Below are 144,179 nucleotides of genomic sequence, written 5' to 3' on the forward strand. Positions count from 1 at the left end.
TGTGCCCTCTCACTATCCTCTAGGTAGTAAAATTAACCTTACTCATTAGACATGGTATACCTACAACTCAGGTTGAAGGCTAACAAGAGGTTGTTCAGCTAGAAAGTGGGTGACTTAGGATTCATAAATGCCTTTGTTTTCTAAAGCAATGTTCTACTCACATCATATTCAAAATCCCCTAAGCCAAGACCCCTTGGAACAGATACTTCTCCTAGATGGCTACTGAAGCAAGGCTTTTCTCCCACATAACAACAGATCAGAGATTGTGCCCTGTGCTGGATAGTACGAAGGCTGAATTTATCTGAAGATGGAGTATTAGGCTGTTCACTGTGACTTTACCAGACAAGAGACTGTTCTAATACACCTGTGTAGTAAAGATTTCTTGAGATCAGGAGAATGAAAGAAATTATCACTCATTGAAAACAACAGACGTATCCATTGTCTGATAAAGAGCATGGCCTCTGGAGAGAGACTTTCTGGGTTTAAATTCCATTTCTCGTTTTGCCTCAAAATAATCCACTGTATTTGTGTGCACAAAGATGTCTGGGTAAAGGGGACAGGTGGATGCATGAACAAAGCTGGCCACATACTGGTGTTTGCTGAAGCTGGTCACTGAGCACAGGAGTTATACTGCATATGTTTATGTATGTTTGAAATTTCCGTATCAAAAGCTTAAGAAGAAACAAACCTGGGCTCCTTCATTTACTAACTGAATTACATAGACAAGTTTCCTGGCCTGCATCAGCTTCCTTGTTCATAAAATTGAGTACTAATCATACACACCTCACAGGGTTGTGAGAGAAATAAATAAGTCAAAACAAACATAGAGATACTATTACTATTTATGCAGTAACTACATCGCAGGCATTATTTCAGTTTAATCCTCCCAGCAATCCTATGAGGCAAGATCACATGAAGTAGACTCAGACATTCCAGCAGGCAAATCTGCATAAAACCTCATTTTTTTGCTCTAAAACCTCATTTTTCATTAGATGGGTCACCTCCCTAAAAGTGCCTTTAGTAGTTATGCATAGATAGGGAAACTGAGGCTTAGTGGGGTTAGGTAATCACAATTCTGAGGGGCAAGCTAAGTGCAAATCAGAAATTAAACATCATGCTGACCATGCTTTTCCTACCATGGACAGGCTGTCCTCTGTCTTCTCAGCATGCACCCTGGGAGAAGGGGACAGGCAGCAGCCTGGCGGCCACTGTTAACACCAAAAATGACCACAGAATCTTCCTTCACATCTCTGAATGAGCAGGTCCTTGAGGCAGTGGCTTTCAATTTTTCCCAGACCAAAATGCACCGAGACTCAAAACAAAACCAAATGAAGGGGAGGAGAGGAATTTTAAGCCAGTAGCCCCTGAATTTGATAAAACATTTTAGTAAACCTCTTTATGGGGCCACTGGCACTTGAGAGAACATAAAGAAGCACCAAGTCTCCCCAGAGCTCTGTGAACCTTGCAAGTCCGGAGTCTCAGGATGTCTGAACATCAGCAGCTGGCACCTTTCCTTTCCTCTTCCTGCAAGACTCACTCCAAGAGACCCCAAGTCCCAAGCAACATCCTTTGCCATCAGTGAGCAAGTCATGCATCCACCGAGATTAGAAAAGCACTTCTCTCCCCACAAATCTCTCTGTAATCAGCAATGACAGAGCAAAGGGACTCCCTCAGTTATCACAAATCTGACTTCCAAAAAGGCTGCTCCATCAGGAATCAGGACCTAGGAACCATGCTGCTAGAATAAAATGAGGCAGCCTGTCCAGCATGGCCAATGTGCATTGAAAACTCAGCTGAAATGCCAACAATTTGCATCCTTTCAGTTAAGAATAAAACCAAGCCTGACCTTTATGCCAGGACCACTTTGTGTTGTGTTTGCAAATGCAGTATTTAAGTAGGAAAGGCTAACTGGGGCAAAAGCACTTTGGTCATATTCCAATTAGAACTCTCACTTTTCTAAAACAAATCAATTAACACTCACTTTCTGCCCCTCTCAAGATTCCCTCCCTCAGTCTTACAATGATCCAATCAAAAAGCATCATTTTCCTGAAAGTACTGAACAGCAGGGAAGAAGAGAAGTAGAGAAAAGCCTCTGGGACAGGAAAGTGGAGAAAGGGCCAATGCCCAGGAAAGGGACCCCACAACCAGCCAGCACCTTTTGGCAAAACATGATAAACACCCAGTTTAAGACCAGTATATCCTTTATTCAAAAAATAAATATTTCACTTTGAATCAACATATTTCAAATCACATTAAGCAGAAAAGAAATATAGTCCCTTTGGAAATTGTGAACAAGTAGAGGAGAGTCATGTTCCAGACAATGGGGATGAGGGGAGCATTACTTCCAACTGCTTCATGACCTAGAGAGGCCTCCTCTCACCAGGAAGAGCTACATACCGATTTTAGGACAGACACGGGGACACGGGGACACACGGACACGGACACGGACATGGACACACGGACACACACACACACACACACACACACACACACACAGCTTTGAAGTCTGAAAGGCACATGAAGTGGACCATAAGGTGTATGGCACGTTCACTGATAAAAAGTTCCCTCTTCCCTCCCAAGAAAAGTGGAGAAACTTTAATCAAGTTGAAGACCAGAGAAGACAGGAGTGCTCCTGCTCAGAGCTCAGCATCAAGAACATCTCTGCATATGAAAGCCATTTTTCCTTTGCTTCCCCTTCCCCTCCTGAGGAGTCTAGGGCTCACTCTGTGATGGTGGGGCGTGTCGCCACATACACGAACACAACGATCAGCAGCACCACCACAGCCAGTGTGGGCAGCACCACCGTGGTGATCTGCTGCCGAGCCTCCTGCATGGCCTGCTTCCGCTCCTTCTTATCCTTTGACGTCTCCTTCTTGGGTTTTCCTTTGAGCTGCCGCATCTTTCCTGGTGGATCCTCAGAGGACGTATCCAGAGGGGCTTGAAGGAAGGAGCACACTCCTCTAGTCAAGGCAGGGAACCTCCTGTAGGAAGAACAGTTGTGATCAAGAATGAACAGAGTGAAAGAAAAAAAGAAAATGCAAAGTTAAAAGCAAATGTAGAAGGAAAAATATCTGTAATTTATAAAATAGGGGGTAAGAACAACAGAGGTCACACTGAGCTCTGAGCCCAAAGGCAACAACTCAGTATTTTCATTGATTCCTTTACTCCTTGAAGAAGGATTCAAAACCTCCTGAGCACCTACTACTGCTGGATATGGCTCCAGAACTTGGAGCACTGGAGGACAGGGATGGAGGACAGGGTTGTCCTTACACAGAGGGTGTACGATGGGTTACAGGCACAGTGGAACCTGGCTGAGTCCAAGATTTCACCACCTGCTCAACCTATGATTCTCTTGTGCTGAGTTCTGTAGCTCATGATGATGCCCAGGGTCTATGGAATGAATGAAAAGCCTTACATAAGTATGGAGCAACATCTCTATAAAAGTCTGCCGCTTAGTTTTAGGAACAAAAATAAGAGTTTGGCTGATTTACACTGCAGAGTTGAATAAGTCTTTTGGCATCTCACAGATTTCCCCAGAAAACCTAGACAACCAGACTCAGAAAATGGGCAGGACAGGGGATGGTGTGAGGTCGCAGGTACATGATGCAACAGATTCTATCATTATCACTGGATGCAAGCAGTGGGGCAGGAGGTGCTGAGTCAACACTGCTGCCCCTTCGAAAAGATGCAGCTGCAGCATCATCTCCAGGATGAACTGTTCACAGCCTAGCTTTTTCGTTAGCTTTTTTTCACTCTCATGTGCATTTGACCTACCTTTTAAGACTTACAGCAGGTGGAGTAGTCTCTAAACACAAGGACAAACGGGGATAGACACTGGGCAAGGATATAACAAAGACAAATTTCCATTATAACTTCCTGGCAGATCAGCACAGAGCTAGGGTTCCTTGGAAACAAAACAGCAGTGTTATGTATATCAATGTTCCTTGAACAAAGTAACTTTTATGTGTGCCCAATTCTGTCCCACAGAATGAGTGGCCTGTCATCATCGTGATGAGGACAATGACATTTTACATTTCAGTGATTGTATTAGGTATCAGAAAGTAGATTTTATGGCAGGAAGGACCTTTTTGATACCTTCCTGTTTTATTACAGGGATGCTAATCTCTTATCATCCCCTAGTCCCATATAAATACACAGAACATTTTTTTTGTTTTTTTGTATTATCCACAGTGTGGTAGAATTTCTTACAGTGTCCAAAAGAAAATATAAAGTTCAGGACAACCCCACTGGGCAAATGTATAATTTCCATCAAAAAATTAGGAATAGTGGGCTAAAAAAATACCCACTTACTACAGTTTGGATCTAGAATGTTCCACAAAGGCCCTGGGCTTAGTCCCTGGTCTATTGTGAAGTACTTAATGGGAAGTCTTTAGGTCACTGAGGGACCTGCTCTTAAAGTGAATTTGGGGACCTCAGCCCCTTCCTTTTCCTTTTTTGCTTCCCCACCATGAGATGACCAGTTTTGCACTGCCGTACACTCCTGCCATGATATGCTGTCCACCCTGCCACCACCAGAGGCCCCAAAGCAAAGGGTCCACCAGATCATGGACTGACACTCCCAAAACTGTGAGCCAAAATAAACCTCTTTTTTTTTTTTGGTACCGGGGATCGAACTCGGGACCTTGTGCTTGCGAGGCAGGCACTGGAACCACTGAGCTAAATCCCTGGCCCAACCTCTTCTCTTTATAAACTGATTGCTTAAGGAATTTCGTTACAGTGAAAGAAAGCTGACACAGAAAACTGCTACCAAGAACTGAGGTAGCTGTTTCTATACCTGAGATAATGTGGAGAAGCTTTTGGAATTGGTTTTCAGGAGGAAATTGGAAAGGCTTGGAGAAACAGACTAGAGACAGCAAATGCTATAAGCAGAACTTAAATGGGAAATTCAAATGAGGGTGCAGAGATTAGAGTGCTCATTAGGAATGTGAACGGTAAAGGCTATGCTGAAGATTCGGCTGGAAATGAGGATTATACTGAAAGCTGAACAAGAGGCCACCCCTGTTCCACTGTGGCAAAGAATCTGACTACATTTTGTCCATCCATGCCTTGGAATTTGGGGGAAAGTTGACCTTAAAGATGATGAACTAATTAAACTGGTATAGGAAATTTCAAGGCAGCACAGCATTCAGGCATTGACATGGGTATTATTGGCTCCTTTTAGCCAAACTTACAGGGAGAATCAAGAGCACAGAGGAGCAGAGCAAAAAGAACTGAAAAATTTAAAGTTTGGCCAGAAAACGAGCACATAAAGGTGCAGCCACTGCTATCAAGAAATCAACCAATAACAAATGGTGGTGGGGGTGTGGGGAGAATGGACTCCTTCTCCATTGTTTTTGGGAGTACAGACTGGTGCAACTACTGTGGAAATCAGTATGGAGATACCTCAAAGAACTAGGGCTACAGGTCCCATTTGACCCAGCTATTCCCCTGCTGGGGATCTTCCCAAAAGAATTAAAAGAATCATACCACAGTGATACATGCGCACCCATGTTCATAGTGGCACAATTTTGTAATAGCTAAAGCTTGGAAACAGCCCAAGTTCCCAACAACTGGAAAATGGATGAAGATGATGCGGGTTTTTTTTAATAAAATGGAGTACTACTCAGCCATAAAGAACAAGAAACTAGAGACATTTATAGCGAAATGGATGCATATTGAGGCCATACTCTTAAGTGAAATAAACAGGACAAACAGTTTCTCTAGTGTGAGAAACTGTAAGTGTAAATAAGGATTAAAAGGATTAATAATGAATAATTGATAATTTGAAATAGGAAAAGGTCCAAAGGGGTGGGGGGGGTGGAATGGGAAGAGGAAAGAAGGGAAAGGAAAAATTATGAGAAAAGAAAAAAATGGAAATGAAGTCTATGTAAATAGGGAAGGGTGGAGGGGGTGAAGGGCGCAAAAGTAATAGGGAAAAAAATAAAAACCAAGATACATCATGTACAGGTACAAGCACCCAATGATAAATGTAAACGTATTGTATACCTAAACTGTACCAATGAAAGAATTTTAGGGAAAAAAAAAAAGGTGCAGCCAAGGAGAGTACAGTTGAAGAGATGAGAATCCTAAAAAGAAGCCAAATAGCTGGGCATGGTGGCACACTCCTGCAATCTCAACACTCTTGGAGGCAGAGGATCACCAGTTCCGAGTCCAGCACAGAAAACGCAGCAAGCGACTAAGCTCAGTATGAATGCCCTGCATTCAAATCCAGTACTGAGGTGGGGTGAGGGGAGAAGTCAAGCACTTTTCTTCAGAAAAGAGGAAAGATGCCTAGAAAGCATCTCAGAAATCATGGTGGTAGCCATCACAAGCTCAAAGGTACAGAAATAGAAATTTCTTGCAAAGGCTTTCCAGGGCAATCTTCTGAGAAAAGAGCCCTGGGCACCTTGCTTGCCCAGGACCACCATGGAATTCATTCAGTGTTCAGCTATCAAGGCACTCAGAGGGTAGTACAGCCACAGTCAGGCAGTCCCAGGTATAATCTTGCTGGCTGAAGAATCTGGCATCATCCAGGTGATTCTGGTTTTGCAGACGGGCAGAAAGCAGATGGGGCATGAAGGCTTCCACAGAAACTTCAAAGGAAACCCTAGGCAATCAGGCAGCATATGGCAGGGTCAGAAGCCCTGCAAGCAGTCCCTAATAGGGTAATGTGTGGAGCTGTGAGAGTGAAGCCAAAGCTGCAATGCCAACCCCAGAAAATTAGAGATGGCAGGAATATGTGATGTCTGATGAGGGAAGCTGCGGGCAGTATACAACATCAGCCCGAGAGAGGCCATGCACTCTACAAGCAAGCCCTCTGGAGTCCCTCACCCACCATAGCATGCTCTTCCCACATGCTGGACCAGGAGATTTAGAATTTAATGTCTGTCTTGCTGAGTTTCAGTCTTGCTTTGGTCCAATCCCTCTTTGTAATTTTGCTATTCCTCCCTTTTTGAATGGGAATGTTTACCCTATATCAGTGCATCTTGGGAGTAATTTGTTTTTTGCTTTTATATAGGGGTCACAGCTAAGAGTGTGCCTTGAGTCTGAGGAGACTCTGGAAAGGACTTGTGAGAGATTCTGTAACTGTTAGGACTTAGGGGAACGTTGGAGATAGATAGAATGTATTTTGCATTGTGTCTTGGGTCCAGGGATAGAATGCCCTGGCTTGAACTGGAATGTCCCCAAAGGCCCATGTGTTAAAGGCTTGTTTCCCAGTCCATGGTACTGGAAACTTTAAAAAGGTGGAGCCTATGGATGGTCTTTAGGTCACTGAGGGTTTGCCTTTGAAGAGTATATGGGGTCTCAGTTCCTTCCACTTCCTTTCTCCCTTCCATTTCACTATCATGAGGTGAATGATTTTGCTATGCCACGCACTCCCACCATAGTATGCTGCACATCCCTGCACCAGAGGCCCAAAAGCAGTGGGTCTCTAAAACTATCAGCTAAAATAAACTTCTTGTCTTTGTCAGTTGATTATCTAAAGTGTATTACAGTGACAGAAAGCTGACTACAACACCACTATTACTTTCTTAAGGTCAGACAGGTGTAGGAAGTCCTGACTTTACCAATTTTCCTTTTCAAATCTTTCAAAGACCTTTCAGGCAGACCTGTGTTTAGCTCAGAATATACCACTTACCAGCTTAATGGCTTTGGGCAAGTGACTTAACTTCACTATGTCTCAATGTCATCATCTGATCAATGAGAACTTGTATCTTACAGAATGATTATGAGGATTTGAATAGAAAATGCACCTGTATGTGAAGCTCTGCCGGTGGCAGTGGGGTGCAGCCCTCCCTGGCTGGCTGAGGCAATACCACCAGGCACCAACAAGTGGCCCTGAGTAGAGCTTACTACTGACCTCCAAACCTCAACAGCCACCTGAGAGGTCATAACGGTGGAGTCCACCCTCACAGGACCATGTACTTGAGGCTACAGACTGAGAAGGTGCCACCAGAACTGACCCCAACTATCCTGTAAGTTTGATGGACAGGCATACCTACTGCAGAGAGAAGGAAGCCAAAGGACAAAAGAGAAAAAAAGTGTCTTGCCAATGGTCATCTGGTCTGTAAACAACAGAAATGGCTTCAAAACGAGCAAGGGACAACATCCCACAGTCCATCCTCTTCCTGAAACTGTCTCATAAAGTTGGTTAAAAAACAAGCCATTAGAAGCACTCTGATTCTCGGCTTTTTCCACGTGGAGCTAATGGCCTGTCAGACCCTGCAGCTGGCTCCCACAGGGCCTTACAGGTACCAGGCAGCCACATGGGCCCCACATTAAGAAGCACTCAGCTGCTCTGGCTAACAGTGCTGGGCCTAACTTTCTTTGCTCCTTTAGCTGTTGTCTGTAGCCTCCCACTCATGTGCATTGAATGTTGACATTCAAAGGTATGAGCCTCACAATGGCCAGCTCTTGACATTTGTAAAATGTATTCAAAAGTTCCCAGAGGCTTGGAAAAACGACTTGGGTTGCCAGGCATGGTGCAAGTCTGGTCAAAATTTAAGGGACAAACACATAGTTTGTTCTTGTTCACCTGTGGGGAGGGGGACAGCAAGGGAAAGTGCATCTCTGAGATGATAACTGAGGTGAGGGACCCTGTATCTGCCAGGAGGGAAGCTGGGAAGAGCACGAAGCAGGAGACAAGCACTTGAGCCAGAAAGGAGGTAGTTTATTGCAGTGAGAAGAATGAGAAGAGGGACAGAGGCAACTTAGGATAGCAGAGCCAGGTCCTCCATAGTCTCACAGGCCATAGTGAGGAATCAGGCTTCATTTCAAGACAGCACAAGGCACTTAAGGGCCTTGTGGGAGATGCAGGTTTTAGAAGCTCTCTCTGGTTTATCAGTGGGGAATGGGTCCTGAGGAATGAAAGGGAGGCTATGGAGCAGTCTAGGGGTATGGCAACAGCCGGGGCATGGAGTGGATCGGTAGTAAAGGAGAGGAGGATAGTTATGTGCTGGAGACACAACTGACAGGCCTCTGGGATGGAACCACTATGGCCAGTGAGAAAAGGGGGCAATAAGGATGAATCTAGGGCTTGGAGCCCGAGCCACTGGATAGGTAGTAATCGCATTGTGTGAGATAACAGAGAAAGGGACATGGGGCAGGTAGGGAGCAATAGGGCAGAACAGATTAAAGAAGGAACATTGTCACACCTGTCCAAGTGTGAGGATGCTTACTGGCCACTGCCATAGGAATACTCAGCAACACGGAAATATCCAAATGAGTCAGAAGCTGGGTCTGGGTTCAGGATCCACATTTAGAAGCCATCAGCTGTTGGACTAGGTGAGATTGCTACAGCAAGTTAAAACAGAGGAAGGCGCCCAGGCCTGAGCCCTGCCTGCAGCACCTTGCAGCACAATCAACTATCCAGTAGGGAAGAGCTGACGAAAGAGACTTGGGGGAGAGGCAAGTGGAGAAGAAAAACAAAGAGAATATGGCATCATGGGGACCAAGAAAGTCAGGGTCACTCTGAGAAGATGACCGAAATGAAGATAAAAGTAGTTCCTATTGGACTTGGCAAAGGAGGAGGAATGTAAGGGTGGCGGGAGGTGGGGGGTGTTCAGACGGGGAAGAATGCATGTGGCTGCAGTTTGTTACTTGTCTAAGGAGAGAGAGGAGTTTGTACTAGAATGTAAGTGAACCTTTTGCTTCCTTCATTGTGCAAGTTTTGCCATAGAAAAAGCATCAGCCAAACATGCAGTGCACAGCTGATTTATGTTCTGGCACGAACACCTTAATATTTTGGCAACTTATAAATGGCTGGCATGCCAGCCCTTTCAATAGCACAGGACAGATGCCTGGCTCAACGTCCTGCTGGAACAGCATATGTGGCCAAAAGAGGTTTTTTGATTTCTTTAAATAATGAGAGACACCAGAAGGTCTGTGGGGGTGCTAGTAGAATGGGAGAAAAACCCCAATGCTAAAGGCAGGTGTTATCTGTAGGAGGATGAGAATACAAATGGAAGGATTTCCCTAGGAAAAGGTAAAGACACAACTTTAAATGCAAAGGAGTGGAGAAGTACACTGAGGTGGATTAGCAAAAAAAAAAGAGGGAGTTAGCCCTTTTCAAAAACAAAATAATGAAATGGGAGAGGGCTTTGGCTTAGTCTGGGGAGTTGAGAGGCAGGCCTGAGAAAAAGGAGGAGCATGAAATATTCTTAGAGAGAGGAAAAGCAAATTCAGTGAGAAACACTTGTCTTCATGGTTTACATTCTGTCCTTGCTGCCCACCTCTTGCCCTCTGAGCAACCTGAGAACCACCTCACCATGGGCTCTAGCCTCCATGACCGGAGCACGTAGTGTCTGGCCCAAGACACTGGCTCATGCCAGGACCCTTGAAATGACGCAGCTTGCCTCAAAAAGAAACCGAGTCAAGTGATGCCTATACCAAGAGTCTCAGAGCCGTGTGTGATGGCACACTTGCAATCCCAGCATTCTGGAGGCTCAGGCAAGAGGACTGCCCCAAGTTCAAGGCCAGCCTGGGCGGCATATTGAGTTCAAAGACAGCCTGAACTACATAGCAAGATGCTAAGAAAAACTAAATTTAAAAAAAAAGTGTCTCAGAAACATAGGTACTGAAACTGGACAATCATGAAGATGTAGGCACCAGGGAAGCCAATAACTGCCTTGTGTAGAAGACTGTGGAGGAGAAGAGAGAAAGATTGAACTTCACTCTTATCTTTTTAGTCCAGTCCCTAATAAGCCCAGCTCCATAAAAGCTCCTCTTCCTAAGTGACTACATCATGTTTCTGTGTATGATAAATGTCTCTTTTCACTTGAGCTGGCTACAGTGAGTATCTGTACCTTACAATGAACAGAGACCTGACAAAAACCCAGCTTAACTACAAGGTACCCAAACCCCTGACTCTGTCACAAACAAGGGAACAGAAGAACCAACAGATAAGCCTGTATCTGTCTAATCTGAAGACTGAATAGTCAGCATTCTCCTGGGCACACCCTACACAACTTCCTGCCCTTTTACCCACTTCAGGGCTACTTCATTGCTCACCTAGCCCCTTGCAGACAAGAAATAAAAAGTGAAGCTCACACAGATCACTCGACTACTTCCCAAGCAAGAAGCCTAAGCAAGACAGAATCTGAAGACACCAGCTGAGTTCTAGCTTTATAATTGTGATGTATTTACCCCAGGGCGTCTGTTCCCTAATCGGGGAAATGGAAACTTCACAAACGACTGAGGTTCCACCCAGTTCTAATGAAACCTCACCCTCTGTGCCCCACCCCCACCAACATGAGCCCATGGCAACTGGTCAGCACTGGAAAATTCTAAGCAGGACCCCAGCCTGTGTGAATAGGAGGGGTGGGGGGTGTTAGGTTGGGGAGATATACATTGCTCAGCATAGAAGTTTTTAAGTTTATAATTTCTCTGATTACAGCTTTACTGTCTTCTACAATATGCATATTGATATACATGCAATTCTTGTATGTAATGCACTTCTTTCCACTTTGAAGATCATGATGTACAGAGTTGGATCCTATTAGGGAAACAGCCAGGAGGAGAGGTGTGAACATGGGATGAAAACAAGTTTGAGCCTCAGTTCTGCTACATCTAGTTATACGGTCTTGGACAAGGTACTAAAGCTTTCATGTCCTGACTTTCCTCCTCTGTTAAATGGGTTAAAAAAAAACACTCTATAGCATTATTGAAAAATTCAAAACAATGTATTATCTGAACTAGCCAATGCACTCATAGGCCACCCTAGATCTTCAATAAACAGCACACAGAAACTTGCTATCTGGAGAAAAGTTTGTCCAGTGAGGATAGATACCAAAATTGTGGTATATACCAGAATACCAAGAATTCTATCTATCATTTTCTCTTTCTTTCTTTTCTTTCTTTCTCACCACCCCCCTTTTGGTATTACAGAACCCATGGGTGATGCAATCCCCTAGTTTTTTCTCTTTTCCTTGAGTTAATTAATAATCAGCTGTTTTGCAGATTTGATCGAAGGTTTGCTGCGAGAAGACTGGGTCTAGCTATTGAAGGCAGGCTTCAATCATCCCAGACCTGCCTGACTCTCAGTTCTGAGGCTGTTGAGCCTCTGAAATGTAGCTGTGGTCAAAGTGAGCTAGGCTGTTGTAGAAAAATACATACCAGACTTTGAAGGTTTAAGTACTTATTATAAGATTTTTACACTGATTACATGTTTAAATGATAAAATTCTGCACATACCGAGTTAGATGAAATATGTATGTTAAAATTCACCTTTTTTTTTACTGTTTTAATTTGGCCACTAGAAAAATGTCAGATTCCATGAGTGTCATACATTACTCTCTTCCTGAACAGAGTGCTGTGCTTGCCCCATCCAACAGAAGCCCCACATTCTGCCCTCCCGAAAGTTTTCCAAATCACAAGCTCAACCCACTCTGTTGAGAGCTCCGAGCCATCACAGCCCAGTCCCACTGACTCTTTCCAGCCTCATTAACCCAATGAGACCCATCGCTACCAACACACCTGTGCTCCCTGCACTCAACACCTATGCTTTTGCTGATGCAGCACCTCTACTGGAACACTCTCTCCCTTCAGTGTCATCCAGCTGTCGAAATCTCTCACATCCTTGGTCAACCTCTGCATATGGACTTCACAAGCCTCTCCAAACAAAAGCAAAGGCTTCCTCCTGTGTGCTGTCTCAAGCCTGTTTATGCCTGTACTACAGCACTGGCTGGTAGCCACTGCCTAACTGAACCTAAGACTCCACCACCACCACTTCTCTGGGACTGTTAGTGTCTTGCTGATAACAATACTTTTCTCGGATTGGCAAGATGCCTTTCATATGACAGATGCTAAACACACACCTGCTGGATTGAGTATCAAAACTGGACTAATTTAAGATAAGCAATTTATCTCAAGCAACTAATGCACAGTTAGAATAGAAAATCCCATAATAAACTAGGTACCACTTATTTCATTCTCACCAGTCTAAGATTGGTATTTTGTCCCTTATTTTATATCATGAAACAGATTCATAAAAGTATGCTGACTTGCCCCAACCAAATACTATTAGGAAACCAGTAAATTCCAAACTCCAGTAAAATCCATAGCCACACACTAGTTAATGAATAAGCAAGTGAACTCAGCCCTGGTTCCAAACCCCGTATATCTTGTATTACTTTATGGTGCCTCTTAACTACTCTAAAATAATAGTAGCAGGTACTGCTTTCTAAATCTCATTACTTGTCAGGATACCAACTGAACCAGCTCAGAGCTATGCTCATCCTATTCAATACTACTGTTTCCCAGTGGCCAAGACCCTCCCCTGAAAAGCCTGTGGACCAAGGAGTACAGCTAAAGAGTTCTTACCATTCTTGCCCATCCACTCCAGAGGCGAAGGACATAGGAAAGGGGAGACCACAAGCTTGTCTCACCTGGCAGCAGATAAAGCCTGTTTCTTAACCTAAGGCAGGCTCGCCTTTATCCTGGAAGGTACTCCTGCATGCATATCCTGGGCTGGGCAATCATCCCAGGTTAAGATGTGCTGCATCCTGTTTGAATTCTCAGTGTGGGCCAGGCTGCTCCAAAGCTCCCCCGGTAAAAATGCATCTCTCTCTGCCCATTGCTGTACTGCCAAGGCCAACAATATTGAGAAACCAAAGGATGTCATGGGCTGTTGGATGTATGCCCGGAAAGAACAGTTTGACCTGGCGCCCATGTTAAGTCACTGTACAGTATGTCAATTACATCCCACCACACGATCAATTCAAGTACAGTAACCAGGCCCAGGGGGCAGACTTCTGGCCTATTCCCAACACTATTTTCCTTTCTAATGTGCCCAAACTCTCCATTCTTCAGAAAAGATCTTTAAAGGTGCCTTAAGAAATGGTGCATTTTCTCCTTCCTCAAAATCAGGAACACAAATGAATAAACAACACTCGAGAAAGGCCTATGTGGGGAGATCTCCACCATCTCTTCTTGTAGCTGTGTCATTATCATAACATGAAACATTAGAGGCCAAACCATTCCATGCTTTATGCAATGAGCACAGGGAAGCTGCCCTGGGATCAGGGAGACATAAATCCACTCCTGAGAGCAGCAGCTCTGCGTTTCATCAAGTGTGCTTGCTCCATTTTATGTCCCTGGTATTTAGCCATTATGGGCTTGTGATCACTACACTCCAGTCTGCTGCAGAGACTGGGGGCAGGAGGCAGGCCGGCTGCCAGAGAACTGTGCAAGATGGGACTCCTGACACCAGCTAAGCACCTGCTGATAACATAAGTGCCTTCCCCAGGAATATACACAGGAACAAATGATGACAGCTAGCACAGGTGCTAGCTCCACTGCCCCCTGCTGCTGACAGGCCACAGAGGTCTGGGAAGCTCAACTAGACCTGTTGGCCAGTATGTGTGCTAGACGTGATGGGGAATGAGAGCTCTACACAGGCTGATGCAGCCAGCCAGTCAAAGACACAGAGAGACACACACACACACATACACACATACACACACCCCCTCACACCAAGGGCAGAGGGAAAAGGAAAATAGGTAATTTGGCAATAACAGTATCAGCTATTCCTAAATAAAAATCCAAGAACACCAAAGAACCTTTGGGTGAGTTGCTGAATAACAAAGCTAGGGATCTCAATAAATTAGGCAAGTAACATTTCTTTGGCAGTAATGTTTCTTGGGCTTTGCAAAGTGCTTTCCTGTGCATTATTCATTTCATCCTCAAAGTAACTCTGCGTGTTAATTATTATTGTCCTTAACAAGAAAAGGCAGTACATGGAGCAAATAAGTGCATGTCAGGGTTTCAGTCCCATTCTGGCAATTCTAGTGTTGGCAACCCCGGCCAAGTAACTTAGCCTCTTAGACCTTCAATTACTCCATTGTAAAACAAGGATAAAATACTTATTCAAACATTTTTTGAGGATGTACTATATACATCAGGCAACCATGTTGAGAATATAGCTATGAACAGAACAGGTAAAAATGTTGCTTCATGTAATGAAGTTATCTTCATTCACAGGGAAAGTGGGGAAGCAGACAACTAACAAATGAACAGACTATGTGTGGGTTGATACCATGAAGCATGGAGGCTCCAGGTTTAGAGATATCTGATTGAGGAAGGCTTCACAGAAAGTGATGTTGGGCCAGAGACTGCAAGGAAGTGAGGAAATGACCTATGCAGATTCCTGGAAGAACCTTCGGGCGGGCAGGCAGGTGGGCAGGCAGGGCATGTCAAAGGACTGTGGTGAGGCATCTCCAGTATGGTGGGAAGCAGCACAGCAGTCATAAGGCTGGAGAGGTAAAATGGGAACACTGAGAGGTCAGAGTGGGAGCAGGCAGAGGGTGAGATGGGTGCCACCGAGGCTTCTGCTAACATTTTACAAGAATCCTGGGTAGACAAGTGACTTCAGGAGGCACAGACTGAGGCAAGAAACTTGGTGAAGAAGCTTATGATTATTCAGGTGAAATGTGGTGGCTTGGTCCAGGGTAGGGGTAGATATGGCAAAAAGGAGTTAGGTGCTGAGGACACTTTGAAAGAAGGGTCATACAGTTTACCAATACATTAGAGAGTATGAAAAAAGAAAACTAAAACCTCTTGGGCCCAAGAAAATGGAAAAGGAAGAAGGAGAAGGTGTGAGGGGGTGGCTAGGAGTATGGAGGAGTGGGACCTTGGGGATGCCAACCTTGAGATCTGATTGAACATTCCTGGTGGAGACACGGAGAAGATGGCTGGATACACAAGCCTACAATTCAGGAAGAGCTACCTGGATTCTGTACCATGGGAGATGTCGGCACATGAAGTCAAAAGGCTGGTATGTAAGCCCAGAGAAGGGGTCCAAGGACTAAGCCTCGGTGCCATTCAATGTTTAGACTTCAGGGAGCTAAGAGGCACTAATAAGAGACTAAAACAGGGGTGTCAGAAAAAACAAGAAAGGATATGGTGCCTTGGATACTAAGTAAAGACGTCTTGAAGGAAGAAGGAGCTGACTCCTTGACTTGGCATAGGTAGATCACTGGCCACTGTGACAGCAGCTGTGTCAGAAGGGGCAGGAGGATCACACAGGCTGAGGCAGGGAGTGTGCACCCCTTCTCAAGACTTGTATAGAGAGGTTTCGTAGGCATAGTGCCCAGCAGGCCAGAGTTCCACTCCTGCTACTTATCAGCCCTGTGACCACAGGCAGGTCACTTACTTTAGTGCCTTAGATTTCCTACTTGAAAAGAACACGGTATTATGTACAATATTAAGTATTAGCTCTCGGTACAGTCATTTTTATAGGGAGTAATGACAAAATAATTATGTATGAAAAAGTAATTATATAAAGATCATCAGCTTAGGAGGCGGGGAGATGAAAATGATGCAAGTCTAAAGGGAGAGAAGTCATAAAATAGCTAGCTGCCCAGCAAGGGCATAAATGCACCACAGGGCCATAGCATCTGGCCCATGACATAGGGTCCATTTGTGAGTAGGGGCCATACTTTTTTATAGCAAGGCTGGTCGACCTGGTGCCAATGGCACAGGTCGGGGTGGGGGTAAGTTTACCTAGGGCTGGAGTATCATGAGGCTAGCAAGCCAAAGCAAGAGGAAGATAAAGGCAGAGGACTTGGCACTTGACATCCTGCTAGTGGTCAAAAACTCCAATGCCCTGGGCTGGGGATTTGGCTCAGTGGTGCCTGCTCCTGCCTCACAAGCACAAGGTTCTGAGTTCGATCCCTGGAACCAAAAAAAAAAAAAAAACCAAAAAAGACAAAAAAAACTACAGTGGCTAGTACCAGGAATTCTCCTATCCTACCACATCTGTCCCTGTTCCCAACACATAGCAGGCAGAATCAGAAAACACTGCTGAAATCTCAATTCTGCTTCTTCCATTAAGCCACATTCCCCCCTTTACAATTCAAGTTACTGTCACATATCTCAGGTCAACTTATGATCATATGCCTTTCCCGCTTCTGAGACTATTTCTAGGTTCAGTACTGCCTGGAGACCAAAGAAGCCCATGCAAACGCAGGATGGACCTATATGCGCTTTCCAAAACTGATGACAAAGGAAGCTCTTCCAGGACACGCCTAAGAGTGAAGCAGGGCTTTGAATGGACCTTGTTCTTGATGGACAGCCCAGGCACTGCCCTTTTTTACAGTGGAGTTAGAATTACATTAATAGTGATCAGCAACTTCCATGCACAGTACTCTGGCTTTAACTGAACTGAAGCAATTCAACCATGGAAAGTACAAAGATGACTAAATAAAAAAGAAGTAATTTTAAATTCAAGTAATTTGAAATTCTATAAAAGAATCCAAGATAATGGTCCCCCCGCCATGGCTGGGAATGAAACCTAGGGCCTTGTTCATACTAAGGTAGTACTCCACCACCACTGCCCAACAATGGCTTTTGAAAGAATTACATTCTAGGGAAAGAAATATAATTATTAATAACATACACAACAGAAAACTGAAATCAAAGATTTATAAAAATTATTCTCTTATGTACTCTTTGTTTTGCATTATTATATTTTTCTTAAAAACGCTGCTTTTAAGACACTAAAAGACATTTCACAATCAGTCAATGAGTCGTGACCAACAGTTTAAAACTACTGAGATAAGAAGACCTGCTACCAGTGAGGGGTGCATTTCACTGACTTAATACACTTAATGGTTAAATCACAGACCTAGGTAAGTTGTGGAAATACTAGGTCTAGAAGTCTGTATATCAAAAGGGTATGAACTGCATGTTGGAGATTTAGTTGTGGCTCTAGAAGACACACCCTGAACCAATGGGCAGAAATTACAAGGAGCCAGTCTGGACTGATTGAGACAAAGCAAAGTCTGAGAGACAAACTGCATGAATGCTGTAGAAGAAATTCACCAGTCCAACGAAAGAGATGGACCCCAGAGTTGCTGAAGTCTCTCCACTCTGACAGTCTTCTCGACTGTCAGATGAATAGGCTGCTATGAGAATGAAATGGAAGTAATATATGTGAAAGTGCTTCAGAACAGTTACAAGCTCTTCCAAGCACTGTCATTCCTTAAATGGCAATTCTTTATCCAAACCTGTAGGTGCCCTCAACTTCATCTGTTATTCAATTAGGTACTTTAAGACAGCAGGCACTCCAAGTAAGCATCACTAATTTATTCATCTGTTAATGACAGCTCAAGTGTATGACAGCTCAAGACTAAGACAAGGTTGGGAGAAGAACTCACACAAGCATGCATGCCATTTGTATGCATTTTGTTTAAAACAGTGCTTCTCTAACTTTTCCATCTGAAATATGCAGAGGCAAATGGCCACCTATCTCCAGAGGCGAAATCTGGGGCACAGCCAGCATGAGAATAAAATTTCAATGTCTCCCCTGTTATCTGAAAATGTCAAGAAATCACATAAGACATTAGCCTTATTTACTCTGCAGAAGCCTCCTGGGGCTGTCACTGATCCCTAACAACATCCTCATGTGCTTGGCTCCACTGCACCAACAGGCCCTCATCCCATAAGTGAGAAATGAACTTGGAGGTTATATAACTGGCCCTGGACCACAAAGCACATAGATGGTAGCACGGAGTCAAACCCAGGCAGTCTGGCTCCAAAACTCCTCTTAACTACTAAGCTATAATGAATTCTCCAACAAATATCTGTATTTTCATATTTCTCAAATGTCTTTTCCCCCAATCTTTGGATACTATGTGACCCTCGAGGGAGGTGCACCACACTCACCCAGTGACTCTGACCCCACACTGACACACATGATGGTGCACCCTGGAAAAAGGGAAAACTCAGCATCACCAGAACTTTTCAGCCTGTCCCCTGTTTCTGTGGCCATGTGTGGACCAGCACCCCTTCAAGCCCAACACAAACACAAATTTCATGTTCCTTTATGCATGAACTTCATTAACAACCAAGATATCACAAGCATCAGTTGTTTATAGCATTTTTGGAATGAGAAATTCATCTCCAAGCTAAATTATAGTAGGTTAATTACAGAGCCTAGCTGACGGCAGACACACCAAGGGAAAGAATGAGGGTATGATTGAATTTATCAAACAGGAAGAGCAACTACACACACCAAAGATTGCACAGATGGGCCTTCCTCCAATAAACAAACTGGGGCTCACCCTATCTAGGGATCCTGGAGAGAGGTGAGGAAGCATTCTCACCCATTCTCTCATTCAACAAACACTTGTTGAGCACCAAAGCACTGGGGAATAATCACACACTGACTCAACAGTTCAATCATTTAGACACTTCCTACCACATTCCACACACCTACCACATGCCCCTACCACATGCCACAAACTGATGAACTGTTGTGAATACACAGATTGATTAACTGACTGGTCCAATGGATCATTCACTATTCACCAAATACAAGGCAACCTTGATGTGCTAGATACTGTCCGCCAGTAGAGACAGAATAATGAGCAAACAAAGCATCTGGTCTTATTGAATGCACATTCTAACTAAGGGGGAGATAGACAATAAATACATGTGTAAAATGTCAAGAAGCCAAGTGCTATGAAGACAGTACAGTGTAAAGCACAGAGGAGGGATGTGCTCTAATACAGATGGCACTGCAAGGACTACCTCTCTGATTGGAGAGCAACAAGGGAAGGACGTGGCCAGGAAGGAAATGGGGAAGACAAGGCCATTAGGCAGGAAAAGCCTGAAAAGTTTCAAGGAACAGCAAAGTGGCCAAGGCAGCCAGAGTAGAGGGGGCTGAGAGTGAGTCCAAAAGGGACTCTGCAAAGCCACTGCAACATCTCCAAGTCTATTATTTGCACTGCACTGCAGGCCTTTGATTCCTGACAAAATTCAAATATTCTGCAAAAGAAGGAAAGCAAGCTAAGCTCCTATCAAATATTTACATAATGGTGAGCAAATGGTCTCTCCGGAGTCTCCTAAGAGTGGACTTTGGGGTAAGGGGAGGAGAATGAGTTTATCAATTAACAATGAACTTGAGCTGTTGGAGTTGGCTTATCAGTAACAAAGCAATAAATATTTGCTCTTTAATTTAAACACCTTCTTTTTGCTGAACTTTAAACTTATTTACCAAACTGAACAGTCAATAAGGATAATTTGGGCAAAGGGCATAGAACAGAGGCTTCTGCACACTGAGGATAAGGATTATTGATCCTGCCATATGCTCACCCACAGATTACAGTCTTCCACATCAGCCATGGCCTTGGTCCACTCAGATCACTGGGGGGCCACTGCTGACTAAGGTGACCCAGTCACCCAGGAAAGAGAGAACACTCCAACGCTTCAACTCCACTCACCCCTGCTACCCTACCCATACCTGCCTGACAGCTTACTGAGGGCTGATCACTCCGAGTCTAGACTGACTCTGCAGTCTGTACACCACATACTATCGTCTATATGTTTGCCCTGCTGCTGCTGAGTCCTCATGCACTCTCACCCAGAGCCCTTCCTGCCTCCTCCGACCTCCAGATCCCTCAATCTCCAGTTAGGATTTCCATGAAACCAAAGGCTGATCTTAGTGCTCTAACTAAAAAGCTTCTGTGGCTGCCCACTGCCAAAAGAAGAGAGTGCTAACACAGCCTGGCTTCAGGGCCCTCCATGTGCTCTAAGTGCACCCAGCCTCTGACCACACCTCACACTTAAGTCACACTTCTGTTTACACACAGTGGGCCAAACTGCACACCTGCTTACTTCTAGGTCTCCTCATCCTTCTGTACTGTACTTACTGACTGATACAATCCCATTCCTCTCGATACTGCGCAAGCCAGAAGTCTGGGGTTTCCTGACCCCTCGCCTCTCTGTCACTCACGCTGCCCTCTAGTCCTACCACTCTCTCATCCTGAACAATTTTCAAACATATCCCTGGTTCCCTATCCTCACTGCCACTAGTTCAAGCCTTATCTTTGTTCAGGAGGATTTCTGCAATAGCTCCCTAACCTGTGTTCCTCTCCTAAATTTGCCATTTCCTTAAGCCTGAAGTAATACAAAAACATCTAGCTCCATCTAAAACTCCAGCCCTCGGAGGCAGGTCAAAGAGTGTCATAACATGCCCCCTCCACACACACATAATTTCCCCTATCGCCAGCAGAAAGCAACCTAAAAAAAAAATCACTGTAGAAGCAGAGGTGGGAGATGTGGACATCTTTAGCAAAAAGGTATGGAAGACTCATCTAAATTTCCTGTTTTAAAGCCTCATTATTAGATACTGTAGCCAAGCAGTATCACTGACATGAACATGCATTACTCTATACCACAGGGTTAACAACCAACCAAGTTAAGTTAAACTAATAATGAGAAAGCTAAGTTTACAGTAATTGATAATTAAATGTCTGGATCTATAACAAATTCAAGCCCTGGATGACACTGTATGATAGAGTGCTGTTCCCAAGATGTGCAGGAACTCCAAGCCAGAGCATCCAGGCTCAGAGGGACCAGGAAAACACAATTACTGAGCACAGGGAGGCCCTCACCTCCCAGAGGAACAGTGAGTATTAGTAGATGACTGACTTCCCCAGGCTCTAGTATGAGATGGAGGGACTGGAAAAGGCCTATGATATAAGACCAAGAGTTAAAACTTAAGATGCCTTAAGCTCTAAGTGCTCAGGTGATACCCAAGTCTGCCGCTACAAAAAGTATAAAAAGTAGACAGGCATGGTGGTGCATGACTGTAATCCTAGCACCCTAAGAGGCTGAATCAGGAGGATCACAAGTTTAAGGCCAGCCTGAGAAATTTAGTGACTTAGAAAGACCATGTCTCAAAATGAAAAAGTAAAGACAGGGCTGAGGATGTGGAGAAAAGGTATAAGATGTGCAGAGGATGGAAGATGGACTAGGGGCAGCCTACACTCTTGAGTCACTCCCAAATATTCATTTAAAGCAACAGGTAAGCAGCTCTATGGAGGACACAGGGGTACACAGGCATTCTTGGGACTAAGAGCACTGGCAACCAGGTGAAATCCTGAAATACTGGTAAGAGAAGGAAAGGTAAACTACCTGGAGCAACTCACTCTGGTGCTAATGGGGCAGCAGCTCAGTGGGTGAGGCAGACCTTCCCTCCTGTGCAGCAGTAAAAGGAAATGCAGCATTTTCTTGCGAGCACCAGCTCTGCTGCAGGTCAGAGATAGTCTGAGCATACAGGAGGTGCCCTATAGACATATGAATGGAGACTGGGATGATGGCATCCATCTCTTCTCCAGATTTAGACAGGGTTGGACTAGGACACTATCATAGAAGCTTCCCCGCCTCTCACCTCAACACATCATGCAGAAAAGGGGCTTGGCCTGAATCCCCATGTTTTCTTTAACTACAAGACACAACTGTCACTACACTACTGGGAGGAAGTGGCTACCTACCCTAATAATAGGAGTGCACCCAGGAGAAAGGTATGTACCAATTTCACAAAATGAACATCTCTATTCTGTACATAAATATGCATTAATAAAAATGCTCCAGAACACAGAGAGCTGTGTGAAATGATGGGCACCTGGATCCGGATGGGCCCCAAGACTGATCCTTTCCCCTTGTCCTCTCATGGTGCTTGAAGATGCTGCCACTGTGCCAGCCTAAGGTCGGTGTGACCCCAGGTGGAGCTTACGGGACCAAATCCAGCTAGGACATAAGCAGCCTGCTTCTATTATGATCCACAGTAACACAGACACCAGTTTTGTGATTAAGAAAACAATAACCTTAACAGTAAAATGCTATATGCATCATGCCAAAACTGAAAGTGTGAAGACTGATACTTTCTTCAAATTACAAGTATTATATAATAGGCTTGCTGATTTCTTGCTATTGGTATTTTAAGGCTTCCTAATAAAAGTATGTTTGGTCTTAGGACCTGACACATCCGTGGGAATATTATTCTGTTCGAGAGACTCCAGGTTAGAGTCTCCCATAAATGTTAATCCACAGTGAGATCAGACACAGAGAAAGTTCACTCAACAAGAGACCAGAAAGGACAGCCTATTCCAGGAAACAATGGTTCACTGAAATCACTGCTCTTAAATTAATGCTTCCTTCTGGATTAGAACCCACTTTCTCATAATGGGTCTATTTTCCAATTTCCTCTTCAAAGGACAAATCAAAATGTCAGTTGACAATCTGCTTTCTAATTAAAAGTTGAGCCATTTTAAAAAATAGCATTTAACTAAAAAATTCCACGTGGCAATTCTCATGTTCTCTGCCACCTTGACTGATAGAATCATTTGCAATTATTTAAAGGGGAAAGGAAGGAAGAAAACTTCATTAGCTACAGCTACATTAAGATGATCTAACTCCTGTTTAGTGTCTTCCAGTTTACTCACAGAGTAAGACACTGCAAGACTAAGTAAAATAATTAAGTCTCCTACATTTAAGTGAGCCCTAGGGAAGAAGGTGGGTGTCGTTCAAAACTGACTGGGAGTCGTGCAGATCCTGGGGAGCAGCTGTGTGGCCCAGTTCAGCACGGCTGCAGGCAGATCCCAGTTGGGGCTCCTCCTTAATCCCACAGGCTCAGGTACACCTGCCCAAACCAAAGGCCAGCCCAGAAAGGGGCTACACAGGTGCAGGGGCTTCAGCCAGAGGCCCACCATACCATTGGCCACAGACAGGGACCACCTGGAGAAGAGCTGTACAGGCACACAAGCAATACCCAGAGGCTTGTTCAGTACCATTGATAAGTACCTGGAGACCCTAGGCAAATCCTGTGTAGACAACAGGACCTGGGGTGCACAGCCCTCAACCAAAGGCCCTCCCAGACCCCAAGCACGAGTCATGCCTAGATATTATCCCAAGTGTGCATAGGCCCCAGCCAGAAGCCCACCCAAACAATAGGTCAGCTGAGGGATCCAGAAGGCTACTATTCTAAAGCCAGGACTTGGTGTACTGGTGAGCAGCAAAGTAAAGGTTTCATGGTGGCTTGGTCAGAATTCAAATCCACTAGGTGACCAAAGAGTAGCCTCAACAAAGACACAGCAGTCTGTGTCTGGTGAAAAGGGAAGTCTCAGACCTCCAGATCACTTAAGACAACCCCGAAGGGCAACAAGATGGAACAATCTGCTACTCAACCACCTGGACTCCCTGAACTGGCAATGAAAAAGAGGACCTGGAAAAAATGAAATCAGAAATAATTTCTCAGATAACAGCAGAGATTGTGCTCATAGTACAAGACATGATTAATAAATCTAGAGAGGAAACATAAAAAAATAAGAGGAGCTGAGAAACATGACGGAATCCCAACATAGGAAACAAGTGGAATCCATAAAACAGACACAAACAGATTTCCAGGAGATTAAAAACTCCATTGAAAGTTTACACAGCAAAATGAGCCAATGAGAGGACAGAATTTCAGAAATAGAAGATAGGATTGCACTTAGTAACCAGGAAAAGAAAAGTTTCTTTAAAATAATAAGGGACCATGAGAAGTCAATCCAGCAACTTCTAGACAATGCAAAGAACATCCAACTGATTGGAGTCCATGAAGAAACAGGAGAGAGTCCAGACGACATAAAAAAAACTGTTCACAGAAGTAATGGCAGAAAACTTCCCAAGCAGGGAAAAACAACTTGACACAGAGATGAGGGTGGCATATAGGAATCCAAATAGCCTTGATAAAAAAAAAAGCTACACATAGGCTGAAGATTCCAGAAACTCAACAGAATAACAAAATTCTACAAGCGGTCAGAGAAAAGAAACAAATCACATACAAAGAAAAGCCCATCAGAATCACAGCACACTTCTCAACACAAACCATCAAGGCAAGAAGAGCTTGGAGTGACATATTCCAAGCCCTAAAGGAAAACAGCCTCCAACCCAGATTGATGTACCCTGCAAAACTATCTTTCAAAATTGGTAGAGAAATAAGATTCTTTCATGACAAAGACCACCTTACAAACTTCATGAATACCAAACCAGCACTCCAAAAATTTTTAGACAATATCCTAGGAAAAGACAATGAGGATCACAACCCCAGGAAGGACAGAAGAATGAACCCATTGGGTGCAACAAGAAATTAAATGCAAAGGGGGAACATCCAACAAAAAGAAAAAGTCATGACAATGATAATCCAATATGTATCAGTTACAACCATCAATGTTAATGGTCTCAATTCACCGATCAAAAGAAATAGACTGGCAGAATGGGTCAAGAAGCAAAATCCAACAATAGGCTGCATACAAGCAACACACTTAATTCAAAATGAAACTCAAAGACTGAAATTTAAAGGATGGAAAATAATACTCCATGCAATGGGAACCCGAAAAAAAGCAGGAGTAGCTATTCTCTTTGCAGATCAAGTAGATATCAAACCAACACTGATTAAGAGAAGACAAAGAAGGACACTATAACTTTGTGAAGGGAACAATCCAACAGGAAGTGATGACAATCATAAACATCTATGCACCAAACACTAGTGTGCTCAACTATATAAAACAAATACTAATGGACATGAAAAGTCAGATATGCACAATTACAATTGTAGTGGGGGACCTCAATACCCCACTGTCACAAATAGATAGATCAACTAGACTAAAAATAAGTAATGCAATACTAGAACTCAATCAAACTCTTGAACAAATGAACTTAACATGTTTACAGAGTGTTCCACCCCACAAAATCAGAATACACATTCTTTTCAGCTGCACACCGGTCATTTTCCAAAAGAGACCACATACTAGCTCATAGAACATGTTTAAGTAAATGCAAAGGAACTGAAGTTATCCCCTGTATATTATCAGACCACAGTACAATGAAATTGGAGATCCATAGCAAATGAAACCACAAAAATTTCATAAACACAAGGAAATTGAACAACACACTTCTGAATAACCAATGGGTCAAAGAAGAAATTAAAGAGGAAATCAGACAGTTCCTTCAATTAAATAACAATGACAATACAACATATCCAAATCTATGGGACACAATGAAAGCAGTCTTATGAGGGAAATTCATAGCAGTGAATGCAGATATTGGGAAAACAGAGCAAGCCAAATTAAACAACATGCTGCTGAACCCCAAGCTTCTAGAAAAAGAAGAGCAGGACAAACCCAAAGCTCATACAAGGGAGGAAATTATGAAGACCAGAGCAGAAATCAATTCAATGCAGATTAAGAGAATGAAACAAAAAAAAATCAACGAAGCCAAGAGTTGGTTCATTGAAAGAATAAACAAAATTGACAAACCCTTAGCCAACTTTATCAGGAAAAAGGAAAGAAAAGGCACAAATCCATGCAATTAGGAAGGAAAGGGGTGAAATTACAACAGACCCAGCAGAAATCCAGAGGATCATCAATACCTACACTTCGAGAACCTATATGACAATAAGATGGAAAACACAGAAGAAATGGGCAGATTCCTAGATACATACGAATTACCAAAGTTGAACAAAAAAGACGTAAACATTGTAAACAACCCAATATCAATTGATGAAATTGAAAATGTAATTAAAAACTTACCAACTAAGAAAAGCCCGGGTTCTGATGGCTTCACTGCTGAATTCTACAAGACATTTAGAGAGGAACTATTGCCACTACTGGTTAAACTCTTCAGTGAAATTGAAAGGGAAACAATACTCCCAAATTCATTCCTGGAAGCAAGCATCACCTTGATCCCCAAAGCATCGAAAGACCCAAGCGAAAAAAAGAAATATAGGCCAATCTCACTAATGAACATAGATGCAAAAATCCTTAATAAGATACTGGCAAATAGAATGGAGAAGACCATCAAGATGCACATGATCAAGTGGGATTCATCCCAGGGATGCAGGGATGGTTCAACATATGCAAATCATTCAATGTAATACGCTATATCAATACAGCCAATGACAAAAACCATATGATCATCTCAGTAGATGCAGAAAAAGCATGACAAAATCCAACATGCATTTATGATAAAAAAAACCCCCAAAATTGGAATAGATGGTCTCTACCTCAATCTGATAAAAGCCATCTATGAAAAACCAACAGCCAATTATCATATTAAATGGTCAAAAACTGAAATCCTTCACACTAAAATCAGGAACAACACAAGGATGTCCACTATCACCACTCTTGTTCAATATAGTTTTGGAAATATTAGCCATGGCAATTAGATAAGAGAAAGAAATGAAAGGAATAAAGACAGGAAATGAAGAAGTCAAATTGTCATTATTTGCAGATGACATGATACTCTATATAGAAGACCCCAAGAACTCCAACAAAAGTCTTCTACACCTAATAACCAAATTTAGTAAAGTAGCTGGATACAAGGTCAACACACAAAAAATCAATAGCTTTCCTTTACATGAACAACAGACTCACTGAGAAAAGAGGGCAAATAATTCCTTTCACAATAGCATCCAAAAAACTGAAATACCTAGGCATCAACCTAACTAAAGAAATCAAAGACCTCTTCTCTGAAAACTATAGCACTCTGAAAAGAGAGATTGAAGATGATATATCAGAAAATGGAAATACATCCCCTGCTCCTGGGTAGGAAGGATCAATATAGTGAAAATGGCCACACTTCCAAAACTGCTATATAAATTCAATGCAAACCCAACTGAAATCACAGCACCATACTTCATGGACCTTGAGAAAACAATCCAAAAATTCATTTGGAACAAGAAGAGATCCAGAATAGCAAAAGCAATTCTAGGTAACAGAGACATGGCAGGGGGTATTACAACCCCCAACAAGAAACTATACTACAAAGCTACTGTAATAAAAACAGCATGGTACTGGCAAAGAAACAGACCTGAGGATCAGTGGAACAAATTCGAAGATGCAGAAACAACTCCAGACATCTCATCTTCAATGAAGGAGCCAAAGACCCTCACTGGAGGAACAACAGCCTCTTTAATAAATGGTGCTGGAAAAATGGGTTTCAACTTGCCAAAGATTACAACTTGACCTATATCTCTCATCATGCACTAAACTAAAATCAAAATGGATTAAAGATCTAAATATTAAAACAGAAATGCTAAACTGGCTGGAACAGAGGTTAAGTAGAACTCTTGTAGACAATGGTGTAGGAAAAGATTTTATGAACAAAACCTCAGTTGCTTGTGAACTAGCATAAACAATCAACAAGTGGGATCTTTTCTTACTAAAAGTCTTCTGCACAGCAAGAGGAACCACCAACAGTGTGAAGAGACAACCCACAATGTGAGAAAAAATTTTGACCAACTGTCCCTCAGACAAAGGTCTACTATCTAGAATATTAAAAAGATCAGACCTCCCAAATTTAAAGACTCAATCCAAAAATGGGCATCTGAAATGAATAGACATGTCTCAAACAAAGAAGTAGAAATAGCAAATAAACATATGAAAAAATGGTCCACATCACTGGTCATTCAAGAGATGCAAATGAAAACAATGCTGAGAATCCACCTCACCCCAGAAAGAATGGCTGCTATCATGAAATCAACCAATAACAAATGCTGGCAGGGCTGTGGGGAAAGAGGAACACTGCTCCACTGCTGGTGGGAGTGTAGACTGGTGCAACCACTGTGGAAATCAGTATGGAGATACCTCCAAGAACTAGGACTGGAAGTCCCATTTGACCCAGCTATTCCCCTGCTGGGTATCTTCCCCAAAGAATTAAAAGAATCGTACCACAGTGATATATGTGCACCCATGTTCATAGCACCACAACTCACGATAGCTAAAACTTGGAAACAACCCAATTGTCCATCAACTGGAGACTGGATAAAGAAAATGTGGGGCTTTTTTTAATAAAATGGAGTATTACTCAGCCATAATGAACAAGAAACTAGAGATATTTATAGCTAAATGGATGCACATTGAGGCAAGACTCTTAAGTGAAATAAATAGGACATACATATGTAAATACTGAATAGTTTCTCTAGTGTGAGAAACTGAAAGTGTAAATAAGGAGTAAAAGGTATAATAGATAATGTGAAATAGGAAGAAAAAGTGCAAAGAGGAAGGAGAAGTAGGAGGGGTAGAGGAAAAGAAAGGAAGGAATGGAATTAATAGGAGAAAAAGAAAAAATGGAAACAAAGTCTTTGTAGATAGGGAGGGGTGGAGAGGTTGAAGGGAGGGCAGCAGAATTGAGAAAAAATAAGTACCAAGATGGATTATGTAAAGGTGCAAATTTCCAATGATGAATGTCATTATATTGTATATCTTAAATATACCAATAAAATTAATTTTAAAAACCTGGCTGGAAGATCTCAGGAAGACACCTGCTTTTATAAGAAAGCTGCCTGGCTGGAGATGGGGAAGATACCAGGGTCAGACTGCATGTCTCAAAAGAAGATCAAGACCCTCTTCTCTGAAAGAAACATGGGGACCAGTAAGAGACGGGGCACCCAGGTTTGGGGGACCAGCAGTTTGCCCAAAGAGAAGGACCACGTTGCGGGGGGTGGGAAAAAAAACACATTCTGTTCACACTGGTAGTGACCTTAAGCAAAACTCTCAACCTCTGAGCTTGTTTCTGAAAATGGAAAGTTATCACTTGGCTCAGCCCTGCTTCTCAAGATTGGTGGGTAAAGGAAATCTGGTGATGTGTGCATTAGTACCCTGCAAAAAGGAAGGCACTCTACAAATATAACAGACAAGTGGGTTACTGCTGAATGGGAAGGGCTGTGGCAAAAGATAACTGGTGAAATGAGTTCCTGGGGAAACATGACATGTGCATAAACACTTTGAGAAAAGTGACCTACTGATTACTTCATTTATAGCAAAAAGGTTGGTGGCAGGGAGGTGGAGTAAGATGCAGCTCTTCACTGCTTGAAGCAGCCTGGTTGCTCACAAGGAAGGAAGATGGGTTCTGAAGAGGACACAATCAGGGAGACCAAAGTCCTACCCACAAACTGCTCTTTGTGCCAACCCCATTTAACACCAGACATAGCTGAGCGGGCAAGGGCAAGTTGGGGAGGCGTTTGACAAAGGCCTCAGGGGATGAACAGGAAAACTTGGCCAGGCAGAGGGTAAAATATTATGTAAATTGCATAAATAAACTAGGCATGACTGAAGAATGATAGGGACAGTAATCCCTCCGCAATATGAGTTTCCATTATAAGAGAATTTTTACCTTTTCTTCAAATTCAAGAACCGCTGTTTCAATAATTTCAGCAAATTTATTTCCAATAAAGGTGACTTGAGTTATTCCTGTTGAGAAATTAGAAGAAGAGGTATAATAGATACCTGGCAACGTGGGCTACCCTTCCAAACACCCCTTTTCTTGGGACTCTTGCCTTTGTGGAGGTCACCTGGCTCCCTTCCCCCAACTTAGGGGTGGGGAAAGTGCACTGGTCCCCCAGGTCAGCGCCAGACAGACAGAAGCAGACACGCTGCAGCCAAGTTAGCCCTGAGTTAGCGGGCCTGCCCACTCTGGTTCCCAGCAGGCTGAGCAAGCGCTGCTCCTGTATTCCTGAGATTTTTAAACTGATATGAAAGCATTTCAGTTTCCTACAACCAATAATCACGGATTTAAAATGAAAGATCCAGGGATGGGTCTAATAAAAGAAACAGAAGTAGAGAGTGAAGGAATAGAGGCTTCTGAAATAAGCCTTGGGAAAAATAAAAGATGAGAGAAAGTGCCATGGTCTGAACTACTGTCCCATAACACTGAGAAAAAAGAAGAGTTGAGTGAGAGTAAGAGTGAAGACCCAACAAACTATTTCATAAAATCCCAGTGGCATTAAATATTAAAATGGAGACCCAGATCCCAGGGTTGGGAGTATGCTCATAATGTGAGGCTTATCTGTAACAAAGCAAAGAATTTCATTGAAAATACCAAGGTAGAATCTGAAAAGTCTACAGTAAGCAAAGAATAACTGAGTAGTGGAATAACACAAAGATAAGTCTTGGCTTACTGTGCTGTCTTTTCTTTCTTCCTTTTTTCACTGTCTTAAAGAATAAACACTTCACTTACCCTTGATTAAGTAGGGAAGTTAGTGGCAGCTTGGTCGGGCAGTTTTTCTTCTGTTCTTGCTGGGTTTGTTTACATGGCTAGAGTCATTTGGCAGCTCAACTGGGCTGGATGACCCAGCTTCGTATTGGTGATTGGTACTGGCTATGCTGCTTTTATGTTTTATTTTAATAAAGATAAACACTCCCCCACACTGAAAACTTCAAACATATATAGCCAACCTCTATCACTTCACCATATTTCCCCATTAATTCTTGGGTTGGTCAATCATGAACTCACTTACTGTAGGGTTTCAAAAATCTAACCTCCTCCAGCCCCTCTTCTAGGAAGCAGTGATTCTGGTGCAGCTCAGAGATTAAGGTAGGTGAAAGTGAGGGCTGGGAGGCAAAGCTGGGAAGAAGAGAGTCAGTTCTTCCAAGGCCATGAATACCAAGCTGAGGAGCTCGGACCTTACTGAGCAGTGTATGAATCAAGATGACTATAGGTAATCTAGTCCTATCCCCTAAGAGATAATTATTATTCAGAAAATATAGACAGTTAAAACTGGGTTCTGGAGAGATCTGATCCAAACCACAAAGACAGAAGCAGTGGGATGAAAGTTAAGTCGACAGTAAGCTGCCAGGGATGTCCACCCTTAGCAGAATCCTTTGCCTGCTGTGTTGGTTTGCTAACTGTGGCAATGGCTCTAAAAATTTGCCCTGGTTTCTGGGCATCCTGAGCAGTCTGTTGCTCCAGGAGCTTGCTGGAGCTTCAACTTTCACTTAGCAGATAGAGAACAGTGACAGGGATGCCAGCCGGCCTGCAGAACAACCCCAACAGCACCTTTGCTATCTGCTCACTCCAGATCTAGCCTTGTCTATCCATTTCCAGTAGCAGAGGCACCTGTTGCTCTGATCCCAGCATACTACTGCCTTTCTCTGGGTCTCAGTTTCCTCAGCCATAAAACAAGGAAGGGAGACTAAACTGAATCAAAGGGTGGTCTCAAATCAATGGTATCCACCAACTCTTTGTTGACAGTTCATGACAAGAACAAAAATTTAGAGTAAACACCTGGAAAATTTTATAGCAATATGATAGGGATACCCAGCCACGTTAATATGCTTGAGATGGAGAGACAGCCTTGATTACCTTAGTGGGCCCACACACACAAGAAAGCAATGTGAACACAGAGAAGAGACTGGAATGGTGGTGCCCATGCTTCGGAATGCCAACAGCTACCATAATTTGGGAAAGCATGGAAAAATTCTCCCCTAGATCCTCTGAACTCAGGAGAGTACAGTCAGGCCCGCACCTTGATTTTAGACTTCTGGCCTCTGGATTTGTAATGGAATAAATTTCTATTGCTTTAACCACTTAACAGTTACTCAGGCAGTTACTCAAGCATCACTCAGGCAGCTGTCATTTCAACCAGTCAACTCTTGTATTAAATAAATTTGATAAAATTGTTGTTTTTATATTCCTTGTTATATTATCTTATAAAATTAATGATAAATATGCAATTTTTCATCATCTTGTGTTTAAATAATTGGACTGCTAAGTGGTTAAGCTTAGTTCACAGAAATTTGTTATAGCAGCTGCAGGAAAGTCATTCAAGCCCTTGTACTGTGCTGATTTCAATGCAGGAGAAAGTATTCATAAGTTAAATGGAAAAAGTAGAGTCAAAATTTATACACAATGCTCTTAATTATGCATAAAATACATACAAATAGAACAAAATGTTTGTAGTGATTATTTCTGAGTAGTAGAATTATGAGTAATTTTCAGCATTATGCCTTTTGATATTTTTCCAAATTTCTATAATTAGTGTGAATTATTTTTCAAAGAAAAGAAAGTTTAAAAATTAGCAATTCATGATTTGCTGCAACTCTGACTGAAACACAAAGATTGGAATCAAGAGGTCCAAAACTCCCTGATAATTGTCTTAATTCAATCTCAGAACAACACCTGGAAAAAACAGCAACCCAGTTGCATGCCATTCTCTAAGTGTCTCCAACTCAACCCTTGGTCTCTTGAAAGTCTATTAGTTTTCAGACTCTTGACAGGAGCATGATGTGGCTGAAGAAGTTTCAGGCTTCAGCAAAAAGATAACCTGAGATGGTCAATGTTTTCCTGCATATCTATCCACACACAGGCAAGGGGAATGGAAGATTTTTACGCTTCCTAGAGTTTATCCAGCCTAAAGTCTGTGGCCACACATCAAGAAGCAAAAGCATCAGTTAATAAACATGTAACTGCTTGATTTCTTTGTAGGTGACTTCACAGAATGAAATATCAAATTAAAGACTAGCCTAATCTTCTTACAAAAGTCTTGACTCCAAAGATAATCTGTTCCCAAAGTCTCCTACGATCATCTATCCAATCATAGGTCATAAGACCAAAGGTCAATTTTACTGTATCAACATCACATCCTTTGATTAGACATGTTCATATAAATAGTGTACTCTATTAACATTTTCACCAATGTGTGGGCAGTATTAGACCAAAACAGACAGTAGGATATGTTTTTGTTTTGCATTTTGCTTTGCATAGAAGGAAAGAGAAGAGTCAATGATTCTCTCCAACATGGGGATAGGTCAGAAGAGAGGAACATATAATGCATGTCATATGGTTTGAGTCCACCCAAGACAGCACAGGAAGTGAAGGTGCTGGGTGATGAGACCACAGTAGTATAGGGTATGTCCTTCAGCCCCAGATCTTTCTAAGCACATTTAGGTACTCTGTATTTGGCCCATCAACAGATACAGCACCTGCTATGTGTCAGGTGCTAAGTGGAAGCTGTCTCACATTTTAAAAGCTATCTTCAACATGCTACACTCTAGTATGACACAGGTGGGCAAGTGGCTGACATTCTTCAGCATCAGCCATCTGCATCACAGGAATGCCAGCAGTAGTACTGAGAGGAAGACCTAAATGGGCCTGGCAGAGCTTTCAAAATGTGCACACCAAAACATAAATGATTTAGCACTCTTCATCTTCCTACAAACCATTCTCATAACTTCTAATTCCAATAATTAGTTGATAAATGCTGGTACTATATCTCCCACTTAACATAAACAAAATAGTAACAATTTTCAAGTCGGTTTCTTTCCACTTGTCTATCTAGGTTAGATACCTAGCAGTATTTAACCTTAAGTAGTATTCATCAAATATTTGAGTTATAAATTTATAGAAGAATGAACACAGACAATTTCCTCATCTGTTAAAATGGAAAGGCCAAGAGACAGAATTGTTTTCCAAAGAAAATTCTGAGGTCCCTAATCATGTGGGTTATGCCATGAAAAAAGAAGTGCAGAAGCAAAGCTGGGAAATGCTACATTCTGTAGCCTCCTACATTATACAATAAAGAATCTAGAGCAGGGTGTGGTGATGCACACCTGTGACCCCAGCACTCTGGGAGGTTGAGGCAGGAGGATCACGTGTTCAAGCCCAGCCTGGACAACTTAGCAACACCCTGTCTCAAAATAAAAAATGAGAGAAGGGATGAGTATGTAGCTCAGTGAGAAGGCCTTGGGTTCAATCCCCCACATGGGGGTGGGGGTGGGGGACCTAGGAAATCCTTCAACTAAAAACTTGTTTGAATATTCCCATATCCTTTCCTGCTTAACACCTGTTCATGTAAGGAAACCATGGGAATAAAACCCAAGCTCTTCATATGTTCAAAATATAACTATTAAGCCTTCACAATGTTGAAAATGATGGTGATACAGACAGTTAACAATGAGTGAGACTGATTGGCAGTACCAGACATGGTATGTGGTGTTCCTGCCACCAAAATGAATACGAAACCTGGCTCACAGTGTATTAAAAGAGAATAATGCACAAACAATTATAGCTAATATTAGCTGAAGTGATACACATACATAAATATACACAGGTATAGCCAGGTGTGATAGCCCATGCCTATAATCCCAGCTACTGAGGAAGCTGAAGCAGGAGGATCACAAGTTCAAGACCAGCCTAGGCAAACTCAGCAAGATTCTGTTTAAAAATAAAAAAGGGCTGGGGATGTAGTTTCGAGCTGAAGCACCCCTCAGGTTCAATTCCCAGTACCACACACACATACACACACAAAAATAAAACCAGACACATATATGTACATATACACACATAACATACATATACAACATAGATGTGTGCATATATGCATGTACACTATGTACACACACAAGGGAAGAGAGGGGGTGGTGAAGATGTGTGTTGCAGACAAAAAGGGCATGGAGCCAAGACATGAGAAACAAAAATCCAATGTGTGCAGATGAAGAGCAGTTAGTCTCATCCAGCAGTTTTCAAAGAGTGGTCCACAACCCTTTCAGAGGCTCTTACAACATCAAAAGTTCTTCTACTGTGTTGACATTTGCATTGATAGTACAAAAGCAATAATGATAAATGTCAGTGCAGCAGGATGAATCAAAGCAGCGGCTGATTATATTGGTACTAATTACAGTACAATTAACTACAAATATTACTAATCTGTATCAGTACTCACTGTATTCTCCACTGCCACATGTTCACAGTTTTTCTTTAAGTTTACCTAAGAATATCCTCAATGAAACAATAAAATTTATTAGTTTCATCAAATATCAACTCGCAAGGGCTCATTTTCACAATATCCCCTGTGACAAATGCTAAGGACTCAACCAGCATGCCTGCTTCAGGCTCCAGGAAGAAGGCACTCACATGACTTCAGCTGCAGGCTGTAGGGGGCCACTGTTCCTCGGAGACATCATGCTTACTTGGAAGAATGACCGACAAGAAAAGTGTGGTTATTCAGATTTGGATATTTATGAACACTTTCTCAAAAATGAATAAAGTGTTCCTGCTATTTCAAGGAAAACTAATAGCATCTGTTGTTAAAGGTGAAATGTGAACTCTCAAGCCAAAAGTAAAATGTTGGAAAACTCATACCCATCAGTGTGAGCTCCAGAGCATCCCAATACTTAAAGACATTTAGGTGAAAATGGCAGTAACATCAGCAAATGTGGTATTTTTATTTTTTCTAAAGTCTGATATTAAATGATGTATTTTAATATATTCCAAAAAACTGACACATGCTATGACAAAATCATGCACAAAAATTCCTTTAAAGAGCAAAGACAGATGAGTAAACTTTAATGTACCAGAGAATGAAAAGTTTGTGGGCATTGTTTTAGATTTCACACTGCCACAAAGCTTTGAGAAACTACTGGTGTCATGTTCTAAAATAGTTTCAAAGACTATCCCAAATTAACTGAAATGACTACTCAAATACTCCTCTCTCAACTACATACTATCTGTGTAAGGCTGGATTTTCTGCTTATAGTTCACCTAACACAACATACTCCAATAGAATGAATACAGAAGCACTTATGAGAACCCAGCTACCTTCTATTTTTTTTTTTAAAGGAGGAAAGGAAAGGTTTATTTAGCTCACAGTTTGTAGAAGTTTCACTCCATAGTCGGATGGCTCCAAGGCAGGGTGGCGTGGGAGAGGGGCATTGCAGAGAAAAAAACAGTTCATGGCAGGCAGAAGGCAGCAAAACAAGCAAGGGAGGAGCCCAGCTACCTTCTATTAAAGCAGACATTAAAGAGATTTTTTTTTAAAGTAAGACAATGTGACTCTTACTAAATGTGTGTTTTGGAAATAGTTATTTTTCATTAAAATGCTACTTAAGTTATATAATGGGTTTATTGCTCTTATATGAACTAATTTAATAAATATTTTAAATCTTTTGGATTTCAATGTCTAACAAACTAAATGTTGCTAGATACAATCTATATAAATGAAATCCCTCTGGGGAAATCTCATCAATTTTTAAGACTTAGATAAAAGAGTGATAAAACCAAAGGCTAAGGAAGACCAGCCTAGTGTGGCAGAGGAGGGAGTGGTAGCAGGTAAGGCAAAGAAGCTGGAGGGAGAGACATCATTAGTCTTTGACACTGTGATGGGGTGTTCAGAACTGATCTTACAAAAGCCAAGAAAGGTGCTGTCTCCAAAACACTTTAGACAGATTTGCCTTTTAGAAAGAGCAAGGATCGCTGGGGATGTAGTTCAGTGGCACAGCACCTACCTGGCAAGTGCAAGGTTCTGAGTTCAATCTCTGGTACAAAAAAAAAAGTGCAAGGATATCAGAAAAGAGCCCTCAACTCCATGAACAAATGATTCTAAAAATAAGTACATGGGAAGTCAAATTGTAGGGCACTGAAGGCCCATTATTATAACCTTAAAAAAAGAAATACAAATTTCTACAAAAGAGCAGAAACAAAATATTAAAATTTAATGATGGATAAAAAGGAAAGTAGAGTCTTGCAGAGAAACTTGCAAACAAATAAAATTCTGCAAAATAAGGGAAATGATCAGTAACAAAGTGCAAGGCTTTAAACATCTAAAGATGCCAAAATCAAGATGTATTTCAGGCAAGTCTGGAAAATAAAAATAAAGGAGCCAGCACAGAGCAATAAACAGCAGTAGTAAAGAGGGAAAATGAATGCACCCCAGAGAAGACAAACAGAAACATTTAGAAATAAAAAGTAGTGAAGAAAGGAAATCAGTTCCTATTTCCAGAGCCTGGACTCTAGCCAATCAACACACACTCCACCACTAGAGATGAGAAAAGAGGGAACAGAAACACCTCCAGAGCGAAGGAGTCCCCAGTAGTCTGGACAAGCAGACTTGAACAAGTATCTCACTCAGAAAAAGTCTGATTACACCATCAGGAACAGAGTACATACAGAATAGACAAATGACAACTATTAAAACTTGCTGTCAAGGAGCTTACAAACATTCATGATTTTCTAAGTGGAAAAAGCCATTCTTAAGACAGTTTTAAGTAAAATTAGAAAGGTGTCCAATAGAAAACTTCAAGCAGAAAAACTTTGGCAACTTTCTCAAACACACTGGGTCTCAGATTCCTCTTTGGCAAAATGGGGTCGACCATTTAATTTGAGGTTGGTGGGAACAGAGGTATGGCATTAGGGACACTGTGAGCACAGGTCTGACATAAGGCAGACACTCAACAAATAAAAACTATTAATATTATTATTGTTACCAGGTTCTGAGGTCTCCTTCTAAAGATGTTTTCTAGGTTCTATCTTGAACCAAAGAACTGGTTAAGACAAGTGCAAAAGGTAGTGAGATTTTACACTTATTAAATGTAGGAAAAGAAACATGTTCTGTAGAGTGAGTGTCGGCCAATTAAAAATATGAAAAGAAGGCCAGGGATTTAGCTCAGTGGTTTCGCCGCCTGCTGCGCAGGCACAAGGACCTGAGTTTGATCCCCCATACCTAAAAATATGAAAAGAAGTACACCCTACAGGGTCAGAGTGGACCACTGTGAAAGAGAGCACAGTGGCCACGAGGAAAACGGCAGCTGTCTTTTGTATCCCCCACTCTTCAGGGTGACATCAGATCTAGGCCATCCTATCAAAAACCTGCTTGCATTCTCCTGGAAAGAACTGAAAATAGTGCAGGGATTTGGGGACTGTTTTTCTGTGTATTTCCTGGTTCCCTCTTATTGACAGGTCACACCCACTTGCTCAAGCAGTTTGCCACACCCTAATCTCCTACTTCATTGCTGCTTTAGTTGACATTTCTGCCAAAGCAGGATTTACGGTTCTTAGTACACTCACCTAGGCCAGAAAGGTCCTCAAGGTCAAATGTGAAGGTTTAAAAATCACTAATACCTGACCAGGGACAAGGAATTTGAATGGCTCTGGCCTGGGGGTACACACAATGGGTGGATGAGAACTTCCTTTACCCAGCTCAGGCTTGGGTCTACTTGCAGCATCCATCACAAAGGCACACTGTCAAGCACAAAGAGAAACTAGAAAGAAAAGATTTTTTTAAAAACCACCTTCCTAAACAGCCAACACCACTATGCCCGGTACCTTTCATACCCAATGTCTCTCTCCTGACTGTCATGCTCAGTCCAGATGAAGGCTTGTGCGCTATTACTCCCATTTCATAGTCCAGGAAGCTGTCTCATGGCTAAACTGCTCTCTGGACCTGAGGTCCAGGACTTTTACTAGACCACAATGCCCAGCCCACAGGGACTGCGGGCCTGCCCAACAGCTGTAGGCCTGCAGCTCTACATCCAGTTAGAACTAAATTTAAAAGTAAAAGCAAAGAAAAAAATCTCAAAAAATTGTGACTGAGTCACAGAAATAAAGGCCAATTAATGAGATGCTTTTTAGGAAGGTCAGAGAGGAAGGAATGGGTAAGGAATATTTTGACAGGCATAATCAATTCAGCCAAAAATAAGACTCTTCCCTTTCTTCACTGCCCGTCAATAATGGAACACCTAATAAGTAAGTATTCAGTGATACGCCAGATGATGTCTTCAGCAGCTGGAGATGAGTTGTACCTCTGCCCTCAGACAGACATTAAGTGAACAGGAAAATTGGGTTGGGGTATAGGGCTTCATATATGCTAAATAAGCTCTATATCATTGAGCTACAATCTTAGCCCTTTTTATTTTAAGACAAAGTCTTGCTAAATTGTCCAGGCTGGCCTCAAACTTGCAATCCACCTGTCTCACCCTTCTGAGTAGCTGGGATTACTCCACTACACCCAGCAGGAAACTTTATGGCCATTTTGAGTATTATAAACTTGCAGTACAGAATACTATGGAGGTGGGTCCTGAAGAGGTCTAAATCTCAGAAGTCACAGGAGCATAGGTAACGGCCCTAATGACTTTCAAAGCCTGACACACCTTGGAGCTAAAAGGCCAATGGGGCAGAAAAGAGTTGAGAGGCAGGCAGAAACCAGATTATGGGGCTTTTTGACCACACAGATCTTACTCTTCTAACAGAAAAGGTTCTTCAAAGATCTCCTTGGAGGAAGGCATCATTTGATTTGCATTTTAAAAGGTTACTGTGGCCGCAGTAAGGAGACCTGGAGGGTATAAAGTGAATGTAGAGTTCTATCAAACATAGTTTCCAACATTTTTTATCCACAACCTGCAAGTACTGTGACACTTTACTCTGCAACCCAGTCAGTTCATGTTCACACTCCCACACACTCTCACCCACATGGCTGAGAGGCCAGCCAGCAGCCTGCACAGGAACTCTGGCATTCTCTGTGACCCTGAGCCAGCTTCTCAAGTTGCGTGAGGCTCAACTGCAAACAGTGCTAGTAAAATGTGGCCAACTGTATGTATGAATATTGCACTGTCTCTCTGGGGTGAGAAACTGAAAGGGTAAATAAGGACCCAAAACGTATAACAGATAATACATGTGAAACAGGAAGAAACAGCTCAAGAGGAAAGGGGAATGGTGGGGGGCGGGATGAGAACAGAAGGAAAAAATGGAAACAAAGCCTTTGTAAATAAGAAAGGGAAGAGGGGTTGAAGGGAAGGGAGGGAAATGGGAAAAAAAGAGGAATCAAGATACAGTGTGTACAGGTACAAATTCCCTATGATGAATGTGATCATTATGTATATCTAAATTGTTCCCATAAAATATTTTAATTAAAAAATAAATTGTAGGGGATAAAGAAGTCAATATATGTAAAACCCTTAACAATGTTACTGTTTGTAACACTATCATTACATACAAGTTAAAGCCTCATCCTTACCACATGTAGTACATGTTACATTTTCCATCCTACTTTTTCTGTATTTTTGAAATGCTAGAAAAGACCTTCTAGATTAATTTTAGAATTCAGAAACAAGGATCATGACCTACAGTTGATGATGATGACTTGGATGATAGTAACAGAGAGGAAAGTAGAGGGCAGCTATTGCTATCATTCAAATCCAAGAATATAGGGCTTGGTGAATACTTGAATATAAGGGAGAAGGGCATGGTGGCTCACATCTATAATCTTAGCACTCTGGGAGGCTGAGGCAGGAGCACTCTGAGTTCAAGCCCAACCTGTGCGGCTTAGCAACTTAGTGAGACCCTATCTCAAAACAAAAAATAAAAAGGGCTGGGGATAAAGCTTAGTGCAAAGGCCCTGGGTTCACTCCCCAGTGTTGCAAAAAAGGGGATTGGGGTGAAGAAAAAGAAAACTATCAAAGACATTTTCAAACCTCTGGGCTTACCACAGTGCCATTTCTGAGAAGGGGATCCCAGAACGAGGAGCAGGTTTTAGTCTGTGGAAGGAGAGGAAACTAAGGCTTTGTCTTTCAATCTAGACTTTCTGCCTGGAAGAGGATTTGGGAAGAGATGACAAAGGAACCTTCACTTCAACACTTTCCCAAGCAGGACAATATACAGAGATTTCACATCACAACTGTAGTTAATAACACAATGCATTTGTCTAGACTGTGCTTGGTGCAGGGGGAGTCTTTTTGAACTGAACACAGCAAGTGGCTGGTAGAGGACTTGGGGATTTGGGGATCCCGCCAAATGTCTGTCTTTATCCGACCAACATAAAACACTAATCACATTTAATTACAGTCCATTTGCCCATCTGTTTCCCTACTAACCAAGCTGCTTCAGGGCAGGAACTACCCTGTCTCATAAATCTTTCTATTCCCCAGACCACCCTAGCCCTCTACCTGCATACTGCTTGTAGTAGGTGCTCAGTAAACATCTGCTGCATGACTCAACAGGATAAAACTCCTGAGCAGGCCATTTCCAGTGCAGAAATTACAACACAGTAATGCAAATGGAGTGGAGGCAGAATCTGCTAGGAGAATTTGGATTATTTAAAGATATGAGTCAACAAAAAGCCAATGGTTCATGGTGAAAATGAGTTTGCAATAAAATGTTAAACTCTGGGATATGCACTGGGCATAGATCATCATGATGGCCAGAAACACTTTGCAGGTGTGGGATAGAATCAGGAAGACAAAAATAAAAATAAATATTGGAAAAATGAAGCCATAAGCCTGTGTAGATATATTTCAATCATCCTAAATGTTTAATTCTTGGCATCACTTCCCTTGTTACATTTCCCATCCGCTCTATGCCTTCTCCAGGAAGCCTCTCTGTTCCCAATCCTCTGCCATCCTGCAAAGCCCAACTGCTTTATATGTCACCTCGCTTTTCTACAGGTACATGATTTATTTCCCCAACAGAGAGGAATGGCTGTACATACACTCTTATCCACTCCACTCTCACCCCTTGCCCAGAGGAGCCATCCAATAGTTTAATTCATTTTTATATTGAGTAACTGATACTGCCATTAACTACCAAATTCAAATTCGTAATTCTGAACTCACATTCTTTAGGTGCAACCGTTTCTGAAGCTACATATTTATAATAACAGCTGCATCTGTTTAGCATCTACCCCATACCAGACATAGCTAAGAACCTTAGACACATCATCTCCTGTAATCCTCAGTCATTCCCATTTTGCAAGTGACAACACCCAAAGAGACAACATGGTTTAGTAAGTGGCAACACCAGCATCCAAACCCAAAGCTAGATAAATGTGCAGTTACTTCAAAATTTTACCACCATTATCTCTGTCAAAGAGAGATGAAGAACGGCCCATCTGACACGAGGCAGCACTCTCTGCTTCCCAGGACATAATTAAGACTCAACTCAGAAAAGCCTTTTTTAAGCTTGGAAAGGCCATAATTTATCAAGGGTCACTCATTCATTTCCTATAAATACATAAGTCAAGTCAAGTAACTCTGAGATTAAAAAAAGAAAATAGAATGCACTAACAGTATCATTTGTTCCTGAAAGAATGTTTAATTTACAGTAAGAAACCCAATGATATTCAGGACAATCAAATCATTAGTCTCCGGTAGAAAATTACAAAACGTGTAGGCCTCCATATCCATGTTACAGTTCCCCCAGGTTTTCATGTATTACATTTGATCATTTCACTAAGTATGAGGCAATTCAGGTATCCTGCACACATAAGGAAAAAAAACAAAACAAGTTCCATGAGAGACACTGAGGGTCACAATGTCTATTACTTAGAACCCTTGGACAGAAGAAAATAAAACACTTCTGCTTAGCTAAGACAAAAAAAAAACTAGGAAAAGCAAGTGGGCAGAGGGGGCTCCCAGATGAACATATTTGATCCCTGCCTGCAGCTTCATCTGATCCTGCTGCAGGCCAGCTTTCACTACTGACAGCATGTCAGGGTCCCTGGGGGCTCCAGACCCTCTTTACCCGTTCCAGGACTCCAGAGGAAAGGGCTCTCAGGCCTCAAGTTCGGCAATTCAAAGACATGGACTTAAAAGAATGTCCTATGCCTCTGTGCTTCTCCCAAGACCTATTTTGGGGGCAGCAGGGTGGAAACAATAGGAAAGACAGCAGCTCTCCATCAAATTCTCATCTCTCCACTCCCACTGTCTTAATATCTTTGATCTGGCTGAGGGGTCCAAAATCGGTTCTACACTTTTCCTTTGTAATTTCTACACAGAAGCTGCTTTGCATTCACTTACAGAGAATCCATGCCCTGGTGTCTCTGAAGAAACAGGTGAAGAAAGGCCTCATTTTAACAACCCATTTATTATACGGCTACAGTTACTGCCTTTGATTCTCTTGAGACACCTGGGTCCTCATAATAAATTCTTCCTTTTCTTAAAAAACAATTCAGAAAGACCCCTGATTAGAACATGGGAAATCAAAACCCACACTGGTGGGCCCCAAGAGTGGATGGAAAAGTACAGAAGAGGACGGGTGTGGCAGTTCCAAAAGAAGGAAGGAGGATGAGGCAGATGAAATAAGTGAAATCCCAAATACGTAATGACTAAGCCCTGCTCTTTAGACCCCAAGTCCAAGGATCTTTCTTCCTTTTATACCACAGTTGTCATTATTTGTGCACTAAGGCGTGAAGCACAAACAGTAAAGAACCACCAGGACATAATAAGGTGCTAATTGTGCAGTAAAGATGTTTAGTGCAAACAGAATTAGAAAGGAGAGATCAACATACCCATTTACATCCAAGTAGTTTCCTACAATTAGAGATCTCTAATCCACAACTGTGTGCTGCCTAAGAAGATATAAAAACTATTTCCTTACCAAGGAGAGTCAGAGGAGCCTCCCTCACCACCTGCCCTCCTTCTCTACAACTGAAGGATGGGAGCCTCAACCTAGGGATGGCGTGTGTTCCTCCTTCATGCAGCTGAGAAGAAACCAGGAATCAGAAATACAGAACAGGGCTACAGAAGTGAACCCAGTATCTCAGTGTCTCCTGCAAATACCGGGGGCTAACCAAAGACACAAGCACATCTTACTGTGTGCCCAGTATGGATTTACAAACCAGCTCCAGAATGAGATGGACACCAATGGCAAAGCAGGCAGCTCAGCAAGGGAAGTGGGTAGGGGCACTAACCCCACACTGCCATAATGGGGCTGTTTTTTTCTTCAATCATTGTAGAGCCCTCACTGCCAGGCACTTAGTGCTTTACAAATAAAATACTCTGTTTTTGTTGGTAGAAGTCAGGTTTCACTAACACACGTGGCTTCGATGACTTCTAAAAAGAATTTAGAGAACAGGATTTTTTTTATCCTTTTTTCAAAGGTCTAATCTAAACCTAGATGGCTTGGTGTCAATTCCTATTTGTCCAGTTTGAGCATTTTGATTCTTTCTCAGTCTACTTCATTTTCTTTTTCCACAGACCTGAAACAAAGGTTAATATTTATTAAGCATATACAGCATGCCCAGCACTTTACATCTATTATCCCACCTGACTCTCACAGCAACCCTAGAAGGGAAAGCCTATTTTATGCCTCTTTAGAGGCTGAAAGAGGGGAGGCCATGCTAACTCACCCATGGGGGCTGAGTGACAAACTAAGACCCCAGCCCCTGAGAACTGCCTCCATATTCCCTTTCTATTAAAGTGCTCAGCCACAGAGCAATTCTTGTACATTACTTCAAAAGCTACCCTTGACAAGAACATATATAGCTTCTTCCCCTTCAATTTTTTTAAACTTGAGGTGAAATTCCTACGACACACATTAATCACTCCAAAGTATTATTTAAGCATTTAGGGGTATTTGAATATTTAGACAATTCTGTAGCATTTACATATTCACTATGTTGTAAAACCATCACCCCTATCTAGTTCCAAACATTTTCATCTCCCTCAGCCCCTGGAAACCATCCATTTGCTTTCTGTCTCTACAGTTTTCCCTGTTTGGAATATTTCTTATCGAATGGAATGATACAGTATGAGGCCTTCTGTATTTGGCATAATGTTTTCAAATTTTATCTATGCTATAGCAGTTATCTGTACCTTCATTCCTTTTTACAGCTGGATGTATCCAATAGTGGAAACTTGTGCTGCTTCTAAGGTTTGGCTATCTTAACTAGTGTGGCTATGAGCTTTCCTTTACAAAGATTTGCAGCACTGTTTTCAAATCTTTTGAATATCTAGGATGGAATTGTTGATGGAATTCCTATGGTAATTCTGTTTAATTTTTTGAGAAGTTATGCTTCCTTAAAGTATTTTTAAATCAAATCCAATCAAGAATAGCCAAAAGAAAACTAAAAGTAAAATGTAAAAATAGTTAAAAATATTTTTTCTTGTCTCATCTCATTATTTTAATAAGTTCAAATCTGGGCAAAAGGAATACAAACCATACATTCCTTTTTAAAAGGCTAAGGACACCACAAAGAGCAAATTAAGACATGCAATTCCACCAAACAATTAACAAGGGCTGCTGTATCTCCAGGATATTTTTAACAACAAAATCACACCTACCTAGGGCTCCACCAAAACCACACAGCTGGCTTTGAGACTTTTTAACCAAAGAAAACAGACAAGAGGACAAACACAAAGTGATGAACAAACACAGCTTTCTGGGGTAAGGAAAGATTAGATTCTCTGCCCTTGTTCTCACTTTTAGTAAGAACATTTTTCTCTTTGGAAAGATATTAAGTCCCTAATGTAAAAAAATGTCAGCAGTCTTTTAAAAAAAATCTATGCCTCCAAAGAGTATTTCTAATCAGATTTAAATCATCAGCAGTACTTTAAGAATGACTGAGTAGAAACCTAGTCTGAAACTAAGGTAAAATAAGTGAGCACAATAATCTACCCAAAGCATACATGCTCTCCTTTTGCATCTGGTCTTGGAGCAGTTTTTATGAGACAGTCACCAGTGATGATAACTAGAACAGGGGCAAGATAGGAATGCAGAGTTACTGTACCAAAAGAGGATGCATCAGCACCCTTAAGCAAAGAAGAAAATAGTCCCCTGAAGAACACAGTAAACTAACTACAAATGATAAGAATGACTCTTGGAGTAAAAGCAAGACATTGACATGACAGGGATGGCTGGCAAATCAGATAACGTGCAGGTGAGTTGGCAGCATTCTCTGGGCAGGTGTTCAATTAGGTTGAAAACAACTCGAGTAATTCATTGTGCATGCTTGTCCAAAAGAACCAGAAGATAAGCCTAGAACATAAATGGCATGCCAGACATTAACTCTACAGCTCCACTTTTTGCAAAAGTGAGGGCTGAGAAAATTACACGAAATTAACTCTAGTAAGCTCTTTAAATTTCAAGCTAAAATTAAAGGCCAGGAAAGAAACAAAGCCAGAAGACAGTTTATTGCGGATCACAAAAGCCACTCCTTTCTCATGAGTAGCTCTTCCTGGTCAGCCTCAGATACAGGCAATGCTGGGTGTTGGGTTGGGGAGCATAAGGACAAATAGATAACATATAAAATCCAACAGGAAAACAATGGAATCAGGCATGTTTGCAGGAACATCCCCTATGTGTAAGGCTCTGCCAAGAGGACACTCAACTCCAACCCAACAGGTGCTATCTTCAGTCTGAAAAAAATATAAAGCATAGGAGTCATTGGCAGTGCTAGGAAAGGGGAGAGACTTAAAATATGAATCAAGGAAAGAAAAACAAAGGTTACCAGGACAAATGCCTGGAGAGTAGCTCCAGGTCCTTATCAGAAGAGAGTCTCAATCCTAGAGACAGCATCACATCACTCAGGCCTCACAAGGAACAAGATAGTCAACAAGGTGGGCAGAATGTAAGAGCCAGAAGGCATCTGAACCATATAGGCAACTCTCTTGCTTCAAAGAAAAGAATACTGAGGTGCAGAGAACTTCAGCAATATACCTACCACAACCCTTAGCAACAACAAAGCCAGGTCTAGAATCCTGGTCTCCTTGAAGATGATGATAACAGCATCCATGTGCCGAAGAGTTTATGAGCACTCATTGGATGTTACTTAAGAATATAAAAAATCATTATAACTTGGGAGGAGAAAGAAGCCTCACGATTCTCCAGTCTGGACAACAGAACTGAACAGATCCAGACTTAAAAATTAGGGGCTAATGTAAAAACCCAGTCCATGCAGGATTTTGTCTAGGGTCCTGTACCTTCAGTATGTCACACATTTAACTATCTACACATATTTTAAGGTGAATGATTAATTCTGAGTGCACAGTAGGTAGGTCAGTGGATAATTTCAGAAATCAGTATTTACCAAATCTTGGAGCTTCCACTAAAACTATCACTGTGCTAGATACAAAACTATTAGTTTAAGTATATACACTGCTACATTCAATTTCAGAACTGTTGCTTTTTGATGAAATAAAAAACACCTGGTTTTCCCAAGAAATGCCATTTACATTCTAAGATTCCACTGTAATAGCCCAATTTCACTGTCTCTGAATGATGCTTTGTTTTCTCTAAATTACAGGACATCTTGCATGCACACACCTGTTCTGTTGCAACATCTACTTTCTTTCACTGCCAGAAATAAGCCACAGGCTCAAGCCACAAGTTCATCTCAAGATCAACAACCATCACAAAACTAGAGCTCCAGAAGGGGCCAGCTCTAGCTGGTACCAAGATCCAACATAAGTCACTTAATCTCTCTTAAGCACAAACCAAGAGTGGCAGATAATGTTTACTAACTGCTTACCAGATGCTAGGCACTGTACTAAAACCACTTGACTAACACATTCAATCTTCACAATACCTTTGGGTAGGTGTCATTTTTACACCTGGCTTAAAGATGGAGGAAGTTAACCAAAGTCATACAACTAAGACACTGTGGACACAGAACTCAACCCCAGGTATCTTGGACCTCACCAAGCTCTTAACTCATATACTTGATATGGGGGGAGAGGGGTGAAAATCTCCCTCTATCATTGAAGGTTCACTAATTGAGTCTAGGAAATAAACCGACACTAGGCAGATTAATAGGAGAAAAGGTACACAGTCTTATTTACATGCACACTGGTACTGACTTAGAGCAGACATACTAATGTTGGGTAAAAATCAGATTTATTGAAAAGAAAAACTTTTGTGTAGTTAGTGAGGATCAATTTTCAGAAAACTGAAGAAAACAGGTTAGGAAAACTATACTCCCACTTCCTGAAGGGCTCCAAACCTCTCCACCACTGATCCCTGAAAGGCCTGGCAAACTGGAGTATCTCTTACCTCCAGAAACTTCACACTTTATAAATACACCCTACGACCAACCAGAGAGTGCTTGTGGCCAACCTTCTGGGTAAATGAGGCCAACAGGATTTGATCCGGAAATTAAATGTCCATAAAGCCCAGGCACACTCAGTTCAAAATAGATATCCATGACCTACTTAGTCTTCGAGTGTCATTCTCAAAAACAGGTGGACTCTGAGACAGAGCTGCTGACTTCAGTGGAGCCCTGCACAGACCCCTGCCTTTTTGTCAGACGAAATGTGCGCTGCAATAGTGATGACTCCAAATATTGTCTCAGGGCAGCTGAACAGAAACTCCAACTTGAAAACAGCTGACTCAAACAGTTGTCATAAAGCAAAAAGTCACAGAGGTTGAGCCAACAGCTCATCCCCTCTGACTATCCCCAAGAAGCACTTCCATCCATGTGGACCAAGGGCTATACCTCTCATGGCAGTGTCTTTTCAAGCTACCCATCCATATCCTCATAACTACCTTCCCCATTAAACAGGGACTCTGTGAGAGCTAAGGCCCGTCTTCTTCATCTTGGTGCTCAGTGGTGTCTTGCACAGAAAAGAACCCAAAAAAGTGAGCTCCGCCCCCTGTAGCAACAGAGCTTGGTCTCATCCCACTCACATATGGCTAATAGAGATCAAAGACAGATATCTGCTATGAAGACACAGCAGACAGACAAGCACCACAGAGCTACAAAATAATCTAAATTATAATTCACTTCAATAAGGATATGTGAGTCTTAGGGACAGTGAATTCAAGGAACTTGGCTAGGACAAATTTCAGTAAAATCCCAAAGCATTCAGTGAGAGGTAGTAGAACACCAGGTAGACAGTGGAAAACTCTACTGCACTAACTTAGCAATAGTGGAAAAAGCAAGCTGATGGCAAAACAAAATAAAATAAAACAAAGCAAGCCTGTCACTCTTCACATCCAAACCATCCTCCTCATATGTCCAGGGTCAATCACAGACACTTCCCTTCACCATTACATGCTCAAAATTCCCATCACAGAAACTAACTTGAGAGCCCTTTCATTTATTTAGCAGTGTTCCTCTACACGATAACATTTAATCATCATCACTATCCTGGGAGGCAGGTGGAGTGGGCACTTTCATTTTGCACTTAAAAACAAGGAAACTGAGGGCAAAGCATGTCTCCCATGCAGTAAAAATCAAGACTGAAGCACAACCTCTAATTGCAAGTTCAATGCTCATTCTTCAAAATCAACCAGCAGGGCCCACTCAGACCTGAGAAGTCACGTAGCTGAGCTTTAGGCTACTGCTCTTTCCACTACATCCTGCTGCAGGCACTTTCTACAGACAGAACTCTAGCACACACCCTTTCTGGCACAGTAGCCCACACACAATAGCCTTTTTCACTTGGACAAGAGAAACACACAACTATCAATCTTGGTATTCACTGACAGTTGGCACCTATGTCACCTGAGTAGCACCTACACAGGGCTGACTACCACCTCCCCAACAAAGCACAAAACCCAACTATTAGAAGTTTCAAGGCAAAGACACACACAAGTAAACAGCTTTCTACAGTTACTGGTAGTGAAGCAAAGAATATGTACATCATAGACTCCAATGCCAGAAAGGAGAGAGCCCAGAAATTTGAAGCTCCTCTGAGTATCTTTTAGTTCTACATTCACCTTTCATCTCTGGAACTTACTAGCTCTATGACGTGAGCCAAGAGTTATAGTTTGGATCTTGAATGTCCTCCAAAGAAAGGCCCGTGTGTTGAAGGCCTGATCCCAGTCTGTGCTGTTATTGGGAAAGAGTGGAATTTTTAGGAAGCAGAGCCTAGTAAAAGGAAGTTAGGTCATTGGGAGTGAGTCTTTGAAGAGAATAACGGGACCCCAGCCCATCCTGTCTGTTTTCCAGACACAATGAGGTGAACAGCCTGCTCTACCACTCAGTCCTGCTATGATGTACTGCCTTACCATAGCCCTAAAAGGATCAAAGTCAGTGAATCTTGGACTGCAAACTCCAAAACCATGAATCAAAATAAACTTTCCTTTCTTTTTTTGTTTTTTGGTGGCACTAGGGATTGAACTCAGGGCCTTCACTGTGAGCTACAACCCCAACCCATTTTTATTTTTATTTTTGAGACAGGGTCTCACTGAGTCACTGTAGCCAGGCTAGGTTTGAACTTGCAATCCTTCTGCCTCACTCTCCCAGAGTACTAGGATTACAGACATGCACACCACTCCTGGTTGCTTCTTCTTTTTAAGTTGCTTTACCTCAGATATTTTGTCACAATGACAGAAGGCTAACTTTGTTTTCCTAAGACTCAGCTTCATTTATAAAATAAGGGGTAAAAACAGTATCTCACAGGAAATATACCTAATGCCACAAAACGGTACACTTGAAAAGGATTAAAAAGGTAAATTTTGTTATGTATTTTACCAAAATAATAAAATTAGGCTAACATTTGAACTTAAAAAGTCAGAGGTTCATAAAAAGGAGTACATAAGAAACTGTAAAGATACACATTATACTTAAATCCTAATAGCTATTTATTAATAGTAATTTTATTCATTTTTATTACAAAGATAATATATACTCACTGTAGAAAATGCCAAAAATAGAGATATGAGCCTCTTATAATACCGAAAACCAGATATAACCATTGAAAATTTATTTTTATAGTATTTTTCCTATGCATAGATATTTCTTTCAAATTTAGAACATAATGTATATATAATCTTGTAGTTATGAACTATTCTTTTCTGCTTTATAGTTACAAAAACAATTCTCACAATGACATCCAGAAACAAAAGCCTTACATTCAAGGGGAAAATAAAAAGTTGTGTGAACCTGAGAAAAGAACAAGGAGATCATATGGTGCACCTACAGACACCTGTCTCTAGAACTAGAGTGGAGATTTAGCCAAATCCTCCATACCAGTTCCTCCTCTCCCATCCTCATTCACCCAAAAAGTAAAAAAAGTCCTAGAGATCTGGCCAGACAGGAAGGCCATCAAGGCATAATGAAGCTGAAGGTCATGAGTTTGGGGAGAGTTCCGTATGTATCTGGCTGGGTGGGACAGAGTTCATGTTCACCTTGCCCTGAACAGCCCTGTCTTCAAGGAGCTCCCACTGTGACCTACGAGACAGTGGCAAGGAACTGCCCAGAGCAGGGAGGGACCCGAAGAAGAGGGACCTTCATTCTAATCATTTCATCCATTCCCAAGGTTAAAAATGAGACAACTGAAGTCCAGGGATGTAAGTGACTTTCCCAAGGCAGCAGCAATGGGATCAGAACTTAACATTCCAGATCCCATTTGGTGATCAGAAGACTGAGCTCTCAAAGCTCTGAGCTAAGTTCAGAGCCCAGCAAAGATGCCAGAGCCATCTCCAATGCAATCCTGTCCACCAAGAAGTATTTATTTACTAAGTGCTTGGGATACATCAACACAGACAAAAGTCACCCCCAAGCATAGGGTGAAGCTGTTTTACTAACACCTAGAGCCTCGTCTGGCCCCCTACTCCTGAGCAAGTCCTCTCTGCTTTACCTATAACTTGGAAACAAAGCCAGGCTCCATAGCTCCTGAGGGATGCCATCCAAGTTGGAACTTCCTGAGCAACTCCGGCAGAGAAAGGCAGTGCAATTCAAAAGGCAGTTCCTCTAAGGAAGCTCTTTTGATGTGCTAGGGGAAGCACCCCAAAAATAACCCTGGAGAAGGAATTACACTCTCACAAAATACATTCGTAATGCTCACTTCTAGCTAGGAATAGCCTTCACAACTTTCATTTTGTATGGGTGTGTTTTGCTTGAGAAGAAAGAGTGTGTGGTGGTGCCCCAAGGCAACCCCTCAAATACTACAGAGGAGCAGCTGCTCCAGACACAAGGGAATTCTATTTCCATCTTTGCTTATATATAATTATCTTCTAAAGCAATGCTCTCCAGAGAGGCCACAGTGGCAGTGACGCCCTGATAACCTCCCCTTGCGGGTTGCTTCTGGCATTACCACAAAAGGTGGAGGCAACAAACCCACTTCACACAAAGCCAGGCCCTTCCTTTGGAAGCTCAAAGAGGAAATTCCAGGTCAACCAGATAGGACCATTTCCCTTGGTTCGGAGGCCAAGGAATCTGAAGTTATGATTCTTTCGGCAGTCACACAAGCTTTGGACCACCAGGCTAGGCAAGCAGAGGGCAAGCCTCTTCCTAAATTTCCTTCTTTTTCATGACTGATATTCAGAGCTCACAGGCTGAAATGTTTTTTATGACAAGAAAGACGAAAAAAGTATGAAAACTTTGTAGGCCCTTTAGAAAGTGGTTGGTAGACAGGGCCCCTGTGCCCAGACCCCATGCAGTTCACTGGCTCTCTCCACAGGTCCTTTTGGGCCTTCCTTTCTGCTCTTTATTTTCAAGACAAAATGTGGCCCACTGACCAAGGGAACTGACTTGACTCTTTTAACAGCATAATGACTGTATATACAGAAGGACCTGGAAACTGAACACAGCTTACACACTGACCTCAGCATTTTCTAAATCTTCCCAGAGGGATGATCATCTGAACCGTAACCACAGTGCTCACCATATAGGCCCAGGGCTGGAGGGGAAGAGCTGACCCCACCATTTCAGGTAGAGTGAGGATCTGCCGCTCCCAGGAGGGTGGCCACATACAGCGACATTCCCAGCAGTCCCTGCCACCCTCTTCCTCATGTTCTTCATCTATGTGGTTTATGAGTAGGGAAGTGGATGGGTGCAAAGATATCTAGAGGAACAGACAGGAAAAGATGGTGATCAAAAGTCGAGTACTAACTTTTTTCTTTTTTTGAAACATAGAAACAGTTGCTGCAAGCTGGCCCACGCCTGCAATCTTGCTTTAATTTGTGCTCACAGCCCCAAGAGTGACTTCTATCCCACCAGAGCAAAGGCCAAAATGTTCACAAAAATGGGCAGGAACCTCCTTGATTCTCAACTTCTCATACACATAAACCCAACCTCTTGTACCTCATGACCTCTTCCCAACACACACAAACAATGCATATCAAAATAACTGTCCCTGAGCTGGGGACTTAGCTCAGTGGTTCCGCCGCCTGCTTCGCAGGTGCAAGGTCCTGAGTTCGAGCCCCGCTACCAAAAAAAACAAAATAACTGTCCCTGAACCACCTAACAGTGCACCTGCCTACATTGGGACCTCTGCATTTGCTGACCCCTCTTCCTCCTTACTTCACCTTCTCCCCTCATCTGGAGTTCAAACGCTACCATCTCAGCAAGGCTTTCCCTGGACACTTTTTAATACATCACCTTCCTCTGCCCTGGCACTCTCTATAGCTTTTCAGCAATCATTACTAGCTCAGATACTGTCTGGCTTGAACAGTGGCCCAAAAAACCTCCACCTTTTTGAGAATGTGACCTTAAGTGCAAATAGGGTCTGCGCAGATATAATTTGTTAAGGTGAATGTGATAGTGAATTTTACATGTCAACCTGACTAGGCCATAGATGCCAGATGCCTGCTCATCTGGCCAAACATTAGTCTGTGCTGATGAAAGTGTTTCTAGATGACATTAACATTTGAAGCGGTAGACTGAGTAAAGGAGACTGACCTCTCCTATGTGGGTGGACCTCATCAATCAAATGAAAGCCTGAATAGAACCAACAGGCTATGTAAGAGATAGCTCCCCTTAACTGAATGCTTGAGCTGGTACAGTACATTGGTCTTTTCCTACCTTTAGACTTGGACTAAAAAATTGGCTCTTCTAGGGTCTCAAGCTTACTGGCTTTCACATGGAACTTATTACATCAGCTCTCCTGATTTCCCAGGCCTTCAGACCTGAAATGGAACTTACATCATTAGCTTTGCTGGGACTCCAGCTTGCTGGCTACAGATTGTGCAACTTCTTAGCCTCCATAATCATGTGGGCCAACACCTTATAATAAATCTCTCTCTCTACACACACACACACACACACACACACACACACACACACACACACACACAGCTGGCTCTGTTTCTCTGGAGAATTCTAACACAATGAAGTCGTACTAATCTATTAGTTCTGTGTCTCTGGAGAACCCAGTCTAATAAACACAGGGGACCTCAGGCAATGGCATGTAAAGGAAGAGGCTGAAATCAGAGCTATGTTGCTATGGGCCAGGAACACCAGGAAGTACCAGCAACTACCAGAACCCAGGAAAGAAGGATGGAATAGATTCTCCCCAAATCCTCTAGAGCTGCGGCAGAGTAAAGTTCTGCTGCTTAAGCCACCATTTCTGGTCCTGTGTTACAGCAGCCCTAGGAAATGGACAGACATACCATGTATTTATAATCATTTAATGTCTGTCACCCTTACTAGAAAATAAGCCCCACAAGAACAGTAATTTTGGCTTCTTTTGTCTAGTGCAAAATTTCTAACACCACGTAGAGTAACTAGCACTGGGTAGATAGCAAATATTTGCTGAATGAATTCTAAGTGAATAATGATGAGCTTAGAAGGGAGATACAGATGCAACACTCATCCTACAGAGAATAAGACTGAGAGGCTAATCTACTTCCCCTCAGAAGACCCAGGTCAAGAACTGAACTCGGACCTTGTTTGTTTCTGTGATAGATAATACTGAGCTCCTACCATGTTCTGAGTACTCTCCCACCCAGTTCCTGGGAGAGCTGCTACACACAGTAATAACTACCCACATACGTGGTGTGGCAGAACAGAGGGGTGGGATCCAGACTTGGACCTGGGGTCTTAGTGTCAGTCTCAGTGTCCTCCTCTGTCAAGTTGCAGGGTGGATTAAAAGCTGAAGCTGCTTGCTTTCTAAGGGGTAAGCAAGGATCATTTTAATTCATGCTGCTTCTGAGAAGCCTTCTAAGACCTCTGGAGCCAGGGTGAAGTCTCTGTTCTGCTGATTTCCATCCAGGGCAACGCCTTTAGCATTAGCACTTATCACGCATCATTCTGAAATCTCTTTCATACCATAGGCTAAGTAGCTAATTTTTAAACACATCATCCAGACTTATGTCACTGGCCTGTTATGTGGAACTCAGCAGGCCACACAGTTTACCCAGGTCTTAATGTGTCCTTGGTGAGTGCTCTGCTCCTCACAGGCTGACAGACCACAAGTTAACCACCAAGATCAGCTCCCAAGAGCAAGGTTTCCTTTGCCCTTTCTGGACTCCAGCACTCTGGGTTGTTCTGCGGGTCTTGTGTGCAGCCCTCTCCACACTCAAGCTGCAGGTCTCAGTCCATTTGGTTTGGATAAACCACTAGCAAACAAAGGATGGGCTCCAAATGAACCTGGTGTCTTACACAAACAGGCCTGCACATGCACCAGGAAAATTAAACTACCACGGATGGACATCAGATGGGGCTGGCACCATTAACAGGATAAGAACATGAGCTTTAAAGGAAGCAGGACTAAGTCTAAATCCCAGCACTGTCTGGCCTTGGACTTTTCCTCTCTGCATTTCAGTGACCCCATCTCACAAGGCCCTCAGGAGGAGTGAATGGTAGAGCTAACACTCTGTAATTCTCTTCTGCTATCTACGCCTGAAAATGGGCAGTGTGTAGCAGCGTGGAGAAGAAGGGAACAATCTCAACTTCCTAGAGCTCAAAACTGCCCACTTCTTTGCTGTCCTGCCAGTTATGTGGCTTGGGGCAGACACACAACCTTTCAGGAATTCTCTCACTGGCCTCAAAACAGAGAAAGTAATGCTAGCATCCCCCTCAGAACTCAGTACCAACAGTGACAAGGCCATTATGTCTGGAACTTGGGTGTACACGCAGGAAGTAGTTCACAGCAGTATAAGAGATATCCAAACTTACTCTCCTGCCCTGCTAAAGGCTCCATTCTAACCTCTACCTTCACTCCTCCTCCTTCATTCCCATAACTCAAACTGTCACATGATTCTAGGTAGCTACTAATCTCCTGACCTACCCACTTCTGTGCAGTCCAGGTTTGCCTTTAATTTGCTATATAGCCCAGGCTGGCCTCAAACTTGTGATTCTCCTGCCTCAGCCTCCTAGGATTGCTAGGATTGCTGAGTTCTCCTCTGTAATATTACCAAACTATGTCTATTTTTAAACTTAGCAAATATAATGTTTAGTCATTCATTTAAAGACACTTATCAAGGAAAAGAGAACATAAACAGTAGTTATGTAAAGTTACTGAGTACTTTCACGTAAAATATGCTGACAGCCTTTAAAACACTACTATGTCAATCCTCAAAAGCAACCTATGAAGTAGGTCCTAACAGTATTCCAAGTGAGGAGACCGAGGTCCAGAGAGATATAATAACTGCTAGAGTGCCACAGCCATAATGGGCTAGGTGACAGCTGAGTTCCAGAGTGGCCCAGCTCTGGAGTCTCTTCCCCCACACCAAGCTGCCTTCTCCACACTTCTCTCTGGACCCCTTGCAATGGCAAGTGAAGGATACTGTCATCCGGGAAACCAAGGTTTCCTGAAGTCCACTGTGTCGCCTGGATAACTTGGCCTGCAGAGATGGCCCTGGGATGAGCCTACCTGTGCAGGCTTCTACATGCCTCCTCTACCAGCCCACTGGTCAGCAATGAAAAACCACTGCTTCTCCCCACAGCACCCTCGAAGGGACAAACTGCCACAATATTCCTACTGCAAGCCAGGAGAACAGGGGAATGATAACCACGCAGCTGGAAGGAAAGACTCCTCCACATGGAATCCTGCCTTACCACATACCCACTACATTTTCAAAAAGCCACAACATCTAGTTTTCCAGCAGTCTCTAAATCTTGAAACTCTGCCTTGGCAGGGCAGGACAGACTAGTCTCAGCTCATACTTACACATGCCTGGTTCCTCAGGAGGGAGGTTCAGAGAAATACTTGGGCATGTTACACCAAAATTAAAGTATTCTGTTACCACACCCAGGGTCCATTATAAGTAGAAAGAATGTGCAACCAGCAGTGCTTGCTGCCAGGTGCCACACTGCCACTCATGATACAGCACTCCAAGAAAGCCATGGTCTTTGCGGGTTAAGCACCATGGTTGTTATGGTCCCACCCACTCTGAATGTCTAAGATCTCCCCACTAAGACCCAGAAGCTGAAGAATGGGTGTCACAATTTCAGTAAGCACCAAAATGCCTACTAAACACAATCTATTTCTTTCACCCAGCAGAATGGCAGCCAATGGAGAATGGGGCAGCCTGATACACTATGGGTATTTTAAATCAATAGAGCCCTTGAGAGCACAGTGGAGATTACCACAACTTGGTGGGGGGGCAGGGGTTGAGATAGGGTCTCCGTATGTAATTCAGGCTGGCCTTGAACTCACTATAACCCAGGCTGGCCTACAGCTCACTGTGATCCTTCTACTTCAGCCTCTTGAGTGCTGGAATTACAGACATGCACCACCACACCTGGCCTACCACATTTTAAATGAATATAATATTTAATACACCAATTCCACTCCTAGAGAAATAAATGCATACTACTGTGTATGTATGAAGATATAATGGCAAAACTAATGGGATAGTTTTTATGTCCTCCAATAGGAAACCAATTCATAAATGACATGCCTACATTTGATAGACAAAAAACACAGAATAACTGAAGTTACAAATATGAAAAGATCTCCAAAGTATGTGAAAAAAAAAAAAAGGCAAGGAGTGGAAAAATAGACACTAACACCTCTTCTTGCTTTTTGCTGCTTCCACTGCCACAAACTGTTCCTCCTCTGCCATGCCTATCTGCCATTCACCCTGCCTTGGAGCCAGGCTTTTATGGACTGAAACCTCTACAGACGTAGGTCATACAGAACTCCCCTACACACACACAAAGCTGTGGCTGTGAGAAAAGAGAGAACTCACCATACACTGGATAAGATGAGGATCTGGACCAGTTTTTGTGTCTCTTACCATCAGCTTACACTGAACCCAATGGACCATTCCTATTGTAAGAAGTCACTTAAGAAAACCTGCCTGCTGAAGAACCTTCCAAGCAGCCATTCCCCCCCCCACCCCCGCCAGGGCCAAGGAACTGAGCCTTGAGGGTGTGAGCAGCACCCACCCCCACCTGTCCTGAAACCACCACCCCCATGAAATGAGAAGACACGTAAACAAGTCTGAAAACCAGACTTGCAGATCACCTAAAGCAACCACAAAGGCAAACGAGATGGAACAATCTGATACTCAATGACCTAGACTCCAAGAACTGGCAACAAAAAAGGATCTGGAAAAAATGAAAACAGAAATAATTTCTCAGATAGCAGCAAAGATTGTGCCCATAGTGAAAGACATGGTCAATAAATCTAGAGAGGATACAGATAAAAAAATACAAGAGCCGAGGAACATCATGAAATTTTAACATGGGAAACAAATGGAATCCATAGAACAGATGCAAACAGATTTCTAGGAGATTGAAAACTCCACTGAAAGTCTACACAACAGAATGAGCCAATGTGAGGACAGAATTTCAGATATAGAAGATAAGATTGCAATTAGTGACCAGGAAAAGAAAAACTGCTTTAAAATTCTAAGGGACCACAAGAAATCAATCCAGCAGCTGCTAGACAATGCAAAGAAGAACAAAATAAGACTGACTGGAGTCAAGGAAGAAATAGGAGAGAGTGCAGATGACATAAAAAACCTGTTCACAGAAGTGATGACAGAAAACTTTCCAAGCAGGGGAAAACAACTTGACATACAGGTAAGTGTGGCATATAGGACTCTAACTAGCTGTGACCAAAAAAAATTCTACACATAGGCATATAATAGTGAAGATTCCAGAAACCCAACAGAAGAACAGAATTCTACAAGCAGTGAGAGAAAAGAAAATCACATACAAAGAAAAGCCCATCAGAATCACAGCAGACTTCTCAACGCAAACCCTCAAGGCAAGAAAAGGTTGGAGTGATGTATTTCAAGCCCTAAAGGAAAACAACCTCCATCCCAGATTGACGTACCCTGCAAAACTATCTTTCAAAATTGATGGAGAAATAAGATACTTTCATGACAAAGAGCACCTTAGGAAATTGATGAATACCAAACCAGCACTCCAAAAAAATTTTAGACAATATCCTAGGAAAAGACAATGAGGATCACAACCCGAGGAAGCACAGCAGAATGAAAGCATCAGCCACAACAAGAAACTAAATGCAAACAGAGAATACAAGAAATATAAAAAATCATGACAATGATAAGTCAATACATATCACTTATAACCATCAATGTTAATGGTCTCAATTTACCAATAAAAATATGTAGACTGGCAGAATGGGTCAAGAAGCAAGATCCACCAATATGCTGCATACAGGAAACACACTTAATTCAAAAAGAAACTCATAGACTGAAAGTTAAAGGGTGGAAAACAATACTCCATGGGACAGGAACCACCCCCAAAAAAGGAGGAGTAGCTGTCCTCTTTGCAGATCAAGTGGGTTTCAAACCAATACTGATTAAGAGACAAAGAAGGACACTACATCCTTGTAAAGGCAAGAATCCAAGAGGAAGAGATGAAAATCATAAATGCATATGCACCAAACACTAGTGTGACCAACTATATAAGACAAATACTAATGGACATGAAAAATCAAATAAGCACTAATACAATAGTAGTGGGGGAACTCAATACTCCACTGTCACAAATAGATCAACTGGACAAAACATAGGCAATGACATACTACAACTCAATCAAACTCTTGAACAAATGAACTTAGCAGATGTTTAGTGTTCCACCCCACAAAATCAGAATACATTCTTGTGCTCATTTCAGCTCCACATATACAGAATACGCATTCTTTTTGGCTGCACATGGGTCATTATCCAAAATAGACCACATACTCGCTCATAGAACATGTGTAAGTAAGTGCAAAGGAATTGAAGTTATCCCCTGTATATCATCAGACCATAGAGCGATGAAATTGGAGATCAACAGCAAAAGAAACTGCAATAATTTCACAAACACATGGAAATTGAACAACACACTTCTGAATAACCAGTGGGTCACAGAGGAAATTAAAGAAGAAATCAGACAGTTCCTACATTTAAATGACAATGACAATACAACATATCCAAATCTATGGGACACAATGAAACCAGTCTTATGACAAAAACTCATAGCAGTGAATACACATATTATGAAAGCAGAGTGAACCCAATTAAACAACCTGATGCTGAATCTCAAGCTTCTAGAAAAAGAAGAGCAGGACAAACCCAAAGCTCATACAAGGGAGGAAATTATAAAGATCAGAGCAGAAAAGAATGCAAGGAGGACTAAGAGAATGATACCAAAAATCAATGAAGTCAAGAGTTGGTTCTTTAAAGAATAAACAAAATTGACAAACCATTACCCAACTTATCAAAAAAGGAAAGAAAAGGCCCAAATCCATGCAATTAGGAATGAGAAAGGATGAAATTACAATGGACCCAGCAGAAATCCAGAGGATCATCAATACCTACTTCAAGAACCTATATGCCAGTAAGATGGAAAACACAGAAGAAATGGACAGATTCCTGGATATGTATGAATTACCAAAGTTGAACAAAGATGATCTAAATATTCTGAACAATCCAATATCAATCAATGAAATTGAAAATGTAATTAAAAACTTACCAGCTAAGAAAAGCCCGGGTTCTGACAGCTTCACTTCTGAATTCTACAAGACATTTAGACAAGAACTACTGCCACTACTGTTTAAACTCTTCAATGAAATTGAAAGGGAAGCAATACTCCCAAATTCATTCCTGGAAGCAAGCATCACCTTGATCCCCAAAGCAGAGAAAGACCCAACTGAAAAAGGAGAACTATAGGCCAATCTCACTAATGAACACAGATGTAAAAATCCTTAATAAGATACTGGCAACTAGGATGCAGAAGATCATCAAGAAGAGCATACACCCTGACCAAGTGGGATTCATCCCAGGGATGCAGGGACGGTTCAACATACGTAAATCAATCAATGTAATACACTATATCTACAGAGCCAAGGACAAGAAACATATGATCATCTCAATTGATGCAGAAAAACCATGTGACAAAATCCAACATGCATTTATGATGAAAACCCTACAAAAAATTGGAATAGATGGTCTCTACCTCAATCTGATAAAAGCCATCTATGAAAAACCAACAGCCAGTATCATACTAAAAGGTCAAAAACTGAAATCCTTCACACTAAAATCAGGAACAACACAAGGATGTGCACTATCACCACTCATGTTCAATATAGTTTTGGAAACATTAGCCATGGCAATTAGATAAGAGAAAGAAATGAAAGGAATAAAGACAGGAAACGAAGAAGTCAAATTGTCATTATTTGCAGATGACATGATACTCTATATAGAAGACCCCAAGAACTCCAACAAAAGTCCTCTAGACTTAATAACACAATTCAGTAAAGTAGCTGGATACAAGGTCAACACACAAAAATCAATAGCTTTCCTCTACACCAATGACAGACTCACTGAGAGGAAAATGGGGCAAACAATTCCTTTCACAACACCAACCAAAAAACTGAAATACCTAGGAATCAACCTAACAAAAGAAATCAAAGACCTCTTCTCCGAAAACTATAGCACTCTGAAGAGAGAGACTGAAGAGGATATCAGAAAATGGGAAGACATCCCTTGTTCCTGGGTCGGAAGAACCAACATAGTGAAAATGGCCATACTTCCAAAACTGCTATATAGATTCAATGCAATCCCAATTGAAATCCCAGCATCATACTTCATGGACCCTGAAAAAACAATCCAAAAATTCATTTGGAACAAAACAAACAAACAAACAAAAAACATTTGCTATTTTTTCCAAATAGCAAAAGCAATTCTAGGCAACACACATGGCAGGGGGTATCACAAACCCCAACTTGAAACTATACTATAAAGCTACTGTGATAAAAACAGCATGGTACTGGCAAAGAATCAGAACTGAGGACCACTGGAAGAGATTAGAAGATGCAGAAACAACTCCAGACACACTCACCCACCTCATCTTCAACAAAGGTGCCAAATACCCTCACTGCAGGAAAGAGAGCCTCTTTAATAAGTGGTGCTAGATGGCAGGGGTGTGGAGAGAAAGGAACCCTTCTCCATTGTTGGTGGGAATGTAGACTGGTGCAACCACTGTGGAAATCAGTATGGAGATACCTCAAAGAACTAGGACTAGAGGTCCCATTTGACCCAGCTATTCCCCTACTGGGAATCTTCCCCAAAGAATTAAAAGAATCATACCACAGTGATATATGTGCACCTATGTTTATAGTGGCACAGTTCATAATAGCTAAAGCTTGGAAACAGCCCAAGTGCCCATTAACTGGAAACTGGATAAAGAAGATGTGGTTTTTTTATAAAATGGAGTACTACTCAGCCATAAAGAATGAGAAACTAGAGACATTTATAGCTAAATGGATGCATACTGAGGCCATACTCTTAAGTGAAATAAATAGGACACACATGTGTAAATACCGAATAGTTTCTCTAGTGTGAGAAATTCATGGTGTAAATAAGGGTGAAAATGATTAAAATAAATAATTGATAATGTGAAATAAGAAAAGGTCCAAGGGTTTGGGGATGGTGGAAGGGGAAAGGGAAAGGGAAGAAGGGAAAGAAAAAACTATGAGGAAAAAAAAATGGAATCAAACTCTGTGTAAATAGGGAAGGGTGGAGGGGGTAAAGGGTGCACAGGTAATGGGAAAAAAAATAAGAACTAAGATACATCACGTTCTGGTACAAACACCCAATGATAAATGTAAATGTATTTTATACCTAAAATGTACCAATAAATATATATACAAACTTTAAAAAAAGCAAAAAAATAAATAAATAAGTGGTGCTGGAAAAATGGGTTTCAACTTGCCAAAGATTAAAACCTGACCTACATCTCTCACAATGCAATAAACTAATTTCCAAATAAATTAAATATCTAAGTGTTAAAACAGAAATGCTGAACCGGCTGGAACAGAGGTTAGGTAGAACTCTTGAAGACAGTGGTGTAGGAAAAGATTTTATGAACAAAACCTCAGTTGCCCATGAACTAGCACAAACAATCAACAAGTGGGATCTCTTCTTATTTAAAAGCTTCTGTACAACAAGAGAAACCACCAGTAGTGTGAAGAGACAACCCACAATGTGGGAAAAAAATCTTCACCTGCTTTTCCTCAGACAAAGGTCTACTATCTAGAATATATAAAAAACTTTAAAAAATCAGACCTCCCAAATTTAAAGACCCAATCCAAAAATGGGCATCTGAAATGAACAGACATTTCTCAGAGAGAGAAGTCGAAATAGCAAATAAACATATGAAAAAATGTTCCACATCACTGGTCATTCAAGAGATGCAAATGAAAACAATACTGAGATTCCACCTCACTCCAGAAAGAATGGCGGCTATCAGGAAATTAAACAATAACAAATGCTGGCAGGGCTGTGGGGAAAGAGGAACACTGCTCCACTGCTGGTGGGAGTGTAGACTGGTGCAAGCACTGTGGAAATCAGTACGGAGATACCTCAAAGAACTAGGACTGGAAGTCCCATTTGACCCAGCTACCCTGCTGGGTATCTTCCCCAGAGAATTAAAAGCATCATACCACAGTGACATATGCGCACCCATGTTCATAGCAGCACAATTTGTAATAGCTAAAACTTGAAGTAGCCCAATTGCCCATCAACTGAAGACTGGATAAAGAAAATGTGGTTTTTTAATAAAATGGCATACTACTCAGCCATAAAGAACAAGAAACCAGAAACATTTACAGCTAAATGAATGCACATTGAGGCGATACTCTTAAGTGAAATAAACAGGACACAAATGTGCAAATACTGAATAGTTTCTCTAGTGTGAGAAACTGAAAGTGTAAATAAGGACTAAAAGGTATAATAGGTAATGTGAAATAGGAAGAAAAGGGGCAAAGGGGAAGTGGAAGTGGGAGGGGTAGGAGGAAGGAAAGAAGAGAATGGAATATGAGAAAATGATAAAATGGAAACACAGTCTTTGTAAATAGGGAGGGATGGAGGGGTTGGAGGAGAGGGGAATGGGGAAAAAATAAGAACCAAGATGGATTATGTAAAGGTGCAAATTTCCAATGATGAATGCCATTATATTGTATACCTAAAATGTACCGATATAATTTATTTTAAAAAAAGAAAAAGAAAAATATACACTAATAGATTTAGGCTTAGGAAAGAAAACCACACATACAGGCTGAGTTTCCGAATACACAACCAACTGCTACAACTGGTTACCTCAGGTTCTGGTGGTAAGGCAGTGCCTAGGGGAGGGTTATCTGGGGAAGGGGGCTTGGCATGTCGTCTATGCACATCTACACTATCTCTAGTGTAAAGTGGGGTGGTGAAGCAGAATATATTAACATATTCCCTATACAGTTTAAGAAAAAAGCAACTAAACTGAGTATGAACATCATTACCCAAAGAGGATTCTTATTCCCACATAAAACTGCTATACCAACCTGCACAGGCATCCAGGTGGCACTCATTGATTGCTGACTTAAGGTGGACTGATAAGGTTCAAGTCCGTTTTCTGAGCCTCCAAAGACTGGACCAGGATCAATAGGGAAGGAAGGAAATGTGTGGTACAAGGAAAACTGTGTTAAAAGCTCTTTACAAGCTGCAAGCCTGCCCTACCCTGAATCTACCATCTCCCTAATTCATCAGTTCTAGAGCCATCTTCCCTTTCAGCCCCATAGGAACAGACAAAAGCCAAAATCAGGATGAAGAGAGAATTCCCTTTCCCACAGCAGAGGGGAAGCCTCCCACTGTTACCAACAGAGCTGCTCTCAGTTATGCCAAGGAAAGAGCCTGGCCAGACTCCACCTTCCCGACTGCCACTGCCATGCTCTTGGGATGGCAGGACAACCAAGCCTGGCAGCCCTGCAGCCCACTCAGTGGAGTCCCTCCACTTCGGCAAGCAGCCCAGGAGTCTTTTCACACTCACTATTCAAACTGCACCACTCTACAAATCAAATGGCCCTGCCAAGAAAACAGCAAAAATTTGGGGAAAAAAAAGACAAATCAATGGTATTCTGGCTAAATATATATTTATTCTTTCTGTCTGCCAGAGCAGTGGCACTATTGTAGATTTAAACATTTGATAAGTATCTTTTTGGTTCTCAGTAATAACTAAAACAAACAGTCCCAACACACCCAGATACACACACGCATGCACACACACATGCACACGAAACAAAAAGAACGGCAAAGAGGCTTTGCTTAGGACACAATGTTCAAGAGATAGAAATGACAGCTAATACCTGCAGGCAAAAAGTTTTCTCCAGTTAAAACATGTGCCCTTGGCAAGTGCTCCTACCACGCAAACAAACTGACTGGATGCTTTAACAGCCCCTTTAGAACAGGAAAGAGAGGTCACCTCTTCCAGGGAAAGGAGTAAGCATCCAGCAGAAAGTGACAAGTGGGTCTATTCAGAGACTCACTGCAGAGCTGGGCAGTAACTGATAGAGCTGGGCAGTAACTGATGGTGCTGGGAAACACTCAGGTACAACACACAGACCTTGGCTGCCTCTTACAGAGAGATAACACAGCCCAAACAAAGCCAGAACCTGATCAACCAGTCTCCAGCTTGACCGAAGCAAGAACAAAATCTCCGAAAGGCAAGGGTATTACATATTCTGCAACCCTGAAAGCAAGTTTACTATTGTGTCTGGCATTGACTAGCAAAGAAGTCAAAAGACCAGTATATTCCTGACATGACAACAGTGTGTCCTACAATAAGGACACCAGCCAACCATCTCCCCATGCTGGTTGTGGTACTCTTAAGTCAGCCTGGCTTCCTTCCCACAGACTCCGGCACTCAGGGGAGGGTGGCCACAGTTCACCACTGTGGACTCACCCACTCTCGCTCCTTCCTCAGCCACGTTGGAATGCTTGGTGATAAGCCAACCCCATCTGGGGCACATCAGCTCTCAACCATAACTAAGAAGTAAACCCCCTGGTGAGTTCCCAGGGAATAATGAGGTACAGAATGCACCCCAGGCAAGCTTCTTTCTTTGGTAGCTTCCTCCCTTTAGCACACTTTGCTTACAGTTTAAATGTTCATGCCAGCATTTCCTTAAATTGGATCTGAAAAGCCTGACTCCCATCCTCTGAGATGCCTCTGGAGAGGAAAAAGTAAGGCCAAGGCACAGAGAGGAGGGCTCTTTCAGGTTGGACCCAGAAATCTGTCTCTAGCTGTAGCAAGAGACCAAAGGAGGCAGTTTTGGTTTCTGTAAAGATTGTTTTTAGTCTGTGAGGAGTCAGTATCTCCAACACACGGGCCTGGGGGCTCAGAACTGCAGTGGGAAAGATGAGCAGAGGAGATGAAGAGAAAGGCTTGGATTTGAGTTCTCCCTCTGCCAATTCCAATATCCTGAGGGACTGAGCTCTTCTAACATGTTCCCTTTCCTACACCACCACTGCCTTTGTCTTAGTGTCTTACTTTCAAATCCTCATCATATCTCAAACTAATTACTTTAATAGACTCCTTCCTCTACTAATTTCAACTTGCTCCACTTCATACTCCCATATCCCCACCAAGCGTCTTTCTAGAATACAGACCTGACCTTCTCTCCCTTAAGGGAGCTCCCAACCTGTAGGACAGCTCCTTATACTCAGCACAGCCAGCAAAGCCCCTGCCTGCCTTTGCAGCACCCAGGGAAACACAGGCTATGGAGTCCCACAGATCACCAACTCTAAGGGTAATGACTGGACACACATGTGTGTTTCTGTCCCATTTCTACATCTATGCATTGGGAATAACATGATCAACTCTTCCAGTCTGCTGTAAGAATTAAGTCCAAGTTGTGAAAAGTCTAACTCTCAAGAGACTGTCCCCAGCCCCCCAGCAGTTCAGAGGGTACACTCTTCACCACTGTGCTGTACCACCTCTTCATAATGAGCAAGAACTAATCCAAAAGAAAAGGCTCATGCAAGCTCTGAAAATATAAAAGCTAGGATACCAAAATGTGAAGGAAACCAAAATTAACTCATTATCAAAACAATGTGAGAGGAGGGAAAAAATGAGAAGAGAAAGAAAACATTTCTTTCAAGGAGAAAAGCTTTTAAAATACAAATCTCTATGATGTTTTGAACTTCATTTGTTACAATGATTTAGGAAGATGACATCTCAAAGATTCACAAAGGAGACACTTCCTTTTTTTTACACTATTTCTTAATTAATATCTTCAGAGAACTAAGAAGTACTTTTATAGACTGACTAAATCTTAATAAAATTCTCTGAGAAATTCTGGCATCAGTCACAACAAATACCCTCTTGGAATTTAATTTCCTTTTCAGCATACAACTTAACTCTGGAAACTCATTTACAACAGCACCACAACCAGTCAAAATCTGCCTGAAGCACAAAGACTACAGGACTAGGTGGAAACTGGCCCCATATTTAGCCAAATCCTACATCTGACAGAAATTTCCCCATGCCAAACTTTCCAGCTTCCTCTACCAGCCACATTCAATTCCTCCATTTCCTTCCTGCCCTCTCTCCCACCCACCTTGTGCTACAGCTCCTTCCAGGGCCTTCCATCAGCCAGAAACTCCTCAAATTCAGTATCATTTCCCCATCGAACAAATGAATTAAAAAGGAGCTGGAGGTGGTACGAACCCCTGAAATCCCAGCTACTCTGGTGACTGAGGTGGAAGGATTAGGAGTTCCAGGCTAGCCTAAGCAGCTCAGCAAGACCCTATACATTTACCTTCAATTTCTTACCAAAGACTGTCCTTTCTGGTTTCTGATTTTATTCAAATCCTTCCTTTTGGACTCAATGATCATGGGCCCTGGACTCACTGTAGGTAGCGGTAGGGAGGCAAAAGCTGAAAGAATTATTCATAAGGATAAAAATGTGCTTTAAAAGCCTTTTTTCCCTGAGGACAATTCCACTGAAGACTTCATCAATCCCATTATCTGGAGTACCAGTGTGCAAGGGAAAGAAAGGAGTACCCAACTTTAACTGCATACCCACTGCAATTCACAGGTACATCTTATGTAACATAAAGCAGACCGTTTTACCCTTATTTTACATATGCAGAAACCAGGCTGACAGAGGTTAGGCAATAGGCTCAGGATTTATCTCCAGGGCCATCAGACCCCTGAACTTACCACTTCACACACTGCTTTCATGGTCTATCAGCACTTAGGTTAAAATGTCCCAGGTTAGAGATCATGTTATAGTTTACATGATCCTTTTAACATTCATGATCTCATTATCACAACCCTGTAGGAAAGCTAAGAATTCCTTTTCGACCATTACAAAAGGCTATTTGGACCCAAAAATCATCAGTAACTTGTGCAAACCAGCTGTAATACGGAATTGTGCTGGATCTTAGCTTTGTTTTCTCACCTGCAAACTGATGCTCATTCCTATGTCACAGGGCCTAATGGCAGGAGCTCAGATGATAACTATTATTGGCAAGTGATTTTTATTCATATAATAGCCCTCAGTTAAAGTAAAATTTACATACACTGACACTTCTGATATTTCAAAGATTCAATCAACTGTCAAGCCTTTACCTGAAGGCATCATTTTACCACTGTCTAAAACTCAGAGGTAACCACAACTGCAGCTTCCCAGAAACTGACAAAAAAAAGAAAAACCCTAAAGCAAAAAGGAGTACTGAAAATGATGTGGTCAAACCCAATATGGACTTTGAAAGCTACTAAAGGAAGGGAACAAGAGAGGAGCATTTGGTTATGATAAAATACTCCTTACCGTCTAGCACCATGTGTTATTTAACCCCAGTCATTTCAATTCTATGATGGCCCTCAGCATCCAAAACGTTTCCAGAAGTTTCAGTGAGAGACTGCCCTGGGGATATGGGGAATGAGGGGAAAGGGGAGGACACTCTTGCTTGGAGCTATTTTTAATGTGGTGCACCTAAGTGCACTGCCTATTTACTATATTCACTTGAAAAGAAACCAAGTTAGCTCAGAAATGCCAGATACAACATAAATCAGCTCACCAATGCTCAAGTCAGAGTGGAAAGGCAGCAGAAGTGTGGATGTATAAGGATCCCAGCATCAAATAAGACAGAAAGAAACCTATAATCTGGGAAATGTCTTTCAGGTGAGGGCCCCACAAAGACAAACCAACTGTGAGCATCAATCAGACTTGAAGGTTGAGAAAAAAAGATTTTGGCCCACAGGTAATATATGTGATAATTTCTACGCACAACCAGCAACTTTACAGTAAAGACAGATGGACAGGCAACACTATCTGCCTGCATAAGAAGAGTATTTATATTGAAAATCTAGTTCTGATTATTGTTTTTTTGTTTTTTGAATCTTCTCATCTGTTTTCTTTTAAATCTGCTAATTTCTTTACAAGAATAAACTGAGTTTAGTTTGAGTGGCTGCTCTAATCTCACAAGGAAAAACATCTCCCTCAGAAACCTTCTCCTGTCTTTATCAGATTATCTAGTTCTTTTTATAGTTCATTTCACAAATAAGAAAAAGTCCAGAGAGGGCAAGTAGTTCTTCCAAAATCATACTCCTTGCTAACACATCTAGATGAGAACAAGGACCCAAGAGGCCCACCATCTGGGTCTCCAGCTGTATTACTGTCATAAATGACCCGGCACACTGGTGTCTTGAATATAAAGTTTATGTAGGAGAAAGGGAGAGTAAAACACACACACACACATATCTCTGTTGTCTAGGGGCATCACACAGGTTGTTCTAATAAAGCAACCAGCATCCCCAGAACCACTTGTTTCTGAAATAACCAACCTCAGCCGGAGAATAAAAGGCCACATCTTTTGCTCACGAAGCTGTGAGCAGATGTGGTGCTGGGCTCTGGACAGCTGCTAGCCCAACCCAAGGAATCTCTTAAGAGTCAGGGACTAGGCAGTACTGAACAGGGAATGGAGCTGGTGGGTGTGCAGAGATAGTTTTGGTTTTTTTCCTAAGTTATGATTTCACACAGTCCAATCAATCCTACTCACCCTGGAACCCTAAATAAACCATCCACCCAGTTGTCCTTCCTCAACTTGCCGGGGACCCGGACCGCAGCACTGCAGTTTGAGTGCTGGCAGACCAGGAGGGCCTTACTTGACTCCGCAGCACAAGAAGCCAAGCTCAAGTCCCCAATTCACCTCTTACCGGAACTCCCTGCCTAGGCTTCGGACCCCACAGGGGGCCCCAATTCTGGGCCCGACCTCTCTCGGAGTCTGCCCGCGACAGAAACGGGGAGGGGGTACAGCCGGTACCTACCTACGCGCCTCGGGTTCCCCAGTCCCGGGTGTTCTCTCCTACCCCGACCCTACGCGCGGACTCTCGGGGTCCCTGAGCGCACGTTGTGGCCCGCGTCTCCCCCTTCCCACACGGGCCCTCCCGGCCGCCCCTCACCCGCACTTCCCGCCCGGCCCAGGCGTCCGCCCCAACTTTTGCCAGCCGCGACCCGGGCCACGAAGCAGCTAAGTAGCCTCGTCCCGAGCCACGACGGCCGTCCGCGCCCGCATCCCGTAGGTCCCAGCCCGCCAGCGCGAGTTTCGCGCGGGACCGCCGGGCGCCGGGCCTCGGTCGGCACCCGCTGCGCAGGCGGAGGCGGAGGCGCCGCGGCTGGAACAGCGCTGTCCCGCCGCCGCCCCGCGCGCCCGAGGTCTCGCTCCTGCCCGGCTGCCGCTCCCTGCCCACCTGCCGGGGAGCAACCTCCGCCGCCACTGCCGGGAAGACGTGGCAGTGGCCGCTGCTCGCGCTCTCCGCCTCGCCTCGCCTCTCCTCTCGGCGCCCGCGCGGGCTGCTCTGGCGCGCCGGACCTCAGCGCCAGGCGCCCTCTGCCGCCGGGAAGCCGAATCCTCCCGCCCTAACCCTAACGCGACGCCACCCCCCACCCCCCACCCCCGGCTTCCCACGCGGTCCCCAGAGCGCCCGCGGGCTCCCTCTCAGCCCCGCGCTGAAGTCAGCTTCCTGTAGACACTTTCTGCCGCTGGAGAGAGCAAAATCGTGAAGGGTGGTTAGGGGGCAACACCACGTGCAGCGCGTTCACCATTCTCCCTCCTCAGCCTAGGTCTGGAATACCGAAGTGCGCCATAAATACTTGTGGAGGGAGCCTACGAGTGAGTGAGGGAACTGAGAGAGATTTCCACTTCTCTGTTCCCAAGTAGGTTTTTTATGCCTCAAGCGGACAGAGAGCCTGACTTGCGGTTGTTGTTTTTTGTAAATTACAGGTGCACCGTTTAGCATAGATAAATGAAACTGACAATTTCCCACCTCAAACCAGCATTACAGCTGTGCAAGGCCCAGCGCTAAATGTTATTCAGGACTCTTAGTCAGACTCTTAGGTTTTAAATCAACCACTCAGAAGGTGGGTAGCCTCAGGAAAGCTAGTCTCCCTGGGCCACAATTAATTCATCTATAAATTAAGAGTAATGAAACCTACTTCATAGGATTATTGTATTAACTGAGATCATGCACTCTAAAGCGCTTTACCCAGCCCTCTTATGTGTAGAGTATTATGTAAATGGTAATTATTATTTGTATGATTACTGATCTAGCAAGTATATATGCAAAATGAATAATAATGGCTGCCGTTTCACCTGCGGAAAACCGTAGTTAAAATCCTTGTTTGGTGGTATTGTCACCTGCTCAACAAGGTCAGCTCCACAGCAAGGCAGCTCCTATCCCTCTCCTGCACCCCCAGAAACAGGTCTTGTTTTGTTTTGTTTTGTTTTGTGTTTTAAGATCCCTAGAACTGAATCAGCTCTTCTGCAGGTTTCTCACCTGGGTTTCTGTGGCTATCTCTTAATTAACAAATGATTATTTTATTGATGTCAAAGGCAATAAACAGTTTGAGGGTTGCCCTGTACTGCCTCTTCCTGATTTCTTCCTGCACCTCTCAAACACACTTGCACCTTGGGTTTTCTGCATCTCAGTCCTATCAACTGTAAACTGGAGAGTAACAACTTGTGACATTGGGAGAGAAGTAGTGATCCAGTCTGTGAGCAAAATCCCTAGAACACATAGGTGTTTGGAACAGGCACTTAGTGCTTAATTCATTTAACAGGTACTTATGGGGCATCTATTTGGTGTTGTAGGTCTGGAAGGCTAAGAGAAGCAATTGTATTTGAGATGAAGTTCCTGCCCTCAAAAGAATCTGAGCTGTAGTGGATGAGACAGGCACATACATAACCATATTTGCACAGAAGGGGTGTGGCTGAATATGCAATTAGTAGGCCTCAAGGTCCAAACTGGGGCCATGGTTATTGTAGTGGGGAGTGCTTTAACCCATTATAGCAAATGTTGTTTTTCTCTAAATATTATGTACATAACTTCTCAAAGCCACTGCTTAAAATTAATGAGTAATTTTATGAGGCAAGCAGGGCTGTTGATGTAGGACTCAGTCTCTTAATTAGGTGACTCCAAATGTGCTCTTATACCAATGATATCCTATATATGGTGTCTTGATGTCATAATTTACAAGTTAGATGCTTGCTTATCTTGCAATGCAAGTCTAAGAGGGAAAGTTCCCACATTGTTAAACTAATGGCTTCTAATGGCCGCACACTAACCAAGGTGCCTTTGTGTGGTATCCTCCCACGTTGACCATGTGTCTTGCTTTGGCCACTGGGATATGAACAGATATGGTAATTAATGAGTGACCACATGCTCCAAACTCTTTGGAATGCTGTCCTAAGCTTGCAGAGAAGAAACCTTGCCCAACCTCCTTCAAAATGCAAGGCCCCAGAGCCGGGAGTGGTGGTGCATGCCTGTAATCCCAGTACTCAGAAGGCTCAGGCAGTATTGCTGAGAGTTCAAGGCCAGCCTGGGCTAGATAGTGAGTTCAGGGCCTGCCTGAACTACAAAAGGAGACACTGCCTCAAAACAAACAAACAAACAAAAATAGAAAGGCCCCAGGGAGAGAAAGGCTTGCCCTCCCAGCCCTGCCACCTGCTGGCTAAATTCAGTCAAATGAGTGAGCAGGCCTCAGGAAATGACAGCCAAAAATAACCCAGTCAACCCCAGAATTATGAGTCACTAAGTGTTGGCATGGTTTGTTGTGTAATAGATAATTAATGCACACATCACTCATAGGCATTTTTGCAGTTACAATGTCTTGGTGAAATTCACTTGGAATCAGTACTCTTACTAATATTTTCTGTCATGAAGCATTCAGTTGAAGTCACTATGCCTAAACTTAGCAGGCCATCACATTTTATGTAAATACCCTCTTTCAGAGTTTTTCATTAAAATAGTCACTGAGCCTCATACTACTGTTTCAAATCCTTTTGCAGTCAACAAGACAATGGGCTGGGAAAATCACCTGGTAAGCTAGCAAAAGCTTTAAACAACTGCTTGGAATGGCAACAACCCTATCATGAGGTTGGGTGTGTTTATCTCCCTTATTGTAAACTCAATGACAAGGTTACTGACAAGGTTTCGTGACAGATCACAAAACATCAAAGAAGGAAGAAAAGTTAGAGATCACTTAATCTACCACCCCATTTTACAGATAAGGAAACAAACTGAGATGATGAGAGCCTTACACATTCCCTGGGTCTTGTAGCTTGCTCAGAGCATAACTGGAATGACTAATTCAAAGTTTTTTACACTGATGAACTGTTCTGTTTTTCCTTTTCGACATTTGTTGCTATTTAAAATATTTTTCCCACACTCAAAGTATGTCCACAAATTTCCTTTGTATTTAGGATGAAATCCCAACTCTGAATATGGCCTGGAGGCTCCTCAAGGTCTAGTGCAGTTTGCCCCAGCAGAGGCATTGTTCTCTGCTCCTCAGCACACTCTGCCAAACTATCTTTCTGTTCCCCATATCAGCAAGCTCTTCTCCACTTCAAGTCCTGTGCACACACTGTTCCTTCTCCTGATTGGTTCTTTCCCGAATTCTTCACTTTGCTAAATCCTGTTTATCAGAACTCAATAAAGTTGCAAGCAGTGAAAAACAATGCAGGAGATAGTGTAAACAAAAAATTTATTAGAGAGGTAGGTAACTCACAATTTCTTCAGCTAAGTTTCAGAAATATCAAGAACCAAGACAGCTCAGAAATGTAAGGAGGATGGACACCTTGTCGAGGATCAGCTACTAAAACAACCCATGTAGTTTACTTCTATCCCTTGCTTCACTCTCTCCCAGATTTCAAGCCCTAGAAGCAAACTGGCTCAGTCACATGCTCTCCCTCAACCAGAGGACACTTTGAATGAAAGTCCACAAAGATGATCATCCGGGTGCTGTTACCAGATGAAAGGAAAGTTCATGCAAGATGACAAAAACAATGAACAGACACAATCTCTCAGGTCTTTGTTCAAATGTCCTCTTCTCAGGGAAGCTTTTCTTAACTGCTACATCTATTATACTCTCTCATGACACTCCTAATTTTTTTCTGTTTTGTCACATTTTATAATTACATATTTTTATGTTTGTTTGTTTCTCTCATTTTCCCTGGATAAGAGAAATAACTGTGCTCGTTTGTCTCTATACATCATCACCACCTAATCCAAAGCCTGGTGCATGACAGACTCTCAATAAATATTTATTGAATGGGGCCGGGATTTAGCTCAGTGGTTTCACGGCCTGCTGCACAAGCACAAGGACCAGAGTTCGATCCCCGGTACCAAAACAAAAAAATTTATTGAATGAATGAATGATACAGGTCTTATGGTTCTTCTGACTTGGTCCGCATGACATTAGCTTTGTAGAAATGAATGAGAAAAGACAAAGAGACTATGCTGAGTGTAGACTGTAGAAGATTCACTCTAATGGGTTTCCACGTGTTGCTGTGGAACAGGCAAGGACCGTCAGGATAAATGAGGAAATACCATTCTGTGCATCAGAGATGAGCCACGTTGACTATGCTGTGCTATTCTTGAGAGATGACTTATATATTATGCTGAAGTAAGATGAGAGAGACTTAAAATGGTGAAGTCTATGTATGTCTGAATGTTTGGAGAAGTAGGAACCCTCACAACTCAAATTGGGGTTTGGGCCTGGCTGCAGCTGCCAGAAGCTCAGGTCAGCAATGTATGTTCATAAACCTGCTCTCTCAGCTCTGTTTATGTTCAGTAGTACATTCCCTACAGCAGAAGTCCTACGATCATCCACTGGGGGCCGCAGGTCTGTAGAGTTTCACTATTAGGGACAAAATGAGAGTAATGAGAGCAATGCAAAGCTAAACATGTTCACTTTTTGTATGAATAAGCACTGTAGTTAGGATGGCTTGAGTATTGACTTTTTTTGTTTGGGTCCTTTTTTGGCAAAACAAAAATTTGACGACCTTAGTTTCCCCAAAAAAATGCTTTTGTAGTATTACTAGCCCATAAAAATTGAAAGCCTTGGAAATTAACACTTTACAATGTTGGACACCTAGGTAATCCCTGCCAGGGTGTTAGGCCCATCAGCAAATCATCTGCTGACTCAATAACCCTCATTCTATGAACTGTTGTTGCTGTTTTTTTATTCCTGTTTTGCATTACACCAACTTGACAGACCTGTTAGCTCCACTGGTTAGAACCTAAGGCTAAGGAGGCTTCACTCCCTGCCTCTGTGGCTGCTGGTTGGAAGGGAGCTGGGCTGTTGCTCTTTCCTATCAGGAAGAAAGACCTGGATTTGAGGTCTGGTCAATGATCTCAGTGTGTGTGTGTGTGTGTGTGTGTGTGTGTGTGTGTGTGTGTTTGTGTGTGTGTGAGTGCATGCACTATATCATATGTGTACACATTCACACATGTATGTGTGTGTGTTTATGGTAAGGAGAGTTCTTAGGTTGCCAACCAAGGAGAAACTACTTAATCCTAAGAGAAGATTGATTGGGTTAAACCTCAGTTTATAAAAAAAGAAACTGCAACTTTGAACATTTAAACTATTTACCTGAAGTCTGGCTGAATATTACTTAAAGTTAGAAATCAATCACTTTGGTAATGCTAGAGGTGCTCAACTGGTATTAGTTGAAGTTAAATCTAATGTGCATTCACAGAAATTTACCTTCTCTAAGCTGAGAGGGAAAACTCTCCACCTTCTATGGTTTTAAACACTATGCATTTACGTTTCCACCAGAAGCTAGCTTACTCATTTCATACACTTAGCTGGAATCTAAATTCCACGAAGAAAACTACTGCATAAATATCAAGTAGTATAATAAAAATGTCTTCTTTCTCATTAGTAGTAATATCATATATGTATTTTTTAAACAAAGACTTTGAACAAACTTACACCTATATAGTAAGAGTAAGCTTGCCCATCTTCACAAAGCTGTAAAACCTCATATAAGGAAAAGTTCTCAGATCTCTGCTTTCACTTGTACAAAGGCACTGGAGCACTAATGAAAACTTCAACCAAGATCTTCATGCTCACTGACTCTGGTTTCCTGAAATTTAAGTCTTCATTTAAAGGATGGGAAGGAGCCCCTATCTCATTCCTGCTGCCAACAGCCCAAGCATGTTTTCAAGCCAAGAACACCAGTGAATTTTTAAAACTTAATTTCTTCACAACTTTCTCCCTGCTGGAAAATGTTAAGTTTCTATTTTAGGAGAAATAAGAGTGTCATTAACTTCCTTGTCTTCATGCTCATCTAACTCCTTTCAGGATTTCAGGGGGTTTGCTTAGAAAAGTAGGACCACAACTCTCCGGAGCCCCATTATAAGCAGAACTGTCAGCATGCTCAGAGTGGAACGGGGAGCTCCATCTTTATTCCATAGGTTGTAAATAGTCCACTACTGGATTTTAAATTCCAAACTGAAAAAATAGCATTTCTTCATTACCTAAACTTTCAGACCCATAGCCTGAAAGATCTTCATCTGTGACTCATCTTCCAGCTGTCACTTTTGGTCTGGCACATTGTTAACAAATAAATGTGCTTGCTATCATGTGTGTCCTTTTATCCAACAGACCATCATCCTCAGAAAGCAAGGTCAAAGTTTCTGATCTGTGCTTAATTCTTCAGTCATTCAATACAAATTTACTGAGCTCATAATACATGAAGGCAAGTATTGAGGTTTGTGGATACAGAAATAAACATAAAAGATACAGTCCTTTCCATTCCTATAGAAACCACAGAGCCATGGAGAGAAAAGTAATCATATAATCACAAATTATGTTAAATGTGCTGAAAAAAGAGAATAAGGTTCTGTGAGAAAGTTTAATAAAGGAAACTCATTTTACATTAAGAGAGCGTGGAAGACCTTTCAGGAAGTGTCTTGAGAGAGGTCAAAGAGATGAACAGAAATTGGCGCAGTGAAGAACTGGCCACACACATGGCCCTTCTCACCCAAGGTATCTATATCTCTTGACAATGACCAAGAAGAGAAGTGCAACCTCTCTGTGCATCACAGTGGGGGTCTGGGGCTTTGCCTTCCCACAAGTACAAAAACAGAGAACAGGGACTCCCCTGGTTCTTCAACAGGGGCTTCCTTCTCCACCCAACCCCCACTCTGCTCTCTGTGGCTCCAGGACTTATGTCAGCACTCCAAGTGAGTGTAATTTAAGCTAACACTCCAGGTTAGTATTTTACTAATTCCTGTGTGTATGTATTCTCTACATGCAAACTAAACTTCTGGGCAGAAGGTGGCCATGTCTCATTCTCCATGTATTATGTTCATAGGGGTCTCAAAGCGAGTTGAACTGATAGCCACTGTTCAAAAACCACCTGTTTAATGGAAGTGATTTTTATCTCAACATTTAATAGTATGTCAAATACCTGACCTGACACCTAATAAGAGTCAAATTAGGCAAGTGAGTATACTCTAGAACTGAAGGGATTGACAGAAAATGGTAACAAGCACTGGTGCAGAAACACTTCCTGAAACTTCAAAGAATCCAGTTTGCATGGCCTTATTGATGTGTTAAAATCACAGTTCTCAGTTTAGAGACTTCAAAACTGCAAGATGCAATTTACTAACACAGATTCCTAAATAGTTTACTTCTAAAGAAGTCCACCAGGACAACAGTGGTGAGGGTACACAGGCACCAGCCAGGGCCCTGCACAGACACCAGGGACTTGAGCATACAGGTCCCAGCCAATGGCCCACCTGGAAAACAGCTGTGCAGGCATGCAGGCCCTAGCCAGAGGCCCACACAGATACCATCAGTAAGTGTGCCCAGGCCCCAGGCAGAAGCCCACCCAGGCTACAGCCCAGCAAGGGGATCCAGAAGGCCATCATTCTGAACCCAGGTACTGGCACAGTGATGAGCAGCAGAGAAAAGGCCTCTCTGAGGCTTGTTGAGAATTGAAGCCCACTGGGAGAGCAAAGAGTCACCTCAATAAAGGCACAGCAGACTGCATTGGGTGAAATGAGAAGGCACCTAAACAAGTCTCAAAATCTGACTTCTAGATCACCAAAGGCAACCCCAAGGGGCAACAAGATGAAACAATCTGATACTCAACCACCTGGACTCCATGAACTGGCAACAAAAGAGAATCTGGAAAAAATGAAATCCGAAAAAATTTATCAGATAACAACAGAGATTGTGTTCCTAGTGAAAGACATGATTAAAAACTCTAGAGCAGACACAGATAAAAAACATACAGAAACTGAGGAACATGATGGAATCCCAGCATAGGAAAAAAATGGAACCCATAAAACAGGTGCAAACATATCCAGGAGATTAAAAACTCCATTGAAAGTTTATGCAGCAGAATAACCCAATGTGAGTACAGAATATCAGACATAGAAGACATGATTGAGTTTAGTGACCAGGAAAAGAAAGATTTCTTAAAAATAGCAAGGAACCATGAGAAATCAATCCATCAGCTGCTAGATGATGCAAAGGAGAAAAACAGAAGACTGATCAGAGTCAATGAAGAAACAGAAGATAGTGTAAATGACATTAAAAAAAAAAACTGTTAACAGAAGTAATGGCAGAAAAATTCCCAAGCAGGGGAAAAGAACTTGACATACAGATAAGTGAGGCATATAGGACTCCAACTAGCCATAATCAAAAAATTCTACACCTAGGCATATAATAGTCAAGATTCCAAAAAGAATAGCTGCTATAATGAAATCAACCAATAACAAATGCTGGCAGGGCTGTGAGGAAAGAGGAACACTGCTCCACTCTTGGTGGGAGTGTAGACTTGTGCAACCACTGTAGGAATCAGTATGGAGATACCTCGGAGAACTAGGACTGAAAGTCCCATTTGACCCAGCTATTCCCCTGCTGGTCATCTTCCCCAAAGAATTAAAAGCATCATACCACAGTGATATATGTGCACCCATGTTCATAGCAGCACAATTCGTAATAGCTAAAACTTGGAACCAGCCCAATTGCCCATCAACTGGAGACTGGATAAAGAAAATGTGTTTTTTTAATTAAATGGAGTATCACTCAGCCATAAAGAATGAGAAACTAGAGACATTTTTAGCTAAATGAAAGCACATTGAGCTGATACTCCTCAATGAAATAAATAGGATGCATGTGTAAATACCAAATAGTTTCTCTAGTGTGAGAAACTGAAAACGCAAATAAGGATCAAAATGTGTAATAGATAATGTGAAATAGGAAGAAAAGGTGCAAAGGGGAAGTGGGAGGGGTAGGGGAAAGGAAAGAAGAGAAAGGAATAAATATGAGAAAAGGAAAAAATGAAAATAAAGTCTTTGTAAATGGGGGGCAGGTTGAAGGAAGGGCAGGGGAATGGGGAAAAAAATAAGAATCCACATATATCATGTAAAGGTACAAGTTCCCAGTGATGAATGTTATCATATTATAGCCCTAAAATGTACCAATAAACTTAGTGAAAAAATAGCTTACTTTTTGTGAGAGGGGAAGGGTTACTTTCAACATATACACCTAAAGATGCTTCTTAAGTTATGATGAACTTATATCCTAATGAACCCAGTGCATGTTTAAAATATTGTAAGTTAAAATTTATTTAATTTATGAAACACCATAGCTAGTATATGGCTAGCCTGCAAAGTACTTAAAATTCAAACTTTGAAGCATAGATTTTTACTGAATGTATTTCATTTCTGTTTCATTATAAAGTCAAAAAATCACATAAGTTAAACAGTCAAAGCTTATTGCCATCTGCAAATGAAAGCCATATCATGATTTCAGAAACATTTCAGTATCAAATACTAAGGAAAAATCAGTACTTGTCACTAATTTTCATGGAAGTTAAACTTTGTTTCTTCTTCCACCTGTTTCATGTCCACATCATTTACCCGCCCCCCCTTTCTTTCTGTAATAGTTTCTCAAATTCCTTTTTAGGAAATCATCCTCTCTTACTACCTATAGACCACTGATACCCATGTCATCCCCGCATAAAGTCATGGACACCTGACCAAAGCTAGCCCTTTCACATATATATAAAAGCAATGATCAGAATGTCAAAAGCCTGGCCACAGGTGTACCTTACTCATCCAGGTATGAGATGCAATAAGACTGTCCAGAGCTACTGTTAGAAGGGATCTTCAAAACTGCATGGTTCCCAAGTCAGTTTCTATTAATCACAGCAGAGTCTGAAGCAGGACAGTGCCCTTTGCTATCGGTACACCTAGAACTGGAGCCTTCGACCTGGAATTTATGGACCTAGAAGAAGTCCACAAATGGATGCCAGGGGGTTGACAGACATGATAAATTTTATATATGCAAATAAGCAAATTTTTCTGGTGAGATGATCTCATATTCTCAAAGTGGTTCTAATGGCAGAGAATGGGTTAAAGATCACTGCTCTCAGACCAATAGTTCTTAACCAGAGACTATGGATGGGGAACTTGTTTGGGGAAAATTTTATTTTGGTTTCCATTGTCCTCCTTATTCCCTTAATTATAAATGTAGGTAACAAACACCAGTATTATTAGCTATTCCTGTGACTTTGCCACTAATAAAAATCAGATATGTTCAAATCACATTACAGTGTTGCAAATATCTCAAGATATAATTTACACCTCTCCCTACTTTAAAATTACAGTGTTATTATGCCCACAGCTAGATGTTATTATTCAATGAGTTAATAAAGAAGCTTGATCACCAAACACTTTAATATTTTATAACTATACCTTGACCTAATTGGCTTCCTTATAATCTGTATTTTTCATTTTATTCAAAACATTATTCTGGGGCAGGGCATTTAGCTCAGTGGTTCTGCCGCCTGCCTCACTAATGCAAGGTCCCGAGTTCGATCCCTGGTACCAAAAAAGAAAAAAGAAACCACAACACTATTCTGAGAAGAGTCGTAAGAATTCCACTAGTTGCCAAGAGGTCCATAATTCAAAAAGTTTAAAAACTCCTTTAAAGAAATCTTGGTAGCACTAGGTGTCCTAGCCGTACCTATATTGTACCTATATTGGTTCTACAAAGTTAGGTTCTATTGGTAGTTTCCCTCTTTTCAACAACTTACCATCTTGACTTCTAGCATTACAGCTTCTGAAGTCTTCCAAAGCACACGAACTTGTCTAAGTTTCAGAGAAGCAAACTTATGGGGACCATAGAACCAAAAAAAAAAAAAAAGGAGAGAGAGAGTGAGAGAGAGACATTCACAATAGGTAAATCCACAGAGACAGAGAGCAGATTAGTAGTTATAAGGGTCTAAGACAGTGATGGCAAAACTTTTAGAGCTTTCAATAATACAAACAACCTGCTGCAACATGCATGCCATAGGTTTCCACCACTGGTCTAGGGGAAGATGGAAGTAGGGAGTAACTGCTTAATGGGGGGGATTGACCTCTTCCTGGGTTCAGGGTTTCCTTTTGGGATGATGAAAATGTTTTGAAAGTAGACAGAGGTGATGGCACAGCACTGCAAATATACTAAATGCCCTTGAACTGTACACTATAAAAGGGTTAATTTTAATGTAAGAATTTCATTTTAATAAAACATAAAATAGTAAGAAATAGAGGATTTTATAACAAATCCTCTTGGGAAATTTTCAAGGTCCCATTTAAGGGAATTAAAGAACAATATAACAGTTTAATGGTATTTTGTTTCCCTTTCCCCATCAACCCACCCTCCCCTCAAGTTGCTCATATGCACTGCAATTTCAGATCACTTATGAAATTGCTAATGTGTACTTTAGCCTACACATTAAATTCTGGTTTGCACTTATACATCTTAAAACACAACACTAAATACTCATCTGACAAGCTAAATAATTTAAACCTCAAACCAGGTTTTATTGTGCCTGGATGCATTTTTAATATATCCACTAAATATCACCTGGGCTGAGGAATGGCTGATAGTGATGATTGATAAGAGGAAGGGGGACAACCTCTCCTTTCTATCTCACACATTTTACCCCTGGTTGGACTGTTTAAGGGTTGGCAGTCCTACTGCGTGCTGGATGAGAACCTTTTGGGAAAAGATTTCAAACATGATCTCACTGCCTGGTACAGGGGCACAGAGATCATTGAAAAGCATACTGTTCTGGGAACTTGCCGCACACCCGAGACCTCTTCTAGCCTTTTAGGATGTACAGTACTTGCCAGTCTCCCCAGATCTAACCTCCCTCCACCTCCTCTCACATCCTTCTCTGTCATTCCCTCTCTGTCACAGTTGTGAAGTTCACTTTCCTGCTTACAAATACCAGCAGCTTCGCACAGCCTGCTGTATAGTGTCCAACCATCTCAGCTCAAGAAGGAAGAAGTGATATTTTTTGAGTCTCAATAGTACCATACTTACATATAAAGTATCCTGTTTAACTTTATGAACAACATCACAAAGCCTTTCATGGCCATTTGGGGATGAAAAAACTAAGTTTAGGACCATATAAATTCACACATTACTCATGCCTTTATTACATCTAGCTGCCTCCTCCCTTTCAGGTCTTTACCACTTCTATACTGTGTTTCAGCTGAGCAAGCCACCCTGCTTGATATCACCTGTGTCACATCCTATTCACAAAGCACCTCCACTTAAAATGCTTATCTTCTGCATGTTTCAAACCTACCCTTTCCTTAAGACTTGGCTCCAGTCCCTTCTCAAGAAACCTTCAGACTCAAACTCTCTCTCTCTCTCTAAATTTCCATTTATTTTACCATTCCTCACTAAATATGTAGAGGTATCACCTGGCATGAAACAGTGTCTATCTCCTTCTTAGGAACAATAAATTCCCTGGAGACAGACTGTATCATACTCTTCTTTGTATTTACTGCAGAATCCAGTAGGATGGAGAGATGGAAGCTGCTTGATCCTCTCAATCAGCAAGAGATTGATGTTTTTTCAAGCCAAAGCATCAATACCTTTTCCCAGCTTCTGTACTTCTCTTTTCCTTCCAGAAATGTCTGATGGGGTTCCCAGTCATTCTATCCAGCCCGTGCTGATCAGCTGGGCCTGCCTCATGAAGATCTTCCTCTCTACTAACTGTCTTTCCTGGATGCAACCTTCTCCGTATGGAGCTAGAAGATGAGAAGGCTCTTTATTTCCTTTACATGTCTAATGACATCATTTTTAGACAAGAACTTTGGGAAATGTCATGACAAATGAAGTATGGATCCTTATTTAGAGAGGGAGCAGGTCATGTCCTGTCTCTAGATGTCTGATGGCTGCTGAGAGGATTGTATGTGGGCTGTGTTGGCAGTAAAACAGGCTTCAATGACATTAACGACCCACAAGAAAGGACAGGGTCCACAGGATGAGGGACATGGATGGAAGAAACAGCTGCCCATAGCATATGATGTCAAGGATGATGTAAAACTTGAAGGGCTCCCATCTGTGTCCCTCTAAACTTGCCATTTCTAGAATTCTTTTCTGTCCTGTTAAAAATTCTTGTTTTAGCTCTTGTCTAATCTAGATTATGTGCTTAGCTAATAATTTGCAACAAAAATTTGTTTTTTTCTATCTCTTCGTCTCTCACAGCTTATATAACTGCTTATTTAAGTATGTGGCAGAGAAGAAAACAGATTAGTAAGAACTCTAGCCTCTGTTTTCTAAAATCCTCTGTCCTTTAAGGATCTAAGACAAAATTCTTGGAGTTTATGAAGGAGACCAAAGGGAAAGGGGATTGTCTGACTAGGCTGAACATGTTGAACAAAACATTGGGGAGAATGGAAGATCTTCTCAAGACCATCAGAGATTTTTCTGGGCCAAGGCAGAAAAAGAGGCAGTAGAATTCCAGACAGCAATGGCTGTGAGCTCACAGAGTCAAATGCTTTCAAAGGATGAAAAAGGTACCATGAGGAATGAGGAAATGATTACACCAGTAGAGAGACAAGAGGAAGCATAGATACCTGATGTTGCATCCTCTAAGTGCATTAATTTTGTTTAAAATATTTAAATACTATGCTAGTCAAATAAACTAAACACATCCAGATCAATTGGCAGTCTCAGAATTTAGCTAATTGTACGTTTATGAAAGATTTTTCTCCTCAAGCAAGAAATAAAAGCTACAGAGAGCTACTAGTTCCAAAAGGGGTCTGTAGACAGTAGAACGCTCAGTGAACCAATTACATAAAAACAAGGGGGGCATCTTCCCTCGTCAGATGTCTTGGGAATGTGACAGACCTTGGAACTGTAATCCAGTCCCTGAGCTCAGAAGGGGGCAAAGAAAGTATAAGAACAGCTTAAGTAGACTTTTTCTAGCTATGAGCCCAATGAGATTGGGGAAATTAGGTTGGTTTATAAAAAATTAAAGAGCTACAATATTTGTGTAGAGTCAGACTTGTTATAATTGCAAACACTGAAGGATACATGTGGACTGATTCAATTCTCCACACATTTAGTATATTCCTACTATATATCTCTGCTACGTATGTATCTGTCTTTTACATAGGTAGTAGGTTAAGTTGTGTTATAATCTGTCTGTACCATTTGAGTCTTGGACTAAAATAAGGCCCTGTGTTCAGAAAATACTATAAACTAGGAGGAAATGGATATCTTCAAAGTTGGTGGTCATGGGAATCAGTGGATCCTAGGAAGTGAAGAATTAAAAGACATGTCTTAGACTGGGTAAGGAAAAAATGTCTTCCTTTGTCTGGTTGTAGATTTCTTACACTCAGCCTCCTGAGAGTTTAGTAAGGCTTGAATGTCCTTCTTGGTGGGGTGGTGAGAAGGCAGTGAAATTAGCTCTTCCCAATTAGATTTGGACAAGGAGGCAAATCTGGATGGGTTCCCCAAAGATGGGTAGGTATAAGTGATTAGAAGAATGATGTCTATCAACCAGTAATCTTATTAATCTTGTGAATTATTCTCTTATATTAGCCTAAAACCCCTAACTTAAGCACAGCTGTTCTGGAAGATATCAAGGTATGAGTCTTAGTGGGGCATGGTAGCATATGCCTGTTATCCCAGCTACTAGGGAGGCTGAGGCAGGAGGATCACAAATTTGAGCCCCAAATGGACAACTTAGCAAGACTCTGATCAAAGATAAAGAGGCCTGGAGTTAGGCCCTGAGTTCAATCCCCAGTAGCAAAGAAAGAAAGGGGAGGGAGGGAGGGAGGGAGGGAGGGAGGGAGGGAGAAGAGAGAGAGAGAGAGAGAAACACAGAGAAAGAGAGAGAGGAGGAGGAAGAAGAAGAAGGAGAAAGAGGAGGAGGGGGAAGGGAGAAGAAGAGAAGAGAGGAGGGAAGGAAAGGAGAGGAGGAGAGGAGAAGGGAATTGAGAGGAGGGGAAGAGAACGATAAAGGTGTTTTGCCCCATTCTTAGGCTAGAGAGGTAAAAGATTTTGATACCATCTCGAGTCACCACAGGTGTGGAAGCAGAAATTAAAGTTCTTCTCAAAGACAAGATGACTCTGGAGGAACAAGTGTTAAGGGCATTGTAAAGATACTTCAAATGGCCACCTTGAGGGATCCTGATGTGTTATTTTGTTAAAACCAACTTGTGAAATCCTCCATCACACACTGCTAACTTCTGGAAGATAAGTAAGACAGAGTCTCTGTCCTCCAGAAAAAATGGGCACACTGGTATGGTTGGGGAGCCTCAGTGTGAGATGTCTAAAAAAGAAATTTAGTGTGTTTCTGAAGAATAAAAATTATCTTCCCCCACTTGTAGGAAAAATCAGGAAAGATCTGAGAAGAGTTTTGAGGGATGAGTAGAATGCTGATGGCAAAGGTGTGGTTGGAAGTATGCCCCAAGTAGAGTAAGGAGCAGATACAAAAGTGTGGACTCAGGACAGCACCCTTTTCTCAGTATGGTTTGGCTGTATTTCCAAAGCATAAAAAGAACTCAGCCTGAAGAAAAAACTGAATCACACCATGGCAGGCCCAATCACAAGGAAAGAAGATTGGTCTTACTTGGAAGAGAAAGGGGAGCTATATAGTTTCAGATTTCTTAGTCACAAAAAACAATTTGAAGTGGTTTAAATAAAAAATAAAATTGATTATAAGATATTGCAGGTTTGCAGTTGTAAGAAGAATAAGTTCTGGAGGCCTAATCTATAGCATAGTGATTACAGCTAAAATAATAAACCATATGCTAGAACTTTGCTAAGACAGCAGATCATAAGTATTCCTACCAGGCAGTACCACTGCTCCCAGCACAGAGGAAGGGGTTTCTGGGCTGCCATACCACCACTCCCAGCTCAGAGGTAGGGGCTTCTGGGTCATTATGCCACCAATCCAGCCCCAGAGGTGGGGGCTTCCAGACCACTGTACCATCACTCCCACCACTCCCAGTGCAGAGGAAGGGGCTGCTGGGCCGCCATACCAGCACCCCCAGCACAGAGGTAGGGGCTTCCAGGCCACCTTACCACTGCTCCCAGCTCAGAGGAAGGGGCTTCTGGGCAACAGTACCACTGCTCCCAGCACAGAGGAGGTGAGCCGTGCAGATGCCAGCAGCACAACCCCCACCCCAAAATTAGAAGACATGTAAACAAGTCTCAAAATCAGACTTCCAGATCACCTACAGCAACCCCAAAGGGAAATGAGATGAAACACTCTGATACTCAACAACCTACACTCCCTGAACTGGCAACAAAAGAGGATTGGGAAAAAATGAAATCAGAAATAATTTCTCAGATAACAGCAGAGAATGTGCTCATAGTGCAAGACATGATTAATAAATCTACAGAGGAACCAAGGAACATGATGTAATCTCAAAATAGGAAACAAACAGAATCCATAAAACAGATGCAAACAGATTTCCAGGAGATTAAAAACTCCACTGAAAGTCTACACAGCAGAATGAGCCAATGTGAGGGCAGAATTTCAGATATAGAAAATAAGATTGCAATTAGTGACCAGGAAAAGAAAAATTGCTTCACAATTGTGAGAGACCACAAAAAATCAATCCAGCACCTGCTAGATGATGCAAAGAAGAATAACCTAAGACTGATTGGAGTCAAGGAAGAAACAGGAGAAAGTGCAGATGACATAAAAACACCATTCACTGAAGTAATGGCAGAAAACTTCCCAAGGAGGGGAAAACAACTTGACACACAGATAAATGAGGCATACAGGACTCCAACTAGCCTTAATCATAAAACAATCTACACATAGGCATATAATTGTTAAGATTCCAGAAACACAACAGAAGAACAGAGATCTACAAGCAGTTAGAGAAAAGAAATCACACAAAAAGGAAGGCCCATCAAAATCACAGCAGACTTCTCAATGCAAACCATCAAGGCAAGAAGAACTGGGAGTGATTTATTCCAAGCCCTAAAGGAAAACAGCCTCCAACCCAGATGGATGTACCCTGAAAAACTATCTTTCAAAATTGATGGAGAAATAAGATAATTTCATGACAAAGACCACCTTACAAACTTCATGAATACCAAACCCCCATTCCAAAAAATTTTAGGCAATATCCTAGGAAACGACAATGAGGATCACAATCCCAGGATGTCCAGCAGAATGAATCCATCAGCCGCGACAAGAAATTAAATGTAAAGAGGGAGAATCCAACAAAAACAAAAAGTCATGACAAGGATAAGTCAATATGTATCCATTATAACTATCAATGTTAATGGTCTCAATTCACCAATCAAAAGAAATAGACTGGCAGAATTGGTCAAGAAGCAAGATCCAACAATATGCTGCATACAAGAAACACACTTAATTTGAAATGAAACTCATAGACTGAAAGTTAAAAGGTGGAAAACAATACTCCATGTGACGGGAACCCCCAAAAAAGTAGAAGTAGCTGCCCTCTTTGCGGATCAACTGGATTTCAAACCAACACTGATTAAGAGAGACAAAGAAGGACACTATATCCTTATAAAGGGAACAATCCAAGAGGAAGAGATGACAATCATAAATGTATATGCACCACATACTAGTGCAACCAACTATATAAAACAAATAATAATGGACATGAAAAGTCTTATATGCACTAATATAACAGCACTGGGGGACCTCAACATCCCACTTTCACAAATATACAGACCAACAAGACAAAAAATAAGCAACAAGGTACTAGAACTCAATGGAACCCTTGAACAAATGAACTTAACAGATGTTCACAGAGTGCTCCACCCCAACAAATCAGAATACACATTCTTTTCAGCTGCACATGGGTTGTTCTCCAAAAGAGACCACATACTCGCTCATAGAACATGTTTAAGTAAGTGCAAAGGAATTGAAATTATCTGCTATATATTATCAGACCATACTGTGATGAAATTGGAGATCAATAGCAAAACAAACCACAAAAATTTCATACACACATGGAAATTGAACAACACACTTCTGAATAACCAGTGGGTCACAGAGGAAATTAAAGAAGAAATCAGACAGTTCCTTCAATTCAATGACAATGACAGTACAACATATTAGAATCTATGGGACACAATGAAAGCAGTCTTACGAGGGAAATTCATAGCAGTGAATACTCATATTAGGAAAACAGAATGAGCCTAATTAAACAACCTGATGCTGAAACTCAAGCTTCTAGAAGAAGAGCAGGACAACCCCAAAGCTCATACAAGGGAGAAAATTATAAACATCAGAGCAGAAACCAATGCAATGGAGACTAAGAGAATGATATCAAAAATCAATGAAGCCAAGAGTTGTTTCTTCAAAAGAATCAATAAAATTGACAAACCCTTAGCCAACCTTATCAGAAAAAGGAAAGAAAAGGCCCAAATCCATGCAATTAGGAAGGAAAAGGATGAAATTACAATGGACCCAGCAGAAATCCAGAGGATCATCAATACCTACTTCGAGAGCCTATACACCAATAAGATGCAAAACACAGAAGAAATGGACAGATTCCTAGATACATATGAATTACCAAAGTTGAACGAAGAAGACCTAAAAATTCTAAACAACCCAATATCAATTGATGAAATTGAAAATATAATTAAAAATGTAACAACTAAGAAAATCCCAGGTCCTGATGGCTTCACTGCTGAATTTTACAAGACATTTAGAGAGGAACTGCTGCCACTACTGTTGAAACTCTTCAATGAAATTGAAAGGAAAGCAATACTCCTGAATTCATTCCTGGAAGCAAGCATCACCTTGATCTCCAAAGCAGAGAAAGACCCAACCAAAAAGAAGAACTATAGGCCAGTCTCACTAATGGACAAAGATCCAAAAATCCTTAATAAGACACTGGGAAATAGAAGGCAGAAGATCATACACCCTGACCAAGTGAGATTCATCCCAGGAACACAGGGATGGTTCAACATATGCAAATCAATCAATGTAATACGCTATGATCAATACAGCCAATGGCAAAAACCATATGATCATCTTAGTAGATGCAGAAGAAGCATTTGACAAAATTCAACATGCACTTATGATGAAAGCCCTACAAAAAATTGGAATACACTGTCTCTACCACAATCTGATAAAAGCCATCAAGGAAAAACCAACAGCCAATATCATACTAAATGGTCAAAAACTGAAATCCTTCACACTAAATTCAGGAACAAGACAAGGATGTCCTCTATCACCACTCCTGATCAATATAGTTTTGGAAACATTAGCCACAGCAATTAGACAAGAGAAAGAAATAAAAGGAGTAAAAATAGGAAATGAAGAAGTCAAATAGTCATTATTTACCGATGACATGATACTCTATATAGAAGACCCCAAGAACATCACCAAAAGTCTTCTAGACTTAATAACCAAATTCAGTAGAGTAGCTGGATACAAGGTCAACACACAGAAATCAATGGCTTTCCTCTACATGAACAACAGACTCATGGAGAGAGAAATAGGGCAAACGATTCTTTTCACAACAGCATCCAAAAAACTGAAATACCTAGGAATCAACCTAAATGAAAGACCCCTTCTCTGAAAACTATAGCACTCTGAAAAGAGAGATCGAAGATGATATCAGAAAATGGAAAGACATGCCCTGCCCCTGGGCAGGAAGGATCAACATAGTGAAAATGGCCATACTTCCTAAACTGTTATATAGATTAAATCCAATACCAATTGAAATCCCAGCAGCATACTTCACGGACCTTGAGAAAACAATCCAAAAATTCATTTGGAACAAGAAGAGACCTAGAATAGTAAAAGCAATTCTAGGTAACAGAGACATGGCAGGTGGTATCACAACCCCCAACTTGAAACTATACTACAAAGCTACTGTGATAAAACCAGCATGGTACTGGCAAAGAAACAGACCTGAGGACTAGTGGAACAGATTAGAAGATGCAGAAATAATTCCAGACACACTCAGCCCCCTCATGTTTGAAAATGGAGCCAAATACCTGCACTGGAGGAAAGATAGCCTCTTTAATAAATGGTGCTGGAAAAATTGAGTTTCAACTTGTCAAAGATTAAAACTAGTCCTATGTCTCTCGCATTGCACTAAACTGAAATTGTAATGGATTACCTTATTTAATCCTCATAATAATTTTATATGGGGTGGAACAAATGCCCAGAGAAAGTGAATGATTTGGTGAAACCAAATCTGCATACTGCACTGTGAGTCGGGGAACCAGGATTAAAATTCTGATGAATAATGAAAACAACCCAAATGTCCATCAAATGATGAATAAACAAAATTGCATCCATACAATGGAACAGTATTCTGCCTTCAAAGAATAAGCACTGAGACATATATGCTACTGTATTAGTCAGGCTTCTCCGGAAAAAGAGGAGGTGGAGGGAGAGAAGCTGGAGACCCATGAGAGTCAGTAGTATCGTTTTAGTCCCAAAGCCTGAGAGCTGAGAGCTGATGGTAGAAGTTTTAGTCTGAATCCAAGCCCAAAGGCAGGAGAAGACCAGTATTTCAACTAGAAGACATTTAGGTACAGCCTGAGAGCACAAATTCTGCCTTATTCAGCCTATTTATACTATTCAGACTTTTAGGGGATTGGACGAAGAGCACCTACACTGGGAATGACAATCTTTCCTCAGTATAGCAATTAAAATGTTAATCTCACCCAGAAACACCCTCCCAGGCACACTTTCATATTACAGTTAACCAAATATCTGGTTTCCCTGTGGCCCAGGCAAATTGATGCGCAAAATTAAACATCTTCTGCTAAAACAGGATAAACCTCAAAAATGTTTTGCCAGACACAAAGAAACCAGACACAGAAGGTCACATATATTGTATGATTTCACATAAATATGAAATATCTACTGTAAGCAGATTAGTTTTTGCTAGGGACTGGTGGGGAGGAAGGAATGTAGAGGTGGCTGCTTAATAGGTGTGAGGTTTCCATTTGGGATAATGAAAATGTTCTGGAACTAGATATTGGTGATGGTTCCACAGCATTATGAATGTACTTAATACCACTAAATTGTAGACTTTAAATTGGATAAAATGATACTTTATTATATACATATTTTACCACCATAAACAAATAAACAAATGAAAACCTGGTACATCTGTCTGAGATTGATTTTTCTTTTACAGTTGGATATTCTCCTGCCTTGCTCCTGATTCTCAATCTATACCTCATAACTGGATACCCATGTGGAGAAATTGCTCAGCCCCTCAGACCCTCTGCTTGCTCTTTAGGATTACTGCTACCTGTCTCCCAAAGGCTGAGTTGGAGCTTTGTCCTACGGTGAGAACTCATGGTAGGTGTCACTCATTCCCACTTCATGCCCTTGTGTAGCTCTTGGCTCCCTCTGCTTCATGTCACCTGTGGCTCTACTCTAAACTCTCATCTTTGCTATTGTGCAGGCTGGATTTCCATCTCCTGCTGCTAGGCCAAGCTTGGGGTTGCCCCATCTCAGCAAGCTGGTCAGGATGACTTGTGTCAAATGCTTTCAGTGTCCTCTTCCTACTCTCCTCCTGTAGATACTTCCTCCTACCTTAGTTTTCCTGCTCTTTTGATTATCTGGTCCTGAAAGTGACTATTAGTCTGCCCTCAAAGTGACTATTAGTCTTCTGTAAATTTTGAATGGAGACTACTCATTCTGGTCTTCTTGCCCTTCTGCAGATGGGGTTTATCTTCCCAGAAAATATGTAGGCATTACCCACCCTACGCCTAATTTATCATGTGCTTAGATTATGTTTATTCTCCTCTTTGAAAAGATTTACTGGTAACTGTAATGACATTTCCTACATTTCATGGCTGGTCAGAATCTTCTGAAAGCCTCTCTACTTTTCAGATACTAAGCACATTAGAAGTTCTGTCTTCCGAAAGCAGGTGCCAGAAACTCACTTTCCCAGCTTCCTTTGCACTTAGGGCACGACCCATAACCTTTCTCTGTCAATAGATTCTTCTGGGCAAAAGGTAGATTCAGAGAGGCATAAAGAATAGGGTGTATTTTCTGGAGATGGAGACGGAGTGTCTAATGCCTGGTAGTGACAACTGTGGGTCTTCATAGAATTGGCATAAAGGGGTGGATTAGCTAATCAGTCTGCAAATTCCATTCTCTGTCCTTCCAGAATCCCTGCAAATTACACAATATCTTAATTATTCTTACCTAAATTAACCAATATATTTTAAACATCACTGAGATATAATTGACAAATAAAAGTAGTACATATAAATTCAAAGTGTAAAATATATTATATGTTTTGATATATGCATATATTGTATTATGATTACCAAAATTAAACTAATTGTCATACCAACCAAATTAATAGTTATTATTTTTTGTCTGTGTGGTAAGAATACTTATTTTTTAAAATATTGTTTTATTGGTACATTTTAGGTATGCAACATAATGACATTCATCATTGGAAATTTGCACCTTTACATAATCCCTCTTGGTTCTTATTTTTCCTCCTTCCCCTGCCCTCCTTTCAACCTCTCCATCCCTTCCTATTTACAAAGACTTTGTTTCCATTTTTTCATTTTCTCATATTAATTCTGTTCCCTTCTTTCCTTTCCCCTACTCCTTCCACTTCTGCTTCCCCTTTGCCCCTTTTCTTCCTATTTCACATTATCTATTAAATATAACTTTTAGTCCTTATTTACACCTTCAGTTTCTCACACTAGGGAAGTTATTCGGTATTTACACATGTGTCCTATTTATTTCACTTAAGAGTATCTCCTCAATGAGCATCCATTTAGCTAAAAATATCTCTAATTTCGCATTTTTTATGGCTGAGTAGTACTCCATTTTATTTTAAAAAACACATTTTCTTTATCCAGTCTCCAGTTGATGGGCAACTGGGGTGCTTCTAAGTTTTAGCTATTACAAACTGTGCTGCTATGAACATGGGTGCACATATATCACTATGGTATGATGATTTTAATTCTTTTGGGAAGATCCCCAGCAGGGGAATAGCTGGGTCAAGTGGGACTTTCAGTCCTAGTTCTTTGAGGTATCTCCATACTGATTTCCACAGAGGGTGCAACAGTCTACACTCCCACCAGCAGTGGAGCAGGGTTCCTCTTTCCCTACAGCCCCACCAGCATTTATTATTGGTTGATTTCATGATAGCAGCCATTTTTTCTGGAGTGAGGTGGAATCTCAGCATTGTTTTCATTTGCATCTCTTGAATGACCAGTGATGTGGAACATTTTTTCATATGTTTATTTGTTATTTCGACTTCTCTGTCTGAGAAATGTCTGTTCATTTCACATGCCCATTTTTGGACTGGATCTTTAAATTGGGCAAGTCTGATTTTTTTAAAGCTCTTTACAGATTCTAGATAGTAGACCTTTGTCTGAGGAACAGCAGTTGAAGATTTTTTCCCACATTGTGGGCTGTCTCTTCACATTGCTGGTGGTTTCTCTTGCTGTGCAGAAGTTTTTAATAAGAAGAGATCCCACCTGTTGATTGTTTGTGCTGTTCATGGACAACTGAGGTTTTGTTCATAAAATCTTTTCCTACACCAGTGTCTTCAAGAGTGCTACCTAACCTCTGTTCCAGCCAATTTAGTGTCTCTATTTTAATATTTAGATCTTAAATCCATTTTGATATTAGTTTAGTGCATGGAGAGAGATATAGGTCTAGTTTTAATCTTTGACAAGTTGAAACTCATTTTTTCCAGCACCATTTATTAAAGAGGCTATCTTTCCTCCAGTGCAGGTATTTGGCTCCATTTTCAAACATGAGGGGGCTGAGTGTGTCTGGAATTATTTCTGCATCTTCTAATCTGTTCCACTAGTCCTCAGGTCTGTTTCTTTGCCAGTACCATGCTGGTTTTATCACAGTAGCTTTGTAGTATAGTTTCAAGTTGGGGGTTGTGATACCACCTGCCATGTCTCTGTTACCTAGAATTGCTTTTACTATTCTAGGTCTCTTCTTGTTCCAAATGAATTTTTGGATTGTTTTCTCAAGGTCCGTGAAGTATGCTGCTGGGATTTCAATTGGTATTGGATTTAATCTATATAACAGTTTAGGAAGTATGGCCATTTTCACTATGTTGATCCTTCCTGCCCAGGGGCAGGGGATGTCTTTCCATTTTCTGATATCATCTTCGATCTCTCTTTTCAGAGTGCTATAGTTTTCAGAGAAGGGGTCTTTCATTTAGGTTGATTCCTAGGTATTTCAGTTTTTTGGATGCTGTTGTGAAAGGAATCGTTTGCCCTATTTCTCTCTCCGTGAGTCTGTTGTTCATGTAGAGGAAAGCCATTGATTTCTGTGTGTTGACCTTGTATCCAGCTACTCTACTGAATTTGGTTATTAAGTCTAGAAGACTTTTGGTGATGTTCTTGGGGTCTTCTATATAGAGTATCATGTCATCGGTAAATAATGACTATTTGACTTCTTCATTTCCTATTTTTACTCCTTTTATTTCTTTCTCTTGTCTAATTGCTGTGGCTAATGTTTCCAAAACTATATTGATCAGGAGTGGTGATAGAGGACATCCTTGTCTTGTTCCTGAATTTAGTGTGAAGGATTTCAGTTTTTGACCATTTAGTATGATATTGGCTGTTGGTTTTTCCTTGATGGCTTTTATCAGATTGTGGTAGAGACAGTGTATTCCAATTTTTTGTAGGGCTTTCATCATAAGTGCATGTTGGATTTTGTCAAATGCTTCTTCTGCATCTACTAAGATGATCATATGGTTTTTGCCATTGGCTGTATTGATCATAGCGTATTACATTGATTGATTTGCATATGTTGAACCATCCCTGTGTTCCTGGGATGAATCTCACTTGGTCAGGGTGTATGATCTTCTGCCTTCTATTTCCCAGTGTCTTATTAAGGATTTTTGGATCTTTGTCCATTAGTGAGACTGGCCTATAGTTCTTCTTTTTGGTTGGGTCTTTCTCTGCTTTGGAGATCAAGGTGATGCTTGCTTCCAGGAATGAATTCAGGAGTATTGCTTTCCTTTCAATTTCATTGAAGAGTTTCAACAGTAGTGGCAGCAGTTCCTCTCTAAATGTCTTGTAAAATTCAGCAGTGAAGCCATCAGGACCTGGGATTTTCTTAGTTGTTACATTTTTAATTATATTTTCAATTTCATCAATTGATATTGGGTTGTTTAGAATTTTTAGGTCTTCTTCGTTCAACTTTGGTAATTCATATGTATCTAGGAATCTGTCCATTTCTTCTGTGTTTTGCATCTTATTGGTGTATAGGCTCTCGAAGTAGGTATTGATGATCCTCTGGATTTCTGCTGGGTCCATTGTAATTTCATCCTTTTCCTTCCTAATTGCATGGATTTGGGCCTTTTCTTTCCTTTTTCTGATAAGGTTGGCTAAGGGTTTGTCAATTTTATTGATTCTTTTGAAGAAACAACTCTTGGCTTCATTGATTTTTGATATCATTCTCTTAGTCTCCATTGCATTGGTTTCTGCTCTGATGTTTATAATTTTCTCCCTTGTATGAGCTTTGGAGTTGTCCTGCTCTTCTTCTTCTAGAAGCTTGAGGTTGACATCAGGTTGTTTAATTAGGCTCATTCTGTTTTCCTAATATGAGTATTCACTGCTATGAATTTCCATCATAATACTGCTTTCATTGTGTCCCATAGATTCCAATATGTTGTACTGTCATTATCATTGAATTGAAGGAACTGTCTGATTTCTTCTTTAATTTCCTCTGTGACCCACTGGTTATTCAGAAGTGTGTTGTTCAATTTCCATGTGTGTATGAAATTTTTGTGGTTTGTTTTGCTATTGATCTCCAATTTCATCACAGTATGGTCTGATAATGTATAGCAGATAACTTCAATTCCATTGCACTTACTTAAACATGTTCTATGAACGAGTATGTGGTCTATTTTGGAGAATGACCCGTGGGCAGCTGAAAAGAATGTGTATTCTGATTTTGTGGGGTGGAACACTTCATAAACATCTGTTAAGTTCATTTGCTCAAGAGTTCATTTGTTCAATAGTTCTAGTATTTCATTGCTTATTTTTTGTCTCGTTGATCTATCTATTTGTGAAAGTGGGGTGTTGAGGTCCCCCACTACTATTGTATTAGTACATATAAGACTCTTCATGTCCATTAGTATTTGTTTTATATAGTTGGGTGCACTAGCATTTGGTGCATATATATTTATGATTGTCATCTCTTCCTCTTGGATTGTTCCTTTTATAAGTATATAGTGTCCTTCTTTGTCTCTCTTAATCAGTGTTGGTTTGAAATCCACTTGATCTACAAAGAGGACATCTACTTCTGCTTTTTTCTGGGTTCCTGTCACATGGAGTATTGTTTTCCACCCTTTAACTTTCAGTCTATGCGTTTCTTTTTGAATTAATTGTGTTTCTTGTATGCAACATATTGTTAGATCTTGCCTCTTGACCCATTGTGCCAGTCTATTTCTTTTGATTGGTGAATGGAGACCATTAACATTGATGGTTATAACTGATATGTATTGACTTATCTTTGTCATGACTTTTTATTTTTGTTGGATTCTCCCCCTTTACATTTAATTTCTTGCCATGGCTGATGGATTCATTCTTCTGTGCTTCCTGGGGTTGTGATCCTCTTTGTCTTTTCCTAGGATATTGTCTAAAATTTTTTGGAGTGCTGGTTTTGTATTCATGAAGTTTGTAAGGTGGTCTTGGAGGCTGTTTTCTTTTAGGGCTTGGAATACATCATTCCAAGCTCTTCTTGCCTTGAGGGTTTGCGTTGAGAAGTCTGCTGTGATTCTGGTGGGCCTTCTTTTGTATGTGATTTGTTTCTTTTCTCTAAATGCTTGTAGAACTTTGTTCTTCTGTTGGGTTTCTGGAATCTTAACAATTACATGCCTATGTGTAGATTTTTTTGATTAAGGCTAGTTGGAGTCCTGTATGCCTCACTTATCTGTATCTCAAGTTGTTTTCCCCTCCTTGGGAAGTTTTCTGCCATTACTTCAGTGAACGGTCTTTTTTTATGTCATCTGCGCTCTGTCCTTTTTCTTCGTCGACTCCAATCAGTCTTAGTTCATTCTTCTTCACATCACCTAGCAGCTGCTGGATTGTTTTCTCATGGTCCCTTACAATTGTGAAGCAATTTTTCTTTTCCTGGTCACTAATTGCAATCTTATCTTCTATATATGAAATTCTGCCCTCACATTGGCTCATTCTGCTGTGTAGACTTTCAGTGGAGCTTTTAATCTCCTGGGAATATGTTTGCATCTGTTTTATGGATTCCATTTGTTTCCTTGTTGGGATTCCATCATGTTCCTCAGCTCTTGTCTAGATTTATTAATCATGTCTTGCACTATGAGCACATTCTCTGCTGTTATCTGAGAAATTATTTCTGATTTCATTTTTTCCAGGTCCTCTTTTGTTGCCAGTTCAGGGAATGCAGGTGATTGAGTATCAGAGTGTTCCATCTCATTTCCCTTTGGGGTTACTGTAGGTGATCTGGAAGTCTGTTTTTGAGGCTTGTTTGCATGTCTTTTGTTTTTATTGGGGGTTTGAGGGGGAGGCTGTGTGTGTGCTGCTGGCATCTGCACGGCTCACCTCCTCTGTGCTGGGAGCCATGGTACAGCAGCCCGGAAGCCCCTTCCTCTGTGCTGGGAGCATTGCTACACCAGCCCAGAAGCCCCTTGCTCTGTGCCCAGACCAATTAATTTTGTCTCAACAAAATTAGAGATGACAATAATTAGATGTGAAATATGCAGGATTTCACCAGATAGGAATGAAAGAGAGAAACAACTGAGGGACCAGGAAGGGCAAGCATCTGGATATGTGGCAGAGTTAGAAACCTCAAAGGAGCTCCCTGTGAAAAGAGCAAGGCCATGCAGGTAACAATGAAGAATGAGGTCACAGATCCACTCAAAATTTCCTCTAATTTCTTCATCTTGTGGTTTACTGAAAGCCTGTATCTAGAACCCTTAAGGATATGCAATGCTTGCATATATGTAAACAGTAATACTGGGGCTTAGAGAAACACATACCTCTCTCTTTACCACCTAATGCAACTGTCATTTAGCCAGTTCATATAATGTATGACATATTTCAATATGCATATTTTAAATAGTTGATATTATTGAACAAACATGTTGAGCATTAACTCAGTGCACAGTATTCTTTTCATTCTATTGCATCACCTTATAGAAAGAAAGCTTTTATGTCTCCAATCCATGTCTCCTCTTAATCTAGTCATTCTGTCTTCTAAGATCTGCCCCACTTCCAGATCATTGCTTCCAGCATGAGATCTGTCCTTGTTAGCACAATATTTACCACCATCTATCATTTGCAGCCTACACTTCAGCCTCATCTCCTTCCACTCCTCTCCGTCCATCCTCAATCTATCTATCCTAAGCACCAGCCCACATGAAGTCACTCCTCATCTGAAAATATGCACCTGCTGCCTGAATTGTCAGCCTTCCTGACAGTCCCAGACAGTGTGTCACACCTTCCTTCCATCACTGTCTGCCCTAACTGTGAGCTAGAGCTTTTGCTTTCACTATCCAACTATCTCTAAAACACAGGGATGTTTTCCTGAGATTCTCATGGGCCTACTTCTCTCAGGATCATTGAGCCAACAAATGTGCATGTATCTAGTGACCATGAAAGCCAGGCTTGTCAATTTATAAATATTGACATGGGTAGGTGGCCACTACTTATAAGAAATACATTGGGGATTTTTTTATCACTTATTACTATATATTCTTAAGATTTATATTCTTAAGATTTCACTAAATACTGTTGAACTGTGTTTCATACACATGCTAGGCCAAGGTGAAAGAGTGGCAATCAAGACAGTGGTGCGGAAACTGCCATCACAGAGCTTACAAAACACTGTAAGTGAGAAAATAGACAAAAGTTAGAAAAAAATAAACATGACCATAAAAGACTACAGTAAGTTCTCATCAGCAGTAAGGCACATCATAATTGGAGGAAGCTACTTATATTGGGTGGTCAAGGGCAGTCTCTCCAACAAGGTACTATTAGGGCTCACACATGATGGATGTTCACGAGGCAACCATGAGAGGAGCTGCAGCAAGAGCAGCCCAGGCCAGGGGAAAGCAAGTGTGAAGGCCCAGAAAGGGAAAAGCCTTTGTGAGTATTTGAAATAGAAAGGAACAAGATATGGCTGCCATCTAAGTTAGAGAGGAGGTGAGATAGGTGTCATAAAACTTAGCAACATAGAGCTGGGGATTTAGCTCAGTTGCACTGTGCCTGCCTTGCAAGTGCAAGGTCCTGAGTTTGATCCCTAGTACCAAAAAACAAAAAACTTAGCAAGGTAGTGAGACCCTGCCTCAAAAAATTAAAAGGCTCGATATGTACCCTAGTGTAAAGGCCCTGAGTTCAATCCCCAGTACTGAAAAAAAGAAAGATTAAATGACCTCTGGGAGGCCATTACATCAGCTTCTGGGAGGCTGATTGCAGGAAGATTGTCAAGTTCAAGTCCTGAGCAAACTAGTAATTTAGCAAGACCCTGTCTCAAAATAAAAAATAAACAACAAAAGGGCTGGGAATGTAGCTCAGTATGAATGCTCTGAGTTCAATCCCCAGTACCACACACACACGAGGGTAGGGGGAGAGAATGATTAAAGGAGACAGAACATCTTAAGTGCCTCAATAGATTCTATCAGTCCATCATCTACTTGCCATTATCCATTCCTTATAGAGAATAGCCCAGGAGCAGCCAAATGGGAAAGACATATGGTGAGAAATGGGGGAGTGGGTTTTACATCCTCTCTCCACGCTCCACATTCCCAGCACCTCTACATGTTCACCAGCCTGGAAGCTCCCCAAGCCAAATCATTCAGGAGTTTTCATAAAGGTGGCCCCGCAGAGACATGATCTGTTATTAACTCAGCCTCCAGTTCCTCACCCCACCCCAGAAATTAAGGGTTGGAACTGAAAATTTCAATCAAGGTTTGGTTTTACCAGTGACCAGCCCCCATTCTGAAGCTACCTGAAGACCTTCTAAGAGTTGGTCAAACTCCTATCACTCAGGAAATTCCAAGGAATTTTGGAGCTCTGTGTCAGGAATCACAGACAAAGACCAAATATATAAATTTTAATTATATGACACCTACCACTGGACTATTTTAAGAAGTTTTTCAGAGAAGAACACACTAGTAAATTGCGTTTAGAATCAAATATGTGGGTAAATAAACAGCAGAAGCTAATAGTCTATAAATAACTTCTAGATCTGCTAGAATAGCATATGTCAGACAGGGTAGACTTTGTTACTTCATCATCAACTTCCCTGGATGTTAGCATCACAGCATCATGGGTTCTCAAAGACACAAATGATTTTGTTTTGTGTTGGAAAATGCTTAGCATATTCCGTGGAGCATAATAATTGTTCAATAACCATTTCTCAAATGAATACTAGAACACACTGTAGTTAAGAAATGGTCCCTTACCCTCAAGGAGTTAATAATCCATTTGGAAAGAAAATGGAGATATGAATGCTTGCATAATAATTCTTTCCACAAAAAAATAAGAACTAAGATACATCATGTTCAGGTACAAGCACCCAATGATAAATGTAAATGTAGTATACCTAAAATGTACCAATTAATATATAAATAAAAATAATAATAATAATTCTTTCCACAAAGCCTCAGGAGAGAGAGGCACAGGATGTGGCCAAAGTTCTTAGACTTAGAGTTAGCCTGGGCTCTAAGAACACACACTGTATGTTCTTTGAGGGGTTACTTCACCTTTTTCCACTTTCCTTTCCTTCTCTACAAAGGATAGTTGTAATAAGTAGGTTATCCACCTAAGAACTTAGAAGTATCTGGAACAAAGAAAATGGTATCAATCTGAACCCCAAAGAGGATATAATATTTTCCTTGAGTAGCACTGGTATCAAGACCAAAGTGTTTGGGTTAATAAGAAACAAGATTAATAATGAGATAATGTAAAGCCCGTGGGATTTGGCATCCTGTGAACCTTAGAGGCTTAGCCTCACCCCAGCAGAGAGGTCTTCAGTCTTCAAAAGAGCAACTTGCATTGGCAGCCCCTGCTATGACACGAGGGCCTTGGCTGAGTCTTCTATGGATCCCAGCTGTGGAGTGGCAGCCTGGGGATGATCCAAGACACAGCCAAGGATGGACCATCTCCAAGAAGCCAGTTACTCTGCTTTTGGATTGAGGGAAGTTTGAGTGGCCTCTACTGCCAATTTCAGCTGGGCACTGGCTATGTGCTGGCAGCCAGGATCTGGGAAAATGTGACCCCTTGTTGTGTATTCTGCAAAGGCTCATCTCCAGAGTTGGTTTTTGGCCTCAACCATGGGGCTAGTGTAGAGAAATGAATACTAGCTGCTTCATGGAGAGATTGATTCATTAACCTGGGTTCTACCCAGGTGATTTAGTGATGCCTGCCTGGCTTCTCATCGCTATCCAGTTAAGAATGTGGTGCCTCCCAGCTCTTGTCTTTGCTGTCATGGCAATACCATGGATTTAAAATGCTAAAAACAATACACTGAACACAATTATCATTCTTCTCCCTCATTACCATCCCTCACCCTTCCAAACTACCAAAGAGAAATTTGAGAAAACCCGACCAGGGAAGCCAGCAGAAAATAAGCCAAGGGTGCTGAGCCCTTGATACATCAGATTCTTCAAATGAACTCAAATGTTCTCTGTCATATTTCTAGAGCATGACAGACTATGACTATGGGACTGCCTGCCATTCATAATGCTACCCCAAATCTAGTTCAGTAACATAAACTGTGGCTCTTCTTCTCAAATATCTACTACTTCTTCTTTCTATTTATATGATATATTGACATACATTATAATTTATCATATATTTTATCTTCTTGGGAGGGAGGCAGAATATCTCAGTGAGTAAAGCTGGATGACGGAGTCTGATTGCCTGGGTTGGAATGTCAGCTTTGACACTTACTAATTGGCAACCTGGAACAAATCACATCATCTCTCTGTGTCTCAGTTGCCTTATCTGTAAAAATGGGGTAAATTTGGCTTTTATAAACAAATGATGAGAAAATAAACATAAAATATTTACAGGAGCACCTGAAATGTAGACTATTCTTTTTCTTTTTTAATTAAATTCTTTTATTGGTACATTGTAGGTATACAACACAATTACATTTCTCATTGGGAATTGTACCTTTACATAATGCATCTTGGTTCTTATTTTTTCCCCATTCCTAGCCCTCCCTTCACGCCCTCCACCCTTCCCTATGTACAAAGACTTTATTTCCATTTTTTCCATTTCTCATCATTTTTCCTTTCCCTTCTTCCCTTTCCCCTGCCCCTCCCACTACTCCTACCCCTTTGGACCTTTTCTTCCTATTTTGAGTTATCCATTATTCATTCTAATCAATGGTACATTTTAGGTATACAATATAATGACATTCATCATTGGAAATTTGCACCTTTACATAGTCTCTCTTGGTTCTTGTTTTTCACCCTTGCTCAGCTCTCCCTTCAACCCCTCCATTCCTCTCTATTTACAAAGATTTTGTTCCAGTTTTTCCATTTTCTCATATTAATCCCATTCCCTTCTATCCTTTCCTCTAGCCCTCCCACTTCCTTCCCCTTTTCCCCGTTTCTTCCTATTTCACATTACCTACTAAACATTTAGTCCTTATTTACACTTTCAGTTTCTCACACTAGAGAAACTATTCAGTATTTATACATGTGTCCTATTTATTTCACTTAAGAGTATTGCTTCAATATGCATCAACTTAGCTATAAATGTCTCTAATTTCTCATTCTTTATGGCTGAGTAGTACTCCATTTTATCAAAAAACCACATTTTCTTTATTCAGTCTCCAGTTGATGGGCATTTGGGCTGTTTCCAAGTTTTAGCTATTACAAACTGTGCTGCTATGAACATGGGTGCACATGTATCACTGTGGTATGATTCTTTTAATTCTTTGGGGAAGAACCCCAGCAGGGGAATAGCGGGGTCAAATGGGACTTCCAGTCCTAGTTCTTGGAGGTATCTCCATACTGATTTCCACAGTGTTTGCACCAGTCTACACTCCCACCACCACTGGAGCAGGATTCCTCTTTCCCCACAGCCCAGCCAGCATTCATTATTGGTTGATTTCATGATAGCAGCCATTCTTTCTGGAGTGAAGTGGAATCTCAGCATTGTTTTCATTTGCATCTCTCAAATGACCAGTGATATTGAACATTTTTCCATGTATTTATTTGCTATTTCTACTTCTTTGTGTGAGAAATGTCTGTTCATTTCAGATGCCCATTTTTTGATTGGGTCTTTAAATTTGGGAGGTCTGATCTTTTTAAGTTCTTTATAGATTCGAGATAGTAGACCTTTGTCTGAGGAAGAGCAGGTGAAGATTTTTTCCCACATTGTGGGTTGTCTCTTCCCACTGCTGGTGGTTTCTCTTGCTGTGCAGAAGCCTTTTAATAAGAAGAGATCCCATCTGTTGATTGTTTGTGCTAGTTCACAGGCAACTGAGGTTTTGTTCATAAAATCTTTTCCTACACCAATGTCTTGAAGGGTTCTACCTAACCTCTGTTCCAACTGGTTCAGAGTTTCTATTTTAATATTTAGATCTTTAATCCATTTTGATTTTAGTTTAGTGTATGGGGAGAGACACAGGTCTAGTTTTAATCTTTGGCAAGTTGAAGCCCAATTTTTCCAGCAGCATTTATTAAAAAGGCTATCTTTCCTCCAATGAGGGTGTTTGGCTCCTTTACCGAAGATGAGATGGCTGAGTGTGTCTGGTGTTGTTTCTTCATCTTCTAATCTGTTCCACTGGTCCTCAAGTCTGTTTCTTTGCCAGTACCATGTTGTTTTTATCACAGTAGCTTTGTAGTATAGTTGCAGGTTGGGGATTGTGATACCCCCTGCCATGTCTCTGTTACCTAGAATTGCTTTTGCTCTTCTGGGTGTCTTCTTGTTCCAAATGAATTTTTGGATTGTTTTCTCAAGGTCTATGAAGTATGCTGCTGAGATCTCAATTGGAATTGCATTAAATCTATATAGCAGTTTTGGAAGTATGGCCATTTTCACTATATTAATCCTTCCTACCCAGGAGCAGGGGATGCCTGTCCATTTTCTGATATATCATCTTCAATCTCTCTTTTCAGAGTGCCATAGTTTTCAGAGAAGAGGTCTTTGATTTCTTTCATAAGGATGATTCCTAGGTATTTCAGTTTTTTGCATGCTATTGTGAAAGGAATTATTTGCCCTATTTCTCTCTCAGTGAGTCTGTCATTGGTGTAGAGGAAAGCTATTGATTTTTGTGTGTTGACCTTGTAACCAGCTACTTGACTAAATTTGGTTATTAAGTCTAGAAGACTTTTGGTGGAGTTCTTGGGGTCTTCTATATAGAGTATCATGTCATCTGCAAATGATGACAATTTCACTTCTTCATTACCTATCTTTATTCCTTTTATTTCTTTCTCTTGTCTAATTGCTGTGGCTAATGTTTCCAAAACTATATTGAACAAGAGTGGTGATAGTGGACATCCTTGTCTTGCTCCTGATTTGAGAGTGAAGGATTTCAGTTTTTGACCATTTAGTATGATATTGGCTGTTGGTTTTTCATAGATGGCTTCTATCAGTTTGAGGTAGAGACCATCTATTCCAATTTTTTGTAGGGTTTTTATCATAAATGCATGTTGGATTTTGTCAAATGCTTTTTCTGCGTCTATGGAGATAATCATATGGTTTTTGTCCTTGGCTCTATTGATATATGTATTACATTGATTGATTTGCATATATAGAACCATCTCTGCATCCCTGGGATGAATCCCACTTGATCAGGGTGTATGATCTTCTTGATGAACTTCTGCATTCTATTTGCCATTATCTTATTAAGGATTTTTGCATCTAGGTTCATTAGTGAGATTGGCCTATAGTTCTCTTTTTCAGTTGGGTCTTTCTCTGGTTTGGGGATCAAGGTGATGCTTGCTTCCAGGAATGAATTTGGGAGAATTGCTTTCCTTTCAATTTCATTGAAGAGTTTCAACAGTAGTGGCAGCAGTTCCTCTCTCAATGTCTTATAGAATTCAGCAGTGAAGCCATCAGGGCCTGGGATTTTCTTAGTTGATAAGCTTTTAATTACATTTTCAATTTCATTGGTTGATATTGGGTTGTTCAGAATTTTTAGGTCTTCTTCATTCAACTTTGGTAATTCATATGTATCTAGGAATCTGTCCATTTCTTATGTGTTGTCCACCTTATTGGCATATAGGTTCTGGAAGTAGGTATTGATGATCCTCTGGATTTCTGCTGGGTCTGTTGTAATTTCACCCTTTTCCTTCCTAATTGCATGGATTTGGGCCTTTTCTTTCCTTTTTCTGATAAGGTTGGCTAAGGGTTTGTCAATTTTGTTGATTCTTTCGAAGAACCAACTCTTGGCTTCATTGATTTTTTGTATCATTCTCTTAGTCTCCATTGCATTGATTTCTCCTCTGCTCTTTATAATTTCCTCCCTCGAATGAGCTTTAGGGTTGTCCTGCTCTTGTTTTTCTAGAACCTTGAGATTCAGCATCAGCTTGTTTAATTGGGCTCGTTCTGTTTTCCTAATATGCGTATTCACTGCTATGAATTTCCCTCATAAGACTGCTTTCATTGTGTCCCACAGATTCCGATATGTTGTATTGTCATTGTCATTTAATTGATGGAACTCTCTGATTTCTTCTTTAATTTCCTCTGTGACCCATTGGTTATTCAGAAGTGTGTTGTTCAATTTCCACATGTTTATGAAATTTTTCCAGTTTTTTTGTTATGGATCTCCAATTTCATCACACTATGGTCTGATAATATACAGGGGATAATTTCAATTCCTTTGCACTTACTTAAATATGTTCTATGTGTGAGTATGTGGTGTATTTTGGAGAATGACCCATGTGCAGCTGAGAAGAATGTGTATTCTGATTTTGTGGGGTGGAACACTCTGTAAACATCTGTTAAGTTCATTTGTTCAAGGGTTCGATTGAGTTCTAGCATTTCATTACTTATTTTTAGTCTAGTTGATCTATCTATTTGTGACAGTGGGGTGTTGAGGTCCCCCACTACAATTGCATTAGTGCATATATGACTTTTCATGTCCATTAGTATTCGTTTTATATAGTTGGGCACACTAGTGTTTGGTGCATAGATATTTATGATTGTCATCTCTTCCTCTTGGATTCTTCCCTTTACAAGGATGTAGTGTCCTTCTTCATCTCTCTTAATCAGTGTTGGTTTGAAATCTACTTGATCTGCCAAGAGGATAGCTACTCCTGCTTTTTTTCGGGTTCCTGTCGCATAGAGTATTGTTTTCCACCCTTTAACTTTCAGTCTATGAGTTTCCTTTTGAATTAAGTGTGTTTCTTGTATGCAGCATATTGCTGGATTTTGCTTCTTGACCCATTCTGCCAGTCTATTTCTTTTGATTGGTGAATTGAGACCATTAACTTTGATGGTTATAACTGAAATGTATTGACTTATCATTGCCAGGACTTTTTCTTTTTGTTGGGTTCTCCCCCTTTCCATTTAATTTCTTGTCATGCCAGATGGGTCCATTCTGTTTTGCTTCCTGGGGTTGTGATCCTCAATGTCTGTTCCTAGGACATTGTGTAAAATTCTTTGGAGTGCTGGTTTGGTATTCACGAAGTTCCTAAGGTGCTCTTTGTCATGAAAGTATATTATTTCTCCATCCATTTTGAAAGATAGTTTTTCAGGGTACATCAATCTGGGTTGGAGGCTATTTTCTTTTAGGGCTTGGCATATGGCACTCCAAGCTCTTCTTGCCTTGATGGTTTGTGTTGAGAAGTCTGCTGTGATTCTGATGGGCTTTCCTTTGTATGTGATTTGTTTCTTTTCTCTGACTGCTTGGAGAACTTTGTTCTTCTGTCGAATTTCTGGAATCTTAACAATTATATGCTTATGTGTAGATTTTTTTTGATCAAGGCTATTTGGAGTCCTATATGCCTCACTTATCTGTATGTCAAGCTCTTTTCCCCTGCTTGGGAAGTTTTCTGCCATTATTTCCGTGAAGAGATTTTTTTATGTCATCTGCACTCTCTCCTGTTTCTTCATTGAGCCCAATCAGTCTTATGTTATTCTTTTCTGCATCATCTAGAAGCTGCTGGATTGATTTCTCATGTTCCCTTATAATTTTGAAGCAATTTTTCTTTTCCTGGTCACTAATTGCAATCTTATCTTCTCTATCTGAAATTCTGTCCTCACAGTGGCTCCTTCTGCTGTGTAGACTTTCAATGGAGTTTTTCATGTCCTGGAAATCTATTTGCATCTGTTTTATGGATTCCATTTGTTTCTTATGTTGGGATTCCATCCTGTTCCTGAGCTCCTCTCTAGATTTATTATTCATGTCTTGCACTAGGGGCACAATTTCTCCTGTTATCTGAGAAATTATTTCTGATTTCATTTTTTCCAGATCCCCTTTTGTTGCCAGTTCAGTGGGTCCAGGTGGTTGAGTATCAGAGTGTTCCATTTCATTTCCCTTTGGGGCTGCTGTAGGTGATCTGGAAGTCTGGTTTTGAGACTTATTTACATGTTTTCTCATTTTGACTGGGGTGGGGGGGCTGTTAGGGCCTGCACAGATTACCTCCTCTGAGCTGGGAGAGGTGGGACAGGGGCCGGGAACAGCAGTAGGGATGGTGGCCCAAAAGCCCTTTCCTGTGGGCTGGGAGCAGCAGGAGGGATGGTGGCCGGGAAGCCCCTTCCTCTGGACCAGGAGCAGTGGGATGGTGGCTCAGAAACCCCTACCTCTGGGCCAGGAGCAGTGGGACAGAAGGTGGCCCAAAATCCCTTTCCTCTGGGTTGGGAGCAGCAAGAGGGATGGTGACTGGGAAGCCCCTTCCTCTGGACCAGGAGCAGTGGGACGATGACTCAGAAGCCCCTACCTCTGGGCTGGGAGCAGCGGGACTCAGTACCGTTGTCTGGTGTTCTGGTGTCCTCTGTGTCTTTGTAGTGTGGAACCAGGTGGCTGCCTCTCTGCAACGGGGTGATTCGGTGTCTTCCGCAGGACTCGGGCCCTCAGTAGGGCATGTGCAGACCTGCCTGTCTGCAGTGGGTGATTTGGCATCTTCTGTGTGACTCGGGACCTCGGTAGGGCATGGGCAGACCTGCCTGTCTGCAGTGGGTGATTCGGCATCTTCTGTGTGTCTCGGGACCTCGGTAGGGCATGTGCAGACCTGCCTGTCTGCAGCAGGGTGATTTGGCATCTTACACGCGACTCGGGGCCTTGGTAGGGCGTGGAGGCTGTTCTTAGTAAACATATGCCAATAGCTTTCTTACGCTCAAAGCCTCATATATTTACCTCTTTCGTTCTTTAGGTCTACTGTTTGAAAATATAATAGATATTTAGTTCATTAATTTATCAAACATTTTGATGGAAGAGTTAAGTATTGAAATATATGATAATGTTTTAGGGTTCTTTGAAAAAACAAAACCAATAGGATAGAAGCAGGTAGGTAGGCAGATACATAGAAAAAGAGACCTATTATGGGAATTGGTTTATCTGATTGAGGAGGCCAAGGAATTCCATGATCTGCTATACAAGCTAGAAAACCTAGAAAGCTGGTGGTATAATTTAGACTCAGTTCAAAGGCCTGGAACTAAGAAGCCAGTGGTGTAAGTTCCAATCCAAAAGCTAAGCATCACTACCAATGTCCAGAGCAGAAGAAAAAGGATGTCATTGTTTAACTAGAGAGAGTGGATTGCCTGTTCTTGTTCTAGTCAAGCTCTCAAAAGATTGGATGATGCTCATATGCATACATGGATGATGGGCGGATCTTCTCCAATTAGAGTACTGAGTCAAATAATAATCTCTTCCAGAAAACTCCCCACAGATACACTAAGAAATAATGTTTTACTAGATATCTTGGCATCTACTAGCCCAGCCAAGTTGACATTTAAAATTAACTATCACAGTGATGGTGAGAATAATACTAAGCCAGGCATGGTAGCGCACACCTATAGTCTCAGCTATTGGGAGGCTAAGACAGAAGGATCATTTGAGCCCAGGAGTTCAACACTGCTCTGGATAGCATAGCAAGACCCTATCTCACAGAAAAAAAAGTTTAATAGTAGCAGTTAACATTTATTTACTCAGATTTACACACATTATTTCACTTAATCTTTATAATTAATGGACTCCAAAGCCTGGAGCTAGACTAGGAATCAAAATTAAAATTTTCCCCAGCCAAAAGAAAGGGTACTGGAAAGCATTTTTCTTTTAAAGATATTTCCATTTAAAGAAATTTATCTTTTCTACTTTTTGATGTTAAATACTTTCCTTTAGGGTGATGGTAGATGATAGTTTCCTATTTTGAATATTGTTACTTGGGAAAACAATTACCAGCTCTATATTAGTCACTAGATCTTATTCTTGGTGCAGTAAGTTCAAAAGTCTAAAATCTGTGCCTCACCACAACTCTGAGATATACATGTTATTATTCATGTTTTTTCAGATGTGAACCCAGAGCTCAAAAATGTTATATGACTTGCTCAAGGTCACTCAGCTAGTATAAGCCAGAACTCTAGTGTGACCCCAGGGACCCAGCTCTTATGCCCTTGATAATAATATTATTAAGCACCTACTGAATCTGGAAACATATCTCATTTTATTTCCTCAGTTGCCCTGTTGGGAAGGATGATTCCCACTTTACAGAATATGGGACTGGGGACATTAAATATTTGCCATGGTTCTGTAGTCTGAAGATAAGAGCAGGATTTCAGCACAGAACTCTGATTGATTCCAGCTCCTGTTCTCTTTGGATCTACTGTGTGCTGAACAGAATCTAAGCCTATCACAGGGAGCTGAAAAATGTGCTCTGGCTTCAAGGGGCTCACAACGTATTCAAAGAGGCAGTGAGGAGCACTACACTGTGACAGCTCTAACTGAGGATACTGAGAAGGAAGTTAACCCTGAGGCCTTTGCAAACATTTCTCACATTGTAATATCTTGTTATATGTTTTAAAAGAATCCCATCTGAAACTGAGGGTTCCAATATGACTTTTTACAATTACTTGGTTGGAAAATCTTTTCCATCAATAGCATATTAAATAGGACACTCCAATTAGTTCACTTAGTGAGGATTTTCTGGGATTTTTTAGGCTGACACATATGAAAGTTATAAAGATTTTTAATAATGAAAAAGGAATACTTTAAATCCTGCAGCTTCTATCGTAAAGAAACAACACATTTCTCCTTGTGGCTTTAAGTGCTACCTTTTGGAATTTTGGCAAAACACTATAAAGAACTTGATTCTGTATCCTTCCTCTAGCCTCAGCTGTGCATTTAGATTTTTATCTAATAGTTTGTGAAGAATAAAGTAGGAGGAAATATAAATGTAACAGCAAGTGAAAGTTAAATTATGTAGGGTCAAAAAAACAGAAAGGTCGAATTCCACTTTAAGCCCCAAAACAGATAGCAGGTGAAATCTCTTCAGGCCAAATCTTTCTGTACACATTGCATGGTGGATCTGAGTCAGACATGCTGAGCACTGACTCACTGACGTCAGTGCACACTTGGAGAGTAGGGTATTAAAGCTGCAGTCAGGCAGACAGCCTTGCAGTAAAGTTGTGCCCTTGGACCTTGCCTCTGAGGGTTAATGTGTTACTGTATTTTCCAAAATGTAGGCAGCCAGCTGGCTTCTGACATAGGTTATCAGAAATTCCCAAGTCCAACTTTGGAGAGAGATATGTTTTCTAGCTTCACAGAGCAGGTGCTTCTGCAATTTATAGTGTCCTTGAATCTTGTTTATTCAAAGTAAATGAGTCTCTGACCCAAGGTTTAGAAACGAGGCTTTTATCAAACCCCCAGACCTATTTTTTTTTCTTAAGACATTTCTTAGGGCCTATTCACTGCTTAACAAATACTTATTGAGGACTAGATCTGATTAAGGTTCCAATACATGGGAAAGCAACCACAAACATGCATGGTCCAGGCCTGCATCAAGCTGATGAAACTGAATAGAGCTGAGAGCCAGACATTAATCAAACAAATCAATCACACTAGTGCTTGTGTAATAGTAAATGGAGATAAATACACTCAAAGGGGAAATAAGGTTATTTAAGAGTGAATAAAGAAGGGACCTGTCCTAGATTGAAGAGTCAGGAGTGAGGAGGGTGAAGAAGAGATTTTCAGGCAAAGGCTGTGCTACAGGAGAGACAGAGAAAGTGGTATAGAGAAAGGGAAATTGAGGGTGGGGAGGGATACAGCAAGTGGAGCATGAGGGTTTAGTTAAGGATTCTATCCACATCCAGATTTATAGGGGCTTTTGGAGTGTCCTAAGCAGGGGATGATGTGATCAGATATGCCTTTTGGAAAGAGAATAGAAGAGGGAGGCTATCAGGTAACTTGTAGGAAAAGCAATTGGGAGAATATTGTGACTGACCATACCATATGCTGGTGAGGATGTGAAGCAACAAGAAGTCTCACTTATTGCTGGTGAGGATGCAAAATGGCACAGCCACTTTGGAAGACAGTTTGGCAGTTTCTTACAAAACTAAATGTGCTCTTATGATACAATCCAGCAATTGCATTCATTAGTATTTACCCAAAGAAGTTGAAAGCTTACATACACAAAAAAAAACCTGTACATGAATGTTTATAGATGGTCCATTCATAATTGCCAAAAGCTGGAAGGAATCAGCATGTCCTCCCAGAGGTAAATGAATAAATAAGTTGTGGTATAGGTACATAATGGAATATCATTCAGCACTAAAAAGGAATGAGCTATCAAGACATGGAGAAAACTTAAATGTGTATTATTAAGTGAAAGAAGCCAATCTGAAAATTTGATATACTATATGGTTTTAACTATATGACATTCAGGAAAAGACAAAAAATATGAAGATAGTAAAAAATTCAGTGACTGTCAGGAGTTGGGGCTAGGAGAAGGAATGAATAGGCAGAACATGGAAGAGTTGCAGGGCAGTGAAACTATTCTATTTTAATGGTGGATAAATAATGTCCAAAACGTAAAGCATAAAACTCAAGAGTGTACATTAATGTAAACACGGGCTTTGAGAGTTCAAGATGAGTCGATTGTAGGTTCAGTTTTAGCAAATGTGCTACTGTGGTGGTGAATACTGATAATGGAGAAGACTGTACAAATATGCAGGCAGGGACTGTGTGGGAAGCCTCTATACTTCCTCTCAATTTTTCTGTGAACTCAAAACTTCTCTTAAATTATTAAGTTTTTTAAAACACGGTTCTTAAAAAAGAAGGACTATTGTGGTGGTCCAGACAAGACATGCTAGTACCTTGACCTAGGATGGTGGCAATGAACATAATGAAGAGACATTTCACATACATGTGATAGGACTGAAGATGGATTGGATATGAGTTGGGGAAAGTGAGATTTGAAGATTGGTAGAAAATAACTAGTATTTGGAACTGTGTATATGGTTAAGCCATTTAGTTATATGGACCTCCAAGAGTGCACTAGGTGGTGAGGGGGAAGGTTATAATTCAGACTCAACTATAGGAAGTTTTCCATGCCTTTGAGATACCCAAGTCAAGCTAACTGTCTGTGGATAGGCCCCAGAGAGACCACAGCTGGAGATACTAACTTGGGAATTATCAGTTAGTCATGGACAATTAAGATGGAAGTCAACACTCCAGAAGAATGGCTCCTATCATGAAATCAACCAATAACAAATGCTGGCAGGGCTGTGGGGAAAGAGGAACACTGCTCCACTGCTGATGGGAGTGTAGACTGGTGCAAGCACTGTGGAAATCAGTATGGAGATACCTCAAAGAACTAGGACTGGAAGTCCCATTTGACCTCGCTATTCCCCTGCTGGGGATCTTCCCCAAAGAATTAAAAGAATCATACCACAGTGATATATGTGCACCCATGTTCATAGCAGCACAGTTTGTAATAGCTAAAACTTGGAAACAGCCCAAATGCCCATCAACTGGAGACTGGATAAAGAAAATGTGGTTTTTTTATAAAATGGAGTACTACTCAGCCATAAAAAATGAGAAATTAGAGACATTTATAGCTAAGTGGATGCACATTGAGGCGATACTCTTAAGTGAAATAAATAGGACACAGATGTGTAAATACTGAATAGTTTCTCTGGCGTGAGAAACTGAAAGTGTAACTAAGGACTAAATGTATAGTAGGTAATGTGAAATAGGAAGAAAAGAGGCAAAGGGGAAGGAAGTGGGAGGGCTAGGGGAAAGGATAGAGGGGAATGGGATTAATATGAGAAAATGGAAAAATAGGAACAAAATCTTTGTAAATAGGGAGGACTGGAGGGGTTGAAGGGAGGGCTGGGCAAGGGTGAAAAATAAGAACCAAGAGAGACTATGTAAAGGTGCAAATTTCCAATGATGAATGTCATTATATTGTATACCTAAAATGTACCGTTGATTAGAATGAATAATCGATAATGTGAAATAGTAAGAAAAGGCCCAAAGGGGTAGGGGTAGTAGGAGGGGCAGGGGAAAGGAAAGAAGGGAAAGGAAAAAATGATGAGAAATGGAAAAAATGGAAATAAAGTCTTTGTAAATAGGGAAGGGTGGAGGGCGTGAAGGGAGGGCTAGGAATGGGGAAAAAATAAGAACCAAGATCCATTATATAAAGGTACAATTCCCAATGAGAAATGTAATTGTGTTGTATACCTACAATGTACTAATAAAAGAATTTAATACAAAAAAAAAAAGATGGACGTTAAATCCTCAAAGCCTGGGGAGTACATGGTGTAAAAAGAGAAAAGGGCTTTGATGTGTCTCTAGGCATTCCACCACAAGGCTAGGTAGAAGATGAGCATAAAGAAAAAAAACCTGAGGTGGGTTTGCTATAAAATAGTTCTCTGTCTTGTGTGGATCCTATCTAAGGCCTTTCGTTCATAGCACCTGCTGCGCTAGCGCAAGGTCCCAAGTTCGATCCCCGGTACCCCAAAAAAAAAAAAAAGCCTGAAAAACCGAGAACACCTCAAGCTCCACAAAATCTAGTTGACCCTTAGCATTCTTAGGAGTTAGAGAAAATTTAGGAAAACACACAGCACTCTCAAAACCAACAGAAGAGAGTGTTTCATGTAGAAGAGACTGTTTTTAAATGTTAAAGGTTGCTGAGTGAAGTAAGATGATGTCCAGAATATTGATCTGCTTAGAAATCATGAGGCAGGAAGGAGAGGATGAATGAGAGAGAGTTGAGGACCCTCCCAGGTTTCCAGCTTATGGTGCAGGGTGGGTGGTGGTGTTGAAGTAGTATTCAGAAAGTGGAGCTGGAATGGTCTACCACCTTCATAGGGCCACAGAGAACTCCCTTCTGATCATGGACATCAACTATTAAAATCCCACTGGGTCTCCATCTCTTTTCTTGAAGTGAAGCATACCTTTCCTTCACCTATTCTTGTTACTTTCCTTTGAACAAACTGCATTTACACATTGCAGGCTCTCTTCCAAGTATAGCACAAGCCTCTTAGAGGAGTACACTTCATCACCAACCATCTTCACCACAGTCTCCATCTTGGTGGTTCTCCAGTGGAGCTTCCTTCCACAGCCTCGCCAACTTGTCAGCTAACCACCTCACTTTCAGTTCATGTTCTGCTTCTAAGCCACATAGCTCTCCTGTGTGTGTGCTCTTGGATTTTTTTCAAACCCCAAATGCTGCGCCTTACCTTGTCCATGTTAAATACGAGATTTGTTGGTTTAGCCCATCTCTATAGCTATTAAAGATATTTTCCAGCCCTGATTCTTAGTGTATTGTCTCTTTAGAGATATCTATACTATATTGACCTCAAATACAGTGTGCACTATATATCTGAACCAAGTACACAGTGTACACAGTAAACAGCAGCCAAAGGAAGGAAGATTGATGCTAGAATGTCATATATTGTGGCAACAGACTCATCACTGCATCATATAACATGTTCTCTGCTTATAAAGTCAGACTGCAGTTGAATACTCATGCATGCATACATTCTTTAACTCTTTAGAGTTACATGTATTGATATAGATACATGTATTGACATAGGTAAACCTAATAATATAATATTGGGCCAAAACTAAAGCCAAATTGCCAAATATGTGCCACATTATATTACAGTGGACCCTTGATTTATGCACTTGATCGGTTCCCAACGTCTGGTTGTAACTCAAGTCAGTACAGCTGAGATCTCAATGTTTACCTGGGCACAAACTATAGATAACAAGAGGCAGATGAGTCTTCCATTAACCTAATTAACCAAGTTGTTCATACGTCAGGCCCATACCTTGAGGGTCCACTGTATTTGTCTAAATTTTTAAATATGTAAAATATACTATGAATTGTTTATGAATTCACACATGCAGGGTATAAAAACATGCAAACAAATGATAAAACAAAATTTAGGACAGTCATTGCTTTTGAAAGAGAGGAACTCTGTCAATCATTCCTGTCAGTCACACCTAGAGATTCAGTGGGAGACACCTAAAGTGGAGGTGTCTGGCCTTTAAATTTGGAAAGCCTGAGTTATCTGCCCCTTTTTTTCTGTTGCTGTTGCTACTTTTGACCTGTGCACAGTGCTTTTCTGTTGCTCCAGCATCTTTCTTGATCAGTGTTATATCTTTGTTTGCACGGACTGGCCCCGAGCACAACTTTCTGTGATCTTCAATAAGTGCAGCTGCTTACTACTTACAAAAAAAGAAAGGAAAGAAAGAAAAAAAAAAGAAAGGAAAGAAAGTGAATGGCATTGGGAAGGAGGTACCCAGAAAGCTTCCAATATATCCATAAATGTTATATTTACTTTGTAAAAACATCTGAAACAAATAAAGCAAAAAAGCAAAAGTTTGCAAGAATAGGTACCTGGGAATTTATTTTATTATTCCTCATATTTTTTCTGGTATTGAAAATTCTTCAAAATTGTTTTTAAATTCATAAACAAGTTGGAAAATAATAAGTGATATAATAGAGGCATTGGTTAAAGATTATGAGATTATGAGAAAGGAAAAATTAATTCTATCAGGAGAATTTATGTTATTAAATAGATCATTAATAGAAATACGGCCAATGTAGATGTCTGGTACTTTTGAGTCAATAAATATTTATTAAGCCCTAATGTGCTAGTTATTAGAAGGCAAAGGTATGACTCTAACAGTTTCTATATTATTAGATCATACACAATCTAGAAAGGGAAACAGACTTCAAAAACACAATGAAGTGGGCCAGGGATTTACCTCAGTGGTATCACTGCCTGCTGCGCAAGTTCAAGGACCTGAGTTCAATCGCCGGTACCAAAACAAACAAACAAAAAACACAATGAAGTGATAACCAATCAATACTAGTAAGTTAAATAAAAGGTTCTGAGATACCTATGTCTGCCTGGGTAACTGGGAAAATATTCACAGAGAAGCCAATATTTAAACTGGATCTTGAGAAATAACAGGTGACAGATACAATATATATGAAGTTGTGAAACTTCAAAATGACTAAAGGTGAGCTTTGAGAGGGACTGATTTATTAAGGGGCTTTGCATGGCATGCTAAATGTCTGCTTCTTGCCGGTAAATATCTGTTGGGGGATGGAAAGAGGGATCTGTGTCTCAACTTATTAATAAAAGGCAGCTAATGAAAGTATTCACCAAGGGAGTAACAGGATAGGCAGGCTTAGGAGTACTGAAAAGGAAAATGTTGGGTGGAGTTGGGTGGTAAGAAGAATAAGAGAGCAGACACTCATATTGGTATAATAGAGAGGCACCGAGGCTCAGAACTACGCCCAGGCAGTTAACAGTGTGAAAGGAGAGATCCATTTGGGAGAAATGTTTGAAGTCAAGTTGGGAGAATTTAATGATGGATTAGTTGTAGGAAGTGACAGAAAGAAGGAAGTTGAGTATATTTTTAATTCCAATTGGTCCATTAAATCAACTTTAAAAAGACATACTTTACATAAAATTAAAATACATCTACTTTAAGTACATAATTTAATAAATTTTGGCAAATGTATGTGACCCATGTAATTACAGCCAAAATGTAGAATATTTCCAGCATCTAAAAATGTTCTCCTAGGCTCTCTACAGTCAGCAAACAACATCCTCACCTCACCTAACCCAGATAACCACAAATAGGGTTTCTGTCACTATAAATTAGTATTTCTCTTTTCTAGAGCTCTGTATAAATAGAATTGTACACTTTTTTGCTTGCCTTTTTTTAAACAGCATAATATTTCTGAAATTCACCCATTTTTAATTTTTTAAATTTTTATTAGTACATGTTTGCGGTACATAGTTATTGCATTCATTGTGGGTGAATTGTACATGCACGTGACACAGCTTACTTCTTTTTTTTCCTCTTCCTCTTCACCTCCCCTTTTCAAAAAATTTTTGTGAGCATCAGATTCATTTATTTCTTTTATAAGTTATTATCAACTTAATTATCATAAAAACAGATTAACAGCTAGACTAACAAGCCAAAAACCATATAAAACACATAAGACAATTTTTTATATAATTTTTTTATTAAATTCTTTTATTGGTACATTGTAGGTATACAACACATTTACATTTCTCATTGGGAATTGTACCTTTATATAATGCATCTTGGTTCTTATTTTTTCCCCATTCCTAGCCCTCCCTTCACGCCCTCCACCCTTCCCTATTTACAAAGACTTTATTTCCATTTTTTCCATTTCTCATCATTTTTCCTTTCCCTTCATTCCTTTCCCCTGCCCCCCCACCACCTCTACCCCTTTGGACTTTTTCTTCCTATTTTGTGTTATCGATTATTCATTCTAATAATTGGTACATTTTAGCTATACCATATAATGACATTCACCATTGGAAATTTGCACCTTTACATAGTCTCTCTTGGTTCTTGTTTTTCCCTTTTTTTTTTTTTTTTTGGTACCGGGGATCGAACTTGGGTCCTTGCACTTGTGCGGCAGGCAGCAAAACCACTGAGCTAAATCCACGGCCCTGGTTCTTGTTTTTCACCCTTGCCTAGCCCTCCCTTCAACCCCTCCAGTCCTCCCTATTTACAAAGATTTTGTTCCTATTTTTCCATTTTCTCATATTAATCCCATTCCCTTCTATCCTTTCCCCTAGCCCACCCACTTCCTTCCCCTTTGCCCCTTTTCTTCCTATTTCACATTACTTATTATACATTTAGTCCTTATTTACACTTTCAGTTTCTCACACCAGAGAAACTATTCAGAATTTATTCATGTGTGTCCTATTTATTTCACTTAAGAGTATCGCCTCAATGTGCATCCACTTAGCTATAAATGTCTCTAATTTCTCATTTTTTGTGGCTGAGTAGTACTCCATTTTATTAAAAAACCACATTTTCTTTATCCAGTCTCCAGTTGATGGGCATTTGGGCTGTTTCCAAGTTTTAGCTATCACAAACTCTGCTGCTATGAACATGGACACACATATATCACTGTGGTATGATTCTTTTAATTCTTTGGGGAAGATCCCCAGCAGGGGAATAGCGGGGTCAAATGGGACTTCCAGTCCTAGTTCTTGGAGGTATCTCCATACTGATTTCCACAGTGGTTGCACCAGTCTACACTCCCACCAGCAGTGGAGCAGTGTTCCTCTTTCCCCACAGCCCCACCAGCATTTGTTATTGGTTGATTTCAAGATAGCAGCCATTCTTTCTGGAGTGAAGTGGAATCTCAGCATTGTTTTCATCTGCATCTCTTGAATGACCAATGATGTTGAATATTTTTTCATGTATTTATTTGCTATTTCTACTTCTTTGTGTGAGAAATGTCTGTTCATTTCAGATGCCCATTTTTTGATTGGGTCTTTGAATTTGGGAGGTCTGATCTTTTTAAGTTCTTTATAGATTCGTGATAGTAGACCTTTGCCTGAGGAAGAACAGGTGAAGATTTTTTTCCCACATTGTGGGTTGTCTCTTCCCACTGCTGGTGGTTTCTCTTGCTGTGCAGAAGCCTTTTAATAAGAAGAGATCCCACTTGTTGATTGTTTGTGCTAGTTCACGAGCAACTGAGGTTTTGTTCATAAAATCTTTTCCTACACTGATGTCTTCAAGGGTTCTACCTAACCTCTGTTCCAACTGGTTCAGAGTTTCTATTTTAATATTTAGATCTTTAATCCAGTTTGATTTTAGTTGAGTGCATGGTGAGAGATACAGGTCTAGTTTTAATCTTTGGCAAGTTGAAGCCCAATTTTTCCAGCACCATTTATTAAAGAGGCTCTCTTTCCTCCAGTGAGGGTGTTTGGCTTCTTTATCAAAGTTGAGATGGCTGAGTGTGTCGGATATTATTTCTGCATCTTCTAATCTGTTCCACTGGTCCTCAAGTCTGTTTCTTTGCCAGTATCATGCTGTTTTTATCACAGTAGCTTTGTAGTATAGTTGCAGGTTGGGGATTGTGATACCCCCTGCCATGTCTCTGTTACCTAGAATTGCTTTTGCTATTCTGGGTCTCTTCTTGTTCCAAATGGATTTTTGAATTGTCTTCTCAAGGTCTATGAAGTATGCTTCTGGGATCTCAATTGGAATTGCATTAAATCTATAGAGCAGTTTTGGAAGTATGGCCATTTTCACTATATTAATCCTTCCTACCCAGGAGCAGGGGATGCCTGTCCATTTTCTGATATATCATCTTCAATCTCTCTTTTCAGAGTGCCATAGTTTTCAGAGAAGAGGTCTTTGATTTCTTTCATTAGGATGATTCCTAGATATTTCAGTTTTTTGGGTGCTATTGTGAAAGGAATTATTTGCCCTATTTCTCTCTCAGTGAGTCTGTCATTGGTGTAGAGGAAAGCTATTGATTTTTGTGTGTTGACCTTGTAACCAGCTACTTGACTGAATTTGGTTATTAAGTCTAGAAGACTTTTGGTGGAGTTCTTGGGGTCTTCTATATACAGTATCATGTCACTTGCAAATAATGACAATTTGACTTCTTCATTACCTACCTTTATTCCTTTTATTTCTTTCTCTTGTCTAATTGCTGTGGCTAATGTTTCCAGAACTATATTGAACAAGAGTGGTGATAGTGGACATCCTTGTCTTGCTCCTGATTTGAGAGTGAAGGATTTCAGTTTTTGACCATTTAGTATGATATTGGCTGTTGGTTTGTCATAGATGGCTTCTATCAGTTTGAGGGAGAGACCATCTATTCCAATTTTTGTAGGGTTTTTATCATAAATGCATGTTGGATTTTGTCAAATGCTTTTTCTGCATCTATGGAGATAATCATATGGTTTTTGTCCTTGGCTCTATTGATATAGTGTATTACATTGATTGATTTTGGTATATTGAACCATCCCTGCATCCCTGGGATGAATCCCACTTGATCAGGGTGTACGATCTTCTTCGTGATCTTCTGCATTCTGTTTGCCATTATCTTATTAAGGATTTTTGCATCTATGTACATTAGTGACATTGGCCTATAGTTCTCTTTTTTAGTTGGGTCTTTCTTTGCTTTGGGGATCAAGGTGATGCTTGCTTCCAGGAATGAATTTGGGAGAATTGCTTCCCTTTCAATTTCATTGAAGAGTTTCAACAGTAGTGGCAGTAGTTCCTCTCTAAATGTCTTATAGAATTCAGCAGTGAAGATGTCAGGGCCCGGGCTTTTCTTAGTTGATAAGCTTTTAATTACATTTTCAATTTCATTGGTTGATATTGGGTTGTTCAGAATTTTTAGGTCTTCTTCGTTCAACTTTAGTAATTCACATGTATCTAGGAATCTGTCCATTTCTTCTGTGTTTTCCATCTTATTGGCATATAGGTTCTGGAAGTAGGTATTGATGATCCTCTGGATTTCTGCTGAGTCTGTTGTAATTTCACCCTTTTCATTCCTAATTGCATGGATTTGGGCCTTTTCTTTCCTTTTTCTGATAAGGTTGGCTTAGAGTTTGTCAATTTTGTTGATTCTTTTGAAGAACCAACGCTTGACTTTGTTGATTTTTTGTATCATTCTCTTAGTCTCCATTGCATTGATTTCTCCTCTGATCTTTATAATTTCCTCCCTTGGATGAGCTTTGGGGTTGTCCTGCTCTTCTTTTTCTAGAACCTTGAGATTCAGCATCAGGTTGTTTAATTGGGCTCGTTCTGTTTTCCTAATATGCGTATTCACTGCTATGAATTTCCCTCATAAGACTGCTTTCATTGTGTCCCATAGATTCCGATATGTTGTATAGTCATTGTCACTTAATTGAAGGAACTGTCTGATTTCTTCTTTAATTTCCTCTGTGACCCATTGGTTATTCAGAAGTGTGTTGTTCAATTTCCATGTGTTTATGAAATTTTTCCAGTTTCTTTTGCTATGGATCTCCAATTTCATTGCACTATGGTCTGATAATATACAGGGGATAACTTCAATTCCTTTGCACTTATTTAAACATGTTCTGTGTGTGAGTATGTGGTGTATTTTGGAGAATGACCCATGTGCAGCTGAGAAGAAAGTGTATTCTGATTTTGTGGGGTGGAACACTCTGTAAACATCTGGTAAGTTCATTTGTTCAAGAGTTCAATTGAGTTCTAGTATTTCATTACTTATTTTTAGTCTAGTTGATCTATCTATTTGTGACAGTGGGGTGTTGAGGTCCCCCACTACAATTGCATTAGTGCATATATGACTTTTCATGTCCATTAGTATTTGTTTTATATAGTTGAGTGCACTAGTGTTTGGTGCATAGACATTTATGATTGTCATCTCTTCCTCTTGGATTGTTCCCTTTACAAGGATGTGGTGTCCTTCTTCATCTCTCTTGATCAGTGTTGGTTTGAAATCTACTTGATCTGCCAAGAGGATAGCTACTCCTGCTTTTTTTCGGGTTCCTGTCGCATAGAGTATTGTTTTCCACCCTTTAACTTTCAGTCTATGAGTTTCCTTTTGAATTAAGTGTGTTTCTTGTATGCAGCATATTGTTGGATTTTGCTTCTTGACCCATTCTGCCAGTCTATTTCTTTTGATTGGTGAATTGAGACCATTAACATTGATGGTTATAACTGAAATGTATTGACTTGTCATTGCCATGACTTTTTCTTTTTGTTGGGTTCTCCCCTTTACATTTAATTTCTTGTCATGCCAGATGGGTTCATTCTGCTTTGCTTCCTGGGGTTCTGATCCTCAATGTCTGTTCCTAGGATATTGTGTAAAATTCTTTGGAGTGCTGGTTTGGTACTCATGAAGTTCCTAAGGCGCTCTTTGTCATGAAAGTATCTTATTTTTCTATCCATTTTGAAAGATAGTTTTTCCGGGTACATCAATCTGGGTTGGAGGCTGTTTTCTTTTAGGGCTTGGAATATGTCACTCCAAGCTCTTCTTGGCTTGATGGTTTGTGTTGAGAAGTCTGCTGCGATTCTGATGGGCTTTCCTTTGTATGTGATTTGTTTCTTTTCTCTGACTGCTTGGAAAACTTTGTTCTTCTGTTGTGTTTCTGGGATCTTAACAATTATATGCTTATGTGTAGATTTTTTTTGATCAAGGCTATTTGGAGTCCTATATGCCTCACTTATCTGTATGTCAAGCTCTTTTCCCCTGCTTGGGAAGTTTTCTGCCATTATTTCCCTGAAGAGTTCTTTTTATGTCATCTGCACTCTCTCCTGTTTCTTCATTGAGCCCAATCAGTCTTATGTTATTCTTTTCTGCATCATCTAGAAGCTGCTGGATTGATTTCTCATGTTCCCTTATAATTTGGAAGCAATTTTTCTTTTCCTGGTCACTAATTGCAATCTTATCTTCTCTATCTGAAATTCTGTCCTCACAGTGGCTCATTCTGCTGTGTAGACTTTCAATGGAGTTTTTCATGTCCTGAAAATCTATTTGCATCTGTTTTATGGATTCCATTTATTTCCTATGTTGGGATTCCATCCTGTTCCTGAGCTCCTCTCTAGATTTATTATTCATATCTTGCACTAGGGGCACAATTTCTCCTGTTATCTGAGAAATTATTTCTGATTTCATTTTTTCCAGATCCCCTTTTGTTGCCAGTTCAGTGGGTCCAGGTGGTTTAGTATCAGAGTGTTCCATCTCATTTCCCTTTGGGGTTGCTGTAGGTGATCTGAAAGTCTGGTTTTGAGACTTATTTATGTGTTTTCTCATTTTGACTGGGGTGGGGGGCTGTTAGCGCCTTCACGGATTACCTCCTGTGAGCTGGGAGAGGTGGGACAGGGGCCAGGAGCAGTGGTAGGGATGGTGACCCAAAAGCCCTTTCCTGTGGGCTAAGAGCAGCCGGAGGGATGGTGGCCAGGAAGCCCCTTCCTCTGGACCAGGAGCAGTGGGATGGCAGCTCAGAAGCCCCTACCTCTGGCCCGGGAGCGGTGGGAGGGATGGTGGCCCAGAAGCCCCTTCCTCTGGGCCAGGAGCAGTGGGACAGAAGGTGGCCCAAAATCCCTTTCTTCTTGGCTGGGAGCAGCGGGAGTCAGTACCTTGGTCTGGTGTCTTCTGCATCTTTGTAGTGTGGAACCAGGTGGCTGCCTGTCCACAGTGGGGTGATTGGGCATCTTCCGCAGGACTGGCGACCTCGGTAGGGTGTGCACAGACCTGTCTGTCTGCAGCGGGCTGATTCGGCATATTCTGGAGGACTGGGGACCTTGGTAGGGCTTGGGCAGACCTGCCTGTCTTCAGCCGGGTGATTTGGCGTGTTCTGTCCACATAAGACAATTATACTAAAAAAGTTACACTTTTCTATACATTGTCCATGCTGGATTACAATAGCTTTTCTTCTTTCTCTTTTTTTCTTTTATCTGTCTTTTGCACTTTATTTAGATATTGGATTTCTCAAATAAGAGAAATTATGCAATATTTAACCTTCTGAGTCTGATTTACTTCACTTAATGTCATGGCCTCAAGGTGCATCCATTTTGCTACAAATGACTTAAGTTTATCCTTCTTCATGGCAGAGCAGTACTCCATTTTGTATAAATACCACATTTTGTTTATCCATTCATCTACTGATAGACATGTAAGCTGTTTCCATGATTTAGCTATTATGAAATTCATCCATTTTTGTTGTCTGTATCAGTTCATGTCTTTATATCACCAACTAGTATTCCATTGCATGGATGTACTATATTTTATTTATTTGGTCACCTGTTGATGGGTATTTTATTGGTTCCAATTTGGGACTATTATGAATAGAGCTGTTATGAACATTTATGTACAAGTTATATATGTTTTTATTTCTCACAGGGGAAATAACTGGTCTAGAATGTGGTAAGTGTTGATTTAACTCCACAACAAATGGCAAATCAGTTCTCAAAGTGGTTTTCTTACTTTATATTCCCATCAACAATATATGCAAATTTCAGTTGTTCCATATTCTTGCCAACATTCACATTGTCAATCTTTTTAACATTAGATATTCTTGTGGGTGTATAACATGACTCATTGCAGACTAATTTTTATTTATCTGATGTTAAGCATCTGTTCTTGTGGTTTTTGTTTGTTTGTTTTTTTCTTTTTTTGGTACCAGGGATCAAACTTGGCACCTTGTGCTTGCAAGGCAGGCGCCGGAACCACGGAGCTAAATCCCTGGCCCTGTTCTTGTGTTTTGTAAAATGCCTAGTCAATCTTTTGGTTTCAGGGGTTCTGCACATACCTTGGGAAATTGGAATAGTGAGGAACACATAAACCCAAGAAAGGGAGCAGTGGAGACAGAATGATTTTGAAAAGGTGGAGAGGAAGGCAGGAACAACAAGTTCAGTTTTGAGTCTCAGTTTGAGACAAGGACAAGGCATTTTAAGATACAAAAGAAGAAAGCTGTGTTCTGGAGCCCATGAAAGAGTCATCTCTAAGTGGGTTATGTTTCAAGGCATAGAAGCCAATCTAAAAGTGTCACATGTCACAAAAAGTACATCAAAATAAAAATTGAAAAATGAGTTTCTGCAGTGGTTTTAAACTGCAAGCAACAACCTATTAGAAATCAATTCAGTGGATCTTGACCAGTATTTTTTACAAAATGAAGTAGAATGGAAAAGTATATTACAAGCACTAAAGTTAAGTGTACTTTCATGAGACTTTTTTTTGCATACATTTTGAACTGAATTACAATGTAAAATAGCTCTTTGATTTTAGATTATGGTATAAGAAAATGTTGGAAGAAAAGAGACCACAGATGTCCTCTTCAATGTTATCCTACAGTAGTAAAGCATAATGATTAAAGATGCATATTCATTTGAGTCTGGCCTCAAGCCCTGGCTTCTTCCTCTTAGTTTGCTGTATGACCTTGACTGAGTTGTGGAAATTCTCCAATTCTGACTTTCCTTGAGTATAGGTTGAGAGTAATGGTAACAGTTTCATCAAAGGACTATTGTCAGAGCTTCTTTGGTGCACACTGGAGCCCAACACCTGCTCCCCACACACACACACCTCCACCTCCAGAAATGACCTGTATGAAGCTCTCAGCTGAGCCAGTGTGTCTGGGCTGAATTTCCGTTCCTGATCCCTCTGTTGGACTGGTTGGTATAAAATCAAATGACACAAGCTTCTACCCCAAGAGAACTAAGTGGATTCATGTTTTAAAGCACTTCACAATGCCCGGAATAGGCCAAGCCCTCTATAACTGTTGGCTGTTGTCACTCCTGGCTGTTACTCTTGCAAGGGAAGGTACTGAATTTTGTTAGGTTATGGAATAAAGAGAATGTATTAGAGCTATCCTCAAGAAGTTTGGTTGGTGAAAACAACCCAAATGTCCATTAATTGATAAATAAAATGTGGTATGTCCACATAAAATAATATTATTTAGTTATTTTAAAAAATGAAGAATTGATACATGCTACAAAGTGAATGCATCAAGTTAAGTAAAAGAAGCTGATCACAAAAGAGCACATACTGAAAACAAAATATTCAAAATAGGTGAATTCATGAAGACAATCAGCAGATTAGTGATTACTAGGGGAAAGGGGTCAGAGAGGGAGTGACTGGTTAATGGCTATAGGTTTCTTTTTCCTTTTGATTTGATGAAAATATTCTGAAATTAGACAAGGTGACGGTTGTGCAACACTATGGATTGCAACACTATGGATATGCCGCTAAATCATACAATTTTAAAGGATCAAAATGGTAGATTTTATGTGTATTTCCTGCATTTTTAAAAAGTCTTATTCAACTTAAAGATACTTGGAGATGCTTCTTTGTCTTTCGAAGCTGTCAAAAAAAAAAAAAAGTATGCTTGGGAACACAATGAGAAAGATTAGCTTAAGAGGTGGTAGAGCTAAGGGCAGCATTTCCTGAGAATGGGCAGAGATGAGCATGTTCGGAGGAGAAAGGAAGCCAGGACATAGGAGGGTGACTGAGAAAAAGAGGACAAATCTCTCCTGTGCAGAAATCTTCTGTCAGTCCTCCACTAGCACACATTTCTTCATGTCTCTGAAGCTCTGAAGCCTTCTTAGGGACCACATTACCTGCTGGAAGGTTCCAGAATATCTGTCAGTAGGACCCTGAGCCATAGGATGGACACAGGTAGACCATCCTCCCCTTATTAGATGTGGCATGCATAACATTCTGTTCCTAAGGGAGAGAGGAATGATTGCAAAAAATTAATAATTACCCCTTCTGTCTCCTTTGCTGGTAGGTGCTTGGCTTGGCTCCAGGAGGTTGGTAGCTAAATAACTCTTTATTATAAATGGATTTCTCAGTGAATGATGTTAGTAGTATTATCAATTAGAGTCAATTTACTATTAAATTCACTATTGGGTAAAGCAACATTTATGTAATCTGGAGTATGAGCTGATTTCTAAAAATGTCTTCCTTTGTATTACAGGTATTTGACTCCCCTACGACATATTTACTTCCTTAATTATGTCCGATGAGATAATTTGAAAGTTACTTTGCATTCTCAGAAGTGAATCATACAAGCATCCTTCTTTTGGATTCTTTTTCCTTCAAACATGCTTAGTTTTTCTTTTTCTCACAAATTTTGGCTTTACACTAAAGACCAGTTTAAAAAAAAATTCTGTAACTAGGAATAGGACATATAGTCTTAGAATAATTATAGCAGTAATTAATGATTCTCAGCCTAATGTGCCTTAAATTTTGCCAATATTTACTAGTCAATAATACTGAAATGTTCTTGTTAGTCATTCATCCAAACAAGGGCCATGTAGCAGGGGCAGAGGACACAGAAATAAGTAAGATGTAAACATCATTCTCAAAAACCACGAATATAGTAGAGGAAACAGACTTCGAAACACAATTTGCTCTCAAATTTAATAAATATAAGCAGAAGTCAATCGACTCAGCCTCGGATCAAGGTCTCAATGAAAATATGCATGAAGGCTATCTAAAAACATTGTCTTTTGTGGCTTTAAGATATTTTATTCATATACATAGAGTCAACACAATCAGAAGTTATCATTCATCTATCTTCAGTACCCCTCAGACTTTGTTTAAAGTATTATTGATTGCTTTTCATTTATTATGATTACTATTATTGCATTATTATTATCTTCATTGACATATTCCAGCATCTTTCTATTAATCTAAAAGAATTATTGTAGTTATAAAAACTTAACTACTATTGCTCTTACAATAGCAAATGTCTCAGGCCCAGTGTTTATGAGTGGGAATTCTTGACTATCATCAAGAAGACTGATGATTACACCAGATGTCAACAGCAGGCCAAGGCAGATAGTCAGCAGGACCTTACATGTCATTTGGTGTATGACATTTGTTCTTGGCTGATTAACTACCTGTCTCTGCCACTGATCTCTCTCTGGGTAGCATAGGCTCTCCAGGTCCAGGGCACTACTAAGGCACTGATGTTGAAGACATCAGTAGGATGATAGGCAAGTATGGTTTTACCAAGGCCTCTAGATATAGTTTGAGATTCCACATATCTTATTCTCTCTGGCAGAGGGCAAGTCTCTTAAGCATCATTCCAGTGGAACGGTAAAGGAAAAAGTAATTGAGTTCTAAGGTTATTTAGACTCATATTACTTGTTCATTCATTTATTCATGCATCATTATATAATAAAACCTTCTGCATATCAGACACTGATCATGATGCTGAGAGCAAAACATACTATATAGGTTGGCTAATCTATGGCACTGACAGTTGGTTAGGGGAGAAAGGCAAGAAACAAGGAAACATAAAGAAGGTAATAACCGATCTGAACTCGGAGCAGAGTGAGGTTTGGATCGAGTAGCAGGTAGTAGCACTTTAGGTAGGGTGGTATAACCACTTATGGCCAGGAAATGAAACACTAGCCTAGAATCACTCATATCAATGTAAAGAATCTTATGACCTGTGCCCAATCTAGACCAACTAAATCAAAATTTATGTGAGGAAGGGGATAGAAATATGGATTTTAAATAAGAAGCCTCTCCAAAAAAATTGCAGAGATTCCCATCTACAGTGAAATTGAGAACCTCAAGCATTATTAAGACCAATTTGTTTGTTTTACCAATGAGAAAGCTCAAATTCAAAGGAGAACAATGTGTGGAATTAGACCTACAAGCCAGGCCTTGTAACACAGAGCAGGCAGCTCTTTTTGCCCATAGCAGCAGGGTGCTGGGAAGTCGCTGCGAGTGAGGTCTGCACTCAGCACACCAACACAGAGCAAAGTTGATTAGGCAATCGGCACCAGGGAGAGGGGCCAACAGTCTGTTTCACTGGAACTGATGATGAGGGTGTATGGGTTTGCTGGTTAATGGAGACCTACAGGAAGTAGAGCAAGCAGCTCCTTATCGCTTAACCATGCCTAGACTACGCCCTTTGGTAAGATAGCCCAGTCACCTGAACTCTTAATAATTCTAGAATGAGGTTGCACAATAGCCTCAAAATCTTCCTGCTCTAGGTGAAGCCTGTTTCTTCTTATTTTCTGTGTCTGGTAAAGAAAAATAATTGGCCACAACTGTTTATAATCATCATTCACATAGTTAACTGATAAACTTTCAGTTTTTTTCTTTGAGCAAACAATCAACTTTCTTTAGCCTTTTAGTAAAGTCCATTTCTTGATCCTTTTATCAGTTTGGTTGTCTACCTTATGGAACCCCACCTAACCATAATAAAAATTGAATGCATGGGCCAGGGATTTAGCTCAGTGGTTTGGTCACCTGCCTCACAAGAACAAGGACCCGAGTTTGATCCCTGGTACCAAAAAAAAAAAAAAAAAAATTGAATACATGAATATCCACCTGAATAAATGAAAGATTGCTCCTCCTTCTGTTCCCTCCTTCCTTCTTAGCTATATGTTTCTGTGACAAAAAAATCTATAAGAAAGAATAAAAGAACTTAGACATTTACTCACAGAAAATCAATTATGTAAAAAGTTAGTTTATGAGAGATTCAAAAACAGTACATTGTATCAGTTTATAATTACCAGCTTGTGCTGACATGGTCTCTATAACCTATCTGGTTCTTTAAATACTGTGTTCATTTTTTTTGTCTTCTGAGCACTTTGCCTTTTACCTCAGTCTTGTTTTTTATAACCTTTCATTATAAAGCACTGTTTTTCCCTTTTAAGTAATGAGATGTTGTTGTCATTGAAAACCTTAGTTCTGCTATTTACGTAGCTCTACCATGGGCTTATAGATAGGGAGCAGGATTCTTCAGGAATATGAATAGATTCTAGGCACATTAAAGTGCCTATGTAAATAAGCAAGAATCTAAATGAGATCAGGCTGGACTTATATTTAACAACTTACCTAAACATAAGTGGATCCAGTCACTCTTCTGCTCAAATATGTGTGTATGTGTATATGTATACATATACACATGTAGCTTAACATGCATCTTGTTGTAAGTGCCCATACATGGATACTTAAAATATGAAGTACACAACAATAATAAAGAGGGGAAAGAGGAAGAAGAGACTGTTTTCCAGGCAACCAGAGCTTACTTTCAAGGATAATGGAAGAATTTGTTAATGGACATGTTTGTAAGGAGGAAATGCTGGATTTAGGGGGCATTTTCATGGGCCCTGAACTGTATGGGACTTGAGTTGTGTATCCATCTAAATGCCTGGCCCTTAGGAACAGGACAGCTGGTAACTAATACAGTTCAACAGTCCATCAAGCATCAGTTCAGTCCAGCTGCCTGGCTGCATCTGTTACAAGCATTGCCGATTACAGGAGCTGGGCCACAGAATCTCAGAAGGGGCCCTAGAAACCCCTGCAACCAATGTCCATTTGGATATAATTGCAGTACTACCTCATAAGGTTGTCCTGAAAATTAAAGGGGTAGGAATTTGCCAAGCACTTGGAACAGTGTCTGACACAGAATAAAATCTTTAGGAGTGTTAGTTAAATAATAGATATCATTTGTTGAGCATCTACCAAGTGTGGCCCCTAATCAAGGGACTGTACAGGCATAGCATCATTGAAGCCTCTCACTGGCTGGCCCTTTCTCCATCTTATGGTGAGGAAACTGCAAGGTTAAGTGACTACACTCAACTGCAGGCTACTGTGCCCTTAGTAAGAGGTGCTGCTGGGATTCAAATTCAAAAGTCCAAGTTGCCTTTGTTCTTTTAGCTATGACATTGCAGTGCCCTTAACAAGATGTCTTCTTTGGGCCTAAACAGTTCTAAGTACTGTACAGAGAACTTGTTCTTTTGGGAGAGGCCCACTCTACATAAGGAAACAAGCACAATCTTTTTTTTTTTTTGGTACCAGGGCTTGAACTCAGGACCTTGTGCTTGCCAGGCAGGTGGTGGCACCACTGAGCTAAATCCCAGCAAGCACAGTAATTTTTTTTGAAAAGGAAGGAGAAATTCACCTGGCCCAGTGCTTCTCCACACTGGGCTATATGAAATAAGGTTCTGGTTCTTCCACTGCACAAGATTCCAAATACTTGGGAACAGCTACCAAGAGAGATAACAAACCTGGAACCTGGAAATCCTCTTCAAACCGCTTTGGCTACATGTAAGTGATTAATCTGTGATTTGAGTCAAAACTGGAAGAGAAGGGTCTAAATGCCAAGCCACTGCATACTTCATTGTTTGGCTTCCAGATGCTCAGGGACCATTCTGCAGATGGGCAGACCTGTGATCAAGTTGTTCTGCTGCAATGAGACAGAGAGGGATTTCTGAGGAGGTGCTTCCTGTCAGTGTCGCCATGAGCTTTAATTAAAGTGAGCCCTCAGCCAGTACCTAGGGACTGCTGGCACCGTGACACTGGTGTCCAGTGGAGGCCACACAGAGAACTGCTTACCAGGCAGGAGGCAGCAGCCAGGTAAGCACTGGAGAACACATAGAGAAAGGAGAAAAAATGAACCCATGCTGGCTGCCAGTAAAAGAGTGGTTATAACCCCAAGCTGTGGAGACAGACAGATTGCATGCCAAACCCAGCTCAAATAATCACATGACTTCAGGCAAGTTACTTAATGTCTCTGCTCCCCTCTTCCCCATCTTGTGTTCCTCTATACAAGGAGTGCCACAATAGTGGGATGTGCTCTCTAGAGTTGTTTTCAATATTTAGTGAGATAAATACCTGTCAGGTATTTAGGAAAGTCCCAGGCATTGCAGAAGTGCTCAATAAATATTACCTGTTATTATTGAAAATTTTCCATATATATTTAATCCTCAGAGTTGTTTGGCGCATATGTTACTAACCCCATTTTATAACTGAAAAAAACAAGTTTATAAGTTTTTTTATAAGTTTTAAATTACTTGCCTACAGTCATCAAGTTACAGACTGAGAAGTGAGGAGGCCATATCTCTGAGGCCCTCTTTTTTTCACCCATTCCAATAATCAACAAGAAATCTCAGAGTGCAGGAAAGTCACCCCCACCAGGTCTGGGGAGGGGTGTGTAACACTGGATGGAATCAGCGTGCTCAATGACTAGAAGCCCAACAGAAAGCCATGATTAAAAGAAAGAGCAGCAAGTTCCCTGGCCTGGTTGAAACCATTGCAAAAGGACTACATGGAGAGTATGCCATGCAGATGACCAGTAATTTGTTCCAGGAAGGAAGTTCTTTAAAGGTTCCACCTTCCTAACTCCTTCATCCATGCAGGGAAGTGGTCCACATTAGTCTTATCTCCATTACCTCCAGCTATAGTACCTGCTGTCCCAGAGTCCTTTAATGAAGCTCAGGACTTTTTATTCTGCAATCTGAGAAAATTTAAAAGCAGATCTACTTAATAAACAGATACTCTGGAAAAAGCAACACACTGTATTATTAGATTATAAGTACATCTGTCTTATTTATTGGTGGGAAATTAGCCCCTAGCCTTACACTTAAGAGAGCATATTTTGTACACAAGTATGTTCATATATATATTCACTTATAAATAAATGATACCAAAAATATTATCTGAGAGAGAATTTAATAGGACCTGACAGTAAGTGCCCAATAAATGTGGAAATTAAATGATGTTACAGGAAGGGTGCCTTATGAAGGCAAGGAAAATCAAAGTAGCCAATTTTACAGTTTTTTTGAGCCAGTTGTTATAACTGCTATGTGTGTAGACTTGTTTTCTCTGGATTGTAATTGTGTAGGAAAAGAAGACAGAGTGAGCAACCCTAACCCAAAAATAAACAGTATATTTGATTATGTTATTTAAAAGTAATGAAAGTGTGTGTGTGTGTGTGTGTGTGTGTGTGTGTGTGTGTGTGTGTGTCTGAGCTTCAAAAGATGTTTTCAAGTAAAAACAAACTTTTCTTTAGGACATAGTTCAGACTGGTCAATGCTTTGGGTTGGTGCATTATTTTGGTGCACTTGAAGAATTTATTTTGAGCTGAGAAGTAGATCAGTTAAGTACTTTCATTCCTTTGTTTGGAAGCCTCGGCCTCTGTTTTAATCTGTTTTCTTCTTTATCTTTCTCCTTTGATGTCCCTCCTGTTGCTGTCCTATTTATTCTTTTGAGTCTAGCACATGGCCTCATTGATATTTCTCTGTCCAAATGTACAAGATGTGTGCTTATAACAAAGAGCATTCAGTCATTTGCATTATTATTAATGACGTTTTTCCAAGGAACTTTCTTGGCTTATTCATTTCTCACAGATGTCCCTAGGTTCCTCAATTCCCTTTCATCAGAGAAGCATTTCCCCAGGTTGCATTCTGGTCCTGAGAGTTGCTAGACATGGATAAGTGACTTAAGATCAACTTGGAAATCAGGCATCTGAAGTTGCAATAGCTCCTTAGTGACTTCATATAGTGACATTTCAACCTCATCAAAGGTAAGGTTGGTAAAAAATGAGCAGTTCTCACTTAGAGCTAAAAAGTTGATCTGGCAGAAGTAGAGAATAAAATATTGGCTACTAGAGTTTGGGGAGGATGTGGGAGAGAGGATAGCCATGGTTGACAATAATTAATTATATATTTCAAAAAAGCTAGTAGAGGAGACATAAAATGTTCCCAACACAAAGAAATGATAAATGCTTGAGGTGGTAGATAAACCAGTTTACCCTCATCTGACTGTTACACATTTTATACCTGAATTGAAATGCACCACTGTACCCCATAAACATATACTGTTATGTTAATTAAAATTCAAAATATATTAATATATAACTTAAAATAATGAATAAATGACTAAGGAAAAGACTGAATGAAATAAAAGTGTTTTCTGGCTTTGTTATAGATGAAATATTATTTATCAATAAAATTTTAATGCAGTAGAGACTCTATGCTAAAATATTTTAATATTTTAGGTTTTTTCCACCTTAATGTGAGTCCATTAGACATAATTCAATCTTTGTTTGATTACTCAGAATCATGTTTTCCTATGCCTTGGGGTTATCAAAGCACTTTATCCCCACATCAAAGATGCTAGATTGGCAAGCATGAGCTTAGATGTCTGCTAGATATAGTAGATTTATGTCTCCTACTTCAGGATTACAATATTAGCAATTATAGCTGACACTACCAACACAGGTTACTACTAATCACCAGCTGGCTATGAATCCCTCCATGCAAGCCAGTTAAAATTGTGTCCAAAATAAGAGTAAATCTGTTCATGAGGCATATTATTAAAAAGTACGTGAGTTTAAGTTCCCTGATTTGAGGCCATCTGTTTTATCTGTTCAGTATTAAATTTTGCATCAGATTTTTTGTTGTTGTTTTGTAGTGAAGAACAGGCATTTTAAATTTTGGATTAGTCTTTATCCAGGTCATTTACTTTGTCTTAGCTAATTAAGGCTGAAACCTAAGTGACCCCTGATTATGATCTTAAACACTAGGCCCAAGCTTCTTTGTGTCTTTCAAAGGAGAATATTTTAGCATTACAAGGAGTAATTGAATAGAAGACCAGACTACAAAAATTCCTGAACTGGGATTCAAATTTCCTGGGTTCTAATATAAAATTCCCTAATTCAGTATCTGAACATGGTGTATACTCCAACAATACCAATTCATGTCCTCTAAGACATGCCCTGATCCCCATCCTCAGAACTCACGTGAAATTTTGGCCTATAATTTATGTTTCCCTTCTCTCTTTCCTTGAAAATAAAATGACTTACAAGTTGGAGACATATATAGCTCAGTGGTAGAGTGTTTGCCTACCATGTGTGAGGCCCAGAGTTCAATCCCCAGCACTGCAAACAAATAAAAATAAATAAATAAAATACCTTAAACATACATACTGGCCAGGTGCATTGGCACATACCTATAATATCTATAAGTTATTTATCAGGCAGGGCAAAAGGAAGATGGCAAATTCAAGGGTAGTCTTGTCAATTAAACAAGACCCTATCTCAAAAGAAAAATTAAAGGGCTAGATATATAGCTCAGAATGAGGTTCCGAGTGTAATCCCTAGTACTGCAGGAAAACAAACCACACACACACATACACACACACACACACTCACACACATTAATTGAAGTACATCACTAACTCTGAAGTAATAAAAAAGGGACATGACTGAAGATTATTTCTGAAATGTTTTAAGATAAAGTTGCAAGAAGAATATTGAAAACTGAAAAGTCCTTTTAAAAAGCTTAGAAAATACTACTTTAGAAGTATAGGTTGAATATCCCTCATCTGAAATACTTGGGACCAAAAGTGTTTCAGATTGTGGAGTTTTCCAAATTTTGGAATATTTGCATAGACTTTACCCTAATCTGAAAAATCTAAAATTCAAAATGCTCCAAAATCTAAAATTTTAGTCCCGCCACTCCCAGCCCAGAGGAAGGGGCTTCCAGGTCTCCATCCATCCTGTGGCTCCCGGCCCAGAGGTAGGAGCTTCTCAGCCACCATCCCACTGCTCCTGGTCCAGAAGAAGGGGCTTCCCAGCCACCATACCTCCTGCCACTCCCAGCATAGAGGAAAGGGCTTTTGGGCCACTTTCTGTCCCACCGCTCCCGGCCAAGAGGAAGGGGTTTCCTGGCCACCATCCCTCCCGCCTCTCACAGACCAGAGGAAGGGGCTTCCAGGCCACCATCCTTACCTCCACTACCAGCCCGTGTCCCACCTCTCCCAGCTCAGAGAAGGTGAGCCATGCAGGCACCAACAGCACCCACCCTACCCGCCCCAGTCAAAATGGGAAAACACATAAATAAGTCTCAAAACCAGACTTCCAGATCACCTAAAGCAGCCCCAAAGGGAAATGAAATGGAACACTCTGATACTCAACCACCTGGACCCACTGAACTGGCAACAAAAGGGGATCTGGAAAAAATGAAATCAGAAATAATTTCTCAGATAACAGGAGAAATTGTGCCCCTAGTGCAAGACATGAATAATAAATCTAGAGAGGAGCTCAGGAACAGGATGGAATCCCAACATAAGAAACAAATGGAATCCATAAAACAGATGCAAATAGATTTCCAGGACATGAAAAACTCCATTGAAAGTCTACACAGCAGAAGGAGCCACTGTGAGGACAGAATTTCAGATAGAGAAGATAAGATTGCAATTAGTGACCAGGAAAAGAAAAATTGCTTCAAAATTATAAGGGAACATGAGAAATCAATCCAGCAGCTTCTAGATGATGCAGAAAAGAATAACATAAGACTGATTGGGCTCAATGAAGAAACAGGAGAGAGTGCAGATGACATAAAAAAACTCTTCACGGAAATAATGGCAGAAAACTTCCCAAGCAGGGGAAAAGAGCTTGACATACAGATAAGTGAGGCATATAGGACTCCAAATAGCCTTGATCAAAAAAAATCTACACATAAGCATATAATTGTTAAGATTCCAGAAATTCGACAGAAGAACAAAGTTCTCCAAGCAGTCAGAGAAAAGAAACAAATCACATACAAAGGAAAGCCCATCAGAATCACAGCAGACTTCTCAACACAAACCATCAAGGCAAGAAGAGCTTGGAGTGCCATATGCCAAGCCCTAAAAGAAAACAGCCTCCAACCCAGATTGATGTACCCTGAAAAACTATCTTTCAAAATGGATGGAGAAATAATATACTTTCGTGACAAAGAGCACCTTAGGAACTTCGTGAATACCAGACCAGCACTCCAAAGAATTTTACACAATGTCCTAGGAACAGACATTGAGGATCACAACCCCAGGAAGCAAAACAGAATGGACCCATCTGGCATGACAAGAAATTAAATGGAAAGGGGGAGAACCCAACAAAAAGAAAAAGTCCTGGCAATGATAAGTCAATACATTTCAGTTATAACCATCAAAGTTAATGGTCTCAATTCACCAATCAAAAGAAATAGACTGGCAGAATGGGTCAAGAAGCAAAATCCAACAATATGCTGCATACAAGAAACACACTTCATTCAAAAGGAAACTCATAGACTGAAAGTTAAAGGGTGGAAAACAATACTCTATGCGACAGGAACCCGAAAAAAAGCAGGAGTAGCTATCCTCTTGGCAGATCAAGTAGATTTCAAACCAACACTGATCAAGAGAGATGAAGAAGGACACCATATCCTTGTAAAGGGAACAATCCAAGAGGAAGAGATGACAATCATAAATGTCTATGCACCAAACACTAGTGCACTCAACTATATAAAACAAATACTAATGGACATGAAAAGTCATATATGCACTAATGCAATTGTAGTGGGGGACCTCAACACCCCACTGTCACAAATAGATAGATCAACTAGACTAAAAATAAGTAATGAAATACTAGAACTCAATTGAACTCTTGAACAAATGAACTTACCAGATGTTTACAGAGTGTTCCACCCCACAAAATCAGAATACACATTCTTCTCAGCTGCACATGGGTCATTCTCCAAAATACACCACATACTCACACACAGAACATGTTTAAATAAGTGCAAAGGAATTGAAGTTATCCCCTGTATATTATCAGACCATAGTGCAATGAAATTGGAGATTCATAGCAAAAGAAACTCAAAAAATTTCATAAACACATGGAAATTGAACAACACACTTCTGAATAACCAATGGGTCACAGAGGAAATTAAAGAAGAAATCAGACAGTTCCTTCAATTCAATGACAATGACTATACAACATATCGGAATCTATGGGACACAATGAAAGCAGTCTTATGAGGGAAATTCATAGCAGTGAATACGCATATTAGGAAAACAGAATGAGCCCAATTAAACAACCTGATGCTGAATCTGAAGCTTCTAGAAAAAGAAGAACAGGACAACCCCAAAGCTCATTCAAGGGAGGAAATTATAAAGATCAGAGGAGAAATCAATGCAATGGAGACTAAGAGAATGATACAAAAAATCAACAAAGTCAAGCGTTGGTTCTTCAAATGAATCAACAAAATTGACAAACTCTAAGCCAACCTTATCAGAAAAAGGAAAGAAAAGGCCCAAATCCATGCAATTAGGAATGAAAAGGGTGAAATTACAACAGACTCAGCAGAAATCCAGAGGATCATCAATACCTACTTCCAGAACCTATATGCCAATAAGATGGAAAACACAGAAGAAATGGACAGATTCCTAGATACATATGAATTACCAAAGTTGAACGAAGAAGACCTAAAAATTCTGAACAACCCAATATCAACCAATGAAATTGAAAATGTAATTAAAAGCTTATCAACTAAGAAAAGCCCGGGCCCTGACGTCTTCACTGCTGAATTCTACAAGACATTTAGAGAAGAACTGAGGCCACTACTGTTGAAACTCTTCAATGAAATTGAAAGGGAAGCAATTCTCCCAAATTCATTCCTGGAAGCAAGCATCATCTTGATCCCCAAAGCAGAGAAAGACCCAACTGAAAAAGAGAACTATAGGCCAATCTCATTAATGAACATAGATGCAAAAATCCTTAATAAGATACTGGCAAATAGAATGCAGAAGATCATCAAGAAGATCATACACCCTGATCAAGTGGGATTCATCCCAGGGATGCAGGGATGGTTCAATATACCAAAATCAATCAATGTAATACACTATATCAATAGAGCCAAGGACAAAAACCATATGATTACCTCCATAGATGCAGAAAAAGCATTTGACAAAATCCAACATGCATTTATGATAAAAACCCTACAAAAAATTGGAATAGATGGTCTCTACCTCAAACTGATAGAAGCCATCTAAGAAAAACCAACAGACAATATCATACTAAATGGTCAAAAACTGAAATCCTTCACTCTCAAATCAGGAACAAGACAAGGATGTCCCGTATCACCAGTCTTGTTCAATATAGTTTTGGAAACATTAGCCATGGCAATTAGACAAGAGAAAGAAATAAAAGGAATAAAGATAAGAAATGAAGAAGTCACATTGTCATTATTTGCAGATGACATGATACTGTATATAGCAGACCCCAAGAACTCCACCAAAAGTCTTCTAGACTTAATAACCAAATTCAGTCAAGTAGCTGGTTACAAGGTCAACACACAAAAATCAATAGCTTTCCTCTACACCAATGACAGACTCACTGAGAGAGAAATAGGGCAAATAATTCCTTTCACAATAGCATCCAAAAAATTGAAATACCTAGGAATCAACCTAATGAAAGAAATCAAAGACCTCTTCTCTGAAAACTATAGCACTCTGAAAAGAGAAATTGAAGATGATATCAGAAAATGGACAGACATCCCCTGCTCCTGGGTAGGAAGGATTAATATAGTGAAAATGGCCATACTTCCAAAACTGCTATATAGATTTAATACAATTCCAATTGAGATCCCAGCAGCATACTTCATGGACCTTTAGAAAACAATCCAAAAATTCATTTACAACAAGAAGAGACCTAGAATAGCAAAAGCAATTCTAGGTAACAGAGGCATGGCAGGGGGTATCACAATCCCCAACCTGCAACTATACTACAAAGCTACTGTGATAAAAACAGCATGGTACTGGCAAAGAAACAGACCTGAGGATGAGTGGAACAGATTAGAAGATGCAGAAACAACACCAGACACACTCAGCTATCTCATCTTTGGTAAAGAAGCCAAACACCCTCACTGGAGGAAAGATAGCCTTTTTAATAAATGCTGCTGGAAAAACTGGGCTTCAACTTGCCAAAGATTAAAACTAGACCTGTATCTCTTACCATGCACTAAACTAAAATCAAAATGGATTAAAGATCTAAATATTAAAATAGAAACTCTGAACCAGTTGGAACAGAGGTTCAGTAGAACTCTTGACATCGGTGTAGGAAAAGATTTTATGAACAAAATCTCAGTTGCCCGTGAACTAGCACAAACAATCAACAAGTGGGATCTCTTCTTATTAAAAAGCTTCTGCACAGCAAGAGAAACCACCAGCAGCGTGAAGAGACAACCCACAATGTGGGAAAAAATCTTCACCTGCTTTTCCTCAGACAAAAGTCTACTATCTCGATTCTACAAAGAACTTAAAAAGATCAGACCTCCCAAATTTAAAGACCCAATCAAAAAATGGGCATCTGAAATGAACAGACATTTCTCAGACAAAGAAATAGAAATAGCAAATAAATACATGAAAAAATGTTCAACATCATTGGTCATTCAAGAGATGCAAATGAAAACAATGCTGAGATTCCACCTCACCCCAGAAAGAATGGCTGCTATCTTGAAATCAACCAATAACAAATGGTGGTGGGGCTGTGGGGAAAGAGGAACCCTGCTCCACTGCTGGTGGGAGGGTAGACTGGTGCAACCACTGTGGAAATCAGTATGGAGATACCTCCAAGAACTAGGACTGGAAGTCCCATTTGACCCCGCTATTCCCCTGCTGGGGTTCTTCCCCAAAGAATTAAAAGAATCATGCCACAGTGATACATGTGCACCCATGTTCATAGCAGCACAGTTTGTAATAGCTAAAACTTGGAAACAGCCCAAATGCCCATCAACTGGAGTCTGGATAAAGAAAATAATGGGTTTTTTAATAAAATGAAGTACTACTCAGCCATAAAAAATGAGAAATTAGAGACATTTATAGCTAAGTGGATGCACATTGAGGCAATACTCTTAAGTGAAATAAATAGGACACACATGTATAAATACTGAATAGTTTCTCTGGTGTGAGAAACTGAAAGTGTAAATAAGGACTAAATGTATAATAGGTAATGTGAAATAGGAAGACAAGGAGCAAAGGGGAAGGAAATGGGAGGGCTAGGGGAAAGGATAGAAGGGAATGGGATTAATATGAGAAAATGGAAAAATAGGAACAAAATCTTTGTAAATAGGGAGGACTGGAGGGGTTGAAGGGAGGGCTGGGCAAGAGTGAAAAATAAGAACCAAGAGAGACTATGTAAAGGTGCAAATTTCCAATGATGAATGTCATTATTGTATACCTAAAATGTACCAGTGATTAGAATGAATAATTGATAATGTAAAATAGGAAGAAAAGGTCCAAAGGGGTAGGGGTAGTGGGAGGGGCAGGGGAAAGGAAAGAAGGGAAAGGAAAAATGATGAGAAATGGAATAAATGGAAATAAAGTCTTTGTAAATAGGGAAGGGTGGAGGAGGTGAAGGGAGGGGTAGGAATGGGGAAAAAATAAGAACCAAGATGTATCATGTAAAGGTACAAGTTCCCAATGAGAAATGTAAGTGTGTTGTATACCTACAATGTACCAATAAAAGAATTTAAGAAAAAAAAATCTAAAATTTTCAGTTTATTATCTGCTTATCGCATTCATAGTTACTCTTCTAATTATAAATCCTGGTCACAAAATTGCTCCCACCAGAACACCTAGATGAAAATTTTTTCCTGGTTTGAGTTACTATTTGTATTTAGGAATATGAAAATAGCATTTCTTTGAAAACTTTGTATTATTCTGACATTTTTCTCTTCCCAATTAATCTCAAAACTCAAGATTTGGCAGTAGCAGCCTATAGAAAGGAACTGAACCAAAGCAATGGCATGGGTATGCTTTATTCATTTCTCTTTTTCATCTTACAAAAGAGGAATATTCTAGTTTTGATTTGCATGATGTGTTTTTTTTTAATTAATTTTATTGGTACAGTTTAGTTATACAATATAATGACATTCATCATTGGAAATTTGCACCTTTACATAATCTCTCTTGGTTCTTATTTTTTCCCCATTCCCCTGCCCTCCCTCTGCATGATGTGATTTGACAGCAGGTATTCCTACTGTTCTTACAAAGATACCAAGTCCCAGGACCATTCTCCAACTAGAGCCATTATTCCTTCCTCTTAGACTTTTTAAGCATGGCATCCTCCACAGGTAATTATTATTAGATAGATAAAGCAGACTATATTTTAAGAATTTCTTATGTGGTTCAATCAGCATAATGGGTATACTGCAGGGAAGATGCATTTTAAAGTGTTATCAGCAGGTGAGTATTTCCCAAGTTCCTAAGTCATAAGGACAGAGACAGCAATTTAGGGAGAAGAGAGCAGAAAATCTTTATACGTGCATTTCATAAAGTAGATTGCACTTCATGAATTTAAATGTGGCAGGACATTCACTCTTCTGTCTTGCCATTACCAAACAAGATGCTTGTTATAAAAAAGAAATATGCATAACTGTTGAGGATGTTGCCTTATTAATGACTGTTCTGCACTCTATAAAACACTTCACTGGGCTGTTGTCACATGTACCAAAAGATATACACAAACTTTCTTACCTAAATTATCAGGCCAAAGACATTCAGAATATGTTAACTCCACAAATCCCCAAATAGAAAGTCAGTTTAACAAGTCTCCGGTTTCTTAAATTTAATGTAGGAATAAAATACCAGATCGCTGACTTCTTGGGATGCTCCTTTTCCAGTAGATTGTTAAGGTATTTCTCTTTATTTAATTGCTCCTTTGCAGTTAGCTTTGATAAGCAAAAGCTGGGTAAAGAGCCAAGTGACTTATATTTTTAACCTGAGAATATATGATTGGCTTGTGGAGTATTGTTAGAAGTAAAGATTCAGCGCTGATCAGTCTGAAGATAGTAAGCAATATTTCTATAGAAAGGACCAGTATTTTCTCCACTGGGAGCAGTATGGGAGAAAGGAAGAAGTGTATGTATGAGGTGAATGTATGTGACTCCTTTCTGACTCCTAACTACTCCTTCCCCTGAGCTCTTGGTTCCAACTCTTCCAGGATTTGCTCTTTTTAATATCATTAGTCTCATTTTCCCACTGACTTTCTCCTATCAGCCTATAATTTCACTGAAATGAGCCTCAACTTGAAACCTTTTCAATTGTTCTTTTTCAATACTGTAGGGTCCATTCCTAATATGAATCCCTATATGATAGCATTTATAGTGGGCTGGCGTCTCTGACTAAACTCTGCCTCATAAAATAGCTATCTCTATCAACATGCAACTCATCCAGTAAAGGACATGTTCATCCTCCATTCTCCCATTAGCACATCTTGACTTTTGCTGCCAGACTCCTCTTTATCATGATATTCAAAGAATGAAGACTAGCCATCCTTTACCTACAAAATAAAATCCAAATCATGGTCAAGATATTCTACCAGCTAACTTTGAGGGTTACCCCCCACATTCACTCTACATGAACTGGTCTTTTCTGCTAAATTGACCTATTCATTATCCTCTGATACTGGTGCACTTATCCACTCTACTGTTCCTAAACACCACTTCCCATCTTTTCCCTAGTCAGATTCACTTCTGACCCATTTATTCAAAACCAATATATACTAGAAAAGCCACACCCCACCTCTCTACAAAGATTTTTCTATTTCAGCTAGAATGATTGCTGTTTGGACTAAGTAACTTCTTGATGTAATTAGGGCCTTCTTTTTGATCATTTGTGCCAAAATATTCATTCTGAAAATCCCTTTTCCATTTGATATAAGGTAAAACTATGACACAGTTTCACTTTTAGTAGGCCTTAGTTACCAATAAAAAGGAAAGAAGCACTATATATTTTTGAAATGTAATTTCAAATCAAATAAAATGTATTATTTATATTCAGTTTTATAGCTTTCTATCTTATCAAATGATTTGGACTCCCCTCCCCCTAGATCAGTGCTGAGGATTCAGCTCATATCCTAGCCAGTGAGGTCACCAGGGCCAGGGCCATATGTATGTGGCGAGGGGCACACATAGCTGTGAGAAGCCCTAGCACCAATGAAAACCCAGAAGAACAAGCACAGATATTGTTTGCTAAATACCATTCTGCACTCAAAGGAACCAAAGCTCCTTAGAAATTAGCTAATTCCAGGGATGACCCAGGGAAAATAGAAGATGCAACTAGAACATCCTATGCCAGAGAGTAAGGAATTGATCCAAGAATAATGAGACCTATCAAACGGATGTAGGCATAATCTTGAAGAGGCTTTCAACTTAGCTAAATCAACATTTCAACATAATAATAATGATAGTAATTAATAAGCCCACTGAATAAAATAAGACTATGAATCCATACTAATATACTTTAAAAGTTGAGAAGAGGGCTGGGGATTTATCTTAGTGGTGCCATGTCTGCCTTGCAAGCCCAAGGTCCTGAGTTGGATTTTTGGTACCAAAAAAAAAAAAAAAAAAGTTGAGGAGAAAGGATCTACCTTACAGTAGAATGACTAATTATAGGAGGATTG

General features: G+C 40.7%; 1 protein-coding gene across 6 annotated transcripts; it reads right to left on the reverse strand.

The window, feature by feature from the left end:
• Positions 1-2,183: 2,183 nt before the first annotated feature.
• Positions 2,184-70,804, reverse strand: Smco4 (single-pass membrane protein with coiled-coil domains 4). Of its 6 annotated transcripts, none has more exons than XM_021252578.2 (4): positions 70,667-70,804; positions 29,938-30,014; positions 3,271-3,390; positions 2,184-2,981 (listed from the first exon to the last, which is right to left on the reverse strand). In XM_021252578.2, exon 4 carries the CDS (start codon positions 2,897-2,899, stop codon positions 2,720-2,722), a length of 180 nt encoding a protein of 59 aa, XP_021108237.1. In that variant the 5' UTR covers positions 2,900-2,981; positions 3,271-3,390; positions 29,938-30,014; positions 70,667-70,804; the 3' UTR covers positions 2,184-2,719. The 6 variants fall into 6 exon arrangements, with proteins under 6 accessions (XP_021108237.1, XP_021108239.1, XP_021108241.1 ...); XM_021252580.2 differs by lacking the exon at positions 3,271-3,390 and adding an exon at positions 3,775-3,834; XM_021252582.2 differs by lacking the exon at positions 3,271-3,390 and adding an exon at positions 3,775-3,904.
• Positions 70,805-144,179: the final 73,375 nt, after the last annotated feature.

This window comes from Heterocephalus glaber, unplaced genomic scaffold, assembly GCF_053883595.1.
Source record: "Heterocephalus glaber isolate CG9 unplaced genomic scaffold, H.glaber_assembly_v1.0 deba00001429, whole genome shotgun sequence".
NCBI lineage: Eukaryota > Metazoa > Chordata > Mammalia > Rodentia > Bathyergidae > Heterocephalus > Heterocephalus glaber.

Excerpts from the sequence above, each read along its gene's own strand:
- Smco4 (XM_021252574.2), bottom strand. The coding sequence starts at position 2,899 with ATGCGGCAGCTCAAAGGAAAACCCAAGAAGGAGACGTCAAAGGATAAG.